We start from the raw sequence: 144,179 nt of genomic DNA on the forward strand, positions 1-144,179 counted from the left end.
CTTTTTTTTAAATAATTTGGTTCAGGAATTCGCAACTCCGTCTGATGTCCAGCAATCTCTACATCTGCCAGGGAGTCCACGACTTATAATTCTTGGTATGTAAACATTAGGAAGGTTCATCTCTGTCTCTCAGCCCGATGCATTCTGCATCTTGATACATTATGAATGATCCACTTAATTTAACAAGAACAAATTTCTAGAAAACAACCATACGATATGATTCGGTTCTTTTCTAAATTGAGACGATGCGATGTGTTATAACACAATTTGACTGGATTCGATGTAATGCAAAGAGTTAATTTTTAACTCTTAACAAATGTAATTATTGAATAGCTCTTATTTGCTCCTTTTTGCACACTTGTGCATGAAAGCTCACTGACCTGCTTCATTAAAAAAAAAAAAAAGAATTCACAATTTACACTATTTACTTAATAAAAAAAATGCCAGTGTTCAATCATGTAATATGTTCTTAAATCTGTGCATTACTAATACACAGCCCAATGCGCTGCCTAGATGTGTTTTTAAATTGAACTGTTTTTTTACAGCGCATTACTTTGTGTGTGTTTAGACAGGGTCTCGGTCACAAACAGAGTGCTGATAGTGTGAGAAATATAAAATAAATTTTAATTGACTACACCTTTTTTTTTTTTTTTTTTTTTAAATGAATAACAGAGATTGTGAGTTGAAACCACGATGTACCGATTAATTTACGTCACAGTGGAACCCACAATAGCTTATCGTATTTAACTATTTTTAGTTTTCATTTTCAGGTTAACCTCTAAGCAACCAGCGGTGGATGTTAAGCATGGAAGGTCAAGTTGTGTGTGAAGGAACACAGCCCAGCTTTGTCTCTGGCCTTGCAGCGCTGTTTGCCGCATTCTACAATTTCAACCTCCAGTATCAGGAAGAAGCAGCGTGCACCCTTGAGTTTGTTCAAAGGTTAGACATTAGCATATTTACCAACCATATATATACTAATGCAGAGTGAATTGTCACTAACCTTGTCATGACCATGTTTGTAAAAAAGTCCAGTATTCTTTCAAAAAAGTTTAATACAGTTGTTTCTGAATGATATATTGCATGTTAAAAATGTTCATCTAGTCATTTATGCGATACACACATTGCAAAGTATACAATAAAATTAAAGGAATAGTTTACCCAAAATGAAAATTTGCTGATAATGTGCTCTCATTCAGGCCATTCAAGATGTATATGACTTTCTTCATCAGAACATAAATGAAGATTTTTAGAAGGAAAATCAAGCTCTTCCAAACGTACTATATCGTGAACGGGTGCCATCACTTTGAGAGTCCAAACCAGATAAAGGCAGCATCAAAGTAATCCACATGAATCCAGTAGTTCAATTAATGTGTTCTGAAGTGAAACGCTATGTGTTTGTAAGAAAATAATTTTTGGTCAAGACATTTTAACTATAAAAAATCACTTCCGGTCAAAATGTGATCTGTGGTGTCTGTATTCCATTATCTTATGAAGAATGCGGTTCACTGACCTGGAAATGAGCATCACGTAAGCACTTACCTGACATAAGTGCTTATGTGCGTGCTTACATGACGTTCATTTCAGGGTCAGTGATACGTTCTTCATATGTTCACTTGCATTGTATATACATTGTAAGAGCTGGGATTTCCTTCTAAAAATCTTGTATTCTGTTATGTATCAAAATGTATCTATATCTTGGATGGCCTGAGGGTGAGTGTATTATCAGCAAATGTTCATTTTTGATTAAAGTCACAGAGGACATATTGCCATAGACAATATTGTTAATAAACCGATGGTGTGATAAGGAGACAGCAAAGACACACTGTAAACTTTAAATCTGGCAACCTGACTTCCAAAAGTTAAACAGCCACAAGAGGGTTGTTTTCCATAATAAATGTGTAAAAGTGTGAGTATTTGAGAAAATTTTCAGCAAACAGCTAAATTCAGCATGTGACTTTATGGTCTATACTTGCAGACACCCCATAAGATTTATCGCATTATTCAATACACTAAATGTTATTGCATTTTTTTCTTAATACCGTAGTTGATTACCTGAGAGTTACCTAAAAGTAGATGACCCATTTGGATGCTTAATATAGTTTGATTAAAAACTAAATTGGATGTTTGTGTTTGGATTCATGTTTTGTAAATATACATAATATTCACTTGTTACTCTCTTTCCTTTTTCTGCCTTCTAGGCGCTTTATCGGCATCAACCCTGAACATGGCTCAAAAACCAAGAAAGGAAAAGTGACTTCCAAGAAGTCTGGCAAGATAGTGCAAAAAAAGAACAATATTGTGAACCCGCATGTTGCCTCTCTTCTGCAAAAACTAATGGACTTTGAATGGGATTTTGTTTAGATCTTGCTTTTTTTTTTTTTTTTTTTCTCCTCTCTCTCGATATTTTAAGTTTCTGGGTAATTTCTAGATGTTTTCTGAAATGGTTTAAACTCAAGAAGACCCATTCTGAAGGTGTTTAAATTTGGGTTTCAACTGGATTTTGTCAAAAATCTAATTGACTACAGTAACAGTTAATGATTTGGACATTTAGTGAGAAGATATTACAGTAGCTCTGTGTTCTTAAAAAGCAACTGTATTGTTCGACATTGTACTGTTGTTAGTATCCATCTTGCTATTACATAGTTTTAGTCTGTTGAACTATTTAAGGTTAAAGATGCCAATTGTCCTGTAATGTTTACACCAGAAAACACTACTGGCTCTAATGTTTCCTTCAACTTGCTGTACCCATACTGGGAGGATGTTTTAAAGCACAAGGCAGGTGAGAGTTATACTTTGTCAGTGTAGGTAGCATTTTTATTTATTTTTTTTCAGTTCCTGGGTCATTTTAAAATATATTTCTGAAAAAAATCTGTTCACATTTGTAAGAACCTTGAAAAGTAAATACGCTTACTGCACTGATAATTGTTTACTGTTAATTGCATTTTAAATGTTTTTATAAAACATTGCAGCTGACATTTCAGCTTTGCTTTAAAAAAAAAAAGTTTTAAAACTCAAGTATATTGTTTCCATGTCATATTGCCAGTAATGTTGTGAAAAATAACAAGTATTGTATTTTTAATTATTTAATGACAAATAATTGTATCTAAATGTACAGTATGAAAAGCAGTAATTGCAGTATTCCCTTGTAAAAATACAATATATTGCTGTATGCAACACAGTTTAATACTGTAAAATTACATGATATTACAGTAGGATACTGTATTTGGTAATAACAGTACTGTAAATGTTGATTACAGTAGTAGTCCTGTAAAAATACAGTAAGTGGCTGACAACCCAGCTGCCAGTATTTATTTATTAATTTTTTGCCATGAAAATTCCCACCACCATGTCATTTCCAGCACATTTAAAATTCTGCATTGTGTTAAACAGGATGAAAATGATATAAATTAAATTCTTAATGTTTTTAAAAATATAATTGCTGACTTCTTTGTCTTGCTAAGGCAAATTTTAAAGCTAAGATTTTATGCATTCTGCTTGAAAATTGCACATATTAAAAATATATAGAGATATACCTTGATTTTATATCTTTCATCTCAAGCATGCTCTTCACTGACACTTTTGTCGACTTGGTTAAGAAGTGCACTAACGTTTGAAAAAAAAAATAATAATAATTACAATTTATCTGGTGCAAAATTGTTTGGTGTGGTGGAAATGAAGCCACAACAGTGGGAGTTGTAATTTTGCAAAACAAAACGACAAAAATTATTTTCACTTGATAAATATTGAAATGGTTTATGTTTATTTCACTCTCATATTTTTAAACATGTAATAAATGGCATATTATAATGGATTTTCATAATTTAATATAGAAATTATGTGTCTGGGCAAAAAATATATACATAAAATGCATTTGAAAAGTACCAAAAATCAATGATGAAGGCCTGGTCAAAAGTTTCCAATTAATTTCTAATGAAACTTTCATAAAATGAAAAGAAAAAGTTCTGTTCTTTTATCTGTTAATAAAAATTATCCCCTGGGACATGAAAGTGCCAGAAACAACATTTGATATTTGATATAAGGAACTGTATATTGCCAGATTTTCTCTAAGAAAATATATTATTGCTAAAAATCTGAATGAAATATATGGTTCATACTCAATTCTACAGTAATGCAATTCCTCCATTGCCAACAACAACTATCTGCTTTGCCTTTGATAAATGCTTTTTAAACTCCTGAAAATATCATGTCAAGTCACCAGTGTTTATATATCATATATATGGCATATGAAATGCACCAAATGTGGTTCATAATGATACAATAATTAATAACGGTAAAGCATTGATTAATGGTAATCAAATATCCAAAGTATAACCATTACCCTCGAGTTTTTCCCTTTATATAATAATTAACTCACACATCTCTATTATCATCAACCACTGAAGTATCACCTTGTGATTATGGAAATGGCAACATGAATAAGATAAACGCTCGATTAGATTTGTCTGGAAATCGTCTAGGTTATGTATGTAACCTCCGCTCCCCAATGGAGGGAACGAGACGCTGTGTCAGAGAAGCGACCCTAGGGGTCTCTCTTGAGCGCCGATATTCACCTCTGATCTATGAAAAAAGGCCAATGAGAAGTTGGTAGCCGGTATTTGCATATCTCGCCCCCGGACATACGGGTATTTCAGCGGCGCAAATACGGGAGTTCATTCAGGATTTTTCTGAGGAGCCGGAAATGGTCCAGCTCAGCGACGTGGCAGGGAAGACACAACGTCTCGTTCCCTCCATCGGGGAATGGAGGTTACATACGTAACCTAGACGTTCCCCTTCTGTCACTCTCTCCACGTTGTGTCAGAGAAGCGACAATAGGGGTCCACTTATAAATGTGCCATGCGCTGAGCCGTGTACGTGAACTGCTGATACATGAGCGAGCAGGTATTCCTACGTGCAAAGGCGACCAACTGTATCAGACTGCACGTACCCTTCCCCAATGCCCCATTAAAGCCATCAGAGTCCTTCTGGTTACCATGGAGGGAGGAACAAGGTGATGGCCGCCAACCTGGGAACGGGCCAGCCTGGCTGGGCCTCTTTTCTCTCTATGTTTCTTGCATAGAGGAACTACGGCCGGGGATCTTACATGCATTGAGGGAAGGGGTCTTAGCCCATCTTTCAGGGGGAGAAGACCCTGTGGAGTCCACACCTACCCGGCAGGGGAGGCAAAAAGTGGCAAATACATCACATGGCCTGTTAGGACCTATGTGGAAAAGTTGGTGCGGTGGTAGATCCAGCATCGTAGAGGGGGGAAGCATACAGCACGGCGACCGAGGCAGCTGGAACTGCCTAAGGGAGACACGGGGGTCCGCTCGTGAGGGGACAGTACCGCGGAATTACACACAGGGGGAGTCCGAGCAGGAGACCTTACCTGCCGAGCACCTATTCCAGTACAGGGTAGTTTTTGGGTTCCTCCGCTGAACTGCGGACCCAAAAGGGCTAGGGAGGAGTCAACCAGCGACCCGAAGATGGGGTCTCCTGGGAACGGAGGCGCACTATATTACCTCAGCTGAGGGAAAGGGCGCTAGGCACAAGCGATTCACCCGGCCAGATCGTCAGCGTGTTACCGAGTTCTACGGGCTCGGACCTGAGAAAACACGGGACGATACTGACTCATCTCGGAGATTGTAAAACCTCGAGAAAGTGTTAGGTGTTGCCCACCCTGCTGCTCTGCAGATGTCTGCTAGGGAGGTGCCCCTGGCCAGTGCCCATGAGGACGCAACACCCCTGATGGAGTGAGCTCGGACCCGCAAGTGGGGGGGGGTCACGGCCTGGGTGTGATAAGCCAATGAAATGGCGTCGACAACCCAGTGGGCAAGCCTCTGTTTGGAGACAGCGTTCCCTTTCCGCTGTCCCCCGAAGCAGACAAAGAGCTGCTCAGAGCGTCTAGTGCTCTGCGTGCGGTCCAGATAGATACGCAAAGCACGTACTGGACACAGCAACGAAAGGGCTGGGTCTGCCTCCTCCCGGGGCAGTGCTTGCAGGTTCACTACCTGAACTCTGAAGGGTGTGGTAGGAACCTTGGGCACATAGCCCAAGCTCACAGTCTAACAGTCTTAGGAGCACGTATGTGTCTGCCGGACCGAACTCCAGGCAAGTGTCGCTAACAGAGAACGCTTGCAGGTCCCCGACCCTATTGATGGAGGCGAGCGCGATCAGCAGGGCAGTCTTGAGAGAGAGGGCCCTGAGTCCAGCTGAATCTAGCGGCTCGAAGGGGGGTCTCTGGAGGCCCGTGAGGACGATCGAGAGATCCCAGGAGGGGAATAGGTTAGGCCGGGAGGGAGTTAGGGCACCTTTGAGGAACCTGACAATTAAGTCGTGCTTGCCAAGAGACTTGCCTTCTATCGTGTCGTGGTGAGCCGCGATGGCGGCGACATACACCTTGAGGGTGGAGGGGGACAGCCTCCTCTCCAGCCTCTCCTGTATAAACACGAGCACTGACCTAACTGCGCACTTCTGTGGGTCTTCAGCTCGGGAAGAACACCAGTTTGCGAACAGACGCCACTTTAGGGTGTAAAGATGCCTGGTCGAGGGGGCTCTGGCTTGGTTGATAGTATCTATGACGGTCGGTGGTAGGCCGGCTAGATCCTCCGCATCCCATCCAGGGGCCAGACGTGGAGGTTCCAGAGGTCTGGGTGCGGGTGCCAGAGCGTGCCCCGTCCCTGAGAAAGAAGGTCCTTCCTCAGGGGAATTCACCAGGGAGGGGCTGTCGTGAGGAGCGTGAGGTCCGAGAACCAAGTCCGGGTGGGCCAGTAGGGGGCCACCAGAATGACTTGCTCCTCGTCCTCGACCTTGCATAGCACCTGTGCAAGAAGGCTCACTGGGGGAAATGCGTACTTGCGCAGCCCCGCGGGCCAGCTGTGTGCCAAAGCATCTGCCCCGAGGGGAGCCTCTGTCCGGGCATACCAGAGCGAGCAGTGGGAGGTTTCTTGGGAGGCAAACAGGTCTACCTGGGCCTTGCCGAACCGGTCCCAGATCAGCTGGACTGACTGGGGGTGGAGCCTCCACTCTCCGCCGGGCAAGCTTTGTCTTGACAGCGCGTCCGCTGTCACATTGAGGTTGCCGGGGATGTGAGTGGCGCGCAGTGACTTGAGTCGCTGCTGACTCCAAAGGAGGAGACGACGGGCGAGCTGTGACATGTGGAGGGAGCGTACTCCGCCTTGGCAGTTTATGTAGGCTACCACCGTGGTGCTGTCTGTCCTGACTAGGACGTGTTTGTCTCCAATCAATGGGAGAAACTTCCTCAGGGCAAAGAAAACAGCCAGCAGCTCTAGGCAGTTGATGTGCCAACGCAGCGGGGCCCGGTTCCAACGGCCTGCGGCTGCGTGCCCGTTGCACACGGTGCCACAACCCAATTTGAAGGCGTCGGTTGTGACCAGAACGCGTCGGGACACCTGCTGCAAGGGTACCCCTGCATGTAAAAAGCAGAGGTCTGTCCAGGGTTTGAAGGTTTGGCGGCAGGCGGTGGTAACTTTCACATTGTGCGTGCCGCGGCGCCATGCTCATCTCGGGACTCGAGTCTGGAGCCAGTGCTGAAGTGGTCTCATATGCATCAACCCCAGCGGCGCGGCCGCCGCGGAGGATGCCATATGCCCCAGGAGCTGTTGGAATCGTTTTAGAGGGACCACGGTACCTGGCTTGAAGGAAGCAAGGCATTTCAGCACCGACTGAGCACGCTCATTTGAGAGACATGCTGTCATTGAGACTGAGTCTAACTCCAAACCGAGATGCTCTGAACCGGGGTGAGCTTGCTCTTTTCCCAGTTGACCTGAAGCCCCAAACTGCTGAGGTGCGCATAGTAACTCTCGCGAGGGGGCCAGTCGTCGAGGTAATTGTGTATGCATATGCCGGCTTCTCGGAGCGGGGCAAGAGCTGCCTCTGCGACTTTCATGAAGACGCGAGGGGACAGAGACCGGCCGAAGGGGAGGACTTTGTACTGATACGCCTGGCCGTCGAACAAACCGTAGAAAGGGTCGAGGGCGAGTCGAGACGTGGAAGTACGCGTCCTTCAGGTCTACCACTGCGAACCAATCTAGATGCCATACGCCAGATAGAATTTGTTTCTGCGTGAGCATTTTGAACGGGAGTTTGGACAGGGTCCGATTGAAAACTTGCAGGTCCAAGATCGGTCGTAAGCCGCCGCCTTTCTTGGGTACAACAAAGTAAGGGCTGTAGAAACCCTTCTTCGTTTCGGTTGGAGGGACAGGCTCTATCGCGTCCTTGATTAGAAGGGGGCGATTTCTTCACGCAGGGACTGGGCATGTTCGCCGTGTACTGCGGAAAAATGAACGCCCACGAAGGGGGGCGGAGGCCTGGCAAACTGAATTGCGTAACCGAGTCGAATGGTCCGGTGCAGCCAGCGTGACGGGCTGGGCAGTGAAAGCCACGCCTCTAAACTCCGTGCTAGGGGCACCAAGGGGAAAAGTATTTTGGACGTACCCGGCGGGGCTTCGCAGCGGTGCGGTACAGTTAATGCGGCGTCAGGAGGCTCCGGTGCTGAGAATAGACTCAAAGCACTTACCTTGCTCCGCGCACCCGGCAGGGGGCGGGTTCATGACTGAGGAGGAGGTCTGATGGACATGCAGTTGACAAATCACACAAGGACAATGATAACACCACTCAGCCACAACAATTTCTGCTCATGGACACAATCTCATCTGAGCCCTGCCCACAAAGTTCACCACAGACAGACTGTGACATATTAGAACTGCTCCAAGATTCAGCACCCAAGGACGACTTTCTGGAAAACATCCAGGGAAACCAGGACAGCATATTACAGCCCCTCTCACCAGACATGTTATCCCTCTCTCCAGCATCTCCACATCTGTGTTTCTCAGAGAAAATGGAAGAACTGGTGTATGCTGGAACCAAACTATCCCACTCTTTTGCTGCAAGCCCCCAGATATCAAGCAAAAACGTCAGGCCCCTCAAGCACCTGCGTGGCCCAGCTCGCCCTCCCCTCCTCCTGTGAGAGCTCTTCGACCTCTGCCACAACGCCAGGGCTCACACCCTCCTCCATCTGCTCGAGGTGAACCAAAAATAACTGATACCAGCTCTCAGTGATATGTGTTGGGTCCCCGCTATGATAACAGTAACTTTCTCAAATGTTTACAAAACAAGCGGGAACCCAGTGTGCCTGTATCTTTCTCTATTGCTGTTTGATTACATCATAGAAAGTCTAAGGCCTTCAAAAGCCATTCAGCAAACCCATCTAATCTGGTGCCTATTACATGCCAAACTAAGATTGCTGTGGGGACAAAAACTGTTAAGTTAGCACTTTTAAACATCCGCTCACTTAAAAATAAATCACTTCTAGTCAATGACTTAATAAGCACATACAACCTGGATTTTATGTTTCTAAATGAAACTTGGCTAGAAGACAGCTGTAGTGCAACAGTCCTTAATGAAACATCCCCTCCTAACTTTACTTATTTGAGTGTCTGCAGAGAAGGTAGCGGTGGGGGTTTAGCTGCTCTGTTTAAAGATGTCTATCAATGTAAGCAAATATCATTTGGGAATTACCCGTCTTTCGAATATCTGGGTAGTGTGTTAAAAGGTGCTCCACGCATTTTACTTATCATTATTTACAGGCCTCCAAAATACTCTCCAGCCTTTGCTGAGGACTTTACAGAACTGTTATCAACAATTACCTCAGAGTTTGACTGTTTTGCCATTGCTGGAGACTTTAACATTCACATAGATAATGCAGAAAACAATATGACAAAAGCAATCATAACTGTTTTAAAAACTTTTGATCTGACTCAGCATGTACATGGACCCACACACAATCATGGACACACTCTAGATTTACTTATCAGTAAGGGTCTAAACATTTCATCGATTGTTATTAAGTATGTAGCACTGTCTGATCATTTCTGTATTTTCTTTGATATATTGATCTCTCCTGCCATTGAAGCTAGATCTGTGTCTGTCAAGAAGAGATGCTTAAATGAGAACACTAGTGTACTATTTATGAAGGCTATATCTTTAACATCAAGTATATCTGCTGACTCTGTTGATTTACTCCTTGATTCTTTTAACTCAAAAGTTAAAAGTGTAATTGATGATATTGCTCCTGTGAAAGTCAGGAAGAAGAGTGGCAGACAAAAAGCACCTTGGAGAAACTCAACAACAGTGCAAAATATGAAAAGACAATGCAGAAAAGCAGAGCGCATGTGGCGGAAGACAAAACTTGTAGTGCATTATAACATCTACAAAGACAGCATCCATGCTTTTAATATGGAACTAGGCAAAGCTAGACAGACTTTCTTCTCGAATATTATAAACAGCAACTTAAACAACACACGCACTCTTTTTGCGACTGTAGAGAGACTGACAAACCCCCCAAGCCAGATTCCCAGTGAAATGCTCTCAGACAGCAAGTGCAGTGAGTTTGCTTCTTTCTTCTCTGAAAAAATCAATAATATCAGAAAGGTGATCAGCACATCCTTGAGTTGTGCTGGGGTCAGGCAAATCAAACCACAACCTGAGAAAGTAGTTACTATGTCTGATTTCAAAGAAATTGATGGCAAAATATTGGAAGAAACCGTACAGCACCTTAAAACATCAACCTGCGCCCTTGATGCACTTCCCACATCTTTTTTCAAAAGTGTGTTCAACTGTTTAAAAGCAGATCTCCTAGAAGTGATAAACTCCTCACTTCTCTCTGGGAGTTTTCCAAACTCCCTGAAAACTGCAGTTGTCAAGCCCCTCTTGAAAAAGAGCAATCTGGATAAGACCATATTAAGCAACTATAGACCAATCTCAAATCTGCCTTTCATAGGCAAGATCATTGAAAAAGTTGTCTTCAATCAGCTGAACAAATTCTTGAACTCAAATGGATACTTTGACAATTTTCAATCTGGATTCCGATTGCATCACAGCACAGAGACAACGCTCATAAAGATAATAAACGATATTCGCTTAAATACTGATACAGGCAAATTATCAGTACTGGTACTACTCGACCTCAGCGCTGCATTTGACACCGTTGATCACAACATACTTCTTGACAGGCTCGAAAACTGGGTGGGGCTTTCTGGGATGGTCCTAAAATGGTTCAGGTCATACTTAGAAGGGAGAGGTTATTATGTGAGTATAGGACACCATAAGTCTGAGTGGACGTCCATGACATGCAGAGTCCCTCAAGGCTCAATTCTTGCGCCACTCCTATTCAACCTGTATATGCTCCCAATGAGCCAAATAATGAGAAAGAACCAAATTGCTTACCACAGCTATGCAGACGACACACAGATCTACTTAACCCTATCACCTAACGATTACAGCCCCATTGACTCCCTGTGCCAATGCATTGATGAATTAAACAGTTGGATGTGCCAAAACTTTCTTCAGTTAAACAAAGACAAAACTGAAGTCATTGTGTTTGGAAACAAAGATGACGTTCTCAAGGTGAATGCATACCTTGATGCTAGGGGTCATACAACTAAAAATCAAGTCAGGAATCTTGGTGTGTCTCTAGAGTCAGACCTTAGTTTCAGTAGTCATGTCAAAGCAATAACTAAATCAGCATACTATCATCTGAAAAATATTGCAAGAATTAGATGCTTTGTTTCCAGTCAAGACCTAGAGAAACTTGTGCATGCTTTCATCACCAGCAGGGTGGATTATTGTAATGGACTCCTCACTGGCCTTCCCAAAAAGACCATAAGACAGTTGCAGCTCATACAGAACGCTGCTGCCAGGATTCTGAGCAGAACCAGAAAATATGAACATATCTCACCAGTCCTCAGGTCTTTACACTGGCTCCCAGTTACATTTAGGATTGATTTTAAAGTATTATTACTGGTATATAAATCACTCAATGGGCTAGAGCCTCAATATATTGCAGATATGCTCACTGAATATAAACCTAACAGATCACTCAGATCATTAGGATCACATCAGCTAGAAATACCATGGGTTCACTCTAAGCAAGGAGAGTCTGCTTTTAGCTATTATGCCAGTCGCAGCTGGAACCAGCTTCCAGAAGAGATCAGATGTGCTCCTACATTAGTCACATTCAAATCCAGACTCAAAACACATCTGTTTAGCTGTGCATTTACTGAATGAGCACTGTGTCACTGTGTGTCCGACTGTTTGTACTGTATTTTATTTTATTTTATTTTATTCTAAACTGTTTCAATTATTCTTATTTTTTGTATTCTTATTTTAATCACTTCTATGTAAAGCACTTTGAATTACCATTGTGTATGAAATGTGCTATATAAATAAACTTGCCTTGCCTTGCCTTGCCTTGCCTTGATGTTGGCGTCCTCTGGACTCGTCTGAACCGGCCGGCCGGGGAACAGTTGTGGGGCTGAAGGTGGGGACACCGCGTCCAGGAAACCGGGACTGTTGAGGCCTGAAAGCAGAGTGCCGTGAGAACGGCATTTGTGGGCCAGGTGACCCAGAGACAAAAAGGAAATAGCTCTATAGAATGTAAAGAATTTAACAAAAAATTCTCCTCCCGGCCCTCCACCGGGGAACAGAACGGTCTTACCAGCTCAGGAGCTAACGTCTCGGTCTCTGGGTCGGTCATCTCAGGAGCGCCTGGGAGCCTTCTGGGTCCTCGAGGGGGTCCGTGAGACGAGGGGCGTCCAACTTCTGCGGGGAGCTCGACGCTGGGGCTGAGAGCTGGGCCCACTCTCTTCGTTAGTTGAGGCGGAGCATCACTTTCTTTCTTTCTTGAAAGCCACAGGAGGACGCCCTCGGTGAGCAGACAGGGCATGGCCCCTGGCGGCATGTTTGCGGCAGGGCAAGATGTGTGAAATAGCCTCCGTCTGTTTCTCCACCACTGAGGACTGCTGGGTGGAGTCGTCAAGTGGTGTCGCCGAATTTGAGAAAGCGTGCTTTGTCTGCCTCCTGTACTGCGACCAGGTCCTGTCCATCGTTGTGTTTCTAGACCACGGGGGGTGGCCATCGCCTGTTTGAGTGCAGTTCCTGCAGCACGTCAAGAACAGGACTACCCAAGTGCAGATTTTGAAGTGCCTTGGCCCGGTGGACTTGCAGGAGGGGGCCATGGCATGCAGGGGGGAGTGGTCTGGGACCGTTCTACCACCGAGGGTAGCGAGAGCAGAGGAGCGAGGAAGCTGGGCTTGCTCAGCTTGTCATGCACTTCCGGGAAGGAACCAAGGGGGGGGGCGCACGGCTGTGAGCGCATGCCCGCGGAACCAATTAAGCCCGGGGAAGCATAGCGGACCTCCGTGCGTCAGGCTCAGACTGGGCAGTGACCCGAAGGTGGCGGCCCAGGCGAGTTATCCGCATCCGACGCCGCTGTTACGCTCTCCGATGCAGCGGTGATGTCATCATCCAATGCCGGGGAGCTCGAGGGACCGGATGGTAGGCTGTTAAGCGGACCGCACTAATCCCGAGCTCGGGGGGAGCAGGCCAGCGTGCCGGGGAGGCGGGAGGTTTCGAGGGGGTTTACCCGGCGAAAGCGTCCCGTTATTCTCCCCAGATCGTCTTTCATCGCCCGCGGCGGCCTGCCTCAATCCCGTAGGAAGGAGGCGAGGCCCGGGGGGCGGCTGAAATGGCTCTCTCTCACTACAAGAGAAAGCAGAGATCGCAATGCTGCCGCGGTTATGTTCTCACACTGAAAACATAACCCATTGGAGAGAATGCTCATTCCGAGCTCGGACGGAAACAAGCAAGCGTGCCGGGGAGGCGGGGGGTTTCGAGGGGGTTCACCCGGCGAAACGGAGCCCGTCATTGTCCCCAGATCGTTTTCATCGCCCGCGGCGCCTGCCTCAATCCCGTAGGAAGGAGGCGAGGCGCGGGGGGCGGCTGAAGTGGCTTTCTCTCACTACAAGAAAAAGCCTACAACCGCAATGCTGTCATGGCTATGTTCTCGTACTGAAAACATAGACCATTCATAAAAACGCTGCCTGCGTGTGATCGCAACCCAGGAATGCAAGGCAGTTTTTATGATCGTCAGAGGTGGGGAGAATCAACGCATCCAGAAACTACACAGGGGCGGAAAATTGTCTTTAAAAAGACGCGTCCTGAAAAGGACGTTCAACCCCACTGTGTTTTGCTCTTTTAGAGCGAAATTACTCTTTTAGAATAACTCTTTCGAGTTGTCTGCGCTGTCGGCGCCAAGGGGCAAGAATGCACAGCCGTGCACGAAGGAGAAAGCCGCTGTTGTGCGCCATAAATTCCAACAGCATGCAGAGCGTCAGAGGATTTAAACAGGAACTTGGTGTGTAACTCGCAGCAGACTGCATGCACGACCATCGGCTCCGAAGAAATTTTCTGAATGAACTCCCGTATTTGCGGCACTGAAATACCCGTATGTCCGGGGGCGGGATATACAAATACCGACTGCCAACTTCTCATTGGCCTTTTTTCATAGCTCAGAGGTGAATATCGGCGCTCAAGAGAGACCCCTAGTGTCGCTTCTCTGACACAACGTGGAGAGAGCGACAGAAGGGGAAAGCATTATTTTGCAAAGACAACAGATGTCGCTGTTGCCTGGTCTTGTCATTCTTGAACACACGCGCACGGATCCATCCCAAAGTATTTGATTTCAATGCGCTTGGAGAAAGGACATGGCTTCCAACAGAATAGTGCAGCTGTTGCGAGAAGCAGCAAACAAGCTGGAATGAACTCTTCCAAGTGTGTAGAAATGCATTCATGTATTATTAGCCAGCACTTATGGAAAGAGAGACCTGCTTCAGTCCCCTGATTATTTACCCCTTTAGTCCAACTGCCAAAACAGTGAAATAAATGTAATGTACCTGATCACGGCTTATACTTTTAGTAAGTTATTTAATTTGTTTTAGCTTTTATTTACATTATTTGTAATGGTAAACTTATGAAAGCCAGGAAAAAAAGAGACCACTGCACAATTATCAGTTTCTCTGGATTTACTATTTATAGGTATGTGTTTGAGTAAAATAATTTTTTTCTATAAAGTACTGAAAACATTTTTCCCAAATTCCAAATAAAAATATTGTCATTTAGAGCATGCATTTGCAGAAAATGACAACAGGTCAAAATAATAAAAAAAGATGCAGGGTTTTCAGACCTCGAATAATGCAAAGAAAACTAGTTCAAATTCATTTTTAAACAACATGATACACATTTTTGAACGCAGGAAGAGTTCAGAAATCAATATTTGGTGGAATAACCCTGATTTTCAATCACAGCTTTCAGTCTTGGCATGCTCTCCACCAGTTTCACATTGTTGTCGGATGACTTTATGCCACTCCTGACGTGAAAATTTAAGCAGCTCAGCTTTGGCTTGTGGCCATCCATCTTCCTCTTGATCACATTCCAGAGGTTTTCAATGGGGTTCAGGTCTAGAGATCCAATCCGTCTTGATTCGGTGGTCCTTCATCCACACCTTGATTGACCTGGCTATGTGGCATGGAGCATTGTCCTGCTGGAAAAAATAATCCTCAGAGTTGTGGAACAATGTCAGAGCAGAATGAAATATATATACAGTGAGGAAAATAAGTATTTGAACACCCTGCTATTTTGCAAGTTCTCCCACTTAGAAATCATGGAGGGGTCTGAAATTGTCATCGTAGGTGCATGTCCACTGTGAGAGACATAATCTAAAAAAAGAAATCCAGAAATCACAATGTTTAATTTTTAAACTATTTATTTGTATGATACAGCTGCAAATAAGTATTTGAACACCTGTCTATCAGCTAGAATTCTGACCCTCAAAGACCTGTTAGTCTGCCTTTAAAATGTCCACCTCCACTCCATTTATTATCCTAAATTAGATGCACCTGTTTGAGGCCGTTAGCTGCATAAAGACACCTGTCCACCCCATAGAATCAGTAAGAATCCAACTACTAACATGGCCAAGACCAAAGAGCTGTCCAAAGACACTAGAGACAAAATTGTACACCTCCACAAGGCTGGAAAGGGCTACGGGAAATTGCCAAGCAGCTTGGTGAAAAAAGGTCCACTGTTGGAGCAATCATTAGAAAATGGAAGAAGCTAAACATGACTGTCAATCTCCCTCGGACTGGGGCTCCATGCAAGATCTCACCTCGTGGGGTCTCAATGATCCTAAGAAAGGTGAGAAATCAGCCCAGAACTACATGGGAGGAGCTGGTCAATGACCTGAAAAGAGCTGGGACCACCGCTTCCAAGGTTACTGTTGGTAATACGTCATGGTTTGAAATCATGCATGGCACGGAAGGTTCCCCTGCTTAAACCAGCACATGTCAAGGCCCGTCTTAAGTTTGCCAATGACCATTTGGATGATCCAGAGGAGTCATGGGAGAAAGTCATGTGGTCAGATGAGACCAAAATAGAACTTTTTGGTCGTAATTCCACTAACCGTGTTTGGAGGTAGAAGAATGATGAGTACCATCCCAAGAACACCATCCCTACTGTGAAGCATGGGGGTGGTAGCATCATGCTTTGGGGGTGTTTTTCTGCTCATGGGACAGGGCTGACTGCACTGTATTAAGGAGAGGATGACCGGGGCCATGTATTGCGAGATTTTGGGGAACAACCTCCTTCCCTCAGTTAGAGCATTGAAGATGGGTCGAGGCTGGGTCTTCCAACATGACAATGACCCAAGCACACAGCCAGGATAACCAAGAAGTGGCTCTGTAAGAAGCATATCAAGGTTCTGGCGTGGCCTAGCCAGTCTCCAGACCTAAACCCAATAGAGAATCTTTGGAGGGAGCTCAAACTCCAGTGTTTCTCAGCGACAGCCCAGAAACCTGACTGATCTAGAGAAGATCTGTGTGGAGGAGTGGGCCAAAATCCCTCCTGCAGTGTGTGCAAACCTGGTGAAAAACTACAGGAAATGTTTGACCTCTGTAATTGCAAACAAAGGCTACTGTACCAAATATTAACATTGATTTTCTCAGGTGTTCAAATACTTATTTGCAGCTGTATCATACAAATAAATTGTTAAAAAATCATACATTGTGATTTCTGGATTTTTTTTTTTTAGATTATGTCTCTCACAGTGGACATGCACCTACGATGACAATTTCAGACCCCTCCATGATTTCTAAGTGGGAGAACTTGCAAAATAGCAGGGTGTTCAAATACTTATTTTCCTCACTGTATATATATATATATATATATATAGTTATTTACTTAGCCTTATGCCATTCCAAAGCCATACCATTTTCTTCCTAACATAGAATACAAGAATGTTGAAGCTCTTTATTCTCCTTATGCTTATATGTTCCATGGAATAAAGAAAGTCAGATTTGCAATTACATGGTGAGAGGGGAAAATTATGACAGAATTTTGACACAGCATTTCCTGTTTCTGGTAAATCTTGTATGACAATAAGGTTTGGTCTGGCTCAAACAATATAAAGTGTTTATACACACTTTGTCATGATGGCATATGGATAAAATGTATTATATAAAAAAGGACATGAATAGCAAAGAAGAATTTACATTTTGTTTAGATTTTTTTAATAAAAGGGAAAAGATCAGACCACTTCTATTCTGAATGTTTTTACAATCTGAAAATATTCAAATATAATCTCAAAATAAAAATAAAAAAAAGAGAGAGAGAGCGATATCACAACATGACCAAAATATTATGCACATTAATCCATGTATGAAAGCTGGATCCCACCACATATAAAATACAATAAAAAAAAAGTTAATTCTAACTTTATATATCACAATTGTGACTTTTTATGATTTGCATTTGCAAAAAAAAAAAAAAAACACTGGGGTGAGATAAAAAGTTTAAATTGCGTAAACTCGAAATTGCCAAAAAAAATAAATAAATCACAATTGCAACATATAAAGTCTAAGTTGTGTGATATAACTCGTAATTGTGAAAAGGTACAATTGTGAGATTTTAAGTCTCGTTGCATTTTATAATTTTATTGTTGATTTTAAGAGCACGGATCCATCCCAAGTATTTGATTTCAATGCGCTTGGAGAAAGGACATTCTGTTGTGGCTTCCAACAGAATAGTGCAGCTGTTGCGAGAAGCAGCAAACAAGCTGGAATGAACTCTTCCAAGTGTGTAGAAATGCATTCATGTATTATTAGATTCATCCAAACCTTTATGGGGCCCCAAGCAGAATTTGATTTGGGGGCCACTCGGTGCCGCCAATATGATTGAATATTGTCAATGTTTGATTATTCGCACACTATAAATCTAACACACCCCTTATCAATTGTATTAGTTGTAGCTGTGTTGCTTACTACATTTGATAATCTAGTCATCAAATAACCACAACAATTCCATTATTAAATACTAGAAAGATTAAATGCGTTCTTACCGGATTTAGTGCATCTTGAATTTAATTTTTTTGGTCTGATCTGGCTGCTTCGAATAGGGCCTTCTCAGTCATTATGACTGTAGAACTCCTGGCAGGTGTAGGTGTAGGTGTTCACAGATGCTCATTTCCTTGTCTCTGTCCACGCAGCGGTCATCAGTGAAAACACCCTCTCCACGAACGCATTGGTGACAGGAATGTTCAAAGCCAAAGATATCAGAGCTGTCATGTTTGGGGCACTGAAATGCTTCAGCAGAGCTGTCCGTGAAACTTCGGTGGCATACCCTGCACTCTCCTTTTTTAGGGTCACCTGTATATATATATATATATATATATATATATATATATTAAATAAAATAAAAAAAACATTTCAACAAAACAAGTAACATTTCATGTATTTATACAATATAGTAGCACTCCCTTGATACTGGCTTTAATTTTCATACATTTTCATAGAAAAACTAATTGCACAACTGCATCTTTTTATTGCAGTAAATAAATCACAGTAATGTAAAAATTACTTTTTAAATGTAAAAAGTAAAAATAATGTCACAAAAATAATGTCACAATGCAAAATCTCTTTATGGTCCTAAATGTATGCTATAATTTAATATATAATAATCTTGATATAAGATCAGGACATGAACCACAGGTTTCATTAGAATCAGTACTAGATCAGTTAAAATCGGTTAATACATCAGTCATTAAATTATATCAGATCAGATATTGGATCAGTTTCTTGACAGGTTATTGAATGGTGTGTTCATACCCGTTCTGCACCTGTGATTCCTCCACCTACGATGACAAAAGTGACGGATTTCACATAGAGCTCACGTTTGGTGAACTTTGCAGCAAACCTTCGACATGCTGACCAATAGGAATCTGCTTGGTATATATTTCCCTATTTCTAAGATTTATACATTTCAATTTCATAACAAAAATCCACCAAATTGAATTGTGTAATTTTTAACAACATTTAATTAATACAACTAAAACAAATATATATATATATATATATTATTATTATTATTATTATTAAAGTTTACTCAATTCAATTTGATGTAATTTTTGCAATGAAACTGAAATACGTAAATCTTAAAATAAGTGTCAACCAATACATATATTAGTATTAGTTAGTTCCGGTCCTCGAATCTGACTGGACGAGAGACGTTCCATGAGTACGGATGGTGTGACACCATCAGCACGCCGATGCTTCACTATGTGTGTGTATCACTCCGCGTTCATGCTGTTCTAAACTAAAGTGTATCTGTTAGGAGTTACTGGCTTTATTTTTGAAATTACATATGTTAGCCAGCAGGTGGTGGCAAAAGATCATTTTTGTGTGTAATATGAGCCAGTTGGTGAAAGTGAATCCGTTAGAGCAGGGGCGGTGTGTTCATTAGGGCGATATGGGCGACGCACTGCCAAACTGGAAAAGGAAGGATTTTTTTTCTAACCAATTCTACCACGGCAACAGTCGTTATCAGTGTTCAAATCTAGACGTCTGATCTGCCAATCAGGTTAAAGTCGTGCTTAAAATGGCCCCGCCCCTTTTGGGGCGATTTCAGTCAGGTTGAAAATCGCCCCAGAAGTCTCTCATAGACTCTCATGTAAAAAATTTTTTTTTCAAATATCAGAGCTTTCAATACAATCTCTATGGGTTTGCACTTACGCGCTTTCGTCATACGTAACGCATGAGCGTAACTAAGAAAAGAGTGGGTAGCAGCGTCAATCAATTCACTGTACTACTGTCAAGATGGCTAGCGTTCAGTGCAACTCGATTTTCTCTTTGAAAGAAGTTCCTTTTGTCGGCGAACGAATCAAGATGAATTGTCAACGAAACAATTAGGACCTCCCAGACCAAAATGAATCATTCAACAGGTTTCTACTAAAGGGGGAAAGTCCTGCACTCGAGGATTTTCCAAAAATGGGTACGAACGAAAAACCTGGCTAGCAGGCTGCGACGTAGCCAATGCAGTCTTCTGCTACCCCTGCCTACTCTTTCACCCTGAAGGCGGCACGGCAGACAGCACCGCTTTGACAGCGACAGGTGTAACAGACATGCACCATCTTTCAGAAAAGATAAAGAAACATGAGACCCACATTGATAGCTGTTTGAGATTGTCTGCTTTGGGGAGAGTGAACATAGCCACACGTTTCTACACAGACACTGCTGGTGCTTGTGCTGAGGTACATCGATAGCAACCATAAAGTGCAGGAACGCTTTTTTTAGTTTCTTCCCATCTCGGAATCAATCTCAACTGACAGTGTGTTTTAGGAGAGACTGAACGGTCTTTTTGCCGACGACGAGAAAGTTAAACTCATCGCGCAAGCTTAGGATGGAGCCAGTGTGATGAGGGGAGAGAAGGCTGGTGTGCAGCAAAATGTGCGTGAGCATTTTAAGAATGCATTTTGCTATGCGCATCTGCTGAATTTGATCATGCAGTAAGCTACTTCTCTTATCAAAAAAGTTAATATTTTCTTTTCCGATCTGAGCGGGATTGCAACTTTTTTTTCCCGGTCATCCAAACGGGACCAGCATTCTTGACCAGACTGTTGCACGAAGACTGCCCAGAGCTTCATCCACACGGTGGAACTTCAACAGCAGAGTCGATAACACTGTCTACGAGAATCGAGACAACCTCATACAATGTTTTGACGGCTTCATTGGGTTCATTTGACCAGCCCACCGTGAGAGAGGCATATGGCTACGTGAGGATGCTACATGATGATTTCATTTTTTTTTCCATGTGGCTTTTTCACAAAATCATGCCCCACGTCGATAATCTGTACCAGAAGCTCCAGAAGAAGGACATCGATGCTGTCTTCATCAAACGTGCCCTCGACAGCTTAAGCGGGGGCATTTCTCTCTATTTCGTGGTAGCTGCGCATGAGTCGATCACTATAGAAACAGGGTCCGGGTATCGTTCGTTCATTTGTTTTTGCTTTCATATATAAAAACGAAAAAACGAGAAAAAAACAGCGATGTCCTCCGCCATTTTTAAACAGTGTGTATCCAATGTGGAAACTCGGTAAGCGCCTCGAGTTCTGTAATCAAACAGTCCTTTGTGTCTCTCAGCAGCAATGAGCCTTAATCCTCAAATTGTTCATTTAAAGCCATTTAAAACAATGTCCTAGCTTAAGTAATGTAGTGGTAATACCAGCGATCACGGAGCGCTGTTCTATGTAAACAATGACTAACGGATTCACTTTACTATGGAGGACAAAACATGCAAAAATAATAAATGTAATAATAAGAAAATAAATAAAGGAATAAATGTCTTGATAAAACAAATATAATTAGATATTCATGAATTTATTTTTCTATGACTTTTATTCCTTTATTTATTATTTTCTCTTTTTATTTTTATTCTTTAAAACATTTTTTATTCTTTCATTTGTTTTTGTTTTTATTTATTCCCACATGTATTTATTTCTACATTTAAATATTCCCACATTTATTAATTTTTTTTATTCTTACATTTCTGTCTCTTGTATGATAATTATGTGGGCGGGTCCAGTTTACCATTGGCTTATTGTAGATTGACGCGTGTGCTCGATTACTCTTGACTTGTTTTGATGTGACCTTAGGTCATAGCCATATCGTGTGTAAACTAAAGCTATTTGTGGGGCTAAAAACAGAAGAGCTTAAGTCAATCCAAGATGTATTGGTTATACTACAATCACAAAATAAATGGGGAGCTGTTTCTTCAACAAAACCACAAAATGAGCAAGTTTCATAAATGATATGATTTAACCTTGTCCTTTTCTTTTTTTCTGTGTATATAACTTCATATTTTGACGTCTTCAAATCCATAATATTGTTTTCTGTTGTTATAATTGTGAATTTTTTTAAAAGATACAACCATGCTTCATTTCCCTGATTGTTTATGTATGTATACATCTGCAATAAAAAAATAAAAAAATCTATAGCTGACTCTTCACATATATCTAGAGAGTTGCGCGACATGCGAATGAAGTCGATAACCACGCATCAAATAACTATGTTTCATTTAGAGTAGTGGCGCTTATTGATGTTTTAGGAGAGCTGTATGCTGGTATGAATGTGGTAGCACATCCTGGATTGTTAAATATGGAGTTTCCTTTGTGTCTTTATCATTCAATCAAACATACTGTGTTTGAGAGTAAAATTAATTATTTTGTAATTAAAAAAAATAAAAGAGTGCAAAAAAGTCTTCTAAATGCTCAAAAATAAAGAAGTTGATAACAAAATTATTTGCAGTGCGTGTAATCTTTTGAAAACTTTTTTTTTTTTTTGTGCACTTCAAAAACGTTTCATCACAAACCCACACATTATGCTCTCTTTTCTGCTGTCTTTTTTGCGGCTGTAAATATTTTGCTTGCGAGTTGAAAAGTTTTGCTTGCGCGTAAAGCTGTACCTCAGTGGGCGGTCTCTAACAAAGATGAAAGGCCTTTTTCTATTGGTCACCCTCGATTGAAGTGACCGGTTGGCCACGCCCATTACAGTTTCCCGCCGCTGCTTCTGCTGCCATCATCGTCGCCAGTCTGTCATTCAGTCTGCGAGAAAAGCGAGCGATATTTTAGAATGGCGAGCAACAGGTCGTTTACTGGGTAAGACAATTTAATATCATAAACAGTGACAAGTGAACTGAATGTTTCTCTCTTCTTATGCTGTCCCATTTAAATACGTTGCGTCGGATAGACCAGCCTGTAGTTAACGTTAGTGTTACCGCTGACCAGATTGTATTAGCCAACATCAAATAGTACCGTTTGCCGTGTGATTGATTTCCAATGTTGCTATCTGAGCAGACATAAGTTACATAATACAGACATAAATAACGTAACGTTAAGAGGCCACTATTTTCGATGTTCGTATAGGTAGTTTCTGGAGTAAATATATAGGCTATATATTCTGTATTTACACGACTTTGGCCAATCAGCGTGCACTAAAGTCACTGGGTAACGTTAACTTAGTTCCTATAACGTTAGTCCTGATTTAGACCCGCCATTAGTTCGAGGAACTAACGTTATAATAAGATTCCTCCGGTGCACCAGTCCCTTAAAGTCATAGGCACGTTAGTAGTTTCACCCAAATAATAGTTTAAAGTCAGTTATTCATCGTTTATTTTGCTGTAGTGTGTGAGGCACAGTCGCCTCACAGCGAGAAGGTCATGGTTTCAAGTCCCGCTTGCCCCGGCCTTTCTGTGTGGAGTTTGCATGTTCTCCCCGTGTCCGCGTGGGTTCTCTCCGGGTACTCCGGTTTCCTCCCACCATCCAAAGACATGCAGGATAGATGAATTGGTGTCTCCAAATTTGCCCTATAGGTGTGAATGTGAGTGTGAGTGGTTGTATGTCTATGTGTGGCCCTGCGATGGACTGGAGAACTGTCCAGGGTGTACCCTGCCTTGCGCCCGATGTCTGCTGGGATAGGCTCCAGCCCCCCGCGACCCTGTACAGGATTAAGCGGTCGACGATGGATGGATGTGTCAGAATTGCGTCACCCTGGAGACGTTGACACAGTTCTTCTGGACTTAGTCTGCCTCAGTTTTTTCTGTTTCTTCATGTAATCCCAGAAAGACTCAATGATGGTGAAATTTTAGATTATACCGGCTGTTGTCAGACTCACTGTGCATATAAATTTCACTGGATTATTACTATTAATGGCTAAATGCATGTTTGGAAATGTACACTGATATTTCCTTCTGACACACTACAGCAACATTTTGTCAAAAACTAAGTAATACAGTTAAATAAACATGCTTCTGAATATTATATATTTGTTACATCAGCTAATTTTGTTTTGAAATGTTGTTTCTCTTTGCAGGACCACACAATGGCAGATTTTGCATAGGTCTGTGGATAGACTTGGTTTAATTGTTAATAGGCATCCCATTGACTTCGATCCACTTTGTTTGCTGTCAGGAGCTACAGTTTCTTCGAGCTGGAGCGTCATATATAGACATACCCCAGGGTGTGGTGGATGCTCTAGAACAGTTAAATATAGTTATCTCCAATTACCTTTCACAGAGTATTGTCCCTCCATTGTTGGACAATGTAGCTGTGGCTGAATGGAGTGGAAGTGCGGGGCGTCCCAGATTAAACATACAAAGAGAAACACTCCAAAATTTGCTCAGCATGCACTTACCTCTAGCCTCTTTGGCTGAAGTGCATGGCATTTCAAGATCAACCTTATACAGGCGAAAGAGTCTGTCTGTCAGGAGCAACTATTCTGATATTTCTGATCATGAGCTTGATCAGAAAGTTAGATCTATAAAGGCAAGAACACCTCATGCTGGATACAGGCTGGTTAAAGGGTCTCTACAAGCAATGGGACATTGAGTTACATGGAGAAGAGTAAAGATGTCTTTGCAACGAGTAGATGGTGCAGGGGTACTTTCAAGGATGGTCCAGCTGTCATGCGTTGCAAGACGAACATACTCTGTTCCTGCTCCTTTGTCTCTTGTCCATATAGACACTAATCACAAGCTGATAAGGTCATTTTTAATACATTTAATGTTTTAAAAATTATGTTTTTAAAAATAAACAAAATGCTGTAAATGCTGGCTTTTTTAAATAGGTACAACATAGTGATTTTTGGGGCTATTGATGGCTTTTCAAGGAAGGTAAACATATTTATTAATTAACCCCTCATCATTTTTCTTGTATATCTTACATATCAATATTATGCTGTTGTGTCTAACTCCTGAACAGATCTTTTACCTGGATGTTGCAGGAAATAACAAAGCCAAAATAGCTTTTGGGTTTTTCATGGATGGAATAGAAAAAAATGGATGGCCATCAAGGTATGCACATTATACAGAATGATTCTCCCACAATGTAACACTGTCCATCAATAAAAGGGTTAAAGAAATACTGACAAGGTCCTGATATTGACGAGGGGTCAGAAAATTCGCATCAGTTGTGTGTGTGCTTGTGATCTTCCACAATATCCTTAAACAACAATATTGCTGGCCATAAACTGAGAAAGTTTGCATCCGATGTGCGATACAAGATGTCCTAGACGTGGCTCGCTGCGCTTCTCATCCACTCTTTGGCTGGCTCGCAAGCCCAAACAAGTCTGTGCGGCAGGCCTGTTGTTTTGTTTCCGGTCCAGCTAGATCCAGTGAGGTGTCGTAGTTTTACTAACGTTACTAATTGTTGCAAAAGAAAATGGAAAAAACTAGTTTGGTAGACCAAAAAGAACGTTAACCTTGCGCTAAAAAAATTTACACTGTTAAAATGGGTTTGTGTTAACGTTAACGCAAACCCATTTTAACAGTGTACATTTTTTTTACACTGTTAAATTATTACATTTCAAAAATGTAATAATTTATTGATAACAAATTTCTTCCCTCAAGCAATGTAGCTCTTCAGCAATGTTTAGCAGAACGATTGTAAAGCAACACAGCCAAAGCTACATTGCTTGAGGGAAGAAATTTGTTATCAACAAATTATTACATTTTTGTAGCTGCATACTTATTAACTTTGCCAGGTATGTGTAATAACTGTACTCTGCTCTTAGTACCCAGTCATAACTGTCCATGAAAACTGTTCGCGCTATAAAGACTGTTTGAGCTGAGTTTGGTGTTTGTAGGTTTAAGGCTCTTGAAACCAACACGTGTAATACTTCTAATAATCAAAAACTGCTCTTTCTAACTTGTTTAGAGTACGAGCAGACCAAGGGGTGGAGAATGTAGACATTGCTCGGTGCATGTTTACTGTGCGAGGAACTTGTCGTGGCAGCTTTATTGCTGGAAAAAGTGTGCATAACCAGAGGTAATTAAATAAGAGAGCATGGTTAATGTATTCTTCTCATACATTTTTTGCATCTCTGATTTTTTTATTTTATGTAAACTTTAGAAATGCAGTTAAATCAGCACCACACACTTCTTTGTCTTAGAGTGGAACGGCTATGGAGAGACGTTTGGACTGCTGTAACATCAAGTTACTACAATGTTCTCCACAGCTTGGAAGAGGAGGGATTACTTGACCTGTCCAATGCTGTTCACCTATTCTGTGTGAGATATGTTTTCATCCCCAGAATACACACAGATTTGCAGCATTTCATAGAGATGTGGAACTGCATCCCTTGCGAACGGAGGGAAATTTGTCACCGAATCAGCTGTGGAATATTGGAATGTTGCAAGCACCCATGTCAGAGCCTGATCTTGCAGAGGTAAGCATGACTTAAGATAGATTTGGAAAAAAAACATACTGTATTATGGTAAGTTGTAAGGTGATTGTTCTTGTAATCAATGCCTGTCTTCTCCCCAAATGTCAGATATTGCAAGCTGAGGAACTATTCTCCCAGAATTCACAGTGTGTTGACTCTGAGCATGGAGTCATTGTCCCAGAGATCCCTTGCCCTTTGTCACCTGAAGATATTGCTACTTTACAGAATGAAGTGAACCCCAACGTTGAGTCCACTTGTTTTGGTTCTGACATCTACTTACAAGCATGTGCATTAGCTGTAGATTTAATGTTATAAATATATATTCTTTAAAGCGTAGACTACAGCAACAAAAAAATATAAATCCGTGTATATGTATGGAAAAAAGGCTGTCTGCTTTGTCGTATATGTAATTGATGAAGTGTTTTACCTTTGAAAACATCAAAAACAAATTCTGTTATGCAATAAGGAACTTATTTTTTATTATAACCTCTTTGTTGCTCCTACAAGCAATAGGCTGATTTTTTTTAATTCATTTTTTAAGAAATGCACACCAAACGATTTATTCTTCTATTCACATATACACATTGATGAATTAACATATACAGAAGTTCAAAAGTGCTACGTAGCACAACTATGAACCTCATTGGTTCTCACATGTCAAGCGAACATTTCTGAGTGGTTGAGTGTTTCCCACAACTGATGTATGAGTTGATGAATGATTTTATGTGAATAAAAGACTTGATTAAATCTGTTCATCACAAAGCAATTGCCTCTTCAGAAAATTTGAACTAAACTGCTCAATTCATATGGATTAGTTGTATCTCTATTAACTTTTTAAAATGGTAGTTGTGTTGCTGTCAATGGAGGGACAGAAAAATTCTGATTTCAATAAAAACATCTTCATTTGTGTTCTGAAGATGAACGAAAGTCTTACAGGTTTGAAACATGAAGTTGGGTAAATTATGACAGAATCTTTATTTTTGGGTGAATTATCTTTAAAGGGACATTACAAAGAGAAAGAATAAAAGTGAACATCTTAGTAAATAATGCTTTGATATTCATGAATCAATGAACTGTGTTTTTTTTTTTTACGGTGAACAATTCCAGGACATTTTCTACACCCTGTCAAATTGTATTTGCAATTGCGTTTTCAATTTGTGGACGCATAAAATGTGACATAATCCAAACGCAATTGCAAATCGCGCATTACCGTTTGCATTTTCGTTTAAGCGAACGCACAGTGACTGCCAGATTTCAAATGGAAAAGCAAAGTCCGTTTGCAACTGTGTTTCCCATATCTTACGAGTTTTGGCCCTGTCATATTTAAATAGCAATTTCAATTACCATGTCTGCTTTTTCACTTTCTCAGCGTGGCGTATGTAGCCAGCCAAAACTCAAATGGAATACTAATTCCCTTAGTATTTCCATTGATGCCTTACACGGAAACCTGTCAATCAGGGTCAAGGGTGGGATTATGCTATGGGGCGTGTTTGTCTTGGGAAGAGACCACTCACAGTCGACGGTCAAGATCAAATAAACCGGCGTCTGTTCAGGGCATCACCTCTTTATTTATTTTGTATTTATTTTAATGTTTATTTGACAGGGACAAATGCATAGAACATTGCTTTATAAAGAATACAAAGTAGATGCCACGCATACATGTTTCTAGCCATGACTAATTTGCAACCCCTGTCCCTGGTTAGGCTTATAAATTTAAAACAAAAATTACAGAGTATTGAGTTTAAGATTTATAATTAATAAAATACATACAACAAATACATCCCATATATGAAATAAGATATGGGCTTAAGTAGATGTGGAAGTCACTATAAAACAAAGTCTAGACACATTTAACAATACAAGAACACAAAAGTGTGCATATGTCTGTGCGTGCTCACATATGCAACATTATGTTTGTATGCATTGTGTTATGTCCTGTACAGTCAGTGTTCACAAAGTTGTTTCAGTTTCAGCCATTGCTTTAAATGTGTATTAAAAACCTTGAAGACTGTCAATGTTTTAATTTCAGATGCATTCCACAAATGTATGCCTCTTACTGAAAATGATGTCTGACCACTGATCTATATATATAACTGGATAGCTCATGACGTCACAACAGCGAAGCTACTGCGTCGCCATCTTGGTATTCCCTAACATTCTGTACTCCTATGTGTCTCAATGGGAAATCGTCTGTTTTGGTGAGTAATTTGTACCCATCCAGTCACATTAAAACACATTTCTTATGTCTGCATACACTGTATCACAATGCAATCTTCCTAAATATGTAATTCATTATTTATTTTGACTTTAATTCCCCCCCCCTGCTTATTCTAAATGTGAGCGTGTTATGTTACTCTTTATTGCAGCAGCATTACGTTCAGCGGCAGCGACGTACGACGTGTTTCAATAGAAACAAGTTTAAGAAACTGAGGTAAGATATCAGTAGACATTTTCAAACATATTTTTTGCAGGCTTTAAAGTTTTTATTCTGAATACATAATTATGTTTTGTAGCTTTTGTTTACGTTGAACGTGCATTGTGGTTATTTTCTTAGGATAAATGAATATTAGCTATGCAGCTAACGTTAACTTAGTGAGTTATACTGTTATTCTTTATGGTTATTTTCCTAAGTCAGCTTTTTTGGTCAAGTTGAATATCTAATTGCAGATCAACACCGGTTACATATGATAAATATAATGTGGGTTTTCATTAATTCTCTGTGTGATTTGTACTTTTTGCAGTGCAGGCCTGAATACGGTCCAGCTCACGGGCATCATTTATAAAGTGATCAATTGGAATAGACGAGGAGCAGGGCAGGACTGGTAATCTGGACTACCGGACATTTTTCCGGTGGACCGACAAACTTTGGGGCCGATCAGGGTGGACTGGCCATCGGGAGAACCGAGCGGGTCGCTGTGTCGGCCGCGATAATCTAAAGCCGCCGCGTTAGCGTAACACTACCCCCACAACTTTTTGACAGTTATGTCAAATCCGGGCCGATTCTCTTTCCAGTCCAGCCCTGAAAAGGTGCACATGGATATTGTTGAAGTTAAACAAGGTAAATTTGCCGTTTGGATTTCAATAAACATCGCACTGAATGCTAGATAAAACTGGAATTGGTTTGCAACAGGAGGAAAAGCTGTATGAGGAGTCAGCCTGGCTTCACTGAAGAGCTGTTTTAATAGAGTAAAAAATATTATACTGTCTGTTTTTATTTGCAATGAAGATACTTTTGCAACATGCAGTATAAGTCTCATAAAATTACTGTGTTTCAGATAGTTATAACATTTAATATTAATAGAAAAGTTGACCCAAATATGTAAATTCTGTCATCATATACTCAACCTCATGTCCTTCCAAATCCATGTGACTCTTTTGCAGAACCCCCAAAAATGTATTTTGTATTCCATATAATGAAAGTAAATGGTGAGCAAAATAGCTTGTTTTGGTCACCAGTGGCTTTCATTATATGGACAAAAACATTTTTTTAAATGTCATCTTTTGTGTTCCACAGAAAAAGTCATACAGGTTTGGAAGGACATGAGGTTGAGTAAATAGCTGTGCGTAAGGTCTTAAGTTGGGGTATAAAGTTCAAGGCTTCAGTAACTACTAGTTAGTTTGCAACTAAGTTGGTGCTTAATTTGGTTGCTCCACCTGTTCTTTAAGTCAATTTTTTATGTACTTGGAAGCTTTTGTTATTGAACAAATAAATATGTATGATTTCCTTGAGTGTGCATATGTCAATAAACCTATTTCTGATTATGATTTAAAATATCAGGGGATTGTTGAAATAATTAAATGCTCACAAGCTGGTATGTACATGTTCCAGAAATGAATGCAAATGGATAATTCCATTAAGTAAAGGTAAATTAATGTGTGTGTGTGTGTGTGTATGTGTATATATATATATATATATATACACACACACACATACTACATATGAACTTGTGTGTGTATACTATGCTACATTTTTTGGTTCTGGATTTATTCTAAGAGGTACTGTCTAGTTACAATATCAACACAAAGCTAGTCGTTTTTATTAACTTTAAAATTTGTTGATGTGCATGCACCCCCCCTAAATTAGTTCACATTTACTATATAATCTAGTCAAAAATGGTTAATAATGTTGGCAAATTATGCAGATGTATAATTTGTCAACATTATGAACAATGAGCATCAACAGATTTAAACTATGAAGGCAGAGAAACATTGCATCCTGTAACAATCTGCAGATGGATAACTTTGCTTTAAAAAGGGGTATTAATACACTTTAGTGTTGTATTTTTACTGTTGATTATTAAAGATTATGATCGTTATGGACACTCTACATGGGGATAAGGACTAATGTGTGCTTAATATGTACATAGTCATAAATTACAACCTGTGGGCACTTTAGCCGCATCCTTAAGTGAGTGTTGTTTCGCGGTTAAACGCTGCACATGCCGCGATGCCCTCTGTCGGTAGGGAATAGTAAGATGGCCGCCAGAGCACTTCCGGTAGCTTCACCTACTGCTGGCAGTTTAGAATTCTATGAGCTATCCAGTTATATATATAGATCAGTGTGTCTGACCAAATGTTGTTCTACGTTTTGTGGCTATAGTTTCCACTTATTGTGCCTCTAGTTCTTATTCCGCTCTTTTGTTTATGTACTAGTTGACAGAATATTTCTGGTGCAACGTTGTTCACACACTTAAAAATTAGTTTTAAAAAAGAAAAATTTACAAAACTGTCAAAACTCAAGATATTATGCTTCCTTAGAATGATGCAGTGATGCCATCTTACAGATTTCTGGTCCATTACTTTTAATGCTTGTTTATATAATGACTCTTGACCGTCGACTGTGAGTGACGTCACTTCCCAAGACAAACACGCCCCATAGCATAATCCCACCCTTGACCCTGATTGACAGGTTTCCGTGTAAGGCATCAATGGAAATACTAAGGGAATTAGTATTCCATTTGAGTTTTGGCTGGCTACATACGCCACGCTGAGAAAGTGAAAAAGCAGACATGGTAATTGAAATTGCTATTTAAATATGACAGGGCAGTCACTGTGAGTTCGCTTAAACGAAAATGCAAACGGTAATGCGCGATTTGCAGTTGCGTTTGGATTATGTCACATTTTATGCGTCCACAAATTGAAAACGCAATTGCAAATACAATTTGCAATTCCTTTTGAATAATGTCCGGAAAATCATTCCATACATATGGACTACAGGAAATGTTATGGTATTAGTGCAAGCACTGACAATTGGGTAACACACAGTGTGGTTTGGCATGTGCTGTAGACAGCAATGGTCAAATTTAAACACTATTTTAAAATGTTTCCTTTCTGATACAAGCAGATGCCTGTGAGCTTGCCCAGTCATCCACTGCATTATATTTGGTACAGACAAGGTTTCTCCTGCTGTCGCATCTTCTGGTTGAGTGTCTTCAGAAGATGTAAAGAGATGTAATTAGAATGATTGTTTATTTATACTCTTTTTACAATGGGAACTACAGTATCATATTTACACCTGGTTATCAAATAACATAGCACATTATAAAATCATTTTAAGTCCATACCTTCAAGTTCAAGTAGGAAATCTTGAAAGAATTCCATGATTTTTGACTCTTTCACTTGTTTAATCGAACCAGTTGGGCTCATCTCTGGGGCCAGGTGGGATAAAATGTAATGGGCGTCAACCTAAATACCAAAAAGAAAAGCATAAAAATGAATTTTAACATTTTAATTTGTGACAATACAAAAAGCAAAATAAATAAATGCTCAATTTAATTTTTACATACTTTGTCATTATATCCTATGACAAATAGAACATGACACTCCTGTGGCTTTTTCTGCATGACTTTGATAAGATCGTATATCTCAAGGCCCTCACGTAGTTGTTGCAGCATTGGGATGCGTTTTGTTGTAATATGTAGAGAAAGAGCTCTGGCAAAACAAAAATAAAGGAAAGATTAAAACATTACAATTTTTCATATGTAAAAACAGGTCATTCAAAGCAAAGCAGATTATACTAAAGCAATAAGCCCCTTGAAGCAGTGTTTTACAGTGGATGTAGAACAGCTAAGGAGCGTTGTTAGCTACGACACAGAGTGGAGTGCCTAAAACCCCCTTAGCTGTTCTAAATTCACTGTAAAGCAATGCTGCAAGGGACTTATTGCATTTATAAAACGGTTACTCCATAAAAATATTCATTCATTAAATAAAGACCAGCAACAAAAAAATATAACACTATAACACATCTATTCCTTCGCCAAGCAATGTAGTTCCAGAGGTTGCCAAGCAACACATGCAGCAACAAAGCATCACAAACGGCAGTTGCGCAGTAATACTAATGTAATGCGCCCAGCGCTCACAGGTGTATGTTCAGTAATTTACAATGGCTTTGAACGCGGCTCCACCAATCAGAATCAAGGACTGGAACTATAAAATAGTTATAAAATGAATTTGTATAATTGAAATAAATTCCTTTGGTTTAAAGAACAACTATAATGTATGAGTCTGTATATATAGAAAGACTCATAGCTTCCATCAAACAAGTCTATAATTGCGAGTGTGATATTGCTCAATTTCATCTGCTTTGAAATGTACCTTATTACAACACAGCAGGCATTGTACTTCTGTTAAGAGTTGATACTTGAACAACCTTTTTCTCAGTGCTGACCTTAATATGCTTTCCTTGTGGTCAGTGTCTACCAGTCCAGTGTAGCCACAGTCCAGGATATCTTTTGTGTAGTTGGACAGGTCAGATGCATCTTCAATCTACAGGTAAAATTTTACCTTTATTAAATAATAACATGCATGGTTCACAGCTTAAGTTGCAGGTTAGAGTACCCAGTGAACAATGTATAGAAAAATAATGTTTTTATGTAACATACACTTATAAAACGCTATTTAGGCTTCTAGAGTAATTTTTGTGTGAAAACCTGTGGACTCGATGTCCGGACAGGCCATAATTCACAATAATTACCACGACGATAATGAATTGAAATACAACAACCACAGACAACAGAATAACGACAAACTCTCTTTTCTGTTACCACCTCTCAGACTACGTAAACCCACACAGAAAACCAGGGCAGCAACGCCTGTGTTTGACTGTCATTATGTCATATGACGCGTTCTCTGGAAAAGGGTGGTTTTTGGGAGCCTAGCTTAGAATAGGTACACTTTTTTCTTAATTTCTGCCCGTGGGTGTTGTAAAACATATGTATTCTTATGTATATCTTTCTAAATTGACATTTTCATACAAGATTCTGTATAAATTAAGATGAAAGATGGGTTTTAATTTACAGCAAAACCAATTTGTCAGTGGCTTTATAACATGATAACACAAAACTAATTTACTTATGGACATTAATTAATAGAGAACTTGTATCTAATGAAAATAAGTCAACCAGACCTACCATTTTGATTAGTGGTGATATCTCTGTGTCATATACACCATCCCTTTTGATGTTACCAGTAACGAGGTATTCGTAACACCATTCTTGCATAAACCGTGGTGGCGGTCCTCCTTGCGCAATGCTCACAGCAAATATTTCACCTGCAACTCTGGAGATATATACCATTTCATATATGGACAACAGTTTACCCTTGTGGTATTCCAAACTTTTTTTTTTATCTGCAATGATTTAGAAGGAATTGTGTGAATATAAAGTAAACCCAAAATCCAATGGCAAGACATACATGAACAGCTCATTATCCAGATCATTGAGGGAGTACTTCGGTGTTTTTCCTTTCTTCGCATCACCTTCAAAGAGACGTTTTTCAATGCCAGCAACCATAGCTAAATCCAGAAAAAAGATTAAATATCATTAGGCTAGAGAGAGGGGGCATTTGAAAAACAGCACAGCTGTGAAATTTCAGATACAGACCATGTATTTTTAGAATAATGAAATCTAGGAATATATAAAAAATCATAATAAATTAACAAGTCAACTAAATGCATGATTAAATCAAACTACACACTGGACAGAAACTCTTTCCTCAGTGCCCCTGTGTCAACTCCTGGCTCTCCCAGGAAGATGATTTTCAAGGGATTGACAGGGCTTCCCGTTTTTTGACGTTTCCACTGCTTCAGACCTCTCTCAACCATGTTGTCTCGTGACACACAGATTTCAAAGGTCTTTGTGGTATTTATCTGTGCTGCTGCATGACGAATCACGTCCTCCTCACTGGAAATAAATTTTATATATATATATATATATATATATATATATATATATATATATATATATATATATATTGAACAGAAGCAATAAACATAGTTATCATGAGATATGATCCAAATCAGAGCAGGGTAATTTTTCTGGCACACCATCTGGACTGTTTTTGGTTTAAAAGTAAAAATGTAATAATTGATACATACTCAGGTTATAAACATTTCACCACTTTTACACATTTTCAAACACTTATGTAAGCAATAATGTAAACATAGATAAAAGAAATATTACACTCAAAAATTATCGCTCAACCTCATGCCATTTGACCAGAGAAAAGGAATTTCATGTTTTTATTAATAATATTTTCTTCAACATTGCCAGAATTAATTTGGTTTTTGTATATGGTTTAATTTTGTGAGTGAATAAATAATTACATTTTGAACTGTTCATCATACAGTGATCATATGGATTCAGAGAACAACATTTATAACTAGGTGTTATTTTAAGCTTTATTGCGAGTTACTAGTACCATTCATTACCTTTCTCCACAATAGCTGGCATGCAATTCTAAGTCAGAAACTGGAAAGGTTCCTGTGCATATTGGGCACTGGGTCTCAAGTGCCTAAAAGTTAAAGACAAAATGTTGGCAGGGCCAATTCTGTAGAAATAATTGATAATTGACAATGTCTATGTTTACATACAAACAAATAATGCATTAAGAAATTGGACTGAATTTGATTTAGTTTGATCCGAATGATTACCGTTTTTACTGTTTGATAAATATAAGCAGCACAGCATAACAGTTCATGTGCTCATCGTTTCCTAATCAGAACCAGAAACAGATAAATATGTCTGCTTATTAAAACAAAGAAAAGAAGCAATGTAGGAGAATGGAATGCACAAACAGCAGGAAACTCCGTACATTCATGCAGTGAGCGCATTTAAAGTAATTAATCATGATTTGAAGCTTGTGGCATATTAACGCACACATCAACCCGATCACTTTATGTATCGTTGTTGTAAACTACGTTCAGATTCATCAATCAGAATGACTTCATTCCAGTTGAAACAAAAGATGTTATGTAAACATAGCCAATGTTAAATGTAGCTTTTGGTTATGTACCTCCTGAGGGTGATGTATAACATTAGATGATGTTGCCTCCTCTATAAACACCAAATCTTCTTCCTGGAAAGAGAAAAGAAAAATATGTCCAAAATTTATTACCATTTCAACAACATACATGACCCACTTTCAATAGAGATTAATGTTCTCACGGGTGAAATGCCCCTGGCTACGCAACATAGTTTTACCTCAATTTCTTGAGAGTTTTCTGACTTTTGCAAGCTGTCACACTGGTCAGCATGCAAAGCCAGTGTCTGAAGTGGCATCAGAGTCTTGCATTTTTTACAAGTTGCCTTTGGCATTCAGGCAAATTCAGGTGCATCTGGTGGCAGTGGAGTCATAAGCTCATCCTGCAACGGCACGACGTACAGCAAGTTCTTCCCACCACTTGAAGCACTTTTGATCACTGATCCTGTATACCCCTCTGCCTCCAATGGTATTACAGATATTCTTCTCCTTCCATTCCCACCTATGTGCAAGTAATACAACAACTGAAAAAGAGAAGAACTCTACGGTATAATTCATTAATGTTTTCTGTACTGAATGGACTAATTTATATTTTTGAATTTTAACACCAAATGATGATAAAAGCAGACCTGCAGCTTTGAAAAGAAGCCACCTGTCTTCCAAATCATTCATCTTTGAGTACGCTTCCCGCAGCAAACCTGATAACTACATTAAAGTTAAAGAAAACCCTTAAAACAAAACACTGACACAATAAATAATGCTATTCAGAATATGCATTTGCTTAGGATCGGGCTCCGCACCTCTGCATGTGTTGTATCTGATGTCAAAGACAGGGTCCTCTTTCCTAGCCCTGCTTGCATGAGCTCCAGCTCTTCAGATATAGACGGGGTTGTATCAGATTTAGAGCCCAGCAAAGACACAGAACAATCAAACGTTTTCTGCGCTTTTGCTGGTATTGTTGACCTTTGACTTCTGGCAAGATGTCTTTTATTTTTGCCAGCATTTCTAAAAAATCCAGGAAAAGATCTGCTTTGGGTCATTCTAAAAAAACGTCAAATTTGGTGTGGCAAGATGTCTTAAAATGTATTTCTTTTTCTAACATTTAAACTTACACCACATTATTAGATTACCCTTTGAACTTATGAATACACAAAAATGACAGCTTAATGATTTTTTATATTTTTTGTGCATTTATTTAAAGACCGCATGTACCATTTTTTTTTTGTCACTGGTGTTACCTTACTTCTTTGGCAATATTAAATGTTTAATGAAATATTACTTCAAATTTTTTTTCAGCACATGTATTCAGAGTTAACAAAAAATTATAATAATGCAACAAATAAGGAGATTATGTTTTTTTTTTTTTTTTGTAATCAGGTTAGTTAAAAGTGTGCTTGAATGAGATTAGTTCGTTTGACCATATATGTAATAGATATTTGCTATTACAATGAACATATTTGAAACACAATACTAAATTAATCAAATTAGATGTTTTTTACGGTGGGCCACTATATGCTTTCTCATCACCATTAAGCCCATCCATCCATCCATCCATCCATCCATCATCAACCGCTTATCCTGTGTACAGGGTTGCGGGGGGCTGGAGCCTATCCCAGCTAACATTGGGCGAAAGACAGGGGACACCCTGGACAGGTCGCCAGTCCATCGCAGGGCCACACATAGACAGGCATACACTCACACCCACACCCACATCTAGGGCAATTTTTTTTTTTTGGAGACACCAATTAACCTAGCCTGCATGTCTTTTGGATGGTGGGAGGAAGCCGGAGTACCCGGAGAGAACCCACGCAGACACGGGGAGAACATGCAAACTCCACACAGAAAGGCCGGGGCAACCAGGGTTTGAACCTTCTTGCTGTGAGGCGACAGTGCTAACCGCTGCACCACCGTGCCGCCCCGCCATTAAGCCCACCGTCAAAAAATGTAATACCTACACAACTTTACAGTAAATTTAAGACAATTTGAGACCTTAATTACCCGAATTTTTATGTAAGACATTTTAAGACTTTTTAAGGATCCGCGGGAACCCTGATGACTGTGGGAACGAGCACTTCTGTGGTGCTTGGAATTCTATATAATTAATAAAAAATTTAATATTGCCACTTGATGGCTCAAGAAGGTGTAATTGTTCAAATAACATATTGTTTTATTTTAAAATGTAAAGAAATTGTAAATCTAAAGTGTTTTTTTAAGTGTAATATTTCTGTAAATACTAGGGACAAAAAAATGGACATTTCTGTAGAATGACCCGTTTATTTTTGAGTAGCAAGAAATAAAATTTTTAGCTGCTGCATCCATCCTATGTCGAACTTCTATCACTATAAAAAAAATAGGAATGTTTGAGTATTATGTGTAACACCTGAACTAGCCCTTTTAAATATGATTGCTGTCTACCTAGTCATTTCATGTTCCACAGTAGGTCTTACTGACGGCTGGATCTGGCTCTGAGTCTGACCCTGTCTTGTATTTTCCTCAGGGATTACTCTGGCCACCAAGGACATTAAATGTTGTGCTGCTTCGGATACAGCATGTTGGTCATACTGGGGGAAAAAAAGGCTTAGGTGCAAAACACTAGTATTATAATACTGTCCAAAACAAACTGTCAGCTGATTAATTTGTAGAAATAAGCTAATAGCTTACCTGTGGTTGTGACCTGCCTGGTTGGCTTTCAATTCTGCCATTAAGACAAAGAAAATAACTCAAATTCAATGTAAAACATACAATAACTATACTTGAAATACGGTGTGAAAATCAAAAATACAATCCATGTGGCTAGATCAATTTACACACAGTATTTTCACCCTTAAAATATGTAAAACATCATTGTAACATTATATTTCCAAATATGCAACTCCACACAGAAAGGCCGGGGCAAGCGGGACTTGAAACCATGACCTTCTCGCTGTGAGGCGACTGTGCCTCACACACTACAGCAAAATAAACGATGAATAACTGACTTTAAACTATTATTTGGGTGAAACTACTAACGTGCCTATGACTTTAAGGGACTGGTGCACCGGAGGAATCTTATTATAACGTTAGTTCCTCGAACTAATGGCGGGTCTAAATCAGGACTAACGTTATAGGAACTAAGTTAACGTTACCCAGTGACTTTAGTGCACGCTGATTGGCCAAAGTCGTGTAAATACAGAATATATAGCCTATATATTTACTCCAGAAACTACCTAAACGAACATCGAAAATAGTGGCCTCTTATGTCTGCTCAGATAGCAACATTGGAAATCAATCACACGGCAAACGGTACTATTTGATGTTAGCTAATACAATCTGGTCAGCGGTAACACTAACGTTAACTACAGGCTGGTATATCCGACGCAACGTATTTAAATGGGACAGCATAAGAAGAGAGAAACATTCAGTTCACTTGTCACTGTTTATGATATTAAATTGTGTTACTTACCCAGTAAACGACCTGTTGCTCGCCATTCTAAAATATCGCTCGCTTTTCTCGCAGACTGAATGACAGACTGGCGACGATGATGGCAGCAGCAGCAGCAGCAGCGGCGGGAAACTGTAATGGGCGTGGCCAACCGGTCACTTCAATCGAGGGTGACCAATAGAAAAAGGCCTTTCATCTGGTCGTTAGAGACCGCCCACTGAGGTACAGCTTTACGCGCGAGCAAAACTTTTCAACTCGCAAGCAAAATATTTACAGCCGCAAAAAAGTCAGCAGAAAAGAGAGCAAAATGTGTGGGTTTGTGATGAAACGTTTTTGAAGTGCACAAAAAAAATAAAAAAATAATTTCAATTGATTACACGCACTGCAAATAATTTTGTTATCAACTTCTTTATTTTTGAGCATTTAGAAGACTTTTTTGCACTCTTTTATTTTTTTTAATTACAAAATAATTAATTTTACTCTCAAACACAGTATGTTTGATTGAATAATAAAGACACAAAGGAAACTCCATAGTTAAACTCTCTGCAAAATGTTTCCTGCATATTCAAAATCTGTGCGAGTCAAAGGGTGCTAAGTACTTCCGATAAGTACTATTGAGCTCTCATCCAATGATGCACTGGAGCTCCGCAAGGACCGCCTCCCGCATTTCCATGTTGCACACAGAAAAGTAAAAATAAATACATTAATAAATAAATATATATGGGAATATATAAATATGGAAATAAATATATGTAAGAAAAATTAATTAACACATAAATAAAAAAAATATGCAAAATAAATGAATAAATAACTAAAAGCTAAAAAGAATAAAAATAAAGTAAAAAATAAATATAGAAAATAATAAAGGAATAAAGGCATACAATAATAAATTCAGGAATAAATTTAATTAAAAACTAATTATATTTGTTTTATCAAGACATTTATTCCTTTTTTTTTTTTATTATTACATTTATTTATTTATTATTTATGCAGGTTTGGGCCTCCATACTTTGTCACCAACTGGCTCTTATAACACACAAAAATGATCTTTTGCTACCACCTGCTGGCTAACTTATGTAATTTCACTCCTAACAGATATATACTGCTCTTACACCTTAGTTTTGAATGGCACGAATACAAGCGGAGTTATACACACACAGTGAAGCGTCTGAGTGCTGATTCTGTCAGATCATAAGTGTTCAAGGAAGTCCAATCAGATTTGAGGCCAGATATATATATATATATATATATATATATATATATATATATATATATATATATATATATATATATATATAGATAGATAGATAGATAGATAGATAGATAGATAGATAGATAGATAGATAGATAGAGATATGACTGTGTGTAGACAAGAATGGATTATAAACTGGGCAAATGGGGCCAGTGCCCCGGGGCCTCTGACTACCTGGGGGTCTCTGCACTTGTCTTCCTTACATGCATGATGAATGTGTGCATGTGTGCAAGGGGCATCAAGTGCTAAATGCCCAGTAAATTTTTTTTTTAAACTTTTAAGAGCGAGATGGATGCTAACGTCTATTTTTGACATTTTGAGCTGACTGTGCTGTAGCTCATGTACAGTAAAAATATGTGCTTTCAGTGTTATCTGTTTAATTTTGAGTTGTCCTAGAAGGGCTGTCACGATGAAGAAATTTTGCTGACAATTAAATAATTAATTGTCCTTCAAATAATTGTGATTCATTTTCTGTATTAGGGCTTGTCACAATTATCCTGATTAATTGTCAAATAGTCATACTTCTTAATATTGCCAGAGAATGTAATGGACTGGGAATGGGCGGTCGACACACCCCCTTAATGCTGTGAAGGGGGTGATTTGCCCTGCCTCCAATCATGCGTCTTTCCTTTTATATATATTTTTAATCAACACTGAAAATAGTTTAGGATGAGATTCCTTGCAATTGCGTGACTGTGAGTCTGTCATAATCAGACAAAAAACTAAAGTCCCCCATCTGTTGTACAAGTTGGTATTGTCTAATTAATGTGGCGCAATCACCCTCTAGATGGCGGTTTCATGTGGTACCAGCGCTGGCTAGGATGGGCAAATCACATTAGGTTATTATTACTGGATGAGGATTTTTTTTTAAAATGCTTTCGTAGATAATGCAGAGGAATTCCATTCACAGGTATGAATCCTTGCAACTATCTGTTTTTATTAAAAATTACTATCTATTGTAAAATTTCTCCAAAGGTATGTAAAACGTTCTCTGATTTAAATCTGTATGCATGGAGGATTCGGTCTTCAGAGCGTCAAGTGCCCCCTGCAGGAATAAAAACGTTGTGTCTCACAATACACAGTCAGTGGCTGACAATATGTAATTTCAGTCTGTAAGTCACCCACACAAAACATTTGTATGAATTTAGAAAACATGAAATGTGTAATCAGTAAAGATGTTATAGTTAGGGTGTGCAATCTTTTTCAGAATTTTATTTTGTTATACTGGTTCAAAGTCTCTTCACATCCAGATAGTAATCAATAATTGAAGTGGTCTAAATGTTAAAAAAATATCTTAATAAAGATATCTTCTGTGGAAGGGACAGGACTATAAAACAATCCTCGATCGAATCCACCAACATGCCTCCTGGCGCTTTGACTCTGCTCTGTGTATGTGTTCATGTGTGATAGAGGAGGTTTGGCTTTGGAGACACCTCTGAAGCAAGGGTGGGCTCTCGCTTTCAAAGCTTGCTTGCTAACTGCTAGCCTCTCTGGATTACACACCCTAGCTTTAAAGGCATCCATATAATTGATCAGTTGTATTTTTTTATCAGAGGAAAGCAGATGAGCATGAGAAGAATTTGAATTTTCTGAAAGGATTAATGTTTTATTTTTTATAACTGATATTAACTTTGTAAAGTTGTAATGAAACATTACATTTTGAGATTTCCTGGTGCTTGTAGGACCATAAACGTTCCTATGTGCAGAATATGTCACACCCTCTCCCACTCCATATCGTTAGCTGCACATACAAAATTCAGTTGTCTGTGACGGGCTGAGCACGCACACAAGGGAGCTGTCCATAAACTTTGGTAAGTCCAAAAAACTTTTTTGTGCTGATTTGTAAAGTTTAGCGATTTTTTTTATCTTTCTGTTGTAATACATTTCTATTTGTATTTAATTTCATGCAGTCATTACATGAAAACTTTATATTCTCTGTTAATTCTCTGTGGGATTTTCTTTCAAATATTGCACAATTGTTTTTGGCTGATTGTATGCATGCAGAATGTCACAAATGTCCATTTACTGTTTAATTTAAGCATATCTGATGTACACTTGCTAATCAAGTTTGGACACATTTGACTTCTTAACGAACTTCACTTTATTCTTTATTATACTACTATATTGTATTATACTATTGTACTATTCTCCATATTTGACAATAATCTAAATAATAAATACTAAGAAATAACTCAACTGGAAGAATAAGAATTTATAGTGTCCAAAAAACTTAAAAGTATCCACCTTTTGCATACATAGCAGGTATGCAAACTCTGGTCATTTTCTTAAGGGTCACGAGGTTATTTGTCATAAGGTTGTCCAAATTGATAAAATCATTTACAAATTTAGTTGAAAACACGTGTCAATTTCATAGAATTTTTTTTCTTCTGTGTCCATGTTGGTTTCACAAATTTTGGAAAAACATTTATAGCATTTTCAAAAAAAAATAAATAAATAAAAAAAATATTCAGGTGGTGTTACCATCATGTTCAAGGTATTAATACTTTCCTTGCATCTTCAATACATAAGACTTCAGTACACAACTTAATCTCATTTTTTTCAAAAGGTTTTCAAACATATTTTTAATTATTATTATTATTTTTAATCATAAATGTTTGAGTGAAGAATATAAATAAGTTTTCCCAAGGTTACACCATAACAAAATGTGCCTTGTCATAAAAATCTAAAAATAACTGATATTTATTTGTTTGTTTGTTTTAGGCACAAATGCATGTCAGTTACACCACCTGACTTTGAATTGATGGACAAAAGTTTTTCAAATATTAATGATATTTTAAAATACAATTGCTTTAAAAGAAATAATAACAATAAAAGATGATTCTGCACTATTCATTCCAACATTTCTTTTTTTCAAGAATTTCAGCTTTTAATGAGATTCTGGACGGTTGCACCACATGACACATGACACATTTCACTTTAAACACCAGAACAAAAATAATTAAGTAAAATTTAGTAATTAAGTATTTGTTTTTATGAAAATTGTATTTATATTGTATTTTTTTGTAATATATAAGATCTGGAAAAACAAATTGCATCATGAATAGGCATAATTTACAGGTGGGATGGGTGGGAAATGTCCCTACCAAATTACAAACTGCAAACATATGTGTCGCCAGCTCATGATATACAGCCACTGACGTTCAGATGCAATTATTGTTTATTAAATTTAAAAAACTAGATTAGGGAGGATTAGACCAACTCCTTGTACTGGCGGCAAAGACTTTACCACAAGACCATTCAGTCATTCTAGCTCAAGATTTACCTTATCCATGTATTTATCCACTGACTAACAAAATACCAGTACGGACAGTGTTAGGCCTAACTCTAAGGTTAAAGTAAATTTATATAGACACCGTTTAACCTGACAAGTGTCTTTAAAGAACGGGACTCATTGCATAAGATGTTTTTTTTTTTTTTTTTTAAATCTAATCTAATCTGATCTAAGCACTGGGTTTGTGGTTCTAGGGTTAGTTAAGAGAGCATTGGTCCTTTAGATTTTCCATGTGCCCAGAAGAAAGGCCTAACCCTAACCTAACCCTAATTCTAACATCCCCTTACAGTTCTGTATTGGTGGGCTTTGCTGATAAATTTTTTATATGTGTTATGTCAGATGCAGGTTGAGAAAAGAAACGAAAAGGAGAAAAAGAAAATGACTGTGGAAGAGAGCGGAGACAGAGGCAATGCCAATGGAGCTGATATGGAGCCAGAGGACCAAAAACAGAGTGCAGACAGCAGACCCGAAGCTAGAGAGAAATGGGCTAACAAGACTGAGTTTTTGCTGTCCATGGCTGGGGAAATTATTGGCCTGGGAAACGTGTGGCGCTTCCCTTATCTGTGCTACAAAAATGGAGGTGGTAAGAGAACAAACGTGTTTGATATATGGCAAGAAGTAGGACTAAAAGAGAACACAGAGGATACAGACAGACAGAGAGAGAGAGAGAAAGAAAGAGAGGAATGAGGCCTGGGGGGTTTGAACCCCTAGGTTTGACCTTTAAGAGGCAGCAAATCAGAGCTGAAGCCCATGCTATATAAAACAATCAATAGAGCACTGTGTTCTTCTGTAATGCTAAGAACTTTTTTTTTTTTCACTTTATGCACTGTTCCCTGAGCACATGATGATACAAATATCCTGCTTTTTTAAAGTCAGCATGAAATACTGTTATTGATTTCTGTTGCATTTCCATGTTAAAGACAATGTGAAATGACATTCGCAGCTATTCATTTCTGAGTGAAAATTATTTTGATTTTATCTATTGGGAAATTATTGGCTAATTAAAAGTAACTGTTGCAGACTAGAATGGAGCATGGTGCAAAAGCATTACTACACCATTACTACATATTTATTACATTTTCATTATTATTATTTTACAACATAACTGTATGTATTACATTTTGATAAAAGATTATAAAGACAAACCTTTTTATTTTTGAAATAACTGATGACTGAATCGTGCTCACTAAGAACTGGAAAGTACATTTTGGGTTCATGTTTATTTTTTGTAATTATTATCGTATATAAGGTATATAAAACAAGATCAAATTAGAGCACATTCAACCCTCAACCGCTTTAAATAAATGATTAAAAGACATTAAGCTGGAGATATGGCCTAGAGATATAACGTCTTTTGAGGAGCTATACCATTCAAATGTTTTGACATATATATATATATATATATATATATATATATATATATATATATATATATATATATATATATATATATATATATATTGTGTTTGCATTTTTAAAATGTATTTACATGCACACGTTTTTTAAATGGATACGCTGGACCAAATAGTGATGCATCCAGGAAGTACCTATTATTTTGAAGAAGCTTATATACTTCCATTTGTTGTATTCTATTACCTTCCACCAACGATAATGCAATAAGACATGTAAGCGTGAGTTACGAGTTCACTTATTTCTGTTATGGTCTCTCCAGGTGTGTTCTTCATCCCATATTTCATATTCCTCTTCTTCTGTGGAATTCCAGTCTTCTTCCTGGAGACAGCATTAGGTCAATACACCAGCGAAGGAGGTGTCACCGCTTGGAGAAAAATCTGCCCCATGTTTGAAGGTTGCATAAGCATTTATAAACAGATTTACAAAAAAAAAAATAAGTGCATGTCTTTTAAATGGATCAAACTGTTGGCATTAAAGTAGCCCATAAAGCAACTTCATGGTTGAAGATGGTTGAAGATTAATGTGTTATTTCTCACACATTCTATTTCTTGTTTGTAGGAGTAGGCGTGGCCTCCCAAATTATAGTGATCTATCTGAATATATATTACATTGTGGTGCTGGCCTGGGCTCTGTTTTATCTTTTCAACTCTTTTTGGAGCACTCTACCCTGGACTTCCTGCAACAACTACTGGAACACAGGTGTGTTTTTATGTATTATGTAACATAATCCAGTGCATTATAAACGGTATTTATTAAGGATTCGTACATTGAATAATGTTCTGAATAAGATTTCAGGCTTGCACAATGCCATCACAGCTTTGAATCTCACCAATATAATGGGGAGTTTGCTGGGGCTAGAGATTTTTAGGGTAAGATGTTTTTTAAGTGATCAGACTTTATTATAATTTTTTTGTTTTTTTTTACCTGGGCCAGTTAGCAACCACATATCATTAAACAAGCAACATCCTAACAGCCACCTACAACAGCTTAGCTATTGCATAGCAACGTTCCAACAACCACTCCAAATATTGGAGACTAGCATTGTGGGTTAGAGTTGTGCAAGGCCAAGCTTCACTCTGATTTTCTTAGAAAATGTACAAACCTAGGTATTTGGTAATTATACACTAATTATTCTCTGAAATATAGGAATTGGAATACTCTTTAAATCAGTAGTCTGAGGTCACATCCACATTACTACATCTTTGATTGAAAATGTTATGTTTACTACTCTCACAATGCTTTCCTACACAAACATTTTCTCCAGTATGGCATGCTTCGGAAAATGAACGTTAGGAAACTTTAAACCTTGAAGTTTTCAAACTTAACCAGATTAGTGTGGACATCGCCTAAATATACATTCCACAGAGTTAACTTTTTTCTCCCATTTTATCAACAGAAAACTGCCAAAATATCACTGTTACATACTCAGGCTTTCACAGACCATACACTGATTGGTCTTTCCTCTACAATGAAACGGACAGATCTGGCGATAACCACAGCATGAGGTAACCACACTTGCAACAGGCAACAGGACAACATCTGAGAGTAGGAAATGAAAAGATTTGGATTGTCTGTTGTTCTCCCGGATGTTTACTGGGTTATGGAAGGTGCTGTTTGGATTGAAGGCTTCAAATGGTTGTAAACATATTTGGAAAAATCCTTTTGTAATTTATTAAGAAAGAATTATTTATTCCTTTTATTTATCAAACAGGAAGACTACAAAAAATGGGCAGGTTTATACATATAGCCTGATAAAGGCTATTCAATTATTAAACAATCCTATTCAAAACTTGATATCAAACAGTTCTTTATATTTTTCGTTTGTTAATATCTTCAAAATAAATAGATTTAAGCTTAGCTTTTAGTGTATAGAACTTATCACAACACAGAAACGGAAGTCAACAGCTGCTTTTGTTTGAAAAGATGCATATTGCATAAAAGCTTTGGTGCACTCATAATCTCCTTTTATCATTCTTTTCCCAGTTCTCACAATGAATCAGGATGGCCACCCTTTAAAGTAATCTCCCCGGAACAAGAGTATTGGTTGTAAGTTGAATAAGTAATTCCCTACCTATCATTTCAAATATAGTATGTATTGATAATCAGTGCTTTCAATTTCTTTAAGAGTCATAAACCCAGAACCACATGTCAAAAATAATTTGAAATTGAAACTGAAAATATTTACATTTTGTGATTGTAATACAGCAGTTCCAAACTTTCATTAATTTGTTTTATTGTTTATAGTCATGGTTTGTAATTTTTCTAACCCTAAGGATTACACTTTCGCATGGAACTTGGTTTGTGCTACAGAAATGATTGTGTAGTTTGTTGAGGAAAGGTATGCGATTAAGTTATTTTCGATAACACTTTAAATTTTATACATTTAAGGGTTTCTAAAGGGATTTATAAATGACTAATAAGCCATTTACAAATGCATTATAAATCACTGATATGCGTTTAAGACAACTTCATGAAATATTTGCCAAATAGTGAGTTTAACTTGTAAATGATTAATAAAAAAAACTTTTTTATACTTATTTTAATAAAATAAATGGTGCAGTTTGTTGAGGTGTGAGATTAAGTTATTTAAGACAACTTCATGCAATTCTTGCCAAATAGTGAGATTAACTTGTAAATGATAAATAAATATAATTATTGATACTTTTTTTTAATAAAAATCATAAAATACCTTTATTTATGATTTAAGGGACAATGCAGCAAAAAAGACTGTTATAGTAAGATTAAATTGAAGTATTATGGCATTTTGCTCCAGTCCTCTTTGTGTTAATATTCATTACTTTATGTTTTGACTCGCTTGTGTTTTCACGTTGATGTAAAAAGAATTGTTTAAACTAGTCCTAGTTACCTAGTCTTCTACAAATACATTTTTAGGTCTTCATGCTGATTTACAGCATATATAATATAATAAAGCCTGATGACTATTAAACTATATTGAACTTTATGTACATGTTTCTAATGTTGGCAGCTCCTTAATGAATCTTTCATATGTGTTCACCTTACATAAAGGTATATATTCATATTTTCATATATTTTCAATTGGTATTTATAACGTGACGAAAAATTGCTCACTATTTGGCAGATATTGCGAGAAAGTAACCCTTTTTATGCATCTTGCTATAACTGCATTTTAATGATTGATAATGCATTTGTTAATGAATTATTAGTACAAACCCTTTACAAAGGGAACATTGATGTAAAGTGTGATTTTCTTTTCTTCCGATTTCTACCTTGCAGATGATAAAATACCATTAACTTATACAGAAGGAAGGACATGACTAGACATATCTAGGGACTAGAATATTATAAATACTTGGGCAGGCTCTTTTGACTTTTTTGGCCAGTAAGTAACATATCATTGCATAGCAATGAGCTTAAAATAACTCAGAACACTTAGGAACTGCATAGCAATACCCTAATAACCATTAGAACACTCTAGCAACCACATAGCAATGCTCTAATAACCATTTAGACCACCTTAGCAACCACCTAGAAATACCAGCCTGATCTTATAAAAATTACGTGACTGTGGCGACATTTTGCAAAACGATATTATGCAGTTCATTACATGTATCGCGGCAGTTCCGAGGTGAAATGTCCACTGTGTGGCGCTAAAGAAATGTTACATTTCAGTTTTTAAGGTCGATGCTTCAAAGAGTTTTAAATATACAAAACCTGCCTTCCTACCCTAAACCTTAAACCTAAACCTTAACAAAATTGTCATGCAAAGAAAATGTGAGATGTAAAACGCAATTGCTGAAGCAACTACACAATTTTGTGGTCCTTATATGACACCTTTTTTAGGATACGTACCTTGGTTCTTTGTATCACAAGTCCAATGCTCTATCAGTTATTGAGCTACTGCACAATTTGATTATGCTTGAACAAGCTTGTAAATGTAGTTAGTCATTTTATTAAAATGCATCTCCTTACATGTTATATGCTATAATAAATGTGCTTTACGCTATATAATAGCATTGTGTGAGGAACAGTGTAAAAGTATTTATGAGCTGATAATATGCTGTTTTACATGTGGTTTGTGTAAAAGGGAGTAAAAGTCGTTGTTGTAGCGCATCTAGTGTTCTTTTCACCAGGAATCTGCTGCAACAAGCCACATGAAAATAATTTTGCAAAAATGTAGGTCTAGTAACATTATTCTGTGAACCCAGGTTAGGAACGCCAAAGCAACTGGATGGAAACATGCTAATACCTCTCAGAACACATTGACAACCACCCAAAGAATGTCTTTTAAATTTCTGCATATAATATTACACTACATTTTAACATTACTTGAAATGAAATGTAATATCTTTATTTAAAATAGGTCTTTATGATATCTATATGAGTTATCAGAATCAAAATCAACTGCATTCTTTCCTTCCCACTTAATTGGAAATTGCTTTGATGGCAGTCATATCTGAAGAACTCAGATAACTTTGTAGCATTCATACACTCCCATGTCTTGGACTTTGAGTGAGATAACCTTTACCCTAACAAAGGGTGGAAAAAAATCAAAAACATCCAACATCTGTGAGAAGAAGTTTCTTAATATTTCATTATGTAGACAAGGGATGTTGGGAAATCTGGGCTGAACCACAAAACCGGTTTGCTCAATGAGAACAACATGTAGTTCATGCTGTTTTCTAAACTAAAACCCACAAAAGTAAATCACGGAAAAAGGAACATCTGTATGCTGTGGAAATATTTGTGTGTTATGGGCTATTTTCGTGCTGTTTTTCTGCTTTTCTGCATTGATCTTAAAAAGTGTTTGATGTGCATTAAACTGAAATGTCAATGAAAAGTCAAGAAAATGTGTTTATAATGTTGTTTATAATCCTCAGTCATCGTATGTTGCGGGTATCGAACAGTGGTGGTCTGGAGAGTGTGAACTATGATCTTGCCGTGTGTCTTCTTTTGGCCTGGGTCATCTGTTATTTCTGCATCTTTAAAGGAATTAAGACCACGGGCAAGGTCAGTGAACGACCGTTAGTCTCATATGGCATCTCAGATGCCATAGTCTCATAGAATTACATTACCTATATTTCTGCAAAATAATTTTTGACACATACCACAGCAGTTTCCTGGTGAAATAAACCCTGCAGGCACTACAACAACAATTACTTTTATTCACATTCACACAAATAAGGACTAATATGTAATTTTATCAGTTCATTAAATCACTTACTTATCTCATGACATTTTAACTGTAGCGCATCACTTGTAAGGTGATAATAACGCTTGCATTATGTAACCAACTACATTTGCAAGCTTGTCAGTTCTGAGAAAAGGTCTAACAGCATTTATTTGCATTGGCATTCAGACATTTTTAAGAGTGACTTACCTGTTTTTTGGGGCCACTGCATGTATAATAAGAATTTACAGTTGTAAGATTACCTAGGGAGATTTTAAGTGAATTGTTTTAATGAAGGTGTCAAGTCTTTTAATTGTGTTTGGTGTAATTATTTTTGCAGGTTGTGTACATCACAGCCACGTTCCCATACTTAATGCTGTTTATCCTGTTCATCAGAGGAGTGAGTCTGCCAGGGGCTGGAACTGGCATTGTTTATTACCTGTATCCTGACATCAGTAAACTTTCCAACCCTGACGTGAGTGAAACAGAGGGAATGTGTGGTGCTGATATATATATATATATATATATATATATATATATATATATATACATGATATACAGTTGTGATAATTTGCAATAACTTATTTTAGGTGATCAAGTGTTCAAGGTTTTAAATGTGTAACAATAGTCCTAGATTTTTTTCTGAGGTTTTTTATTTTTGTAAATGAAGCCACTATGTGAGAGCATTAAGGTTTACTTTCACTGCTGTAGTTTTAACAACAAATAGACAAGTACAAATGTGTATCTGGCATAAGGGGCGATCTGGTTAAATCTAAAACCAAAAAATAACATTCTGTCTTCAAGAAATGTGACGTATTAATAGTTTTTGCCTGCATTTCTTAAGATCTCATTGACCTCGGCAATGAATCTGTGATTCTGTTATGGTTGCAGACAGTGAGGTTTGTGTCTGTTCATAATGTCAGCCTCAGGCCTGGCTGCCATCACTGGGTCTGTATAAAGAAATGGAGGGAAAAGCAGATGCACATGGAGACTTATATCTGTAGCATTTGTTTACTGAAAGAGTAAGAAGAACTTTCTGTGCAAGGGCTTTTGTTTTGTTGAGATGAATTCATTTTCACAGTGGAAGTGACAAAACAAGGAATGTTCTTAGCTTAACGTGTCACAACAGAAAAATTAAGGTAGACCAAAAAAAATGAGGTGAAAAGTAAATGGATTTTGTGAGATCAGACGTATGAGGAGTTTGTGTGTGTGTGTGTGTGTGTGGAGAGAAACCAAGCGTTGTCTTGACTTGTTTTTGAATACAGGGAGCTTTAGAAGAATAATGTTGTTGGAATTGACAGAAAGCAGCTGGAATAGTTACACAAGGAGGCAAAAGAGGTTAGGAACGGATCTTGTATTGGCAGTTATGTAACATCCCAAGGGTGTAAAGAAACAGCTTTCATGGAAGAGAATAGTTGGTATAAAATACTTTTGAGAAGCTGAGTTGTCCAGCAGTATGCTATATACTCCATCAGCATTTTGCTAATAGTTTTTTTAATTATTATGTGTGCAGCTTTTATGACCCTCATATTAATTTAGAAACTACATGGAATATTTATACTTTTGCAAATGTGTCACACCACAGGAATTTTTAAAATTATTGAAGGAAAAAAGTGGTGAATATTTATTAAAATGGGGCTAAAAGTTTAAATATATTATGACGTTGCCTTATACATTCATATAAATTGAACCTAAAGTCTTGATTTTTATTAAAAACGTCCACAGACATTAACAAATTAAACCAAAAATGTTAGTAACACTTTACAATAAGCTTGTATTTGTTAACATAGTAAACATGAATATATAGAATAAAAGAATAATTTTACACCATTTATTAATACATTTTAATTTCAACATACTCTACTACATTTTTTAAATTAAAGGTTGTATTAGTTAATGCATTAGTTTTGCATTATTAACTAACACTATCTAACGATGAACAATTGCATCAGTAACTCTTTACAATAATGTTCCATTCATTAACATTAAGTGTGCATTAACAATGCACTAAGTGTCATGAACTAACAATGAACAATATATTTTGAACAGCATTTTAAAACCTTTTTTATGCTAGTTAATAAAAATACAATTGTTCATTGCTAGTGGATGTTAGTTAATATTGCAGTAACTACTGTTAACATATACAAACTTTATTTTAAAAATGTATTACTACTATATGTTAAAAATGAATATTACCATGATTAATAAATGCTGTAAAATATTGTTCATTTTTATTTCATCTTAGCTAATGTTGTTAACTAATGTTTACAAATGGAAACTTAATGTTAATGTTAGGCCTACTATTGGATCTTTATAAATTGACATTAACCAAGATTAATAAATGCTGTAAAAACATATAGTTATTGTTAGTTTATGATACCTAATGTGTTTACATAATGCTCAATTTGTTTTAGGATGTCTTTCATTCAATATTCTCTTTAATCTCAATTTATACACAGGAAGTGTGCATACATATACAGGAGCATTAAGTACCATATAAACACTAGTATTATGAAACAGAGTTGGGGGATGTCAACCCTTACACCCTGCTAATAGTAACCAGATGTGCAGCTGACTTGAGTCCTATTTGAGGCATTGCTTTAAGTTTGCATTGCTCACACAGGGTGAAAACAATACTGATGGTGTAAAAATGCCTAAACTGGTGAATCTCACAAAGAAATATCTGGGTCATATTTTCACCCCAAAGTTACAGGAGGAAAATGCATTAAGAAAATGGGACCCACTTTCGATTTGGTGTCTTTAACTGCTATGTGTTTAAGCAATGATGCAATTGATACAGTGTACTTAAGATGTAATTAACCTGCATTTAATTACATCTTTAGTTACACTGTTAACCTTACCCCTAAACCTAACGCTACCCCAAATCTTACCATACTTCTAAACCTACCTGTACCTCAACCTCGGTAGCAACAAATGTGAAAGCCGTTCTGATGTAAATTCATGGATTCATGAAAGTTCCCTTTACAAAAAGCTTCACTACGATGTTGCGCTGCTAAGCGCTACGGGGAACAGCTTTTGCTGTGAGCCGAGCTGAATAATGTGTGGAACACGTCAATGAACATTGACCGGAATTTATAGCCTCGGCTGATGTAATCATTAGATGCACCTGAGGCCAGGCTATAAATGGATACGTCACCAGGTGTCGTCAGAAACTCTTTTTTCAGAGCGATTCTGTTTCTGTGTGTTTCACAAACCCTGTCAAAACTTTCTTTCCTCTGTTAGAAGTTAGAATCAGTTAGGCAGTGTACAGTGAACGTGGTTCTCTTCTGTTTAGAAAAGAGAGAATGACTGAAAGCGCAAGCGGTGCGTGTTCCCTCTTCCGCTCTATAGCTGAAGGCGACACACATCAGTTTTTGCTCTGTTTGTTTGGGGGTAAGAGCACGCTGCTCTCGGCGTTGCAGCAGAGCGGGTCGCGAGCACTGCGATTTGCTTTAACAGGCAGAGTGCGTCGTGCTCGCCTCGCTTGCTTCGGAGTCAGCATTCACGAAAAAAAAAAAATGGTTCGTGGGGCTCTTGCATGGATGTGGCTGAGGAGCAAGAGACGGGTTGATCCCTTTCTCTCACTCTCTCCCCAAACCCAGCTGGTCCTTCACACATGATCTCGATTCTTCAGATCATGAGGTGGATCGCGATTCTCTTCCTGCCTCCGAGCTTTCCGTCCGCGATAAAAAAATCTACGGAGGAAATTGCTCGATGTTGTTACTCGTGCGGTTGCCAGATTGGACTGGCCACGCGAAAAAGAGACCCCCAAACGCTCCAAACGCTCCAAATTAGGGGATATATTTTATCTTCCAGTCTAAGAAAGGGAACGCCTCATGGGTCCCTTCCCTTCTTTGATAACCTTCATGAAGAGCTTTTACGCTCATGGAGAACCCCCAAAAAAAAAAAAAAAATTATATATATATATATATATATATATTTCCTTCCCGTGTTCGCATACCCTCGACGTCATTATATTCGACTATCGTGGGTGCTGAGGCACGGCGGTATTCAGTGATGCCACCGGGCTCGGCATCGTCACTTAAGAAGCCCTCTCTCCCCTCAAAGCCTTGTAGGACAACCTCCACTTTAGTGGGAAGGGCTTATCAAGCAGCAGTTCAGGCTGGTGCTGCTCTGCAAACTATGCTGTTTTACAGGCGTACCAGGCTGACCCCCTGGACGACCTGAGTATGGGTTCTGCGCTTGACGAGCAAGCCGCAGCAAGCCGCAAGCCTCGGTCCTGACTGAAGGGAGGCTCAAACACAAAGCGTGGCGAGTCGTGCTCCTCCTCCCAGGGATTGGGGACAGTCTCGCCGCCCTCACCAGCCCCGAAGCAAGACCCAAGAGAAAACCCTGACGGTCTTGCACCTAGATTAGGGGGTAGCTCCCCTCGGGACGGGGCGCGTGTTTCACTTCACCCCTCCCGGTACCCCCTCAAAGCCCCCCGAAAACAAAAACTCATTCTCCTGGTTAAAGGGGCCATGGTATGTGTTCCCCTTCCAGAGAGAGAGTTAGGTTATTACACTAAATACTTCCCGTTACCCATGGAGGGTGAGGGGTGGCGTCTGGCTTAGATCTTAAAGCTTGAACTACCCGTGGGTGTTCAAGTCCAAGATGATGCCTGTCAAGACGGTCGTGTCTCAAGCCCTACAACTCGTTTGGCTGGTCACCATCGATCTTATGACGCACTTCTATACTTCATTTAGAAGTTCTGCCACAACATGGAAAGTTCCTGAGGTTCACTTCCGGGGGCGGAGTCTTCCAGGGTCAGGTTCTTTCACTCAGCCTAGCCCTTTTTACCCGCACATTCACAATGCATGATGTAGCACTGGCTCCTTGCGACTCCGGGGCATCTGCATTCTGAATTATGTAGTCAACTTTCTGATCCTAGCGCAGTTCCAGGAACTGGCAGTTCAGCACAGGGACATCGTCTTAGCTCATCTGTTTCTCTGGGGTTGAGGCTCAACGCCAAGAAAAGTGTCCTCTCTCCCACTCAGAACACTGTCTATCGGGGCATCGTATGGAGTTCAATCTCAATGCGGGCACAACTGTCTCCCGCTAGGATTGAGTCCATTTAGATCACCCTGAGCAAAGTCAGGCTAGGTCAAGGTTGCACTGTTATCAGTATCAATGATTTCCAGGTCTCAGGGCGAATGCGTCCACAGTGATCCCTCTGGACCTTCTGCTCATGAGACCGTTTTTGTTGTGGCCAAAAGCCAGGGGATTCTTCCAAGGGCCAAAACCCCTAGGCTAAATAGGGTTCTAGCGCCTCAGGCTTCGTTCCCTTTCTATGTGGTTCAGACCCGGTTTTCTGCCTTGGGTCCCACTCTAGGTGTGTCTTGTTGTCGCAGGCTGCTAGCGACAGGCGCCTCCCTGATGGGCGGGGTAGCGGCCTTAAGTGGTCAGATCCAGCTTAAGGGGATAGGAGGGTCGATCAGCTCGGTTGTCACAGTCACTGTCTCGGGTTGATGGCTGTATTTCTGGCCCTGAAATACCTCCTCCTGAGGCTGCCATGTCTTGGTGCTTGGTGGACAATGCAGCGGTAGCCTCTTACATAAATCATCAAGGAGACCCACGTTCTTGTCAGCTGTATTTCTGACACGTTGGGTTCTCCTTAGGGCCCAGGGCAAGCTCCTGTCACTCAGGTCAGTCATATCCCTGGATGCCCGTATATGGGAGCAGATTTACGGTCCAGACAGAAAATACCAGCGGGGAGTTAAGAACTCCACCCTAAGGTAATAGTTGCCCAGAGTTAAGCCAGCAAGGGTTTTTGCCTCTTACTGATAGCACCGGCTGGCCGAACAGGGCTTGGTTCTCGGAGCTAATCTCTTCCCTCGACGGCTCGCCTTTGGCGATGCCGAACAGGAAGGATCTTCTGTCTCAGGCACAGGGCAATATTTCATCCCTGCCCCAAATTGTGGAATCTTTCATGTTTGGCCCCTAAGGGTACCAACTGAGGAACACAGGGCTCTCTCCTGAGGTTATCGAGACCTTTTTAAATGCCGGGCTTTTTCCACTTGGAACAAGTTTGGGTGAGATCTTAGGGCAGAAGAGGACCTCTTCGCCTCTATGAATACTTCTCCCCGAGTCACCCAGTCCCCCCCCTCGGGGGTGCTGATCGTGGTGGCGCATACATGGCACAAATGCGCCTGCATGCGTTTCCTTCTAATAAGTTCAATTACAGAACCAGCTAACTGCCAGTTTGCTTCAGTTCTGGATTTTCGGTGGAAAGAACTGTCAGCGGGCACTTGCCTCGCCGCTGCCAGGTTCTATGTGGCTTCCACTTCGGTTTGCCACGCCTTGGTGGGCGGGGTGCCCTCTAAGAGGCATCCTTGCTAGGACCTCTTCATAGGGTAAGACCCCCCTTTTTTAAAACCTCTAGAGTCAGCGTTTGGTAGACTTCTGACTCTCAAGATGGTTTTTCTTATGGCAGTTACGTCTCTGAGGAGACTTGGGTACCTACAGGCTCTGTCTCTCTTGCTGGCCTGTTTTGTGTTGCCCCAGGTAGGACCAAAAGCATTCTTTGCACCCTCACCCTGACTACCTGCCCAAGGTGCCTTTCGTGACCCTTGGCCGGTTATTCTCTAAGCCTTCTGCTCCCTGCCGTTTGTAACGCCGGAGCAGCTAAGACTTCTCAGACTTTGTCCAGTCTGTACCCGTCAGACTTATGTCCACCGCATTTGCTAGTGGCGTAAAATCAGGGCAGCAATTCTTCATTTGGAAGCCGTGACTGGGAGTTTGTGTTGCGATAGGGTTCTCTTCGCACACATTCATCGAACTTTATGGGTTAGATGCTTTGCTACTCTGGGTTCTTATGCCCTTGAGTCGGCATCTCAGCTCATGCCTGAACAAGTTTGTGATGCGGCAGGCTGGTCCTCTCCGCTCACATTCATCAGTTTTTATGACAAGTTTGTGTTGCGATAGGGTTCTCTTCGCACACATTCATCGAACTTTATGGGTTAGATGCTTTGCTACTCCGGGCTCTTATGCCCTTGAGTCGACATCTCAGCTCATGTCTGAACAAGTTTGTGATGTGGCAGGCTGGTCCTCTTCGCTCACATTCATCAGTTTTTATGACAAGTTTGTGTTGCGATAGGGTTCTCTTCGCACACATTCATCAAATTTATGGGTTAGATGCTTTTGCTACTTCGACTCTTATGCCCTTGAGTCGACATCTGAAGCTCATGTCTGAGACCTCTCGCGTTTTTGTGAGTACACTGCACAACCGTAGGGGTCCGGACAGCCCCAAGTGCGGCGGCGTGGGTATTGCGTTCCCCGTAGCGCATAGCAGCACAACATCGTAGTGAAGCTTTTTGTAAAGGTCTCGGGTTACATGTGTAACCCTTGTTACCTGAAAAAAGCAGAACGAGATGTTGCGCTGCTTTGCCGCACTGGGACGTCCCAGGACTGCTCTTCAAAAAGATGTATCTAACGACACCTGGTGACGTATCCATTTATAGCCTGGCCTCAGGTGCATCTAATGATTACATCAGCCGAGGCTATAAATTCCGGTCAATGTTCATTGACGTGTTCCACACATTATTCAGCTCGGCTCACAGCAAAAGCTGTTCCCCGTAGCGCTTAGCAGCGCAACATATCGTTCCGCTTTTTTCAGGGAACAAGGGTTACACATGTAACCAGAAACGTTTTCTAGTTTTAAAACATTTGTAGGTACAAACGAAATTTACACCTGCTCCTAACCACGTGTAAATCGTGTGTTAGACATCTGAAAGTGTTGTGTTCTTTCAGGCAAACTGTCCTGACTACGTTTTGATAGAAGTGAAATTAATTAAATAATGAAATATGAAAAATTTCATATTAATAATGAAAAATGTACTAATAATTAAATGAGTGAAACTAACCTTAAAAAATATAATAAATTAGTAAAAAAGAAAAAAGATAAAAGCTTTGTTTTCTTTTTAAACCATAGCCTTTACTTGTTTAGAAATGTTTATTTACAGATTATAGAACAATTTTTTTCAAAGTATAATTTTTTCCCAACTTTTAAAAACTATAAATAAACACATAGCGGCATGTGCGTACACAATACCAAAAAACAGAACAAGCTCACGCATTGTCGTATATTTGCAAATCTGTAATATCTTACAGCGTTTCAGTCAAAGATCTTCTACAGGCATTCTATTAATTTCTCTGAAGCTTCTTCCAGTTGCAAGTATAGCTTATATCACTTTCCATCATGATTTAACCTAGAAGTTTCACAAATGATGCTGGCAATGCGCTGTGAACTGAACCAGAGAAGGTTAATGGTGGTGGAGAACATTTTTTACACTCATATCAAACCATTTTTATTTACTTCTTGAACTGTTTGATTCAGAAAATAGCTTCATATGACGTGCATTGACAGTAAGTTCTCACTTTCTTTGAGAAGCCATTGTGCTTATTAAATAAATATTTGACGATGTAAATGCACTTCATTCATGAAAACGATTTCATTACTGTTCCACATAGATGTTCAAAGCATTTATATTGTCTTTCTTATATGCTTATTTTATTACTTATTTTCATGGACGTGGATTATGATAATTATGAATGAATGTCTCTTTACCAATGTTTGGAATTCACTTGCATACACATTTTACTAATACATCTGGGGAGAGTGAAGGGTATGTGAATCCGGCAGAAATTGTTCAGGAAGGCCCATTTTACAAGTAAAATTTATGAATGTTTCATGAATGAGGCCTAGTGCTTTTTTTATGAGCACAAGTTTAATTCAGTACAACAGATACTTGTTCGCAGGCAGGCAAACTGCACAGTATTGATGTTGCACTTGTGAATGTGATGTAAAGGAGTACTGAAGAACATGCGACTCGACACGTGAGCCAAAGTGTCATAGTAGCACCACAAAAGGACATGGTAGATTCAGCAATTACGTTTTTCATATACAATTGGCTTTTTATGACCATATCGGTTAGGTTTATGTTGTTAAAACTCAATTGAGCATTAACCTTAAAAACCTCATCTGTTTGGGAATACAGACTCACTTTTAGCGACACACAGTGAACATTTTACCTCGGAACTGCCATGATAGCCTATATGTAATTAACCCACATTTCAACACATGGACGAAATTTTCATGAGATCTGGCGATGCAAAAAATCTTAATGGTCATAAAATATGCTTCATTTTCTCATGGTTTCTTTAGATTTTTAAGTGAAATATTACCCCAACATGTTCTTGACAAGTTTTTAGTGTGATGTACACTAACATCCTATTTATTCTCCATCTCTTTTTTTTTCTGCAGGTGTGGCGTGATGCAGGCACACAGGTCTTTTTCTCTTATGCTGTGTGTCAGGGAGTGCTAACGGCGCTGGGCAGTTATAACAAATACAACAATGACTGCTACAAGTCTGTAACCTCCCATATCAATGTTCTAAACACAGCCCATTTAGTGGGTAATACTCCAAAAATGACAATTGTGTCATCATTTACTCAGCCTCATGTCTTAAATGACTTTATTTCTTCCTTGGAACATAAAAGGGGCTATTATTAACAGAATGTCCAATCTGATCTTTTCAATACAATGAAAGTGTATGGTAACGACCATTGTCAAGCAAGAATTTCAAAGCAATATTTTAAGTGAATAATGATTTACATTTTAGTCAAAGCTATTATAAAGGTTATAAGGTTGTAGTTTACAATGGTTATAGGGAACAACGTCACGGTTACTAAATGATGACACAATAATCATTTTGGGGTAAACTATTATTTTAACTTCCAGACAGGTCATATTAATTTGTAAATTATCATTTATCACTGTGTCTTCATTCTGTAATCCACAGAGACTGTATAGCACTCTGCATTCTCAATAGCTCCACAAGCATCTTTGCTGGATTTGTGGTTTTCTCCATTCTCGGGTTCATGTCCAATCAGCTGGGCTTACCCATGGAGGAGATTGTATCATCAGGTAAATATTATTATGATACTCAATCTCAAAACATAATCTTAACCACACAAGCTCTTTAGAAATGATTAGTTAGTACTGCATAATACGTAGCCTACCACAAACGGATTTGGGACCTTCATGATCACTTTGTCATGTAGAGGTAAAGTCTTTAATGAAACAGTCTACACAAAAGGACTACAGCACCAGCTTGGTCTAGATCAATAAGTAAGCCACTGGGGTGAGGATATTTTGTTCATCAGTGTGTGTGCTGTAGAGGTCTGGAACAAGTCATTGAAGAGTGGTGTGGTGTGAAGTAGAGCCCAGAACTAGTCTCCCGATACATGGACAGAAACCAAGGAATCCTCTTCGAGCACGATTACCAGGCAACAGCGATCTGATGGACAAACACCACTGGAGACAAAGCAACCAACAGAATGGAACTTAACAATAAACAGGAGAACAACGTTAAGGTACAGCAAACATACTGGGAACAAACAATGGAAAAAGTAGGGTGTGCAATCAGAGTAAGACAGGTTGAGTGTGTGAGAAACCCATTACCATAATTGATTCCTCCCCGGGAGTGATCAGTGTTCCCATGGAAATACAGAATACGCTCACCGACTCAACCTGTGAAACACGAGGGAGAGGGATAAACAAACAACAGAATGAACCGGCAAACACCAGAGCCATGACAGTACATGATTAATGACTGCTACCGCTGTCTCCCCCGCTGAGGGGAATTTGGGGAGGGGAATAAAATGAGCTGCCTTTGAGAACCAGTCCACTGCAGTCAAAATGACTGTGTTGCCATGGGAGGGGGGAGACCAGTTACAAATACCATGGCAATGTGTGACAAAGGTTTAGAAGGGATTGACAGCGGTTGGAGGAGCTCGGCTGGAGGAATACAGGAGATCTTACTAGTCACACAATAGGACAAGCGGCGATGAACTGACGAATGTACTTGTAAAGGAATTCATGGAAAGGAGGAGGCGAGAACTGGCTTGACAATATAAATAATAGTTTAATATAAAACTCAACCAAAAAGACAAACACACACAGATGTCGGACAGCTGTCCGTAAATCTCTCTCTCTGTCGCACTGCCGTCTTCGGAAATCACGACCAGCCCTGCCACAGTCCTATACAAGCGATGGCCACCAAAAACACTGTCTAATGAGCTTTTGAGAACGAGCAGCCCCTGGGTGGCAAGCGATGTTGGACGAGTGACCCCACTGAAGAACATGCGTTCAAACTGATAGTTGAACAAACTGCTTATCCGCTGGGCATGTGACAGGCGACGTAGTGTTATGTAGTGCAGTGCGGACTTTAGCCTCCACCTCCCAGGACACCATGTCCACCCCTCGAGAAGCAGGGAGGATGGTGTCCGCTGGGGCGGTGGAGCGCTCGATTTCGAAACATCAAGAAAGGGAATCAGGCTTGATGTCTTTGCAGCCCAGAAGATAGGAGAGAGTGAAGGCAAAACAAGTGAAATATAAGGTCCAGCAAGCCTGCCTAGAGTTAAGACATTTAGCACTACATTTAGGTTCTTTTGATCAGTCCAAACAACGAAAGGTATCCCCGGACCCTCTAAACAGTGATGCCACTCACCCAAGGTCAACCGGACAGCCAGTAATTCCCGGATTATTTTCAGCCAGAGTTAACCGGTGCAAAAATAATGCACAAGGATACCTCTTTCCATCTGAGGGAGAGCGATGAGAGAGAACCGCTCCAACACCGAAATCTGACAAACTGTAACGCAGGGTCAGGGGGCATTAAAATGGTTGCGATGGAAATCCGCTCCTTGAGTTTAGAAAGTTTAGTTTGAGTCTGCTCATAGAGACCAACTAAATTCAGTGTGCGTAGAGGTAAAATCCATCAGAGGTGCAGCGAGTTGGCTATAGTTCCTAATAAATCTTCGATAAAAGTTAGCGAACCCCAGAAACCTCTGAAAAGCCTTGCGAGAATTTGGGGTTGGTCACTCAGCGATGGCTTTAAACTTTGCCGGGTCCATATGCACTCTCTCGGATGAAATTATGAACTCCAGGAACGGAACCCACAGCGCATGAAAAACGCACTTATCCGCCTTGACAAACAGCCAATTCTCTAGCAGTCGCTGAAGAACCTACCTGACATGCCACACATGGTCTTGCATGTTCTAGGAGAAGATCAGCATATCATCGAGATAAACGAAAGCAAAACGATCGACCATGTTTCAAAGCACATAATTCACAAACACCTGGAAGATGGCGGGAGTGTTGACCAATTCGAAAGGCATGGCCAAATATTCAAAGTGCCCCCTATGGGTGTTAAATGCATCTTCCACTCATCCCCATTCCTTATATGGACCAGATGGTAAGCATTCCGTAAGTCCAACTTCATAAAGACGGATGCCCCCTGCAAGAGTTTGAAAGCTGAGGACATCAGCGGCAGAGGGTAACGGTTCTTAACTGTAATGTCATTCAGCCCTCATTAATCTATGCAGGGTCTATGTGTGCTGTCCTAAGTGCGTGCAAAACTCAATCGCGAGGTCCACTACCGTCCGGTTCCCCTGGGAAAGTCCAGACAACTTTCTCCCTGCCTCCTGGCCCTGAGTGGTGTGATGGAAAACCTGGCGGAGCTCAGTTGAAAATGCCTCATAGGACGAGCAGCAGGCATGACAGTTGTCCCACATCACTGTTTCCCATTCTCCAGCCTTCCCAGAAAGGAGTGTGATAACACATGCAAACTTCATGTTGTCAGACGTAAAGGTAGAGGGCTGCCTAGAGTAGAAGAGTGAGCAGTGTGAGAGAAATGCCCTTACAGATTCCCTCACATGATTATGTAGCTGGGGTAAGGATACACACATTAGATCTGCTCGTTGAGGTATGTGAAACCATCGAGGGGGGAGGAGATAAATCCTATGCTGGACTAGGGTCAGGAGGGAGGCAGAATCGCTGAACCAGCGTAGTAAGCTCCACGAGCTGCGAGGCCATCATTTACATGGTGCGGTTTCTGAGACAGGGCAAATAGAGTGAATAGTGGTCTCCACCGCTAGATCCATAGCTGGCTGGTTTATTCTGTCACACTGGGGAATGACAGGACCCAAAGCAGAGGTAAAGTTCATAAGTCTTTGGTCTTGGTCAAGCTCAATAAGAAGCCACTGGGCTGAGGATAGTGTGTTTGTAATTGTGTGCTGTGGAGGTCCGGAAAAATCTTTGAAGAGTGGTTTGGTGCGAAGCAGAGCCCAGAACTAGTCTCCCAACACGTGGGCAGAAACCAAGGAATCAAGGGCAGCAACACGATCTGATGGGCAACCAACAGAACGGAACTTCACACGAAACAGGAGAACAATGATAAGGTACAGCAAAGAATATATCAGCAAATATACTGGGAACACACAAGGGATAAAGTAGGGCATATAATTAGAGGAAGACAGGTGGAGTGTGTGAGAAACCCAATCGAGAATACCGTAATCGACGCCTCCCCGGGAGCGATCAGTGTTCCCATGGAAACGCAGATTAGGCTCACCGACTTAAACATGAGGGAGAGAGAAAAACAAACAACAGAATGAACCGGCAAACGCCGGAGCCATGACACACTTGCTATTTTGCCATTAACCACAAGAGAGCATCTCAGGCCAACATCTGAGGCTAGTGTATGAATGTATCTCTGGACGCAAAATAATGTCTTTAATTTATAAATTTGTAATAAATCATTAACTTTCATTACTGCAATGTGGTATTAGCTTGCTTTTTAATGCAAAAGAATGAACCTATGTGTGAAATATAAGGTGAATATTTAAAAAAAAAAAATTTCATTGCAGGGCCAGGATTAGCATTCATAGCATATCCTAGAGCTCTGTCTCTTTTACCTGGACCACAGTTCTGGTCTTTTCTCTTCTTTCTGATGGTATTCATGCTGGGCCTCGACAGCCAGGTACAGATATTCAATGTCTTGCTGTATATGTGTATATGAATATACATTCCCCTTCTGTCACTCACTCAACGTTGTGTCGAATGAAGTGACACAAGGGGTCTTCCTGAGATGCCAAACGTACCTCTAAACCTGAGAAAAGGCCAATGTCAAGTTGGCAGACAGAATTTGCATGCCCCGGACATCCGGGTATTAAGTGCATTCTTCGGAGACGAATTGGATGGCGACATCGCCGCTGCACCAGAGAGCGTCACTGCGGTGTCTGATGCTGATGACTCATCTGGGCTGCCACCTTCGGGTCTGCTTGGCCAGTCTGATGTCCGCAGATGTCCTCCATACTTTTCCAGGTCCGTCATGAGCGTGAGGTTGGACTGTAAAACTCCGCCTCCCCTCACGGCTACTCAATCAGTTCCTTGGTTCAGGGCGCTGCTCATAGCCCCGCCCCCCTTGTTCCGTTCTTCCCGGGAAGTGCATGACGAGCTGACGCGGTCGTGGAGGGCCCCTTTCACTACCCGGAACTGACCCCTCCGCTCGTCCAGGTTCAGAGGTACGTTTGGCGTCCCAGGAAGACCCCTTGTGTCACTTCATTCGACACAACGTCTCGTTCCTTCCCTCGGGGAACGGAGGTTACAACAGTAACATGACTGTATACATTACCAGTAAAAAGATTGGACAATACTAAGTTTGGAAAGAAATTCATACACTGTCACAATTTATATAAAAAAAAAATACTAACTTCAAGCATTTAAGCTCAAGCCTTTAGATTAAAAGGTATTTAAGATCATAACAAACATAAATTCAGTCAAGGGTATGCATATTGTTTACTGGTAGTGTTTGTACTGTATACATTATTTGGGTAAGCGTCTTTCATCAGGATTCAGTACATGTGAGTTATGTGTATATTTATGTGTGTTTCAGTTTGTGTGTATGGAGAGTTTAGCCACGGCCCTCACAGATCTGTTTCCTGATAAGTTACGCAAGCGTCGAGAGCTTTTGGTTTTGGCTATAGGTGTCATCTGCTTCTTACTTGGTCTGCCATTCATCACAAAGGTAAAGAGAGAAAAAACTAAATGAGATAGAAATAATCAGAACAGCCAGAGACACAGACAGACAGACAGACATACAGACAGATAGATAGATTTTATTGAAGTTGTTGATTATCTGTTTATTGAAATTTGTATTGTGTCTGTATCATATTTCAGGGAGGAATCCATCTGTTCAATGTGATGGACACTTATGGTCCTAGTGGAACAAACCTGCTTTTTATCGCCTGCTTTGAGACTGTTGTTATTGCGTGGGTCTACGGTAAGAGATTCCCAGCACATAACACAAAATAAAAACAAAACATTAGATGACAACCAATAGATGACATTTTACATCCATATAAATGTTTTACATATTGTAATCATTAGTTATTACAATAGGAATAATCATAACACAATGTGTAATTATGGACAGCTCTACAAAATAATTACATATTAAAGACCCCATGAAATAAAAAAGTGGACTTTTGTGACTTTTAGTTAATATCTGTTAGCTCTGAAGCCATCTAAATTATAGTGTAATTTTTAAAAGTTGACAAACTATATGTTTAGCAGTCTTACACATTTAGAGTTGATATACATTTATCATTGAATAATCTATTTTTACTGGGAATATGGATCAACAATATTAAACAGCCTGATCCCATTAAAAATAACATGACCGTGGCAAAAGTTTGGCAAAACAAAATGATGTGCTTCATTACACGCTTTGTTGCACTTTCCCAGTGAATTGTCCAGGGAGGTGGTATCGTAATCAGATGGGGTTTTTAAGGTCTAGCGATATCTAACGATAGCAGTTTTAATAAGTAAAACGTACCTTCCTAACCTAAAACTTTAACCTAAACCTAACCAACAGTGTCCTAAAAACAAATGAGAAGTGAAGAAAACAGACATCCTTAACGCTAGTGTCCTAAAAGCAACTGCGACATGAAAAGCTTATTTTCTGAAGCAACCACATCATTTCATGTCACTTCAATGACACTCTCGGCTCCCATGTCAGATTGCGTTCTTGGGTGGGCTCAAGCACCTGCCTTCCAAAGTCCAACACTCTATCAGTTGAGCTAATCATGTTGGAATAAGTTTGTAAAGGTAGGTAGGTAATACAAGTGTTAAAAATGGTACAGTTTTTCAATTGATGCATTAGAGTGAAGGTGTTTCAATATCATAACATAGCAGTGTGTGAGTAATAGAGCAAAAAATAAGGTTTTACATAGTCAACTGTTTTACTCATGATTTGTTTGAAAGTGAAAAATATGCACAGTTAACTGTAGCGCCTATAGTGTTAATTTCAACAGGAAACTGCAGCAAAATGTAGACCGTGGCATGTATAGTTCATTTTCAAAAATGATGTATATTGTTTATTCTATAGGGTTAATATTCTAGCTGCACAATGGAACTTTGTGTTCTCTAGTGGCATATGAGGTTCAAACCTAAAATTGCATGCAGCTTGCTGGGAATCATTAAACACGAGTTGTGTATCAGTACTGCTTTCTGGCGGATGAATCTCATGGTTTGAGATTACCTGCATTGTCTGTGATCATCCTTCAGATATATGAAGTGCTGTTTTCACGCTGATATTATGTTACTTGTTTAAACAGTTATAACTGAGATATTACCTGCTTTAAATAAGACAAACATTCTTATTTTCATATTTAAATATGATTATTCAGTTGTTTTATCCAGTACACATTAATGTTAGTATTCTACTACACATTTCAATTTAAAAGCTGAAACTCGAGGTATGGCTGATATGAGTTCAATTGAAGACACTTATTTTTTTTATTTCAATCTGCAGCCTAAGTGGACAATGCAAGTGAACTATAATACTAATAGTAGGTGTATGTACTGCAAACAATAAGACTGTAATATGAAAACACAAATCTTGAAACTGCAGCAATGTTATAAAATACTCATGAATATCATGAATATTAGTAAACATGGTACAGTAACTTGAATGGAAAAAATAGTAATTTTAGATTCATTAAGGTATGACAACCAACAAAAGCTTCAACAAACCTACCAGAAGACATATCCAAGCATTATAGCAAGTAATAAACTCTGCCAAAAAGTTAACAGTTAAACTGACTGAACTGCCATAGCTTCCCCAGCCGACACTCACACAACACAGCAAGTCCTTCTTTTCTACGCTTAAAGACATCACATAAACACATAAGCCTATGATTTTGTGCCAAATTCAACCCGAATAAAATCATTATTTCGTCTGATCGTAGTGAATCGATATAAGACAAGTAACAAAAAAAAAAAATGTATGTAGTGCAACTTCAACCCTACTATGGTATTGAAAAAGTGCACCTCCCTCATTCGTCGTCATTTTTTATATTGCTGCCATCTGGTGAACAAAATATAAATAACATGACTTGAAAACCGTATCTTGCCAGTAACAGCCAAAAGATGGCTGTAGCCACATAAGGTGTAGTTTGATGGCTTGTTGTAACCTATTTTTATGTTTTATCACAAGATATGCATTTGGATATATATTTAGACATTATAAAACTATTTTTTTGTCAAAGTTTAACATTTTAAACTGATTTGAAGTGTCAGTTTTCGCAGTTAATGTAATTATGGTTGCAATCAAACCTGACCATGGTGTTACGAAGAGAAGACACAGAATAAGCATTTTTTCTATCAATAATTAATTTCAAATATAAAAATGTAATAACTCAAAATAAATGCATAATAATGTTAAGAAAATGAACATCAAGAAATAGAAATGCTAAATTCAGACAATTCAATTAGAATATAAAACATAAGAATCAGAGTAAACATTTAGCAATTTCAAACTTTTGAGTGCGTGTTTAGCATTATGATTGGTTTTATTGACAAATGCAAAATAAAGCTCTCCTCTGTGTTATTGTCTCACCAGTTAATTTGAGTGTGTGTATGTGTGTGTGTTTGTGTGTGAGCGGGTGAGTATATTTTACACTGAGGATGTTTTAGAGTCCCACCCTGTAATTTCTGTGTTTTTTTTTTTTCCTGCATTGTGGCAGATTTATTGATTGCATATGACAGATCAAAAAATATTATCATATTTTTGGTCTTTCCCATTCATTTTAAATGGTTGGTCAATTTTGACCGCAAATATCAAAGGTGTCTCTGCATATCGCGGTGCTGTTTTGTGGTCTGTTCTGCATACTGCGGCGGATGATTTTTGCTTATCGTGGCCTATTCGGCATGTTTCGAGGCTGACCCACCGGCCCGCTCGGTTCTCCCGCTGACCAGTCCGCTCCTGATTGGCCCCAAAGTGCGTTGGCCCACCGGGAAAACGCCCGGTATGCCAGATTGCTGTCCAGCTCTGTGCCCCTCCCTCTAATACCACCTCACATCAACTATCGATAACAAGTAGTAAATCATGGCTAATGGCTGTGCCTGTGATATAAATTGAACTTTGGCTTTAAAAAAATAATAATAATTTGGATGAGCCCTTAAACATGGCACTTCCAAACATTCTGTTTAAATAGGAAATATGCCAACACAGTAAAGAAAACTGCTAATCAAACCTTGTGGTTGATTATTACATATTTTGGTATACAGCTTCTTGTAGATACCTAGCTTGTGTATAAGTTTTATGACCATCAGCCATTCGCAATTTAAGCTACTAGGGACTGAAATTTAATTGCCTGCTGGAAGCCATTTTCCTGACTTGTTGAATCGATATGTTTAGGTTATGTTAGCACTTGAACCAAAGAAGATGCATGCCAAGTTCCAACTTCCTTGATGAAACAGTTTCAGCAGTTTTTGCTATAGCGCCCCTTATCGGCAGAAGTGGACAAAACTTGATGTGTATCCTCAAAATGTCTTCATGCCAAAGTTTACAAAGTTTCATTATGTTTAGACTTTGCATTTAGAAGATATAGGCCGATAAGTGAATATGGGCCACACCCAAACATTTCATGGGGCCTTTAAATACATTCAGTTTCTAATTTTTACTCTGTACTTAATTATGCAATAACACCTGAACAGTGTAAATAAAACCCCAGTAACTACACATTATGTCAAAATTGTGCTATTATCGAAACCTGGTCTCTTAGACTATGATCTGTCCTGTGACAAATGGGTTTTACTCAATTATGCTCAAATTCAAAGAGAATTGAATGAGACTGTTTTGTAATCCACATCTTGGCAGTCAAAAAAATCATACTTCGAAGCCATTTTTCTCAGTTTAGTTAGTGCAGTTACTGTGTTTTGACCTTGTAGGGTATTCTTTTTTACCTAATTTACACAGTTAATTGCACTGAATGTTTATTTTGTCTAAGAAAATGAATCCTGCAATTAAAAGTTAGTCATACAAAAAGCGGTACTCTGTGAAATATGCCGTGACTATGGAACAAGATTCCAAATTGGGAAACAAGTAAACAATCACCAGAATAACCAACATTGTCATGCAAATGGTTGGTTTGCAGGTGCGGGCCGTTTCTATGACAACATTGAGGATATGATAGGATATGCACCATTCCCTGTGCTGAAGTATTGCTGGCTCTTCATTACACCCTTCATCTGTGCCGTGAGTTATTTTATTGTACCAAAAAAAAAGCATTCTAAAAGGGCAGACAAACTGTTCCAACTTGTCATACTATTGTCTATCTCTCTCTCTTCGGGTAGGCTACTCTGCTGTATAACCTGTTGGGTAGTAAATCTGCACCATCCAGTGATGAATTTGTGCCAGATTGGAGTTATGGAGTTGCACCTCTTCTAACACTCATTCCTATGATCTGCATCCCGATCTTCCTGCTCATCTCCTTAAGAAAGGTGAGAACATCCCATCCATCTATTTGCCAGTCATCTATCAGCCAATCAGCCAATCATCCATCCATCCATTCATCCATCCCTTCATCCATCTATTCAGCAATTCATCTGCCATCCTGCAAATCAATCTGCCAATCATCAAATCAAATCACTTTATTGTCACACTACCATGTACACAAGTGCAACAGTAGGTGAAATTCTTGTGTGCAGTTCCGAGCAACATAGCAGTCATGACAGTGACGACACATATACCAATTACAATAAACAACATACTTACACAAAACAATTTACAAATTAAATGTACACATACTTACACAACACAATAATTATATACAATGTACAGTAAACAATACACACAATATACAATACAATAAGGAGTATATGAAATATATATATATATATATATATATATATATATATGACGTAGTATATTGAGGAGAATATGTTGACAGTCCAGTGTGAGATATAAGATGAATAAAGTGCAGTGCTAATTATTGATCGTGATAGATCAAGTGTTCAACAGTCTGACTGCTTGGGGAAAGAAGCTGTCATGTAGTCGGCTGGTGCGGGTCCTGATGCTGCGATCCCGCCTGCCTGATGGTAGCAGTGAGAGCAGCCCATGACTAGGGTGGCTTTGATGATCCTCCGAGCTTTTTTCACACACCGCCTAGTGTATATGTCCTGGAGGGAGGGAAGCTCACCTCCGATGATGTTTCTGGCAGTTCGCACCACCCTTTGCAGGGCTTTGCGGTTGTGGGCGGCGCTATTGCCGTACCAGGCAGTGATGCAGCCAGTCAGGATGCTCTCTACAGTACTGGTGTAGAACCGTGTGAGGATGTGGTGGTTCATTCCAAACTTCCTCAGCCGTCTCAGGAAGAAGAGGCGCTGGTGAGCCTTCTTCACAACGGCCTCAGTGTGGACGGACCATGTGAGTTCTTTAGTGATGTGGACACCGAGGAACTTGAAACTGCTGACTCTCTCTACCGGTGCTCCATTGATGGTGATGGGGCTGTGTTCTCTGTCTTTCTTCCTGAAATCCACCACAAGCTCCTTGGTTTTACTGACGTTGAGGGAGAGGTTGTGCTCCTGACACCAGCGTGTCAGAGTGTGCACCTCCTCTCTGTAGGCTCTTTCATCATTGTCAGTGATCAGACCTACCACCGTCGTATCGTCAGCAAACTTAATGATGGCATTGGAGCTATGTGTTGCCACACAGTCATGCGTGTATAGGGAATACAGTAGGGGCTGAGAACACAGCCCTGCGGGCTCCAGTGTTGAGGGTCAGTGATGAGGAGATGTTGCTGCCCATTCTAACCACCTGACGTCTGCCTGACAGGAAATCCAGGATCCAGCTGCACAGTGAGCCGTTTAAGCCCAGAGCCCGGAGTTTCATATCAAGCTTGGAGGGCACTATGGTGTTGAATGCTGAGCTGTAGTCTACAAACAGCATTCTCACATATGTGTTCCTTTTTTCCAGATGGGAGAGAGCAGTGTGTAGTGCAGATGCAATGGCATCATCAGTGGAGCGGTTGTTGCGGTAGGCAAACTGCAATGGGTCCAAAGAGGGGGGCAGAACAGAGCAGATGTAATCTCTGATTAACCTTTCAAAGCATTTGCTGATGATGGGGGTCAGAGCAACAGGACGTCATTTAAGCAAGTGATTGTGGCTTGCTTCGGTACAGGCACAATGGTTGATGTTTTGAAGCATGTGGGGACTACAGACAGGGAGAGGGACAGATTGAAAATTTCCGTAAAAACACCAGCCAGTTGATTCGCGCACGCTCTGATGACGAGGCCCGGAATGCCGTCTGGGCCCGCGGCTTTACGGATGTTCACCCGTCGGAAGGATCGGGTTACATCCACAACAGAGACGAAGAGTGAATCAACCTCTGTAGCGTTGATCATTCATTCAACCTCTGTAGCAATCATTCATTCATCCATCCAGCCAGTCAGCCAACTATCCAGCCAGTCAGCTAGCCAATCATCCATCGATCCATCCATCTGCCATCCATTTACATTTATTCATTTAGCAGACACTTTTATACAAAGCGACTTACAAAATGGGGAAGGAAGCAATGTAAGCAATTCATATTAAAGAGACAGTAACATAAAAAGTGCTACAGTCATCCATCCATCCATTCACCAATCATCCATCCATCCATTCATTCTGCAATCCATATGTCAATCTACCAATCCATCTGCCAATTGTCCATTCATCCATCCAGCTGCCAATCATATATCCAGCCAGCCAGCCAATCATCCATCCAATACACCCAATACCAGGCAATACCCCCATATCATTAAAAGTTGGGGAAAATATTGCCCCTTGATAAAAAATACAAAATATGACACTTATTACACAATTAATGTGTATTGGTAATAATGTGTAACTTTCTGTCTCCTCAGGGCAATGGCATCATCACCCCCTCTAGTGACTTGAAGCAGATCCGGCCAAACAATCCACGTCTCACACTGTTTAATCGTGTCATCATTAAACCACAGAGATCTCAACATCAAGAAGATGGAGAGGAAAAAATAATCAATCACCACACCAGTGGAGTTTGAGGATGTACAGTGATAACATCACATGCCTTTTTATCAGGTTTTATATTATACTTTTAAGGTTTTTTTTTAATTTAATGGCTAAATGTCACTCAGGGTGTCAAATAAACACAATTAGTTGCTTAGTTGGTTCTGTTGGTTAGAGTAATTTGTCTGTGTTAAGCCAGTACAGTGCACAGATGTTGTTGTTTGTCAGATTTCATGATATGACCCCAAATGTGATCCCTGGAAAAGCCTGCAGCAGACTGTACAACATCTAAAGTCTTTAATGTCAGATCATCCACTATAACTCATTTTAAACAGACTAAGCCTTAAAAAGCACACTAATTGTTAAAGGTATAGTTTACCTCAAAATTAAGGTTGTTCCAAACAAAAGTAAGAAAATTAAATTTTTCACAAATGCACCTTCAGCAAGACTGTTAGAGAAGGGTACATTTATACAGTAATGCCACGCTCCCTTCAGAGTTACCACATTAAGAGCTCTGTCTTTCGAGTGACAGGGCATAGCGATGATCACGTTCTATTGGAATTCACCCTAATTCTGTCATAATTTATTCACCCTCATGGAATTCAAAATGCATATTACTTTTTCTTATGCAGAATACAAAAGGAAAAAAATTATATAGACTAAATTTTAAGCTTAAAAGTATATTTAAATTAAAATCTAGACGTCCATCACACGTTCATGAGTGCATGAGAGAATCTCATTCACATACAGAGTGCATTCGGCTTTAGTCATAATAGATTTGTGATAATTTTTCTATGAGTTCAAAGAAATTAATCAAGATTTGTCAGTTGAAAGAGCAGATGAGGCAACTAACAACCATTAAATAAGTACTGGGAAAAGCTAGGCTACACATTCTGAGAAGATTATTCAGCTGAATTTTCAAGAATATATACTTATTATAATATATATATATATATATATATATATATATATATATATATATATATATATATATATATATATATATATATAGCCATATTTCAAGATTCACAAATTTATTAACATTTGATAGAGTATAAAACTTTATTTAGTAGCTTCTCAGTTTCAGTCTGTTCATAGATTTAACAGTTCATTTTAGTTCATATAAATGTTTTGAGCTGTTACATTATCTCATTTCATTTTTGTGTTGACATTTCTGCAAGTTTTCAAAAATATGAATTCTGTATTGGTGTATTTGTGTATAAACAATTTTAGCACTCTTATGCATGTCACATACATATCTCTTTTTTCTTTATCTATATATACTTCTTGTCCATATCACTTTTGATATCCCACTTCTACACAAGATGGTGTAATATAGGCATCTGTGCATAATGTAGTTTTTTATGTGATATATTTTACCATCCTATGTAATCCTAAAGCATTCAAACATGTAGTTTTTGTATGTCCTTTGAAGGTAAATTATGTTTTAGTGTTTTGTCATGGAAGACTTTTTAACTGGACAAATAATTTGTTTAATGTACTTATGTTTTCTTTTCTTTTCACAAATATATTTTTCAAATATTGCATACATTGTTGTATTATTATTTACTCTTTGCTATTTTGTCCATTAGTATACAGTATGTCAATTGTCAGTTGGCAATTTTCCAACAATCTCTTTTAGTTTGCTTTGAAAAATGTGAAAGATTGCAAAATGATATGTACTGTGTGTGTGTATATATACTGTATATATATATATATATACACACACACACACACACACACACACACACACACACACACACACACACACACACACACACACACACACACACACACACACACACACACACACACACACACACACACATATCAGCCACAACATTAAAACCACCTGCCTAATATTGTGTTGGTCTCCGTTGTGCCGCCAAAACATTGCCAAACCGTATCTGGTTATCTGAATTACAGTAGGCTTTGTCAGTTTGAACCAGTCTGGCCATTCTCTGCATTTAAATCCACAGAACTGCCTGTTTTGTTTTTGGCACCATTTGGAGTAAATGCACCTGCATGGTCCGCGCCCCATCCGGCGGCCGAGATCGTACCCCTGCGTCCAAGCAACAGGCAGCTCCACTTCAACCCGAGCCCAGCTCTCAACCCCAGCGTTGAGCACCTCGCAGGCGGCACACACCCCCCATCTCCAGGACTTCCTCTAGGACCCAAACGGCTCTTAAGCACTCCTGAGACGGAAGACCCAGGGAGTCAGATGTTCGCTCCGGAGCTGGTACCAAGACCAATCCGTCCGCCGGTGGAGGGCCAGCAGGAAAATCCCTGTTTTCCCACATTGTTAATAAAAGAGCAATTTCCTCACTTCCTGGGTCATCTATCCGTTGCAGCCATTCTCACGTCCCGCCGGCACCAAAAACTACAGTCCTACTTCCAGTTACTCTGCCTCCGGACCCGCGAATGCCCATCTCCGGCGGGCCAGTGCTAACGAGTCCGGAGGACCTCCTCAGTCTCTAACCCGCCCCCTGCTGGGTGCACGGAGGGAGGTGCTTTGAGTCTTTTCTCAGCACCCAAGGCTCGGGACGTTTTTTGACTCCCTTCGTGTTATTACCTGCTCCCCCCGCTGCAAAGTCCCACCTGGTATGTAAAAATCGATTGTCCCCTTAGTTCCCTCGCACGGAGCTTGGACGCATGGCTTTCACTGTCCAACCCGTCGCGCTGGTTGACCTGGACCATCTGACTTGGCTACGCGATTCAATTCGCCAGGCTCCTGCCTCGTTTCAGCGATATTCGCTCCACTTCGATGCATTGGAAAAATGCCAGCACCTTACAGGCATAGACTACAACTCAGCTACTCAAGGACGTGATAGAGCCTGTCCCTCCAGCCGAGATGAAGAAGGGTCTCTACAGCCCTTACATCATCATACCCAAAAAAGGTGGTGGGTTGCGGCCAATTTTGGACTTGCAAGTTCTCAACCGGGCTTTACACAAACTCCCATTCAAAATGCTCATGCAGAAACAGATATTAACCTGCGTTCAGCATCAGATTGGTTCGCAGTGGTAGACCTGAAGGATGCGTACTACCACGTCTCCATTCTGCCTCAACATCAACCCTTCCTACGTTTCGTGTTCAACGGCCAGGCATTTCCTTACCTTTGGCCTGTCCCTATCCTCTCGCGTCTTCACCAAGGTCGCACCTTGCCCCGCTACGGGAAGTGGGTATCTGCATACTCAATTACCTCGATGACTGGCTCAATCTAGTTCATTCTCGAGAGTTACTATGCGCTCAAAGGGACTAGGTGCTCAGGCTCCTCAGCCGTCTAGGGCTTCAGGTAAACTGGAAAAGAGCATGCTCTCCCCGGTTCAGAGCATCTCTTTTCTCGGCATGGAGTTAGACTCAGTCTCAATGAAAGCACACCTCACGAACGAGCGCACGCAGTCGGTGCCAAGGTGCCTCGCTCTCTTCGAACCCAGCACAGCGGTTTCTCTAAAACAATTCCAGAGGCTCCTGGGGCATATGTCATCCTCCGCTGTGGTTGTGCCGCTGGAGTTGAAGCATATGAGACTGCTTCCGCACTGGCTTCAGACTCAAGTCCCGAGATGGGCATGGCGCCATGGCATATACCGTGTGTTTATAACCCCCGGCTGCCACCAGACTTTCAACCCCTGAACAGTCCTCTGTTTTCTGCGTACAGGAGTCCCCCCTTCAGCAGGTGTCCTGACGTGCTCTGGTCACCACAGACACCTCCAAACGGTGTTGGGGCACCGTGTGCAATGGGTAAGCACACGGTGCAAGCATGTCTTGATACGCTCAGACAGAACCACCACAATAGCGCTGTACTCTTGTCACATGTCGCAACTCGCCCGCCATCTCTTCCTTTGGAGTCAGGTCGCTGCGCGCCACTCATATCCCAGGTAACCTCAACATGGCAGGTTGGTACTCTGCTCTGGTACTCTCTAGTGGAGGCCCCCCTCGGGATAGACGTACTGGCACACAGCTGGCCCCCGGGGCTGCGCAAGTACGCATTTCCCCCAGTGAGCCTACTTGCACGGGTGCTGTGCAAGGTCAGGGAGGATGAGGAATAAGTCACTCTAGTGGCCCCCTATAGGCCCATGTGGACTTGCAGGAAGGACCTTCTTTCTCTGGGACGGGGCACCCTCTGGGCATCTGTGCCCAGACCTCAGGAACCTCCATGTCTGGCCCTTGGACGGGCTGCAGAAGATCCAAGTGGCCTACCACCTGCTATCATAGACACAATCAACCAAGCCAGAGCTCCCTCTACCAGGCAGCTTTACGCCCCGAAGTGGCCCTTGTTCGCAAATTGGTGTTCTTCCCGATCTGAAGACCAGCAGAGATGCGCAGTCAGGTCAGTGCTCTCGTTTCTGCAGGAGAGGCTGGAGGGGAGGCTATCCCCCTCCACCTTGAAGGTTTATGTAGCCGCTATATCGGCTCACCATGACGCAGTGGGCGGTAAGTCCTTAGGAAAGCATGACCTGATCATCAGTTTCCTTAGAGGCGCCCGGAGGCTGAACCCGCCCAGGCCACACCTGTTCCCCTCATGGGATCTATCTGTAGTCCTCTCAGGCCTCCAGAGACCCCCCCATTCGAGCCATCTCCTTGAAGATGGCACTCCTAATGGCGCTCGCTTCCATCAAGAGGTTTGGGGACCTGCAAGTGTTCTCTGTCAGCGACACCTGCCTGGAGTTTGGTTTGGCAGATGCCCATGTCGTCCTAAGACCTCGGGGTCCAAGGTTCCTACGACTCCCTTCAGGGACCAGATAGTGAGCCAGCAAGCGCTGCCCCGGGAGGAGGCAGACCCAGCCTTTTCGTTGCTGTGTCCAATACATGCTTTGTGTACCTATGTGGACCGCAAGCAGAGCTTTAGATGTTCTGAGCAGCTCTTTGTTTGTTTTGGTGGACAGCGGAAAGGGAACGCGGTCTCCAAACAGAGGCTAGCCCACTGGGTCGTCGACGCCATCGACTTGGCCTCTCAGAAACAGGTCATGCCCGCCCCCTTGCGGGTTCGAGCACACTCGACGAGAAGGGTGCATCCTCATGGGCACTGGCCAAAGGCACCTCCCTAGCGGCGGGCTGGGCAACACCCAATACCTTTACGAGATTCTACAACCTAAGGGTTGAGTCGGTTTCGTCCTGTATTCTCTCAGGTCTGTGCATGTAGAACTCGGGAATACAGAACGACTGAGCGGGTGTTCTGCTTGCACATAGCGCCCTTCCCCTCCACTGAGGCACTCTTTCTCCCAGGAGAGTCCACTAAACTTGTGCTCCCTGAATGTCTTTCCTCCCTAGTCCTCTGGTCTGATAATTCATTGGAGGAATTCCTGACCAGAACATGAATTAAGATTTTTAGAAGAATATCTCAGTTCTGTTAGTCCTCATTATTGCAAGTGAATAGTGACCAGAACTTTGAAGCTCCAAAAAGCACATAGAGGCAGCATCAAATTAATTCATATAACTTTGTTATTCATAAAGTCTTTTTTTTTACTATTATTTCTCCTCCCTGCCCAGTAGGTGGTGATATGCACATATAATTTAATCACCAAAAACTTGATTAGATTTATTAGTAATAAAGGATTTAAATATTGATCTGTTTCTCACACCCACACTTATCATATCTCTTCTGAAGACATAGATTGAACCAGTGTCATTTTAATTCCTTTAATGCTGCCTTTATGTGCTTTCTGAACTTCAAAGTTTTGGTACCCATTCACTTGCATTCTAGTATAAACTAACAGAGCTTAGATAGTCTTCTAAATATATTTGTGTTCAGCAGAAGAAGAAAAAAAAAAAAAACACAGTTTTGGAAAAATTATTCCTATAAGGAGATGTTAGAGAGAATGCTAACCTTAATTATCATTTACTTTCACTGCATGTTTTGTATCCCCTCCAAATTTTGAAAGGAAATGGGGACTGAGACTGTCAGTCTCTAACATTCTGTCTAACATCTTTTGGGTTCCACAGAATACAGAAAGTTTCACCGGGTTGGAAGTACACGAGGGCGTGGAAATGATGATATAATATTAATTGAAGGCTGAACTATCACTTTAAGGATGCTTATCAGATTTGGACAAATCTTTCAATTAGAAGAGAAGTTTGGAAACCTTTTTCTAGTAATTGTTATGGTGTAAAACGTGAACAATGTCACACATTCCCAAGTTATAAATATTGTTTAATTATACACTGAAGCGAGATAATGCTTTATTCATGCCTTATGTCATTATTTCACAGCTTTTTACATCCTGTGTGAGTTTAGTTCAATGATGATCTAGCATCGTCAGTGTCGAAATAATTTAGATAATTAGTTCTGTACACTAAGGTTAAATTGCACCTTTTCTTTGTGTTTTGAAGCTTATTCTCTGTAAGACAAAGACACCTGCATCTGTCAAACACTGTGCACGTGCCAAGAAATGCTCACAATCGCAATAGGCAGGGCAAAACATTTGCACTTAAGGTGCGTACACACTGCCAGCGACTTTGTTGCTGCAGGTCGCCAGTGGCTGGCGGTGAAGTCGCTAGTGGGTGTTCCCACTACTGGTTGCCTAGTAACGTTTATAAATGACATTCACGGATGTCATTCCATTGCTGTTGACAGCGAATCTCTTTTCTTGCCACTAAAAACAAACATTTTGGAGGGAAAAGACTAAATATAAATGGAATCAGTACATAAAATGCTTTATATCAAAGATGAATGAGAAACAAGGCGTGCTGTGAGCTCTCCCGTCGTCTCTCCTATTGGCTGTTGCCTCCGTTAGTCGCTCTTCATTTGAATGAAGTTGAACTTGTCTCAACTTTGTCGCGTCGCTGGACACGCCCACATCTAGCGCCAACGGTCGCAACAGCTCGTGTTGCCGGAAGTCGCTGTGCTCGAATTGAAAATGAATGGTATGGAGTCGCTGTGGCGCGCAATGTCGCTGGCAGTGTGTACGCACCTTTAAAGGTGAATAAAGTTGAGACAAGTTCAACTTTATTCAAATGAAGAGCGACTAACGGAAGCGACAGCCAATAGGAGAGACGACGGGAGAGCTCACGTGATCCTTCTCTCTCTCTCTCAGCTCCTGCAGTAACGGAAAGATGGATGAAAGACTAATTCTTGCTGTTAGAAATTTTCCAGTGCTCTATGATATGTCTCTTCCCACGTACAAATAAATTTTTAAGAAAAATACTGCGTGGAAAGGTGTATCTGAGATCGCGGGGATTTTATGGACCCAGACAGACCGGCATTTGCATTTTCGCCACAGATAAACAGCCGCTATGGCAAACAGCACGCCTTGTTTCTCATTCATCTTTGAAATAAAGCATTTTATGTACTGATTCCATTTATATTTAGTCTTTTCCCTCCAAAATGTTTGTTTTTAGTGGTAAGAAAAGAGATTCGCTGTCAACAGCAATGGAATGACATCCGTGAATGTCATTTATAAACGTTACTAGGCAACCAGTAGTGGGAACACCCACTAGCGACTTCACCGCCAACCACTGGTGACCTGCAGCGACAAAGTCGCTGGCAGTGTGTACGCACCTTAACATGGATGTTTACAGTGATTTATTCAGTAGGCACTGATATGTTGCAGCGCTGCTATAAAAATGCAAACTTAGAAATTGAGGTCAGAAGAGCCCACAGTTACAGATTCACACTGAAAATTAATGAGTATCATCATGACACAGACAAGCCCACATTGTCACAATCTCTAAAACATACCTCACCGCATTTTAAGTTGGAGCTGCAATTTTTATTTTGCAATATATCCTTGTCTTGGTGTAAAATGAAGGCATTGTGTGGAGTGAAGACATTTTTATTTTGCACGCTTGCTGCTGTAGTGTTGAACGCGATCTCAAGTGACTGACAGCATGCAGCTGTGAAGTTCTGCTGTCTTAAAAAAGAAAATTACGTATTTATTAACACTTATTAAATTAAAACCAGTAATGCTACCTATTGTAACGAAGTAAAAGTAAAAACATTTTCATCAGAAATTTACTTGAGTATGAGGGAAAAGTACCCACCGTTAAAACATACTCATAAAAGTAAATGTTTTCCAAAACTTTACTCAAATAAATGTAATGGATCAAATGTAGCACATTATTACCCACATCTGACTACCATCAATGGTGAATTATCATTATGTTATATGCGTATACACATACATAATATACATGTTATTACTCACTCAAGGTGGCACTGATGTTTCAGTGATTGACTTGATTTACAGTACATTTGACACTGCTATCTGAGGAAGAAACAACACTAAAGTAAACTTATAGCAAGTACAACACATGAAACGTATGATATGGCTATTGTTATTTTGGGTGTACTACTGAAATAATGTAGGTTGTGCATCTATTTAGACTCAACAAGTGTCTAAGAAAATACACATAAGTTACACATACTGTACATTACACATGTGTATATTATGTGTAGCTCAATATGTGTTTGTCAGCCAGTTGCATCTCGTGGCGTAGTGGGCTAAAGCACAGAACTGGTAAGCAGAAGGTTGCCGGTTCGATTCCCCAAACCACCACCATTGTGTCCTTGAGCAAGGCACTTAACTCCAGGTTGCTCCGGGGGGATTGTCCCTGTAGTAAATATACTGTAAGTCGCTTTAGATAAAATGGATAATTTTTTTTATTTAAACTATCTGGGCATTATGAAAATCCTTTTTTTTTTATTATTATTTTGGAATATTATGTTATATTTGGACATTAAGGCAGCATAGGACAATACAAAAAGACAACGACAGGAAGGCAAAAAAAGTCTGATTTTACAGCAGTTGAAGTACATCAGTTCCTCCAGTTTTATACATATATTTCTAGGCCAGTGGGCACTGGCAATATGGTGGCCATGCAAACAATAAAAGGGTCAAACTTTACACTGTTATCCTCGGTATTTGATAGATGTTTAAGAAACAGTTTCCAGGTGGCCTCGAAACTAGCAATGTTACCAGAGAGGTTGTGTCTGAGTCTCTCTATTAACAAAGTGGTAGAGAGTTCAGACAGCCAAGATATAAAAAGTGGCTTTGATGTCTTTTTCCATAGACAAATGATGATTTGTTTCGCTCCAGAACACAAAGTTTCGGGCATGACCAAAAGAGATGTTCCAGGGAGCCCTCGGCAGATTCAGATTTGTTACAGGTAGTATTTTTTAAGCTTAGTCCTAGAATAATGAAGCCTATGTACTACTTATATTGAATTAGTTGGTGCCTTGAGTTAATTGAACATGATTTATGACCTTAATAGACTCTATCCAGTCCTCATTGGTTATTTGAATACCTAAATCCTTTTCCCAGTTATCTTTCAGATATAAGGTAGATATGTCGAGCTGACTGGTAAAGACATCTATAAAACAGAAAATCAAAATATGGGGCATTGGGAGAAGCAGAAAGTAATTTATATATTTAATTTTTGTCCGTGAGTAGTTCAAAGTGCGAGAGAGACGTGCAAACATAATTTCATAGCTGTAGATATCTAAAACAAATTTATGGTGGAAGGTCAAATTTCTTTCTCAGGTGAGAAAATGTGGCAAGTTTACCATCCACATACAAGTCTCTCATGGTGACCGTTCCTTTACTAGACTAGACTAAAAATGTGGAGTCTGTGAGTGATGGCTTAAAGTTGTGATTATGAGAGATAGGGGCAGACAGTGTGGTAGTCGGCAACTTAAACGCTTAATGGACCTGACTCCATATTTTAAGAGAGTTACTAAGTATAAAGTTTGTGTTGGCCACTGTTGTGGGTGGCACAGGTGCCACAAAAAGCAGAGAGGAGAGAGTGGTTTGCAACACTCTGTTTGATGGTGAGCCAAAATGGAATGCCACCTGCAGGGCCCCGTCGGGTGGGATTTTTTCCAATATGATAAGGCTCTGCAGTTCGCAGCCCAGTACTGATGCTGGAAGCAACCTTGGTTTACATACATGTAGTTTAGAAATATGGTGCATTTTCAAGCCCCACAAAATGGGTCCTCCAACTTTCTACTTATATATGTCCTTTGCATTTATTTGGTATGGTGACACCAAGATATTTCAAACTATCCGCTGCAATTTTAAAAGTAAAGTTTTGTATGAAGCCTGGATCCGAAAATACATTTTTGATAGATATAAGAGCCGGGTCTCTAAAACCTGAATATTTAAAAGTGTTTGGGAAAATTACCATGAATTTAGGGTTAAAGACATCAAACAGTAAATTTTTTATCCTTATATTAATTTGTCCTCTCTCCTGTTTGTAGGGTGTTTTCACATTCAGTGCCATTGAAATTACTTCTTTGACATTGGGGAAGTATGTGTACCCGGCCTGGGGTCAGGGCATTGGCTGGTTAATATTCCTCTCCTCCATAATCCTTATACCTGGATATATCATCTTTATGTTCTTCACCAACAAAGGCAGCATAAGGGAGGTAAGACCTCTGATGGTTTTAGTGTTTCAAATCTCCCCAACAATTTTCTCTTATATCATGGTGGCATTCCTTTATTCCTTCCTATGGGATTTCCTCACAAACTTTCTTCCTCCCGAAACTCCTTTTAAGTTTACTACCTAATTTTCTGAAGCACTTACCTTTAAACTTCCTTACAAACAAATGTTTGAACCTATGTTATTTCCAAACTTCCCTCATTCCTGTCTTTCTATGCCTTTTTCTTCTTTCCAAATTTCCCTCCTTCTAGCCTTTTTTCTTACCATCCATCCTTCCTTCCTTCTGTCTTACTAAACATCCTACTGTCCATCATTCTGAACTTCCTTTAAAACTTCTTCCCAAATTTACGAATACATTTCTGAACTTCCTACTGAATTTCCTTCTAAAATTCCTACAGTCCTTCTTTATGAACTTCCTCTTAAACATTTTCCTGAACTTCCAAATAGACTTCTAAACATTCTTACTGCCTTTCAAACTTCTTTATTTCCTGCATATCAAATTCCTACTTTCCAACCTTTTTCTTATCCTTCTTTCTAAACTTCCTGTTGTCCTTCCTTCTGAACTTCCTTTTAAACTTCTTCACAAACTTGCAAATAAACATCTGAACTTCCTACCTTCTTACCAAACATTTCATATTGCGTTCTTTACAAACTTCCTACCTTCGTTCCTTCATTCAAACCTTTTTTTCTTACCATACTTCCTACCTTCTAAACTCACTACTGTCCTTCCTTACAAACTTCCTTTTAAACTGTTTCCTGAACTTCCAAATAGACTTCTGATCTTCCTACCTTCTTCTCAAACTTTCTTATTTCCAAACTTCCCACCTTCTGAATGTCTTTCAAACCTTTTTTCTTACCGCCCTTCCTTCTAAACTTCCTATTGTCCTTCCTTCCTTCCAGATGAATGAGATTTTTCAATAATGTGGTTCAATAATGTATTCCAATTTCTCCCACACTCATCATATCTATTAGTTATGGTAATGTGCTATAATTGTTTTGTTGTTTGTCCTCCGCAGCGCTGGCACAAAAAAACTAAACCCTCTGACCTCGAAACCCCAGATGCCAATGATCTTAAACAGCACTCTCAGACAGGAAGTATGGGTGAAGCTTCTGTCTGACATAAGTTCGTTTTTCCTGTACAGTGGGCATTAAAGACACTGACCAATAACACAAAATTACTATTCCTCCATTCCTTCGAGTACAAAACTGAATAAACTGAACCATGTACATGTTTATCTGTCTGTTTTCCTAACATTTCCTTCCCTTCTGAAGTTGCCTTGAGCATCATATAATATGTGATGTCTCCAGTTCCTGTGTCATCGACTGTTGGTGTAAATCTAGATGTGATCCAGGCAATTGGTAGGCCTTCATTGATGCCTACAAACAAGCCCATGTATAAATGCTACATTCCTGCATTATTATTAAATTCCTCAGACTTCTGAACATATGGGAATATATGTCTTTAGTGGGTTAGGCCCATCAATGTCAACATATATTTTACAGTGGCTTGTATTGAGGGACAATTTTCAACTGAAATTACAACAGCAACCCATTATTACTACTCTATGGACACAGGAAATTGTGATATTTTTGAAAGAACAGGACACAGGAAAACTTTATGTTTGCTGTATGAACATTGTAAGCATGTATGATCAGTGATATAAATACATAATTGTGACACATAGTTGTTTTAAAAAATCTATTACTTGACAGCTAAATAAGCTTATAAATTCAAATGATTCAATATAACTCAAATTTAATTGAAAGCGGAAGGCTTTGGTTTTGTTTTTCTCCAATATGTTCTCAAAAGGTTTTTGGACACTTAAGCCAAACTTTGAAATGGAATTTATTGTAAGGTTAGTGGACCATTACATGAATGGAGCATGTATACTATATAGTTAATTTAAAGAACTACACCTGTGGTTAATCTGTGAGGACACGTGTGAAAACCTGTGTTAAAAGTCATTACTAAAATGATTATTTTAGCTGCTGAGAAAATCTCTAGCATTTTTTTTTTTTTTTTTTCAAAAAATAGAGAAATAAAGAAATTGACAAAACCCTTCATTCTTTTTGATTTGCTTCATAAACAGCAACAGTCTCCATTTACATTATGCTGAAGTGCAATTATATATAAGAAGTAGTACTAAGGAATAAGTGATTAATTATGTAATACTTTGTGGATCTGCTTGTAAATACACTTTGTTAGTACTCTATTGCATTTACATACACTCACCTAAAGGATTATTAGGAACACCTGTTCAATTTCTCATTAATGCAATTATCTAATCAACCAATCACATGGCAGTTGCTTCAATGCATTTAGGGGTGTGGTCCTGGTCAAGACAATCTCCTGAACTCCAAACTGAATGTCAGAATGGGAAAGAAAGGTGATTTAAGCAATTTTGAGCGTGGCATGGTTGTTGGTGCCAGACGGGCCGGTCTGAGTATTTCACAATCTGCTCAGTTACTGGGATTTTCACGCACAACCATTTCTAGGGTTTACAAAGAATGGTGTGAAAAGGGAAAAACATCCAGTATGCGGCAGTCCTGTGGGCGAAAATGCCTTGTTGATGCTACAGGTCAGAGGAGAATGGGCCGACTGATTCAAGCTGATAGAAGAGCAACTTTGCCTGAAATAACCACTCGTTACAACCGAGGTATGCAGCAAAGCATTTGTGAAGCCACAACATGCACAACCTTGAGGCGGATGGGCTACAACAGCAGAAGACCCCACCGGGTACCACTCATCTCCACTACAAATAGGAAAAAGAGGCTACAATTTGCAAGAGCTCACCAAAATTGGACAGTTGAAGACTGGAAAAATGTTGCCTGGTCTGATGAGTCTCGATTTCTGTTGAGACATTCAGATGGTAGAGTCAGAATTTGGCGTAAACAGAATGAGAACATGGATCCATCATGCCTTGTTACCACTGTGCAGGCTGGTGGTGGTGGTGTAATGGTGTGGGGGATGTTTTCTTGGCACACTTTAGGCCCCTTAGTGCCAATTGGGCATCGTTTAAATGCCACCGCCTACCTGAGCATTGTTTCTGACCATGTCCATCCCTTTATGGCCACCATGTACCCATCCTCTGATGGCTACTTCCAGCAGGATAATCCACCATGTCACAAAGCTTGAATCATTTCCAATTGGTTTCTTGAACATGACAATGAGTTTACTGTACTAAAATGGCCCCCACAGTCACCAGATCTCAACCCAATAGAGCATCTTTGGGATGTGGTGGAACGGGAGCTTCGTGCCCTGGATGTGCATCCCACAAATCTCCATCAACTGCAAGATGCTATCCTATCAATATGGGCCAACATTTCTAAAGAATGCTTTCAGCACCTTGCTGAATCAATGCCACGTAGAATTAAGGCAGTTCTGAAGGCGAAAGGGGGTCAAACACAGTATTAGTATGGTGTTCCTAATAATCCTTTAGGTGAGTGTATAATGTGTAACATACACATATAGACTTTAGTCAGAGTAGCTGCCATGTTTAATGAAATGAGTAAAGAAAATAAAGGGATAGATGATCAATCAAACATTTGGCGATCTTTCAATCATTCAGCCAATGAAACATAAACAGTTTCCAATAGAAAAAAAAGTCTGTAAAACATGGGTTGTTGAAATTAAACACAATCTATCTCCTTAAAGAATCAAACCTATTGTACAGGCTGCACATCACTCTCAGCCTTATTTTCATTTACATAAAATTAAATGTGATGTCTGTTCTGAACAAGGTCAGTGTAAAGTGCTACCAGAGCTAAAAAGATTATAAATTATCAAATTCAATAAAGGCAAAAACTGAACTGATTTAAGAGTGACACTGTTGTAACAATAATCACCTGGGCAGTAGTTCACATTGTCTGTTTTATTCACCCACTACAAAACAAAATAACTAAAAATAAATATATGATCAGCTCTGTTAGACACACTGTTACTTCAACTGAATAAAATGCAAGAAATGTTTGGACTATATTTCACCCAAAAATCACAAGAAAAATAAAGATTTTACAGTTAAGCAGATTTAAACTCTTCATGCTATACCAAATTACTATAACGTGAAAAAAATATAGGTGTACTCAAATTTACTTAATTGTCATGAAAATAATTTATTCACCCAAAATATAAGTCTTTATTCTTTATTTTATTTTTGGGTGAAATATGACCTGGACAGTTTTGTTAAAATATTATATATATATATAAATAATCAAGCAGACAATAATGGACACTAACAATCCAGCAGGGGGCAGCCGCAGTGTAAATGCAATGGCAAACAGCACAGTGATTCTGAACTACTACTGCCCATCAGCATCCATTGTACAAAAGTTACTGAAAAGTTAAACTTTCACAGTTTATATTATGTAGATCCCAAAGTATAAGGGAATGATTAAAAAAAAGTACATTCAGAAGCATGTACCACTGTGGAATAAGCGGAGCCGGAGCTCTTTAAAGGAAACATCCCGGTGTTACATCTTAAATGCAGTCAACTTTAATGCGTTATAGCTTTATTAAAGTTCAAATAATACAGAAGCAGATCATGTTAATAACTATAAACTCAGAAACTGGCATTTCTCTGTGTGGTCGGTGCCTCTTCTATAAGTTGCGTGAATGTCCCGATCTAAGGGGGACAGATTGAAACTGCACCCGGCTGAGAGAGACTCTGCCTCGGGGAACTCATCCCTCACGCGTGCACACTTAATGCAGCTAGATTAGAACACGACTGCTCGCGACTTATTTAATAATAATATCTATATATATGTCACTATGCATTTCTTATCATGAAGAAAATTGGCAATATGCAGCTTTATTAATAAGAAAGCACTTTGCAGATTAGTTTGGAATTTTTTTTTTATTCATTCTATTGTATGCTTGTTTATTTAGGTTTTGTTTTTTAGTACTTGGTAAAAACTTAAATTGAAAGTTGCAAAAGTTGAAGCAAATCATATATAAGTGTTCAAAAATACTTTAAGCATACATTGTTCAGTTTTGTTATAATTAAAAAATAATATATTTAAATTAAAGTGTTGCTCAGTGGCATATTTTTGTTCTTAGTTCTGCTGCTAATGTTTTGTTAACTTTGTTAATAGTAACCTGTTTTTGTGTTTTGCTTTGGTACCGAAAATGGTATCGAGTACCGTGAAATTTCAATGGTATTGGTACCGACTACTGAAATTTTGGTACGTGACAACACTAAAACACACATTGATAATTTGCTTTCAAAGATATTTCTAAATAGATGAGCATCTAATGTTGCCTAAAAGTCTTCCTGGAAAGTTCCAACATACTAGATTGGAAATGCTTAGTTCCTTAAAAAATCTGCAAAAAAATCACTTATCTTTATAAACAAAACAAAAACTACACTTCATAAACAAAACAAAACAATACACAAAATCAAAAAGTAATTTGTAGAATCAACTTTCACATTTCTTGCTTATTTTACCAATTTGTTTTAGCCAAATTCTACAATTGACCCAGCGCTAACCTGAAAAGGTCAGGGGGGCAATTCCACTTTATATATAAAGTACTCATTGACAGTACATCGAACCATTTGTATGTATTATCATAAACCCCAGCAGACAGTCCACACAGATTTTTTTCGATCAGAAAATGAACTTGCATTACGGACGTGACAAAAATGGACACATGTTTTTGGGAGATCACACACTTTGAAAAAAAATCTTGTTAATTGAAATGCGCAATCCAGATATAATAACAACCACATATGGCCAATTTTATGAGCAATGCCATAAGTAAACTGCAAAGTTTTGGTATTTTTGTGCAAGTATGCAATAAGCATGAACTCGTGCACGAAAGACACTTATCAGATTCTTCTCTGGCACCGTCTGCATCCTTTTATATATTCCATTCCCTTAAGCATCAGCAGGGTTGGGGAGTAACGAAATGCATGTAACGGGATTCTTGTATTCCACTACAGTTACAATCAAAAAGTATTTTGATTACTGAAGAGATTTCATTGCATTGTACTGTCATTTGTTTCATTTAATATTTAGTCCTTTCAGATGGAAAACCCCAGACCCGCCCCTGGACATACGGGTATAAAGGGAAAAGGGAGTACGTCTGACAGTCAGGTTTTTGCACTGAGGAGCGAGAATAAGGTACGGCAGTTTACAGTTGTAGGTCTAGTGTTGTGGCAAGGGGGACACAACGTCTCGTTCCCTCCATCAGGGAATGGAGGTTACAACAGTAACCATGACATTCCCCTTCTGTCACTCACTCGGCGTTGTGTCGAATGTAGTTACACAAGGTGTCCCATTTAAAAATGCCATACACTAGACCGTGTTACGTGAACTGCTGACAAAGGTGCAAGCAAGCAACTGTATTGGCCACACGTAACCCTCCTAGCAGGCCAAAAGGCTAAAGAGGAAGAACATCCAGGAAGCAAGAGCTTAGTGGATAACCTGGGAGAGGGAGCACACTGGATTACTTTGATTAAGGGCGATAAGTGCAAGCGGAAACACCCGGTCGGCTGTTCCGTATTACCAAGTTCTACCGGCTTGGACCTGACAAAACACAGGACGAGACCAACTCAACCCTGAATTGTAGAATCTCGCAAAGGTATTGGGTGTTTCCCAGAGGTGCTGTTGTTGAGTGTGCTCGAACCCGCAAGGGGGCGGGCATGGCCTGGAAGGCCAAGGAAATGGTGTCGATGACCCAGTGAGCTAACCTCAGTTTGGAAATGGCGTTCCTTTTCTGCTGACATGGGCACGTAGCCCGGTCACGGTCTTAGGATGACGTAAGTATCTGCCGGACCGAACTCCAGGCAAGTGTCCCTGACAGAGAATGCTTGCATGTCCCCAACCATCTTGAAGAAAGCAAGAGCTATCAGGAGGGTCGTCTTCAAGGAGAGGGCCTTGAGCTCAGTTGAGTCAAGCGGCTCAAAGGGGGGTCTCTGAAGGCCCGATAGGAACACTGAGAGATCCCAGGAGGGGAACAGACTTGGCCGGGGAGGATTCAGCCTCCGGGCACCTCTAAGAAACCTGATAATCAAGTCGTGCTTACCCAAGGACTTGCCGTCCACTGCGTTGTGTTGGGCTGCGATAGCGGCTACATACACCTTCAAGGTGGAGGGGGATAGCCTCCACTCCAACCTCTCTTGCAAGAATGAAAGCACTGACTGAACTTCGCATCTCTGTGGGTCTTCAGACCAGGAAGAACAACAATTTGGGAATAAGCACCACTTTAGGGTGTAAAGCTGCCTGGTAGAGGGAGCTCTGGCTTGGTTGATCGTGTCTACGCCCGCAGGTGGTAGGTCACTCAGATCTTCTGCCTCCCGTCCAGGGGCCAGGCGTGGAGGTTCCAGAGGTCTGGGCATGAGATCCGAGAACCAAGTCCGAGTGGGCCAGTAAAGAGCCATTAATGTGACTATTTCCTCGTCCTCCCTGACCTTGCACAAGAAGTGCAAGAAGGCTCGGCTGGAGGGACAGACTCTATCGCGTCCATTGAGTAGCAGAGTTTTAATCTCTGTACGTAAGGTACTGGCATTTTCACGCATCAAAGTGAATACCGCTGTTCCCCTTCCAGAGAGAGAGTCAGGTTACTGAGGGCATTCAAGTTCAAGATGCTAACCGTCAAGACGGTCGTGTCTCAAATCCAAAATCGCGATTGGTTGGTCACGATCGATCTCATGGATGCGCACTTGCGCCTGGCGCGACGTTTGGACAGCGAAAGCCACGCGTCCAAACTCCGAGGGTGCGAGGGGCACTAAGGGGACGATCGTTTCTGACATACCGGGTGGGGCTTCGCAGCGAGGGGGAGCAGGTAATAAAAGGCACATACCTCCCTCCAAACCCAGCAGGGGGTGGGTTAGAGACTGAGGAGGAGGTCCTGTGAAGACGTCCTCGGAACTTATCAGCGCTGGCCCGCCGGGGATGGGCAGTCGCGGTACACCCTCGGCAGGCAGACGGGGCATGGACCGTGCCATGCTCGCAGCCCAGATGAGTCATCAGCACCAGACGCCGTGGTGACGCTCTCCGATGAAGCGGCGAAATCATCATCCAGCTCGCGGGATGTGGCTGAAGTGGCTTTCCCTCGGAAGGTTTTTTATAGACAAAACAACCAGTTTGTCTTCTACCAGTGCTGAAGAAGTAATCCAAAGTATTTAGAATACGTTACTGACCTTTGAGAAATCTAATGGAATATGTTACAATTTACATTTTACAGCATGTATTCTGTAATTTGTAGTGGAATGCATTTAAAAAAAAACTGAAATAAACAAACAGCACATTCATAAGAAGTTGGACTGTATGCAATGAATTAGAAAAATAGAAATATGTACTTACGGTACATTATGCAAATGGGACATTTTCATATACACGCATGAAAAACCCAAAGGAACCCCCGTATAGTGATGTCATCTAGCATTGAATATTTTTCTTTTGACGTTGTTTGCAAGAGCAATTCAGTAGCTGCAACAACAACAAATATGGAGGATGCTAGGATTAGAGCTACACTTTTGATCTGGCTGTTTTACACAAACTCTTCAGGTTACAGTCTCATCTCATCTACTCTCTCACTGTGACTTCTGGGACAAAACTCACATCCCACAGTCCCTCTTTTAAGGTGGACGTGCCTACAACAGGAGCAGGAGCTAAAAAAAGGCCCTCTAAATGGCTAAGGGGAACTAAAGTTCCACATGAAAGTACCAGTTCTGGATAAAAGTACTCAAACCGGCAATGGTTTCCGTAGTGGGAAAGGGTCTTATTACAAGACAATAAAACATTTGAGGCTTTACTGAAAAGATTCAGAGCTTCAACTTCAGGCTACATCAGGATTAGTGTTAGCATCATAGCCTTTGGTTGTGTAAAGGACTTTAATTCAAGGTTTTTCTGTTAGGTTAGATAAAAATGTAGTCGTTAGCCAGAGCACATTCCCTCAAGCATAATAACTCTTCAAAACCAGGGTCATGCAGTATTCATCAGCCTCCCTTTTTTCCATCACCTCTGCACTAACTTCCTCAGGGACCATATTCAGGTCTGCAGAAATAGAATGATATATTGCGAACTCTCATCTTTTCACTAAATAGTTTATGTAAAAGAAACTAGCAGCGATTCTTTCAACAGTTTTGAAGCAAGTTACGCAACTCTGCCTGTCTTGAACTCAAGCACAGTGTTGGCTGCAATCTTATTACATAATGCAATTTGTTACTGTAATCTAATTTTTTTTGTTTAAAAGTAGTGTAACACATCACATTTCATATTACAGTTACTAACTTTGAATTAAGGTGATAAGGACAGGAACAAATGCAATCTGTTGCATAGATGGTGTTTTGTTTTTTAAAATAATATTGCTTTAACAATATAGTCAAACCATATATTATCATAAGTAGGGGAAGGGACAGGGACGGAAGGATAAAAGAAAAGTGCACTGATAAATACAGCTCTGGAAAGAATTAGGAGACCACTGCAAAATGATCAGTTTCTCTGTATTTACTATTTATAGGTATGTGTTTGAGTAAAATTAACATTTTTGTTTTATTCTATGAAGTACTGACAACATTTCTACCAAATATCAAATAAGAATATTGTAATTTAGAGCATTTATTTGCAGAAAATGACAACTGGTCAAAATAAAAAAAAGAGGAAGTGTTTTCAGATCTCAAATAATGCAAAGAAAACAAGTTCATATTCATTTTTAAACAACATAATATTAATGTTTTAACTAAGTTCACAAATCAGTATTTGGTGGAATAACCCTCATTTTCAATCACAGCTTTCATGTGTCTTTGCATGCTCTTTACCAGTCTTCCAAATTGCTGTTGGGATATATATATATTTATATATATAGGGCACGAGGTGACAGGGACAAACCGAGGGGGAGGACCTCGTACTGGCATGGAAGTACACGTCCTTCTGGTCTTCCGCCGTGAACCAACCTTGATGCTGGACGCTCGCTAAGATGCGTTTTTGCATCAGCATCTTGGACGGGAGTCTGTGCAAAGCCTGATTCAGACTCGAAGGTCCAAGATTGGCCGCATCCCGCCGGCTTTTATTTAAAATGTTTGGTATGATGAAGTAGGGCCTGTAAAACCACTTCTTCATCAAGGCTGGAGGGTCAGGCTCTATCGCGTCCTTCTGTAGGAGGGAGGCGATCTCTGCACACAGAGCAACGGCATTCTCGCCTCTCACTGGAGTGAAGCGGACACCGCTGGTCCTTGGCGGGCGCCTAGCAAACTTAATCGCGTAGCCAAGTCGGACAGTCCTGATCTTCCATCACAGGGGGTTGGGGAGCACGAGCCATGCCCCCAAGCTCCACGCGAGGGGGAACAACTGTGTCAGACATACTGACACAATTGTTGCGGGTGGGGCCTCGCAACGGGGCGGAGCCTTAGGCGCCACCTGTGGCTGTGCTGAGTGTAGAGACATCAAAGCATTTACCTAGCTACTTGTGAGCGCTCCCAGAACAGCCTGGGATGGGGGAGGAAGATTTTCATCCTCATAGCCCATGGAGACCATCACATCAGGGCGCCATGCCTGCCAGAGAGAGAACGGTGCCCAGTGGTCGTGATAATGACTGTGAGGCCGTGGCATGCATATATATATATATATATATATATATATATACATTAGGGCTGTCGAGTTAACACGTTAATAACGCACGATTAATTATACAAAAAATAACACGTTAAATTAATTAACGCATTTAATAGCAGTACCACCTGTATACTCCAGAGGGCAGTAAGTGAAATGTCAGCTGTGTGAGCAACACACAGTTTATACAGTGAAGAAACAACACAGATATGCGTTACTAAGAGTTCAAATGCGAACTAAGGGATCTCAATATGTGTTTAAAGATTGAGTATTAAACTATATTTAACTTGACACAGTGACCTAAACGTTTTATTTTTATAACGCAACACAAGCATGTCTGACGCAGGTCGTATTATAGGGTGACCACCTGTCCCCGCATTTTGCTTTGTCCCGCGTCCTGCAAGTCATAAGCAGTGTCCCGCATTTTAATTTTGTATGTATAATTTTTTATCTTTATTATTATTTCGGCATCATTTTATTTAATCGTCCTTTAATTACAAAATCACTATAAAAAATAAGTTAATAAGAAAACACTGAACATGCGCAGCGCAGCCTTTTTTTCTTGCCAGAGCGGGAAAACACTGGAAAAAAACTGCAACAGAAAAATGGGTCTATCCGGAGCTCCCGAGAAGAAAAAGTGTCTTTGTTTGTTTAATAAAGAATTGGAGACAATATATACATGGCTAAAACCAGTTACAGGTGACCCTAAAAAAGGAGAGTGCACCGAAGTTTCACGGACAGCTCTGCTGAAGCAGTTCACTGCCCCAAGCATGACAGCTCTGATATCTTTGGCTTTGAGCATTCCTGTCACCAACGCCTTCGTGGAGAGGGTGTTTTCACTGATGACCGCTGCGTGGACAGAGACAAGGAACTGAGCATCTGTGGACCACATCAAAAGTGAACTCCTGGTGAAAGTGAACACCTACACCTGCCAGGAGTTCTACAGTCATAATGAATGAGAAGGCCCTACTCGAAGCAGCCAGATCAGACAAAAACATTAAATTCAAGATGCACTAAATCTGGTAAGATCGCATTTAATCGTTCTAGTCTTTAATAATGGAATTGATGTGATTATATGGAAATGTGCTTCTTAACGATTAGATTATTATTTTTACTTCATTATATTTACACTGAGTAGGTCTGTGCTGTTAATATGAGTTTGTATCGTAGACCTTATGCCAAACTGAGTGACGTTCACCGCGCCGTCATTAACATTTAACATCATTGCAAAATACATCTAATATAAAATCAATATTTATTCACCTAGTACAATAATAGTACGTTATCTCTCCCACTTGTCCCGCAAAATCAGGTCTGCTGACCTGCAACAGAACAATAGCTAGGTGGTAACCCTATGTATACCCCTGGCTTGTTTCTAAAAAAAAATACAAAAAATGCCTGACGCAGGTGTACATCGACAGTTCTTAAACAAACCCTCATAATAAATCTCCAACTGATTGACAAATTCACTTATGAAATGGATTGCTGTGAACTTTATGCCAATTGACTTATGATCAATAATATGGTAATAAACAATGCATTGTATTCTAAAGCTACTTTTATATTGTTTTATCAATGATGAACTCTTCTGCTACAAGAATGTAATGCATTTTAATTATCTGAATATTTTTTTATTTTATATATAAATATATATATGTATATATAATTTTTTAATATTTAAAGTTAACTATGTATAATTATTTCATCATTATGTATTGAATTATTGTTATATGAGGGGCTTTCTCAGCAAATATTTGTATATGCGATTAATTGAGATTAATTAATCGGGACACCATGTAATTAATTTGATTAAAAATTTTAATCGATTGACAGCCCTTATATATATATATATATATATATATATATATATATATATATATATATATATATATATATATACACAAGAAGGTCTTCTCAGCTGTTGAAGCACCCAGGGGTGTTACTCTGAAAAGGTGTAGATCCAACACCTTTTCAGAGAGAGAGAGAGATGAATGGAACAGCAGGAGGAATTCAGCTCTGTGAGTATGTCCGCTCGGCTCCGAAGAAGAAATCTGAGCAGCACTCCTTTTATACCCGTATGTCCGGGGGAGTGGCATGCAAATTCCACACGCCAATTCTCATTGGCCTTTTCTCAAAGATCAGAGATGTCTGGACTCCCAAGAGTGAACCCCTAGTGTTAACTCAACACAACGTCGAGTGAGTGACAGATAGGGAATATTACTGATTTTCTGTCACAGCTTTCATGCATTTTGGCATGCTCTCTACCAGACATTCACATTGCTGTTGGGTGACATTATTATAGAACTGGATTGCTGATGACATCATAACATTGAAACCACAGTAATTGCCACATATATATATAGTTTACATATAAATCCATATTTGTACAGTATGCCCAAACATTCCAGTGTGCCTATTGACTTAACAGGAAGACATCTAATTTCAAAAAGTAAGCGTAAGTCATGGGAAAAGGATGTATTGGCACCCTATAACAGGCAGACAAGCAGCTTTTCCTACTTGCATTAAAACTTGTAGACAGTTTTGCCACACCACTTGGTGAACGTTTTGCTGTACTGATAAGCTGCACACTAGGTCAGGTGGATCCATGTATATTAAATCAAATCAAATGTATTTGTCACACAACCATATACACAAGTGCAATAATAAGATTAATAAAAGTGCAGTGCTGATGTATATTGATTGTGAGAGATCAAGAGTTCAAAAGGCTGATTGCTTGTAGGAAGAAGCTGTCATGGAGTCAACTTGTGCTGGTCCTGATGCTACGATACCGCCTGCCTGATGGTAGTAGTGAGAGCAGCACATGGTGCAGTTGGCTTGAGTCTCTGATGATCCTCCAAGCTTTTTTCACACACCGCCTGGTATATATGTCCTGGAGGGGAGGAAGCTGACCGATGATGTGTCTGGCAGTTCGCACCACCCTTTACAGGGCTTTGCGGTTGAGGGTGGTACTGTTGCCGTACCAGGCAGTGATGCAGTCAGTCAGGATCCTCTCTACTGTGCTGGTGTAGAACTGTGTGAGGATGTGGTGGTTCATTCCAAACTTCCTCAGCCATCTCATGAAGAAGATGCACTGGTGAGCCTTCTTCACAACGGCCTCAGTGTGGACAGACCATGTGAGTTCCTCTGTGATGTGGACACTGAGGAACTCAAAGCTGCTGACTCTCTCCACCGGTGCTCCATTGATGTGATGGGGTTGTATTCTCTGTCTTTTCTCCTGAAGTCCACCACAAGCTCCTTGGTCTTACTGACGTTGAGGGAGAGGTTGTGCTCCTGACACCAGAGTGTGCACCTTCTCTCTGTAGGCTGATTCATTATTGTCAGTGATCAGACCACCGTCATATCATCAGCAAACTTAATTATGGCATTGGAGCTGTGTGTTGCCACACAGTCATGTGTGTACAGGGAATAAAGGAGTGAACAGACCTCCAGTGTTGAGGGTCAGTGGTGAGGAGATGTTGCTGCCCATTGTGTTACCCCCACTTCAAGTTTAAACGATGAATGGACTGCATTCATAAAAGCAAGAGTCTATCACTTCTCTATTCATTCTCAATATTTTTACTTTACATCTTTATTTTAGTGACAATGTAACTGTATTCTAAATACCAATTATTTAAATTGTAACTGTAGTGAAATACAGTTACTTATATTTTGTATTTTAAATACGTAATCCCGTTACATGGATTTGCTTACTCAACCCTGGCTATAGTCACTCTTTAAAGGCAAAAAAAGTGACCAAAGCAGTCTCACACTTCAAACTAGTGCAGTGCTACAAGTGTTTAAACTGTTTAAGAGTTTCAAATAGGCGATCACAGATTTGCATACTGATTGCAGAGTAAGAGATATTTGGGGGGCTAAAAATCGGTTCTATCAATACCAATGACTTTGAAGCATTGCCAGGCTTGACACCTTTGTATGAACTACTTTCATGGTGCTTTTTGTTCTTTTTGAAGATGCTCATTGATGAGAGTCCTCGTTGCTCATCTTCTGGAGGATTGAGTATGAAGAGGAAAATAGATTTGCATGATGTTCATGACAAATTAACTCTGGTTGGGTAAAAGTAATGAAGCGACACCAAAAACAACCAGTATCTGTCATCTGAATTCATCACTGTGTACAGAAATAACCACACAGTGAGAAGAGAAAGAGAAGATTGGATTGGGAGCCCAAAACAGCAGCAATATAATTATGAAACAAACACGCAAACATATAAGCAAACAGATAAAGTAGGACACACAATTATCTATGAGACGTCAATGGTGTTACGATTAATATAGACTACTAAAATTAAAGTCAACGTCAAATCAGCTTCGACCCTATTTACTTCGTTAAATTCTTGGTCTTATTGTGCCTCTAAAATTACTTTCGTTTTTGGCAAACTTCCCTCAGTAAAGGCACAAGGACTATTTTATCAGTCCATGTGTAAACAGAGTTGTGTTCACAAGGTTCTGCATTATACAAAAAGTGGTTTTGAGGATGAAACTGGATTTGCCAAATTTGACCAGGTTAGTGACATCAAATCTTTAAATATATGTTTTAGTCAAAGGTCTGGCTACACGATATATTTGAAAAAGAACCATTACAATTAGGATATGCAAAACTGTTCTTAAGGGTGAATTTGACCTTCAGCCTCAACTTCCCTTTCAAAAAGCTTCCTTAAAATTGGGTGCTGATGGTGTTTCAGGAGGGGTGTCCCCTTTACATATCCATTCTGGTACGTAATGCCCACTTTTCAAGATCCAATCCATTCACAACAAATAAAATCCAGTCCTACCCTGTTTTTTCTCCTGTTTCACTCAACAATTTATCACATTAAAGAAGCAAAATGGGTTGTGAATGCCGTTTCATGTTGACTTTAAAGATTATGCAGATGTCAATCTTTTTCAGAAATGGATGGATTGTGGTCAGTCCACATTTAACAGAGCTTATTCATTGCTTATTTATATTCTGATATATGGCATATGCTAGCTACATACAAGCAAAACAAGGATAAACAAAACCACAGGTTTTCCTTTCAACTGATAAAATCAGACCAAAATCAGACAAGCATACTATGTGTCCAAAGATTGTTGTTGGGATCAAACGGCCTCTTTACAAGGGCCTTAAAAGTTTCAAGCTGCTACATAAAGTTCAAGTGCAAGCATTTAAAGGTCTCAGTCTTCTTTCAGTTATTCTCTGAAATTCCTGAGGGTGAGAACAATAGCCGTTGCAAACAGTGTTTGCGAAAAGCTGGCTTTAATTGGGTCTTTTTTCGACATTGATTTGTGATACATTGCCAGGCACTAAAACTGTGTCCTAACCATGTGCAAAGTTTCCAGCGACAATTTGTCTTTCCACACTGAACACAAAACTGCTGTATGATATTACACAATCACAGCCATTCTGAATTTCCAATTGAAGTTTAATGTGGAGCCGGATTTAGGATCAATGAGATTTCATGTTGTTTTTGGCTTCCCAATATGACAAGAGATTTCCGATCTGAGATTGACAAAATCATCTTTACACTCATCGTCACTCATGTTAGCTGATGGATTGGACAAACACTCGAATTACACGAACAAGATAGCTTTTTATCACAAGACGCCTTATCATTGCATCTAGTTAGGACGTAGTGTAAAGGTCCTTTCACATGACTTGCATCAGTAGTTCAATGCACCTTCATAAAAAGCATCATATACCGCTTTGAGCGCCACATAAAAAGTGTTGTATATTGCATCACAAAAGGGCAATTTTACAAGGGGGCTAGGTAGCAAGAAAGTGTGAATTAAAAAGTGAAAATAGTGAAGATAAATGGAAACATATTTAGAACAGAGTCTTGGTATTTGCTTTGGTATATAACAGAAAGAATAAAGCCATAATATCGTAATTTTTGCCCGATACGATATTCGATAATTATTTGTTTTTATTTATGGATGATTACTAATGTGATACTGATGTGGCCAGTAATATAAACTGATACTCACTGATCACATCAGGTTCAATTTGGCATAAATAATTAAAATTTTAGTGTGATAAATTATATAAAAAATTATGCAAAAAACAAAAACACAATTAATCATGCCTCCTGATGCTTACTAAAATTCCGTAATAAAGCACATATTTTCCTGCCATCAGAGCAATTCGAGCTTGAAGTATGTAATTTCATTATTTTATGAGCCATGTCAGTAGGTTCAGTGAGTGCTCCTCAACAAACCTCACAAGCAGTGCAGTCATAGAATGAGAGCCAGTCACACAGGACACGTTTCTCACAGCTAAACGAAGCACAACAGAATACATGTATCTTGAGATGTGAATTTCAAAGTTTTAACAACATTTATCTTGACACAGTGTCATACTAACATGCCGTTTATGACACTGAAGACCAGTGAAATGCTGCAAAAGCATCCATCTGATGCATATGTCCATAGATCAACAAAAAAGCGTGGGGATATAGCAAACAATATATATAGACTTATAAAGTCACTTTTTGTACTGTCTAATCATAGTTTTATTTGTCTGGCACAATAATACAATATATTTCAGAAAATCTGATTTTCTGAAATATATTGTATTATTGTGGCAGACAAATAAAACTTTGATTAGACAGTACAAAAAGTGACTTTATAAGTCTATATATATTGGACAGGGTGGAAAAACTATGTTACTGTTAAGACATTGGTACTCCGCTAGGGAGTACCAGAGCGGGCAATGGGAGACCTTGGGAAGCGAACAGGTCTATCTGTGCTTTGCCGAACTGCTCCCAAATCAGCTAGACCACCTGGGGGTGGAGCCTCCACTCTCCGCTGAGCGTACCTTGTTGTGCCGTATTAAGGTTGCCCGGGATGTGAGTGGCGCGCAACAACTTGAGTCATTGCTGGCTCCAAAGGAGGAGATGGCAGGTGAGTAGTGACATGTCAAATCGCCATCCCCAAATCGACTCCATCGCCAGCAGGGTCATCCTCAATCCCGTGGGAAGAAGTAGCGATGTGGGGGGGCGGCTGGAGTGGCGTTCTTCTTTAAGAAGGAATGGTGAGGAACCATGGTGAGGTTCTCGCAGTGAGAACACGAACCATCCACAAATGCTGCCTCGGTGTGATCGCTGCCCAGACACACGAGGCAGCGTCTGTGACCATCAGGAGCGGAGAGAAATCAACCGCATCCAGGAACTACACAGGGGCGGAAGGGCATCTTAATAAAGACGCGTCCTGAAAAGGACATTCAATGCTGCTGTGTATTGCTCTTTTAGATAAGTTAAACTCTTTTACGAAAATATTCTCTTTTAGATGCGCTGTTGAAGCACCCAGGGGCAAAGCTGCACTGCCGTGCAGAGAATGAGAAAGCCGCTGATGTGCGCCATAGATCCAACAGCATACGCTCTACATAGATGAGTAGAACAGTAAGTGACTGCAGCTCACTGATCACACAACCGCTCAGCTCCGAAGAAAAAATCTGAATGGACAGATGCATGATTCCCTCCTTTTATACCAGTATGTCTGGTGGAGGGACATGCAAATTCTGACTACCAATTTCTCATTGGCCTTTTTTCAAGTTCAGAGATATGCAAGGCTCTCAAGAAAAACCCCTAGTGTCGCATCATTCGACACAACGTCAAAGTGAGCGACAGATGGGGAACACTTTTCTACCATCAATATTGGTCTAATCAGATAGATATTGATAATATTGATTTTGTGCATCCGTAGTCATAGGGATGCACTGTGCCTCAACTCAATGTATCTACATTCTCATCTTGTTTATACCTCTTCCATTTTTTATTTTTGTGTCATACATAATCATTGTTTATGAAATGATTTGTCTGGTAATTATTGAGTGTACTTCATATAGGTCAGCAAATGGAGTCCAACTTTAAGTGGTTTGAACTGTGCAACACAACGCTGGGGTAAAACTGTAGCTGTAGCATTGAGGAACATTGACGCAAGTCATCTGAAAGGGCCTTGATACTTATTCACAATTTACACATACATATTAGTTAAACACGTGATGTACAATATGAATGTCATAATGATATTTTCAAAGAAATGTGATAAGAAAGAAATTCACATTTCACAGGAATACAACATTGTTAGATACATTTAGAAGTAGGTAAAAGTTTGTGGCTAGTGACAAATCTTAAAAGCATTTTGTTCTTTGTATACCTTTAGGGAATCTAAATGATCGTTGCTAAACGCACAAATGTTTGCTCTAGCCCTAAGCGTTCAAGAGTGCAAAAGTCCACTGTTGGAGGTGTGATCATTTTGGCACGTATAGCATTTTTCAATCAAAAGCATACACACATCATTCATAAATAGACATGTCAGTAGGATAATAAAAGCCAAAATGGTGATTTTACAGATAGGACCAGCTCCCAGACAGAATTAAAACAAATGTTGCTGACTGTGTAATTTTTGTGAAATCATTTTGTCTATAACAAAATACACCAGAGAATTCCTTTCAAGAATAAGTCCTGAACAATGTAACCTAAGAGTGTTCTGAAAGACATACACATTATAGAAATTTGTTAAAACTACATAACATTTCAATATACACAGCAATTAAGTACATTTTTATATACCGTAATTTCCGGACTATTGAGCGCACCTGAATATAAGTCCACCCACTGAATTTTTAAAAATATATTATTTTGAACATAAATAAGCCGCACCTGTCTATAAGCCGCAGGTGCCTACCGGTACATTGAAACAAATTAACTTTACACAGGCTTTAACGAAACACGGCTTGTAACAAAAATAAATAGGCTTTAACGAAACACGGTGTGGCAGCGGGGGCGTGGTCAAGCGCCCATCCAGGAGAGAAAAGCGGTAAGGGCGCTTACATCAGGTGCTGAAAACTGTCACACTGGTGCCAGTGTGACAGTTTTCCCAAGAAGGACACGTGAAGCAGGGCACTTGATGTTCCAGGTAACTGTACGTTCACACCAGAAGCGGCGAGAGCGTCAAAATTCGCTCTGGCTGCCCTGCCTTCGACGCTCAAGGTCGCTCGTGGACGCTCTGACGTAGTTGAAATAGGCGGCAACGTTTGTTCAGAATGCTTTGTTTTGTGATTTAAAGGGGCCGCAATTTAAACATCCAGATATGTCGACCATTTACTTTTTGCCGACCTATCACAAGTAGCGTATATCCTCATGAACTCTTTAAAATGTGAATATAAGAAATCGATCGATGGCAGAAAGTAATTAAAATTATAGTTGTTTGTTATCAAAATAAAATACATTTGTAATAATAACTGTGGTCTTGGTCATATATTACAGGGAAACCCGTCACGGCAATAATTCGTTTCTCCATTTTATCTTCGGAACGAATGTTTGGTGGGAACCAAAGTTTACACGGTTATGTTCTCGACTTCGCTAGAGCGGAGCACTTCTATATTCCAATAGGTTGCCGCCGAACCGCGTCACAGCTCATTACCATAATGTTGACTGCACTTGAACTTCCATTTGACACCCACGCCGCCCAAGACTCGCCACGCCGCTTCTCGCCGCCGAGAGACGCTGGCTGTCTTTGAAAATGAATGACTTCCGGTCGATTTCACGCTCTCGCCGCCTCTGGTGTGAACGTACGGTAAGGCTTTTAATGGCCACAGCAATGTTTACAATACATTTTAGAAAGTTTCTCAATTCTTGGACTTCTATGCGCCAACACTAGACTGACGTGTGTCTGTCTGTCACACACACTCTCTCTGCTGCCTTTTTATGCCGCTACCCACGCTTACTGAAATTAGACACAGGTGTTAGACATTAGCTCAGGTGTAAGCGCCCTTACCGCTTTTCTCTCCCGGACGGGCGCTTGACCATGCCCCCACTGCCACACACGGCTTGTAACAAAAAATAAAAAATGAGCAGTAAACAGTAGCCTAGCAAGAAAGTCATTGGTCACTATCTTCCTCCTCTTGTGCACATGAAAGCACTGAAGTCATATCCTTCGGTGTCGGAGTTGAATAGCCTCAGCTTTAGTTGTCTTTTTGCACTGAGTCAATTCATCACGCTGCTGTTTCCAACGTCTCCCGTGCAGCAGCTCTATTTCCTTTTCCAACAGCCAGATCAATCGCCTTCAACTTGAAAGCTGCATCATATGCATTTCTCCGTGTCTTGATGGTGACAAAATGACTACCGTAATCAGAATGATGGGAAGTTTGAGCGCTCGATTTAATCTAAACAGTAAACAAAAAAGTTGTTTGACCTTAACCCGTTCTGCAATTTCATTGGTCTAATGAAAGCTTCATGCCGCCAAAAAACTGAGCACGCCACAGAATTTTTTTTTTTAAATAAAATTTGAAAGTGGGAAAAATCCATATATTAGCCGCGTCGTTGTTTAAGCCATGAGGTTCAAAGCATGGGAAAAAAGTTGCGGCTTATAGTCCGAAATTACGGTATATATATATATATATATATATATATATATATATATATATATATATATATATATATACAGGTGAAAATCGAAAAATTAGAATTTAATTTTGATGATTATGGCTTACAGCTTATGAAAACCCCAAATTCAGAATCTTAAAATATGTCAAAATTATATCAAATAAAGGCTTGAAATATCTTACTTTGCTTGTATTCGGTCTATATAATATATTAGTTTCACCTTTTAAGTTGAATTACTGAAATTAATGAACTTTTGCACGATATTCAAATTTTTCGAAGTTTCACCTGTATATATATATATATATATATATATATATATATATATATATATATATATATATATAAGCATTTTTTCATTAAACTTCTTTCATGTAAATATACCCACATAAATACCATCAAAAGTTTGCCTGGACTGTTTATTAGTTCTTCATACTATGTTGTTTTTAACTCTATATTAGGCTACGAGAGCCACTTGGGGACCTCTGTAGCCCAAGGCCTGGATCTGGGGGTATATACTGATGAGGGTGGTTATATGGTGGTGGTGCTGGAGGTAGGGGGGGCTGTGCACTTTCATTTCCACCCTGGTAGCCTCCCCCATCAGGTGAACGGACTGGCGTGGAGACAACAGATTGGATGAGCTGGTGATGTGTGGGACTCTGGCTGAGGAATGCCCCCATGCAACGATGGGCACCTTTGTCCAAGACGATGACTTTGACGATTTGCTGGCACTGGATTAGCGTGTCGGGTCGTATGTCGACCAGGGTCACGGGCTGGTAGGCGTGAGAGGGTGTGGGGCTGGCGCATTGCAACAGTGGCTGTGGGAAGAGGTCCCTCTGGTGGTTGAGTAGGGGAGCGCACTCAGGGCTCGACGGCACCGTATTGATCTGGTACGTCTGAAGCCTGTTGTGAATTGACACCTAGTTTAGAAAACAGTCAGAGATAGCATCATATGTTATAAGATTGTCCTGCTTCTACCGCCATCAGCCCTCTGGTGAACACATTTCACAATAGACATGCGCAAGATGTTGTGTGTGGACGTGGGTACAAGGGGTTCCTTCCGTGTCATTCGAAACAAAGGGTGGGAAGCTGGAAATGGGGATAGGAGTGTGTGAGGACTGTGTGTGTTTGGGTTCTAAGGTGTGTTGTGGTTAAGAGGACACTGAGGGCCCTTGTGTCTCCCTTGGAAACCACCATTGCATAATGGGAAGAAGTAATTTAATGTAGAACCATTCAAGGAGGAAAAGGGAAAAATAGGGGTGGGACAGGTTTAACAGGAAATTAAACAATTGGAAAGGGGGGTAATTGCACATCTACAGATGAAACACATCCAAATGCATGCCATGGGCATGCATGCCATCACAAGTACTATTGCTCCAACATTGGGTTGAGGCTTTGGAAAGAGGTGTGCTATTACTTTTCTACGTAATCAGATTTCAGATTTTTCTTGTCAGGTACCTTTGGGACACAAACAATATCTTGTGACAGGAGAGCAGCTGCCTACTTATGGGGGTGTGTCCAATTACAGTGCCCCCTAATGTTGGCACTCCCTTATGTGGGCCTCCAACTGTGGTAGGGTTATGGGGGTTTCATGGTCCTCCTTGAAAGTTTTGCCATTGTTTTGGCACTCCCCTTTGTGTGCAGCCCCTTCGGATTGCATATGCTGCATACTACACTTTGCGCCACTGTCTTGGGTGTGGATTTTTTTAAATTGGGCCCGTAGGAAACTACCTAGAAACCACCCAGAACACCATATCAATTGCAAAGCAATGCCCACAACAATCTAGCATCTTGAAAGAAAGATTTGAATAGGCAAGCACCAGTTTATCTTCCGACAATGTACAAATCTAGCTCACAAGTAGAGTTTCCTGGACTTGCACTGCACACTGTTACAAGCAACTTTATCTGACTCTCCTTTAGCAGATTCATGGCCTCTACAATAACACTTCTCCAAACTTTTCTGCGTGAAACTTTCATTCCCTCTGGAACTGATGACTTTTGCTGAGCAATTAAACTTCAGAACACAGTTCAAAAAGTGAGTTCATCTAACTTGGTATCAGGATAGATGTTGGCTCTCAAGGGTTGGCTTGAGGGCTAAATCAAGGTCATCAAACTCTTGTGAATAAATCTCCCTGACTGCTGGAGATAAAGCATAAAATAACTGACAGCGCAACACTGATGAGCGAATGCGGCAAATTCAGTTGAGAGAGGAAAGACAATGGTTGGTGACGACTGCAAATTCTAGCAAATAAGTGGGTTCTCCATGCAGGTTAGCCAAAGTTACCAATGCTCATGGGACAATAAGGAGTAAATTTGGCAGTGGAATTGGAAAATAGTGTCAGAAATTAAGAGGTAAAAATGTCCATGTAATGAATTTTAACCCTCTTGAGAAGGCTCTAGTGCAAAGAGCTAGAAAACATAGATAACTTGGCAAACCACCATAAATCTACAAAATGCATTCTATATACTGTACATGTGCAAACTAAGCAACCTGCCAACACAACTGAGCTTTAGCTGGCATTTTTCAATTCTCTTTTTAAATGTTTCTGTCTATCTTAGCACACTTTTCAGTGTTCACCATTTTCAGGGCATGTCCATATCAACCTTATATCCCACGTCCAGCTAACATGTACCAATCACTGCCATGTATAACAGTGTGAACACATTTGAAAGTGTATTAAGGAAGTTCTTATCATATCTACATTGACAGCTGGCACAGCTAATCTACTGGTTAAGCATCTTTTGTGTCTCTCTCTTTCCTCTAGGAAAAGGATGGTGTTTCGTCTGCAATGTGTTCTGCAGGGGTAGAAAGAGTACTGAAAAACCATACTCAAGTAGAAGTACTGTTACTTACCAAAAATGAAGTGTGAGTAGAGTAAAAGTAGCTGTCCTAAAAACTACTCAAGTAAAAGTACTTTTACTCTTACTTGAGTAGTTTTTAAGACAGCTACTTTTACTCTACTAGTAGCTCATTTAAAAGTACTCTTGAGTAGTGAGTATTGAGTATCGAGTTGGAAAACGTATGCCTTATTACAGTGGTTCTCAACCGGTGGGGCGCGAGTAGGCTACGATGGAAGGGAAAAAAAACTGGAAAAAAAACTTTTTTGGGCACATTTTTTTTTATCACTAAACTACTGTCATAAAAAGTTATAGTTTTATATACATAACTCCTGAATAAAAATTAAAATGTGTTTGGACTGATTTAAAAAAAAGTTTTGAACAAATTTGATTGGTTTGTCGATAGTGAGCGCAAATGCAGGTGATAAGCAAAGCGGTTTCATTAAGTGAGTCATTGAGTCGTTCATTCAAACGATTCGTTCAAACGGCCGATTCATCAAGAATGAGACAGATGTTTGTGACTGGGTCATTGAATCTTTGACTCAACCGATTCGTTCACAACACTGAATCATTCAAAACACGATTGAGTATTGCTGTGAGATGCGCTATGGCTATGCTGTGATCTTTGTTTGGATTCATCGGATCTATTTTGCTGCTAAAATAGACCAAAACAGTCATTATTTCGTCTAAAATGTAAGTGACTTAATATTATTAACTTGTTTGTTGAACTGTCATATGAAATCAGTGTCACATTTTCAATCGTGAGGTGATGGTATATTAAGTGATGGTCAATTGTCAGCTCTCTTGGTCGTCAGGTCGTGTGATGTATGTTGCTGAACTGTATTCAAATGTTATAAATATAAAAACACCACATTTTGAAATTTAACTGCAGTATGTCAATTTAGTTTATTTGTGTGTGCTGCGCTCATAGACTTTAGAAAACGGTGCTCATTTGTTTGATTTCTCCTCGAGAAGCTGCGCAAGCCTCAAAAGTTTAAGGTCCTTGCACCCTGACTGACTCCGAAACTCAGGCGTGGAGTTTGCTGGGGGGGCAGGGGGAGCATTGCCCCCCCCTGGTGTCTGAAACGGGTAATCGCATTTTTTCAACAAAAAAAAATATTGCAGCTGCTACAATGATTTATTTTTTTTTGCCCCCCGGCTCGAATGTCAAACTCCGCCTATGCCAAAACTGTCGTATTCGTTTTTTCATATTCGTCATTTGGTGGCTCTCGATTGTCAAAACCCCTCAAAATATTTGCTACGGATGCGAAAAATGCAGCAAATCGAACCATCGATTTATTTTTTATGACGGACGGAAGTTTCAGAGGCTGCAAATGTATAAAACGTGAGGTCGTATTTAGTTGTATATACAGTGGGTACGGAAAGTATTCAGACCCCCTTAAATTTTTCACTCTTTGTTATATTGCAGCCATTTGCTAAAATCATTTAAGTTCATTTTTTTCCTCATTATTGTACACACAGCACCCCATATTGACAGAAAAACACAGAATTGTTGACATTTTTGCACATTTATTAAAAAAGAAAAACTGAAATATCACATGTGACACTCATGTGAGCTGTGACACTCATATATTTAACTCTGGTGCTGTCCATTTCTTCTGATCATCCTTGAGATGGTTCATTTCATCTTCACTGTGAAACAACAGTGAATTTATATAGAAAATGGAAAAGGCGACCAGCTTCCCTTCTCAATAGTTTTCCCACAACGTTGACTACCTCTCGCGTTTCTTGCGATCACCGGACCCGAGAACCAACGCAGAGACGTGTCTTTTCGTTGACGAGCATGAGACCAAGGACCGAATCCAGATTGTTTCTCCTGACCGCTCAATGCAACAGGAATCCAACAGACAACCCTGCTGAAATCACACAGGATTTCACAAGTAAGGCTTGATATCTGGGCAGATTTAGTTTAGAAACTGTGACTTTTCTTATAAACCTAAATCATATATATTTGATTGCTGAATGTTTAATGTTTTGTTTTCGTTTGTATGTTAACTACGATCGCTGAACGTTTAATGTTTTGTTTACAACTGTACGTTTAACTACGATCACTGATTGCTGTTTGGAGTTATGAGATCGTAATTTTTGGGGAAATGTTAATTTATTGAGTGATCTGAATCAACGATTCAATCGCGCTGTTACCAGCGTGTCTCTGTTAAATTGCATGAACCCCTGTTTGTTCGCTCTCTCTCTCCCTCTCTCTCACACACACACATTGAAATTCACGGAGTGAGCAGCACCGCGGTTTATGTGTGAATCAGGCCGATGTTTTTCAAATTCTCCCGCCTGTTTCGTTCAGTTCCTTTGTGTGTCTGCTCATTACCACCCGTACCTGGTATTAGCTCTGTTGTGCTGGATCTGATCCAGCCATCTTGCTTTCCCTACACCTTCACATAATCGTTGGCTCCGCCCTTTCCGGCCTAGCCCTCCATTTTGACTAGTTCCTCACAAGGAGTTTAGTCCGCCATTTTGTGTCTTGGTTACCGATTCGAGACACACACATACACTAGCATATAGCTCCACCATTTAGTTAGGATTTCCACCTTATGTTTTTAGTATTGGCAGTGTTCATTACTGTTTGATTATAATAAATCTTGTTATATTATAATAAGTATTCCTGGTTTGTTTGTTTGAATATTGTGTTTAAGCCAGCCTCTGCCACGTCAAGAACTCCTGTATTACTTCAATAAACATTAATTATTAATTTATATCTGATAGTAAAACTGATCTAACCAACCTGTGAGCCTACATAAATTGGTGTGATTTTATTATTAAGAGTAATTTCCTCTAAAAGAGCAAAACACAGCGGCGTTGAATGTCCTTTTCAGGACGAGTCTTTTTCAAGACGCCTTTCTGCCCCTGTGTTGTTCCTGGATGCTCTCCGCTTCAGACGGCCACAGGTGTTGTCTCGTGTGTTTGGGCAGCGATCACACCGAGGCTGTGTTTGTGGATGGTGGCGATTTGGGGATGGCAGCGGGTGCAGCTCTGCCGGGTACGCCCCCTCGGGCCCCCCGGCACGCTCGTTTTGACTCCCGTCCGTGCTCGAGGTAACAGCGGCTCGCCTCACAGCCAGTCTGCCTATCCTCTCGAGACCGAAATGGATAAGCTCGCCGCTGCATCGGAGAGCGCGGTATCTGACGCTGGCGCCTACAGCGCCGCTTCAGCCCTGCATGCCATGGCTCTCCTGCAAGTCCACCAGGCCAAGGCACTCAGAAACATGCACGGGGTGGCCCTGATCCCGACATGCTGCAGGAACTGCGCTCAGTGACCGACCTCGCCCTGAGAGCGACAAAGGTCACAGCGCAGGCGCTCGGGCAGGCGATGGCCACACTCGTGGTCCAGGAACGTCAACTGTGGCTGAACCTGGTCGAGATGCGTGAAGCTGACAAGACTCGCTTCCTCAACGCCCGTCTCCCAGTTTGGCCTCTTCGGCGACACCGTCGAGGACTTCGCCCAACAGTTCTCCACGGTGAAGAAGCAGACGGAGGCCATCTCTCACATCATGACCCGCCGCAAACCTGCCGCCCCGGGCCATGCCCCGTCTGCTCGCCAAGGGCGTCCCCCTGCGGCTAAGAAACACACTGCTCCGCCTCAACCCGGGCCCAGCTCTCAGGCACTCCTGAGACAGACCCAGAGTCCAAGACGTTAGCTCCGGAGGTGGTAAGACTGCTCCGTCCCCCAGTGGAGGGCCGGGAGGAGAATCTTGTGTTTTTTAATTTGCTGCGGTACCCAAATTCTCAATAAAAGTGCTATTTCATTTGTCTCTGGGTCACCTGGCCCGCACATGCCGTTCTCACGGCACTTTGCTTCCAGATCTCAACAGTCCCGGCTTCCTGAACGCGGTAACCCTGCCCTCAGCCCCATGACTGTTCCCCGGCCGGCCGGTTCAAACGAGTCCAGAGGACGCCAACATCAACATCAACATCCTCCTCAGTCACGAACCAGCCCCCTGCCGGGTGCGTGGAGCAAGGTAAGTGCTTCAAGTCCGTTCTCAGCACCAGAGCCTCGGGACGCATCACTGCCTCCCGACGCCATATTACCTGTTCCGCCCGCTGCGAAGCCCCACCGGGTACGTCCAAAATACTCATCCCCTTGGTGCCCCTAGCACGGAGTTTAGAGGCGTGGCTTTCACTGCCCAACCCATCACGCTGGCTGCACCGGACCATTCGACTCGGTTATGCAATTCAGTTTGCCAGGCCTCCGCCCCCCTTCGCGGGCGTCCATTTTTCCGCAGTATACGGCGAACATGCCAAGTCCCTGCGCGAGGAAATCGCCTCTCTTTTACTCAAAGATGCGATAGAGCCTGTCCCTCCAACTGAAATGAAGAAGGGTTTCTACAGCCCTTCATTGTACCCAAGAAAGGCGGCGGCTTACGAACGATCTTGGACCTGCGAGTTTTCAACCGGGCTCTGTCCAAACTCCCGTTCAAAATGCTCACCCAGAAACAAATTCTATCTGGCGTCCGGCATCTACACTCACCTAAAGGATTATGAGGAACACCATACTAATACTGTGTTTGACCCCCTTTCGCCTTCAGAACTGCCTTAATTCCACGTGGCATTGATTCAACAAGGTGCTGAAAGCATTCTTTAGAAATGTTGGCCCATATTGATAGGATAGCATCTTGCAGTTGATGGAAATTTGTGGAATGCACATCCAGGGCACGAAGCTCCCGTTCCACCACATCCCAAAGATGCTCTATTGGGTTGAGATCTGGTGACTGTGGGGGCCATTTTAGTACAGTGAACTCATTGTCATGTTCAAGAAACCAATTTGAAATGATTCAAGCTTTGTGACATGGTGCATTATCCTGCTGGAAGTAGCCATCAGAGGATGGGTATATGGTGGCCATAAAGGGATGGACATGGTCAGAAACAATGCTCAGGTAGGCCGTGGCATTTAAACGATGCCTAATTGGCACTAAGGGGCCTAAAGTGTGCCAAGAAAACATCCCCCACACCATTACACCACCACCACCAGCCTGCACAGTGGTAACAAGGCATGATGGATCCATGTTCTCATTCTGTTTACGCCAGATTCTGACTCTACCATCTGAATGTCTCAACAGAAATTGAGACTCATCAGACCAGGCAACATTTTTCCAGTCTTCAACTGTCCAATTTTGGTGAGCTCTTGCAAATTGTAGCCTATTTTTCCTATTTGTAGTGGAGATGAGTGGTACCCGGTGGGGTCTTCTGCTGTTGTAGCCCATCCGCCTCAAGGTTGTGCGTGTTGTGGCTTCACAAATGCTTTACTGTGGCTTCACAAATACCTCGGTTGTAACGAGTTGTTATTTCAGGCAAAGTTGCTCTTCTATCAGCTTGAATCAGTCGGCCCATTCTCCTCTGACCTCTAGCATCAACAAGGCATTTTCGCCCACAGGACTGCCGCATACTGGATGTTTTTCCCTTTTCACACCATTCTTTGTAAACCCTAGAAATGGTTGTGCGTGAAAATCCCAGTAACTGAGCAGATTGTGAAATACTCAGACCGGCCCGTCTGGCACCAACAACCATGCCACGCTCAAAATTGCTTAAATCAACTTTCTTTCCCATTCTGACATTCAGTTTGGAGTTCAGGAGATTGTCTTGACCAGGACCACACCCCTAAATGCATTGAAGCAACTGCCATGTGATTGGTTGATTAGATAATTGCATTAATGAGAAATTTAACAGGTGTTCCTAATAATCCTTTAGGTGAATGTAGATTGATTCGCAGCGGTAGACCTGAAGGACGCGTACTTTCACGTCTCGATCCTGCCACGACACAGACCCTTTCTACGGTTCGCGTTCGACGGCCAGGCGTATCAGTACAAAGTCCTCCCCTTCGGCCTGTCTCTGTCCCCTCGCGTCTTCACGAAAGTCGCAGAGGCAGCCCTTGCCCCGCTCCGAGAAGCCGGCATACGCATACTCAATTACCTCAATGTTTGGCTCATCTTGGCCCCCTCGTGAGATTTACTATGCACGCACAGAGACCAGGTGCTCAGGCACCTCAGCCGTCTGGGGCTTCAGGTGAACTGGGAAAATAGAAAGCTTGCCCCGGTTCAGAGCATCTCTTTTCTCGGCATGGAGTTAGACTCAGTCTCAATGTTAGCACGTCTCACCAACGAGCGTGCGAAGTCAGTGCTAGAATGCCTCGCCACCTTCAGGCCAGGCACAACGGTCCCTTTAAAACTTTTCCAGAGGTTTCTGGGACATATAGCATCCTCCGCGGCAGTTACAGATGTTGCAGTGATTAATATGTTTCAGTATGCAACAATTCTTTTAACCCTGTGTGTAGCTTCTCATTTCTTAAACAACAATGTCGGAAGACGCATCCCGCAGTCATGGAAAAGACTGTTTCAGTAAAAACGAATTATTATTATTATTATTAAGGAGATTGCTGAAATCACAGGAATTGGGTTGAGAACTGTCTAAATGCTAAAACGCTTGGTGAAGTCACATTGTAAAAAAAATAAAAATGACATTATAACACACGGATGTTTAATAGTGAAAGTAAGAGGACTAAACAGCTTGTTAGTGAGGCTAATTGGAAAAAAACAACTTAAATTTGCTAGGGAGCATAAAGATTGGACAGTGGAGCAATGGAAAAAGGTCATGTGGTCTGATGACTCCAGATATACCTTATTCCAAAGTGATGGGCGCGTCAGAGTAAGAAGGGAAGTGCATGTCTAGGCACAGCAACATTATGCGGCAATAAAATGAAGTCAGCTGACTACCTGAATGTACTGAATGACCAGGTTATCCTAATGGCATGGGTATATACCAGAAAGATTAATAAGGCATAAATTATGAAAGAGTTGTTCAGCATGAGCTTGAGGAATCATTTTCACACATGAATTGGCCACCACAGAGTCCTGACCTTAACCCCATTGAAAGTCTTTGGGACTCTCCAATACAAGATCTCAGTAAAAAATGTATGCAACTCTGGATGAAAATAAATGTTGTGACTCAGCATAAGGTTTCAAAACAATGCCACAACGAATATTTATAAATATTTATAATTTTGTAACAGTTTGTATTTGAATGTTTATTGCATTGGCCCATTTACATTTATTGTAAGAACATTCAAGTCAAGTCAAGTCAATTTTATTTGTATAGCACCTTTCACAACACACATCGTTTCAAAGCAGCCTTACAGAAGATCAGCATTAACAGACGATAAAACTGTAATGTCTATAAAGTCAATGAATCATCATTGTGTAATTAGATAAAATACGATTCTTAATCGTGTTTAAAAATAATTAAATAGTAGATGTATTTATAACTCCAGTGAGCAAGCTGTAGGCGACTGTGGCAAGGAACACAAAACTCCATAAGATGTAGATTAATGGAGAAAAATAACCTTGGGAGAAACCAGACTCACTGTGGGGGCCAGTTCCCCTCTGGCTAACATCATGAATATAATGTAAATATTACTTATGTATAGTTAAAGTCATGGTTTAAAATTATTAAACTAAGTAAGTGTTAAGGGTCAGTGTTTAAACATCGATTGTGTTTGAACTGTAAGATAAATGACCAATGTCTTTGAAGTCCATCATTAATAATGTCACCCTGCTTTTGGCTAAACTTGCATTGAATCCGGAATATTTCTCCTCAGGTACAAAACTTTTTCTGTATCTGTGCTTCTCTTTCTAAATTAATATTTAGATGGAACCACACATGATTTGTACACTTGATTCAAATTCTCCCTTTCAAAACACTACAACAAATAAACCACAATGCACTTCCTCTGTGCAGTATCTTTAAAAAACAGCTCTATTGGACTTGTCCAAAAATATAAACACCATTTCTATAAAATTTTAGAGCTTCTGATTTTTATACTTTCCTTGAAATAACAGACACAAATTGGTAAAAATCTGTAATTCTGTTTCACGAAACAAGTTGGTAAAATTCTCCTCCACACTGCACTGTTAATTTAACAGGAGGAGGCAGCAGATGAGTTTGACATCTAGGGGACTGCTGTTGACTTAACTTTGGCAGCGATACCTTTAAGAATGACTTTAGGGGAAAGGATGGTCATTTGGCTGAAGACACTGCATTTTGACTGCAGCAGGAAGATGAGGCTATTGTGGCCTGTTAACTTTCACCGACTTCATGTTGTATGAGCTGTCATCTATAGACTTGTTTGACGGATGTTTCTAGGGGTCTGTAGGGACTTACCTGGGTGAACACTTAGCTCTTACCTCTACTGCATTGTGTCCACTCTGTGGTGTGTTCATTTCCTGTTTGCCTAACCAAAGAAAAGAGTCCAAATCAGATTGAAGATCAAAGATTTATACTATATATATACAGTGCAAGACAATAATTTGGGTACATAAGTTTGAAACTAAGTTCACTTCATAATCATAAGCAAAATGTATATATTTTTTCATTTAATTTGGGGTAAAATATGACCCAGACATTAGGGCTAGGTGGTATGGTGATATATATCGTGGCGACTGTATATTGTGTCAACCGGTAGAAATTTACTGTCTGTTTACTGTCTATATCACAGTATGTTCAAAAATATCTGTGTGTGCAACGCTCCACCTGGCTGCACGTGAGAGTGATAGAGAGACGAACAAACATGGAGAAAGATGAACATACAGAACACAGACGATTCTGAAATAAGTAAAACCCAGGATAATTTTTGCATTAAAAGGTGCTATTTTCTCACATTCTTGGATAAAACCGTGCTTTCTGATGCACGTGCACACAGTGCGTGGGGAGAGAGAGAAAACCTTAGATTCTTATGACTTTACATTCAGAGATAAAAAATAAGGAAGAACTTGTTAATAAAATGCTGCATTCTTTGTGGAAAACTTCCAGACAACTTGGAACTCGATCAACCTCGACCTTCACTTCATGGCAGTGACTGACGAGCATAACATGGAGCTGGGTTTTGTGAAACATAAAACAATCTTAAGTATTTTCACTGCATAAAATATATGAATATACAGTAATATAATATACAAGTGGATGTTCCCTATCTGTCACACACTCGACGTTGTGTCAATGAGTTGACACAAGGGGTCACCCTTGGGAGCCCAGACATCTCTGATCTTTTGAGAAAAGGCCAATGGGAATTGGCTTATGGGATTTTCATGCCAATCCCCCGGACATACGGGTATAAAAGGAGTGATGCAACAAACCACATTCAGATTTCTTCTTCGGAGCAGAGCAGACGCATTCACTGAGCTGAATTCTTCCTGCCGTTCCATTCATCTCTCCTCTGCCGAAAACTGTGTATTTTAAGTCCGGAGCAACACCCCTAGGTACGTCAACAGAGCCCTTTCTTATATGTATATATATATATATATATGTATCAATAAAAGTTTATATTTAAATATCTAAAAGAGTGGCACAAACGAAAACATCTTTTTCAAGATGCCCTTTTGTTTGTGTGTAATTCCTGGTTGCAGTCAATTTCTCTTCCCTTCTGACGGCCACGATTGCTGCCTTACATGCCTGGGTAATACCCACCCAGTCAGCATTTGTGGATGGTTCGTGACCTCATTGCGAGGACATGACCATGGCTAAGTTGCGGTCGTGGCTCGCCTTCGTAAGAGGGCAAGCCACCCCAGCGGCTCTCCGACTCGATCCTTCTACCTACGGGTATGAGACGGGTTCGGTTAGCACTGGGAGCAAAGTGGTGACATCAATGGGAACCTCTCTGCCGGGTATTGCGATCTCGTTCGGGGATCGTGACGAAGATGACAGGTAGAGCTGCTTGCCTCCCGAGAGACCTCCCACTGCTGGTATGCCTGAACAGAGGCTCCCCTCTGGGCAGACGCACTGGCACACAGCTGGCTCACGGGTCTGCGCAAGTAGGCATTTCCCCCAGTGAGCCTTCTTGCATAGGTGCTGTGCAAGGTCAGGGAGGATGAGGAGCAAGTCACCCTAGTGGCTCCCTACTGGCCCACCCGGGCTTGGTTCTCGGACCGCGTTGCCTTGTTCCGTTGTTTAGGGTAACCAGAAGGATTCCGACGACTTTTATGGGGCATTGGGGAAGGATATGTGCAGTCTGACACAGCTGGTCACCTTTGCACGTAAAATACCTACCCGTTCCGGTGTCAGCAGTACACATACATGGCTCAGCGCATGGCATGATTTAAATTGGACCCCTAGTGTCACTTCTTCGACACAACGTCGAAGTGAGCGACAGACAGGGAATGTCTAGGTTACGTATGTAACCTCCGTTCCCCGATGGAGGAAACAAGACATTGTGTCCTCCCCGCCACGTCGCTGAGCCGAGGACCATTTCCGGCTCCTCAGAAAAATCCTGAATGAACTAGACGTATTTCCCCGCCTTTATGTCCGGGGGCGGGGTATGCAAATACTGTCTGCCAACTTCTCATTGGCCTTTTTTCATAGATCAGAGGTATATTCGGCGCTCAAGAGAGACCCCAAGTGTTGCTTCTTCAACACAACATCTCGTTCCCATCAATAACACCTTTTTTCATAGATCAGAGGTATATTCGGCGCTCAAGAGAGACCCCAAGTGTTGCATCTTCAACACAACATCTCGTTCCCATCAGTAACAGAGGTTACATACGTAACCTAGACTTTTTACAGCCCCTACTTCATTGTACCCAAAAAAGGCACCAGATTGCAGCCAATCTTGGACCTACGAGTTCTGAACCGGCCATTGCACAGACTCCCGTTCAAGATGCTCAAGCAGAGACGCATTTTAGCGAGCGTCTGGCATCAGGATTGGTTTGTGGCGGTAGACCTGAAGGATGCGTACTTCCATGTCTCGATTCTTACTCGACACAGACCCTTTCTCCAGTTTGCCTTCGAGGGTCAGGCATACCAGTACAAAGTCTTCCTCCTTAGCCCACCGGCCGACGAGTCTTCAGAGAGGCTAATTTTTCCAACAATTGTTTACAGACAGATTGTTTCACATTTAATTGACTATATCACAATTCCAGTGGGTCAGAGGTTTACATACAATAAACTGACTGTGCCTTTAAAGGAATAGTTCAACCAAAAAAATGAAAATTTACTACTCACCTTCAGGCCATCCAAGAGTTTTTTTCTTCATCAAAACAGAATTTAAGACTTTTAGGATTTCAATTCAGGCCTCCTCCTCTAAACAATGCAAGTGAATTTACTCCATTTTTTGAATCAGCCATGAAGTTAAATCTCGGCCGCAAATGGGTCTTCCAAATCATACCTCAAAAGTTTTGGCAAAATGGCTATAGGACGTCAAAGTCAAGGTATTGGAGAGGCCATCACAAAGCCCCGAGCTCAGTCTGATAGAAAATTTGTTGGCAGAACTGAAAAAGTGTGTAGGGGACTCCTGGCCGCAGAAAACAGAGGGCTGTCCAAGGGTTGACAGTCTGACGGCACGAAGGGGTAATTAACACACGGTATGTGCCGCGGTGCCATGCCCATCTCGGGACTCGAGTCTGAAGCCAGAGCTGACGCGGTCTCATATGCATCAACCTGAGCGGTGCGACCGCGGCCGAGGATGCCATATGCCCCAGGAGCCTCTGGAACTGTTTGAGAGGAACCGCTGTGCCTGGCTTGAAGCGAGCGAGGCACCTGAGCACTGACTGCGCTTGTCATTGAGACTGAGTCTAACTACACGCCAAAAAAAAGAGATGCTCTGAACCGGAGAGAGCTTGCTCTTTTCCCAGTTGACCTGAAGCCCCAAATGGTTGAGGTGCGTGAGCACCTGGTCCCTGTGGGCGCATAGAAACTCTCGAGAGTGTGCTAGGAAGAGCCAGTCATTGAGTAATTGAGTGTGCGGATGCCCACTTCCCGTAGCAGTCTAAGCTCTGTGCGAGGGGCACTAACGGGATGGGCGTTTATGATGTACCGGGTGGGGCTTTAGGGGAGGAGTAGGTAATAATGTGTCAGGAGGCAAAAATACGTCCCGAGGCTTGGGTGCTGAAAAAAGACTCAAAGCACTTACCTCGCTCCGCGCAACCGGCAGGGGGCGGGTTATAGACATAGGAGGAGGTCCTGTAGGGACATCTTCGAAACTCATCAGCGATGGCCAGTTTCACCGGCAAAAACTGCTGGGCGAAGTCGTTGACTGTGTCGACGAAGAGGCCGAGCTGGGAGACGGGGGCGTTGAGAAAGCGTGCCTTGTCAACGTCACGCATCTTGACCAAGTTCAGCCACATATGCCGTTCCTGGACCATGAGGCTGGCCATCACCCGCCAGTTTGCTTACGCTGTGACCTTCATAGCTCGGAGAGCGAGATCAGTGGCAGAGCTCAGTTCCTGCAGCATGTCGGGATCGAGATTACCCAGGTGCAGATCTTTAAGTGCCTTGGATTGGTGTACTTGCAGGAGAGCCATGGCATGCAAGGCGGCCTGTCCAGTGGCGCTGTAGGCTTTCGCAGTCAGTGACGACATTGTCCTACAGGCCTTGGAGGGGAGTACTGGGTGGTCCCGCCAGGTGGCGGCGTTCTCGAGACACAGGTGTATCACAACCGCCCTGTCCACATGAGGGATCTACATGTATCCGTGGACCGCCCAGGGTAGTAAGAGCGGACGAGCGAAGAGGTCGGTTCCGGGCAGTAAAAGGTGCCCTTGACGAACTCGTCATGCACTTCAGGAAAGAAAGGTACTGGGGGGAGAGTGGCTGGTAGCAGCACCTGGAGCCGAGATACCAATCGTCAAGCCGCAAGAGTTGGGTGGAAGACGGAAGGTTCTAGTCCAGCCCAATGCTCACAGCGGCCAGGTAAAGCATGTCGGCCATCTGCGCGTCAGACTGGACGGGCTGGCCAAAGGGCGGCCGCACAGTCGAATCTTCAGCGTCAGACGCCTGAGCACTCTCTGATGCAGCGGCGATGTCATCCTCCAGACCTGGCTCTAGGGAGGAGGCAAACCGGCCGTGAGGCGAGCCGCCGTCGGAAGCAAACGAGCATGCCGGGGAGCGGGTGGTTCGTGGGGCTGTGCCTGGCGAAGTACACTGCCATCCCCAAATCGTCTCCATTGCCAGCCGGGTCGTCCTCAATCCCGTGGGAAGGAGCGACGCGGGGGGCGGCTGGAGTGGCGTTCATCTTTAAGATCAAAAGCCGCGACCGCAACGTTGCCATGGTCATGTTCTTGCAATAAGAACATGAACCATCCACAAAGGCCACCTCAGTGTGATCATGACCCAGGCACACGAGGCAGCATATATGACTGTCGGATCTGGAGAGATATCCACCACATCCAGGAAATAGACAGTGGCAGAAGGGCATCTTTAAAAAGATGCGTCCTGAAAAGGACGTTCAACGCTCGCTTGTGTATGTTGCTCTTTTACCAGAAATAAACTCTTTTAGAGAAAATATACTCTTTCAGAGAAATCACTCTCTTTTCTGAGAGAAGCGCTGTCGAAGCGCCCAGGGGCAGAGGCTGCACAGCATGCAGAGAGGAGAAAGCCGCTGGAATGCACCATCAGATACAACAGAAGCTCTCTTGCAGAGGTGGGTGGAGCAGTCATGAACACAGCTCACTGATCACACAACCACTCGGCTCTGAAGAAAAAATCTGACTGACAGATGCACGCCACTCCCTTTATACCCGTATGTTCGGTGGAAGGACATGCAAATTCTGAATACTGAATTGTGTCAACATATTAATCATGTACAGTCTATTTTATAAACAGCTACTGTCATCATCCACCAAATTTATCTAACAGCTATTGATAAAGCTGGCTAGCTAGCTAACACCGAAATCTTGTAAATGCAGTCAATGTATCATGCAAAGAAAAGCGATTACATCAAACTAAAGTCTTGCATAGTCAGACCTATATTCACACTTTGTTTTAGCCCTGTTCCAGCACTGGAGAGTCAAATATAATATACAGTCTAGTAAAACAATCATAACTGTGTAATTTTAATTATGCTACCTCATCTGTCAGCATGATGTCAGTGAATCACTTTCAGTCTCTTTGTATGTTATGGTCGTCCCTATGGAGTGTGCACAAGCAACAGGTAGATGGCTGCAGTTCACTTAACGGCCACAGGTGTCATTAATAACAAGGGTTTCTGAATCTTACATAATGCAATTTTAAATTCACTTGGATTGAAAACACTGCTCCCTAAAACACATAAAATATAATTTTTAATATTATATATTTTTTTAACCTTACAAGACATATACACTATACCAGATACAAATCATGACTCTAAAAGTTACAAGTTCTATTGGACTAACGTCTTGAGATATTGGGCATGAATTAACTAAGTACATTTTTTTTTTTGCATGACTTTGATGTGTGGTTTGTCACCTTACTAAAGACTGCCAGATCACCAAAAAAATTAAATTTAGACAAAATTACAATGCCTTTTCCATACCTGACAGTACAAACCACAGATGCAGAATGCATGTAAACACCCTGTCTTCATCTCCAAAACACACTGCCATGCAGACTGCTCCCTACCTGAGCAGCTAGTCTCTTCCAAGGCAGCTTCCTAACTAAAAAAAAGAGACTGATTTGAAATGCTCAATAGAAAGCAGCTCCGCGTGCCATTAATAATGCTCCTCAAGTGAAGTGCACATAAAAACGCACATTTTACAAGAATATTACAATAAATACACTCTTTAGACACAGACCCCCACAATATTTAGATAAATGGTGGAAAAAAATTGTCTTTCAATTGTTGATTCCTTGGTTAATAATTTAATAAATTTGGTTCCCCCAATCCGGAATATATGCTTAACATCTTTAATTAGACTGAAATAGATTTACAGCTCCTTTTTGCATGCAATATGACATATCTTAGAAGGCAACATAATTCAGCTGCCTACTGTTTGGTACAGCCTTCGTGTCTGGAGTGCTTGTGATGCCTAAAAATGCTATCCAGGTAGGCATCAAACTAAGGTTTGGAACAGAGCTACTGTTTCCTGAATTTGTGACTTGGATAAACTTGTTCACCCTAGATTTCTTTTTTAATATATTATTTCCCCCCCCTCTATTTATATATATATGTGTTGTACAGACTATGAAAGACAGAACTTGTTGCTTTTTGTATGTAGGCTATATTTTAGATAATTATGGTAATACTTTCATAGCAGTTAACAAATTAAATGCATATAAGACTACTGCTAAAATGTGATCAAATGTTTATGACAAGGTTACAAAACTACTAACAGTCAAATTACTTCAAGCAAATGTTTTCAAATTCTCCATTGTCAGGTACTAAATTGATTTGAGTTTAAATGGTAAATGAAATAAAATCTTTATATAATAATAATAATAATAATAATAATAATAATATATAATATATATATATATATATATATATATATATATATATATATATATATATATATATATATATATATATATATATATATATGTGTGTGTGTGTGTGTGTGTGTGTGTGTGTGTACATATACACTGGTGTTGTATGAACAATTGTTCAGATACTCAGATGACATTTCACCCCATGCTTCATGTAGCACTTGCCATAGATGTGGCTGTCTTGTCGGGCACTTCTCATGCACCTTACAGTCTAGCTGATCCCACAAAAGCTCAATGGGGTTAAGATCCATAACACTCTTTTACAATTATGTGTTGTCCAATTTCTGTGTTTCTGTGCCCATTCTAACCTTTTATATATTTTTTTCTGTTTTAAAATGGCATTTTCTTTGCTATTCTTCCCATAAGGCCTGCAACCATGAGTTTTCTCTAGACTGTTGCACAGGAAACTGGTGTTGAGCGGGTAGAATTCAATGAAGCTGTCAGCTGAGGAAATGTGAGGCATCTATTTCTCAAACTAGAGACTCTGATGTACTTATCCTATTGTTTAGTTGTACGTCTGGCCTTCCACATCTCTTTCTCTCCTTGTTAGAGCAAGTTGTTTTTTGGCAATTTCAAGCATTGTATAGCCTTCATCCCTTAAAACAATGATTGACTGATAACCAAATTAGCAATTGGTGTTAGAGTGATGGCTGCTGGAAATGGGGCCGGTCTAGATATGATCAAAAATGACTTTTTTCAAATAGTGATGGTGCTGTTTTTTACATCAGTAATGTCCTGACTATACTTTGTGGTCAGTTGAATGCCAGTTTGGTAAATGAAAGTACCAATTTCCATCCAAAACAGCACAATCTGTACATTATTCCAAACCTTTGGCCGCCAGTGTACATATAAATAAACTCAGCAAAAAAGTAAGTCATCTCACTTTTAATTGCTTTTATTTTCAGCAAATTTAACATGTGTAAATATTTGTATAAACATAAAAACATTCAACACCTAAGACATAAACTAAATAAGTTTGGGAATAACAGAAATGGTATAATGTGTCCCTGAACAAAGGGGTGGTCAAAATTAACAGTCAGTATCTGATGTGGCCACCAGCTGCATTAAATACTGCAGTGCATCATCTCCTCATGGACTGCATCAGATTTGCCAGTTCTTGCTGTGGGATGTTACCCCACTCTTCCTCCAAGGCACTTGGGGGGGGAATGGCCCTTGCCCTCACCCTCTGATCCAACAAGTCCCATACGTGCTCAATGGGATTGAGAGATCCTGCCTCTTTGCTGGCCATGTCAGAACAATGACCTATCTGTCTTGCAGGAAATCACGCACAGAATGAACAGTGTGCTGGTGGCATTGTCATGCTGGAGGGTCATGTCAGGTTGATCCTGCAGGAAGGGTACCACCACATGAGGGAGGAGGATGTCTTCCCTGTAAAGCACAGCTTTGATATTGCCTGCAATGACTACAAGCTCAGTCCGATGATGCTGTGACACGCCACCCCAGACCATGAGTACAGGCCTTGGTGTAACTCTCATTCCTTCTACGATAAACGCAAGTCTGACCATCACCCCTGGTGAGAAAAAACTGTGACTCGTCAGTGTAGAACACTTTTTGCCAGTCCTGTCTGGTCCAGCGAAGATGGGTTTTTGCCCATAAGCGACATTATTGCCAGTGATGTCTGGTAAGGACCTGCCTTACAACAGGCCTACAAGTCCTCAGACCAGAATCTCTCATCCTACTGCAGACAGTCTGAGTTTTGATGGAGGGATTGTGAGTGCGTTGGTGTAACTCGGGCAGTTGTTGTTGCCATCCTGTACCTGTCCCGCAGATGTGATATTCGGATGTACCGATCCTTTGCAGGTGTTTTTACATGTTGTCTGCCACTGCGAGGATGATCAGCTGTCCTTTCTGTCTCCCTGTAGCGCTGTCTTAGGCGTCTCACAGTATGGACATTGCAATTTATTGCCCTGGCCACATCTGCATTCCTCATGCCTCCATGCAGCATGCCTAAGGCACGTTCATGCAGATGAGGAGGGACACGCCATCTTTATTTTGGTGTTCTTCAGAGTCGGTAGAAAGGTGTCTTTAGTATCCTAAGTTTTTATAACTGTGACCTTATTTGCCTACCATCTGTAAGCTGTTAGTATCTTAATGACCGTTCCACAGGTGCATGTTCATTAATTGTTTATGGTTCATTGAACAAGCATGGAGAACATTGTTTAAATAATTTACAATAAAGATCTGTAAAGTAATTTGGATTTTTACAAAATTATCTTTAAAATACAATGTCGTGAAAAAGGGACATTGTATAATCTATACGGTTATATACTGAGTTTATATTCTATACAGATGCAGAATGTGGAAAACAACAGCTAAATATGTGTGGTTGTGTGCTGTAAAGTACCTGAAGGAGAACCTTGACTGCCCCTCAACTCAAGCTGTGTCCCACTGTTCTTGATGGAGTGGATTTTGGCTCCCTGCTGCTTCTCCAACTCCCCTACAAACACACATACACAGCAAGAGAAAAAAAAACAGAGAGATATGATGCCACAAATTCTCAAACATACACGCTTCAAACAGACAGACAGACAAATGCATACAAGTGCACTCTCTAAAAGGCTCAAGAACACACATAGCGACACACAAAATGCCACCAAATTCCATGTTCACATCCTCAAGGCATCCGCCTCCTCACAAAAGAGCTCCAAATCACCACCCTTACACCCAGGGCTTGATGATAATTGCCTGTAATTCCTAATCATGCCACAAAAGAGGTTTTTCCTCTTGTGAGAAAATTGTAAGAAGGCTCCGGGTGAACATTAGGACTCTTTAAAGGGAAAAAGACTAGAAAGGACTATGTTTGATAAAACTTGTTACTGCACAAAGAATTTCTAACAACCAATCATCCAGTTACTAAACCCAAGTATGGTACCTAATTAAACACTTTTATTGCTGTAGTAAATCATAGGATAAAAATGTCATCTTGTCTTTTATCAAAGACCTGAGAACGGACTAGGCATGTAGACATTATTGTAAAGCAATAAACGGCAGTGTGGAGGAGAACTTCATAAATTAAATCTGCACATTCATTTGCATTTATTAAAACTTTTTTGTAAACAGATTACAAACAAAAAAAATTATCTTTGTATTCATGTTGGTTTCATACATTTCGACACATTTTAGACATTTTTCTACAAAAGCTTTGATTTAATGACTCTAAAGATGTCAACTGTTGTAACCATAAAGTATTAATGTAATTAAAAGTAATTAAGTGAGTGTATTAATTTTCTAAGTCATTCTTTTTAAAAAAGCATTATTCAAAAATATTATTGAATCATGAATATCATGAGGATTTCTTTATTTTCTTCATTAAGGTTAATATTTCATATTTGAATTGAACTAACCTTGCCATGTAATAAAAAGGTCAAATGATCTGATATTTTAAAGAGATTCACGATGCAGTCATGAGGGTCTACAGGGGTCCCCTCTGTTATGCCATTTCCTGTTTAATGGTTTTCTTGTCACATGACAACTAAATGGCTTCCTGTATGTTGGTAACACTAACCTGACTTTGATTTAGTGGACAAAAGTTTTCTTTAATTATACTGTTTATACTGTATGAGGTTCACAACAGAACTATTTCCCAGTAGTGGCATATATTTGCAGAATTTGCACAACAAAACTGTTTTCCAGTAATGGAAGATATTTGCCAAATTTTCACAAAAGAACCATTTGCCAGTAGTGGCAGATATTTCCTGAAGGTTCACAAAAGAACGGTTTGCCAATAGTGGAAAGATTTGCCAAGAAACTGTTTGCCAACTGTCCACTGTAGCCAAAATGTGCTTTAAGTTCTCCGCTACGGATGGACAGCTGCACACTTTTGGGAGACATTTGCAGAAAACTGTTTTGTTTGCTGCAAATTTGGAAGATATAAACGGGTTGCTATTATTAATTTGCTACAATATAAGACTACAAATATAAAAATAATTCACGCTTGAATTTCAAGGGTGAACAAGAGAGTTTATTTGTTAAAGAGAAAAAAGACGTGTAGCTGTGTAGATGACAGCTCTCAGCCGCCTGGAGGAAAAGATGAGAGAGAGAGAGAAGGATACTGCTGTATTCTTGAAAGAGCGTAAATGTGCTTATCTCTCAGTTCCCAGTAAAACTGCTGACACAGATATACACACAGCACAATGCTTCCCAATGTCCCTTACTCTCTCTATAACAGGGTGTAATGAACACCATCCAGCCTCAGTAGAACACATGCTTTAATGTCCACTGGCACTCAGCCCTCTCTCTTTCTGTCTTCCTTTTTTTTCCCCTCTCTCTCCCTCATGAAATCCTTAAAATGTGTTTCAAGAGCTGTTTATTCCTCCTTCTCTGGTCTTTCTTTTTTATTACTTTGGAGGATATTTGAATGCCTGACTGCATTGTAAGAAGGCTACATTCAATTTATTATGTAACAACAAAACATCACTGTTTGAGTCCTAAAGGACAGATGTACAGGGAGAGCAAACATAAGCACATTGTCCATTGCTATGGCAATGCTGATTTGCTCTGCTCATTAGTTGATCAGCAGCACCTATATTCTATCTTCCCTTCCTCTATATATTCTCTCCTTTGTCTTTTCTTCCCCGTCAGATTTTTGTGTTCTTGTCTCGTCGTGTTTCATTCTAGTCTCATCATGTTGTTCTGATTCTTGTCCAGTTCCCCTGTCGGTTTGTTCTTAGTTTGTTTTACTTTGTTTCTCACTTGTTAGAGTTTTGTTTTCTGTTTTGTTCAGTTTTTAGTCTGTTTGTTTTTTGTTCTACTTTGCCTTGCTTTTGTTTTGTTCTCCCTTGTGAGTTTTGTATTTTGTTTGTTTTGTATTGTGTAAATAGAACGTCTCAGGTTACTTAACTGTAACCCCTGTTCCCTGATAAAAGCGGAACGAGATGCTGCGCTGATTTAGCACTTTGGGAACAACTTTAGGTGTGACCAGCTGTGAATATGTGTGCAACACGTCAATGAAATTGACTAGAATTTATAGCCTCTGCTGGTGACATCATTGGATGCACCTGTAGCAGGGCTATAAATAGATGCGTCACAGGTGCATTGTCAGGTATTTTGTCTGAAGAGCAGTCCTGGGGCATCCCAGTGCGGCAATGAAGCGCAGCATCTTGTTCCGCTTTTATCAGGGAACAGGGGTTACAGTTAAGTAACCCGAGACGTTCCCTGTCAAAAAGCTACACTTTGATGCTGCGCTGATTTAGTCCTTGGGGAACGAGAATACCCGAGAATACGCCACCGCACTGTGGATGTCCGGACCCCTTACGGTTGTGTAGTTGTGTTCACAAGAGCGCGAGAGGTCTCAGACAAGAGCTTGTGATGTAGACTCAAGGACATAAGAGCCAGGAGTGGCATGAACATCCAAACTATAGAATCTTATGAATGTATGCGGAGAGGACCAGCCCACCGCATTACAAACATGTTTGACGAGGGACACCTCTAGCCAAGGCTTTAGAGGAGGTGACCCCTCTGGTAGAGTGAGCCCTCATCCCTACTGGCGAAGTATGACCATGTGCCTTGTAGGCCAGGGCAATAGCATCTCTCAATCAAGGCAACATTGTCTGCTTGGTGGCGGCCGCCCCTTGTTGCAGCCCCCATGGCAAACGGATAGTTGCCCTGACTTACGCCACTGGCTATTGGTTGGATAGACTTCACTGGAAACAGTCCGTGAAGTCTTTCCTGCTCCGGCGTTGTAAACGGCGGGGAGCAGAGGGCTTCGAGAGAAGGAACCTTAGGCAGGTAGTCAGGATGAGGGTGCAATATTGCTTTTAGCCTTTGGGCAAAATCTAAGCAGGCTGGCAAGACAGAACCTGAAGATCCCCAATTCTTTTTAGAGAAGTAATTGCCCTAAGAAAAACCATCTTGAAAGTTTCTCAGGCGCTGACTCTAGAGGTTCAAAGGCGTTCTCAACCAGACCCTCAAGGACTATTGCTAAGTCCCATGAAGGGATCCTGGTCCTAGCAGGAGGTCTCAATCGCATGGCTCCACGGCCGAAGCGAGCGAGCAGAGGATGTCTCCCCAATGGCATCCAGAAAGTCAAGGTGGTTTCTTCAAGTCAAGGTTTCTTGCAGAAAGTCAGAACTGAAGCTATCTGGCAGTTAACTGGCATTATGTGCACTGCACCATCCTTCAAAAACAGCATATTGGCATAACTTCTAGTAGAGGGAGCCTTAGCACTCCGAATGGTCTTGATGACTTCAGGTAAAAGACCAGTGTAGTTGGTACACTTCAGGGGCCAAACATGAAGGTTCCACAGTTCGGGCCGGGGATGAGGTATCGTACCCAGCGCCTGAGACAGAAGGTCCCTCCTGTCTGGAATCGCACGAGGCGAGCCTTCGAGAAGAGACATTATCTCCAAGAACCATACCCTGTTCAGCCAACGTGGCGCTATCAGTAAGAGGCAGGACCCTTGCTGGCGAACACTGACCAGGACTCCCGGGAGCAGAGAAACCAGAGTAAACACATACAGGCGCATTCTGGGCCATGTATGTGCCATCGCGTCCAGACCCTGGGGGGCTGGGTGACTGAGAGAGAAGTAGAGGGGACATTGTCTGTTGGGAGGCGTCTATCGTTAGCAACCTGCGACGGCAAGATGCACCTAGAGTGGGACCAATGTGAGGAACCGGGGTCTGAACCACATAGAAAGTGTACGTAGCATGTGGCGCGTAATCCTAGGGATAGGCCCTTGGTTGAAATCTCCTGGCTTTGAGCCACAACTGAAAAGGTCTCATGTGCAAAAAGGCCCAAAGGGAACACCGAGGACGCAGTTGCCATGAGACCTAGTAGTCGTTGATACTGACGAACAGTGCAGCATTGGCCTAGCCTGATTTTGCTCTGGGTGTTCTGAATGGACTCGATTCGAGCGAGAGGAAATTGTGCCTGCATTGTGATCGAATTCCATATGATCCCCAGATAGGTAGTTTGCTGAGTGGGAGAGAGGGTGCTTTTCTTGGTGTTGAGCCTCAACCCCAGAGAAACCAGATGAGCTAAAACAATATCCCTGTGCTGTAATGCCAGTTCTTGTGACTGTGTTAGTATCAGCCAGTCGGCTATGTAATTCAGAATGCAGATGGCAAAGTCGCAAAGGAGCCATGCATTCCGTGAATGTGCGGGGTGATAAGGCTAGACCGAATGGAAGAACCAGATTTTGGAAAGCTTCGCCCCCGAAAGTGAACCTCAGGAACTTCCTGTGTTGTGGCAGGCTTTCTATATGAAAGTATGCATCCATGAGATTGATCGTGACCAACCAATCGCGATGTTGGATTTAAGACACGACCATCTTGACGTTTAGCATCTTGAACTTGAACTGAGCGATTCAAGCCTCGAAGGTCTAAAATCAGACGAATCGAACAAATTGAATTCTGTAGCCTTTTTCTACTGTTCTTAAGACCCACATAGAAACACCTGGCAGTAGTTTCCACGCTGCCAGGTTCTCTGAGATGGGTATCGATTCACTTCCTGTTGAGGGGATGTCGAGTGTCCTGTGTCCTAGACTACGGCAGGAAGCAACGGAACACCAAACATTTCACTGGAAACCGCTAACTCCCGAAACACCAGAGGCCGCGGGAATGGAGCAGTTTCGTGGGGGTATCGGGAAGGTAGAGGTGGATGTTTCACACAACCTGTCCCAAGGAGGGCTACCCCCACAAGGCTGGGTGCAAAACATCAAGGTTTTTTCTTTTTAGAAATAACTGCCCTGAGGTCTTTCTTTGGGGGTTGCTGAGGGCGACAAACCGTCCCCAGTCTTTACGAGGGGGAGCACGATTCGCCACGCTTAGTTTTTTAGCCTACCGTCTAGAAGGACCGGGGTGGGGCTGGGTGGCCGACGGCCCCTACCCTTGTGTGCGGCGAGGAAGGAATTGCCCGAAGGCTTCCTCATGGCTTTTTGCCTCCTGGAACCTGGTGATAACTACGTTCATAGCGTCACCAAATAAGCCAGAACGTGAAACTGGGGCATCGAGAAGGAAAAATTTGTCCTTATCTCTGATGCCCAACAGATTGAGCCATAAGTGTCTCTCTGTACTGACTAAAGCAGACATAGACCAGCCAATGGCACGAGCCGTCTGTTTGGTCGCACAGTGAGACATATCCATGGCTCGCCGAAGCTCAGAGAAAGCCTCTTCGTCGACCGTAGTGCCCGCACTCAGGTCCTTCAACAGATCAGCCTGGTATGCCTGTAACACTGCCATAGTGTGCAGGGCAGCACCAGCCTGACTTTCTACTTTCCTCTGTTAGGAGTTAGAATTGTTAGGCAGTGCGCAGAAACCTTTCTCTTTTCTTTAGGAAAAAAAAGAAGAAAAAGAATGACTGATAAACAATGTGCCCATGTTTAAGCTCTATGGCTGAAACGGACACGCACCAGTTTTTTTTGTGTGTTTGGGGGAAGAGCATGCTGCTCTTGCGTTGGAGTGGGGCAGTTCCGAGCATTGCGATCTGTTTACAGTCACAATGCTTCGCACTCGTCTCGCTTACTTCCAAGAGCCAGCGCCCACTCTTTCATCGTGGGGCTCAGATCTGGCTGAGGAGCGAGAGACGGGTCCGTCCCTATCGCTCCAACCTCCACGCTTGTGGGGAAGGCTTATCAGGCAGCAGCCTGATAAGCCTGATAAGCCTTCCCCACAAGCGTGGAGGTTGTCCTGCACAGCTTTGTTGGGAGAGTGGATCTCTTTAGTAATGATGCTGAGCCAGGTGAGAGATAACCCACAAGTGTCCCTTCTACCGGCGGCATCACTGAATACCCCGGTACCCACGATAGTCGAATATGTCGACGTCGAGGGCACGGGAAGTATAAGGTTTCCTCCATGAACGAGAGAGCTCATCATGGAGGTCATCAAAGAAAGGAAGGGACTGAAATAGCATTCCCTTCCATTTTTTATTTATTTTTTGGCCACCAGACAGAAATCTGTCTTCTAGTTTGGAGCATCTGTGGGTCTCTTGTTCGCGTGGCCAGTCTAACTGTAGTCTGGCCACAGCCTCAGTAACCACCTCGAGTAATTCCTCAGCTGCTTTATAATTGTGCATGGAATCTTCAGAGGTTCAGAGTCCCCCTCGTGAACCGAAGATGCGCCGATGCACGCTTCAGGCTTACGAGAAGGATCAGCTGGATCTGTGGAGAGAGCGAGCGATAGAGATGGACCCATCTGACGATGCACCTGTAATGCATCTATTAATAGCCCTGCTACAGGTGCATCCAAGGATATCACCAGCAGAGGCTATAAAATCTAGTCATTTTCAATGACGTGATGCACACATTCACAGCTGGTCACACCTAAAGTTGTTCCCAAAGTGCTAAATCAGCGCAGCATCAAATTGTAGCTTTTTGTTAGGGAACACACTAGATGTACACATTATATATAACACTGTGTAAATAAAATACAGATTTGTGACCGTAAAATGGAAATGAGGGAGCAATACAGAAATATACCGTATTGGTACTTAATTATTACATAAAATGCTGCAGTTGCAAGTACTGTTGGGTTGATTGATTTAGTGGTAATTGCTAGGGCACTATTACTATTAATTATACTTGGGACTAGGGTTTTGAACTACCCTCCAATCATAAGAATTAAACTTTGGCACACAACTCATCCCACTGTTTGTGTTTCAGACAGGAATGATATCTGAAATCATGAGCCTTTTTGAGTAGTGCTAAAGTAAATGGACTCTGGTGGATAATATTAGAGGCAAAAAATATATAAGCAACCACCTATCAGCCACTCATAACACATAAACAATATAGCATTGCCCTTGCAGCCACCAATAAAACATTAGCAATCTAGCAATGCAGTGGCATGTTACCACTTATGACACTCGAACATTGTGGTAGTGAGTTTTACACAGAAATTCACGTTTTCTTCAGAAAATTTAAAAAGCTAGTTTTATTTATTAGAAGTGTCACCCAGCATCTGGTTTACTGCAGATGTCAACAACATATTCTGTCTTTTACACTTGCATATAATGAACACAAATGTGATGCAAATAATATTTCTGCAAAGCTAGTCCAACACATTGCAAGCATTTGGCCTTGACGTACAATATATACTTAATATACAGTGTGTTCTTGTGTTAATGTGGTGGTTAAGAAATCTCAATACTGATAGTTACCTTCAAATGACTGTACAATTAAAAAACGGATTTGTTTTTATTCAGGTAGATTGCTATAAATGTAACCAGTTTAACTAACTTGCTCAGCAAGATACTTTTCAAACTGTTGCTCTGTCATGAAAGTAGTTTCACAAGACAACACCAGTCATAGGGACCCTATAGCATTATAGCTAAGAATGCAAAGGCCTACATCCATTGTGAATTGCATTTTGATACATTTTGTAATGCAACAACATTTGAAATAGAGCTTGCAACCCTAAATGTAGCACATTCAGTGTAGCATGTTTACAGGTTACTTTTAAAAGTATTCCAATACAGATTACAGAATACATGCTGTAAAGTGTATTTTATAATGTATACCGTTATATTACTTAAGGTCAGTAATGTAATCTAAAGACTTTGGATTACATCTTCAGCTCTGGTAGATTTTTTTACTTGTTTTGACTATAAACAAGAAAATTAAGAAAATACTCTTCACTGTAAAAATGCATTCTCTGACAAAAAGCTGAAATAATCTATACAGTTTGCCACTCAAGTAAATGTATCTTGTTTTTAGGATTTTTAGATATTTTTACAGGAAATCAATATATAAATTCTCATTAAGAATAAAATTTTTGCAGTACATCTTTCCCCTAATACTAAAGGTCTTACTAGAGAAAAAAAGTTATGCTCTAACATGAATTTTCTTTATAGAATTTATTATATAATACACCCATACTGGCTAACATATTGTTACGTTTCTGTTCGTCTGCCCTGTGTTCTCTGTCACACTATCACGTTTATGTCACGTTTCCTTGTCTGTTCCGTGTTTTCCGTTTCACCCGTCACCATTCACGCTCCATGTCGTGTTTTCCTTGTTGTTCGCCCCGCGTTTCACTGTCTTTGTCCAAACTACATTTCCCACAATTCCCGGCCTCCGTCACTGCCTACACTCATCAGTGTTTTCACCTGTGTCTTGTTCAGTCTCCACTTTGTCTGTGTATTTAAACCCCAGTTCTTTGTTCAGTCCCTGTCGATCGTTGTTTGTGTGTTTATGACGTTTCATGTCGGTGCCTGTTTCTACTCATGTTATTCGTGTTCCCTCATGGTTACCCTGTTCCCTGTCGGTACCGTCCGAGGTTACCCTGCTGTTCGCGGATGTTCATTTCTTTAATGTTGTCAGCCTGGTCCGTGTTCCCTACCCGAGTTCTTAGTTATGTTTGAGTTTTGTTTCATCGTGTTTAATCTGTTTCGTGCTGTTTAGTTTCCCGTTTTCCCATCGTGGATTTTCCTTTGTGTTTACCTTTTGTTTCTTCTGTGTCAACCTTAATAAAACCGCATTTGGATCCGCACCTCTCGTCTGTCTTGTCCTGTTTCCACACCAGTTAGAACACATATGCATGTAAATGCTCGAAATAGTATAAAGCTTAGCATAAAGCTAAATGCTCACATGACAATTTACAAAAGATTGAATATTTTTACTGCTCTTAACTTCAAAACCCCCACAAAGTGTACACAACAACATTGTTTTCTAATCATATGTGGATTATGTTCATTGAATGAGGCAGAAAATATATTATTTGTATCTTTCTTTACAATGTTAAAGGCTATGTCGGTTAGCATTTCATTTAAATATACCCTAATTGCTTAAAAAAAACATTGCCATGACATGTAATTACATATTTATTGCCTTTATGTTTCATCTGTCAAAGCATTTCTAACAGATTTTCTAACTTTATTCCCAGTTGACTCCGGAAAGGGAGGCCATGGAGAAATACATCAATGAATCTCTGACAGCCAGACTTATTCGTCCCTCCTTGTCACCATTAGGTGCAGGTTTATTCTTTGTGGAAGATGGCTTAATCATTTTGTCTTTGTGTACCTGGATGGCATACTGATCTTCTACCAGTCTCTCCAGGTGCACATCCAGCAAGTCCATCAGGTCCTCCAAGGGCTGATGGAGAACCAACTCTGTCAAGTCAGAGAAGGGTCCGTTTCATCCCCGGTCAGTTCCATTCTTGGGGTTTGTTACCAATGAGGGAATTCGTGTGGAACCTGGCAAGGGAATGGCTGTGTTCAGTTGGCCAACACTGGATTACTGCAAGGCCTGGGATTTTACAACTTTTACAGATGCTTTTTTAAAAACTAAAGACATGTTTTGCACCTCTGACCAATATTACCTCCACCAAAGGCCTGTTTTGTTGGGCATCACAAGCTCAACTGGCATTTGATAAGCTCAAATCATTGCTCTTAACTGCTCCCAACCCAGGAGGTAGATGCGTTGGAGGTAAGAGTTGGAGTAGTCCTCTCACAACAGTCCCCTCATGACGGTGACACACACACACCCTCATTGTCATTCACAGGCAGAACGGAATTATGGCATCAGCATAAGGCCGTTGTTGGATGCCAGGTTGAGGGGAAGGGGTTCCAGTACATGGTAGACTGAAAGATTTATGGAGCAGAGGAAAAATGTTCAGTCATGGCCTTGAAAATTCTGGATGCTTCCCTCATTGACAGTTTCCACCTGTCAAGAGTGCTTGTCGAGATTCCGGGTTAGTATGTCATGAGATTGCTCTATTTGTTTTTGTATCTCTATGTTCGCTCATGTGTCTGTGTGTTTGCAGGTTTCATGTGCTGGCTGAAAATTGAGGTTTCCCTGCATGGTCTGATTGTACAGCAGTGGCCAAAGTATTGGCAGTGACATACATTTTGTGTTTTGCAAAGTTTGCTGCTTCAGTATTTGTAGATTATTTTTTCACACGTTTCTATGGTATACTGGAAAACAATGATAAGCATTTCATGAGTTTTAAAGGCTTTCATTGCCAAAAACATTCAATATATGAAAAAAGTCAATATTACAGTGTTGATCCTTGTTCTTTATAACCTCTGCAACTCATTCTGGCATGCCAGATTATCAGCTTCTGGGCCTAATCCTGACTAATGGCCATTCTTTCCTTATTTGTGCTCAGAGTTGATCACAATTTGTGGGCTTCTGCTTGTCCACTTGCCATTTGAGGATTGGCCACTGGCTCTCTCCGAGATTAAGGACCGGGGAGTTACCTGGCCACGGATCCAAAATTTCAGTGAAATGATCTCCGAGCCACTTCATTATCACTCTTGCCTTGTGACATGGTGCTCCATCATGCTGGAAAATGCACGGATCATCACCAAATTGCTCCTGGATCGTTGGGAGAAGTTGCTCTTGTAGGACGTTTTGATACCATTCTTTATTCATGGCAGTGTTTTTGGGGAGATTTGTGAGAGAGCCCACTCCCTTGGATGAAAAGCAACCCCACACATGAATGTTTCAGGATGCTTCACTGTTGGCATGACACAGGACTCATGGTAGTGTTCAACTTTTCGTCTCCGGACTATCAATTTTCCAGATGTCCCAAACAGTCGGAAGGGGGCTTCATCTGAGAAAATAACTTTGCAGCAGTCGCCCAAGGGAAACGCGGGTCAGCCAACAGGGGGACAGTTCTGTGGGAAATACATCACGGGGAGTTTGCCTGAGAAGGGATCTAAGCCCGTGGAGCCCGACCCCAGTATAGAGCACGTGTGACTCGTAGTGGGTCTGGCCGCGAATTGCTCTTCTTAATTCGCCATCCAGAAGGCTAGGGAGGAGAACATCCAGGGAGCGATGCTTAGTGGCTAACCTGGGATAGAAGGCGCACTGGATCAACTTGGTGAAGGGCGTCGGTTGTGCCACATTACCGAGTTCTACCGGCTCGGACCTAACAAAACACGGGACGAGACCAACTCTGGCAAAGGTATTGGGTGTTGCCCAGCCCGCTGCTCTGCAGATGTCTGCTAAGGAGGTGCCATGGGCCAGTGCCCACGAGGATGCCACACTTCTCGTAGAGTGTGCTCGAACCCACAAGGGGGCAGGCACGGTCTGGGTGTGATAAGCTATGGCAATAGCATAAAAAAACACAGTGAGCTAACCTCTGTTTGGAGATGGCGTTCCCTTTACAGCGTCTGCCGAAGCAGACAAAGAACTGCTCAGAACATCTAGAGCTCTGTGTGCGGTCCAAATAGATATGCAAAGCACGTACTGGACACAGCAATGAGAAGGCTGGGTCTGCCTCCTCCCGGGGCAGCTTGTTTGCAGGTTCATGACCTTGTCCCTGAAGGGAGTCGTAGGAACCTTGGGCACGTAGCCCAGTCGCGGCCTCGTGAGAATGTGCCGGACCGAACACCAGGCAGTTGTTGGTGACAGAGAATGCATGCAGGTCCCCAATCCTCTTGATGGAGGATAATGCGATCAGGGAGGGCCATCTTCAGGGAGATGGCCTTGAGCTCAACTGAATCAAGCGGCCCAAAGGGGGTCTCTGAAGGCCCGAGAGGACCACAGAAACACAGAGAGATCCCAGGAGGGGGAACCTGATAATCAAGTCGTGCTTACCTAGGGACTTGCCATCTACTGTGTCGTGTTGGGCTGCGATAGCAGCTACATAAACATTCAAGGTGGAGGGGGACAGCCTCCCCTCCAACCTCTCCTGCAGGAATGAAAGCACAGACCGAACTGTGCACCTCTGTGGGTCTTCGGCTTGAGAAGTACACCAATTTCTCAACAAGCACCACTTGAGGGCGTAAAGTTGCCCGGTGGAAGGAGCTCTGGGTTTGTTGATCGTGTCTATGACTGCAGGTGGTACATCCACTAGATCTTCCGCATCCCGTCCAGGGGCCAGACGTGGAGGTTCCAGAGGTCTGGGCGCAGGTGCCAGAGTTCCCTGTCCCTGAGGAAGAAGGTCCTTCCTCAGGGGAATTTTCCAGGGAGGTGCTGTCGCGAGGAGTGTGAGATCCGAGAACCAGGCCCGGGTGGGCCAGTAAGGGGCCACCAGGATGACCTGTTCCTCGTCCTCGTTGATCTTGCACAGCACCAGTGCAAGAAATCTCACTGGGGGAAATGCGTACTTGCGCAGCCCCCGGGGCCAGCTGTGTGCTAGCGCATCTGTCCCGAGAGGAGCTCCTGTCAGAGAGTACCAGAGCGGGCAGTGGAATTGTCTTGGGAGGCAAACAGATCTATCTGTGCCTTGCCGAATTGGTCCTAAATCAGCTGGACCACCTGAGGGTGGAGCCTCCACTCTCCGATGGGCGAAACCTGCCACGACAGCGCATCTGCCGTCGTGCTGCGGTTGCCAGGGATGTGAGTGGCACGCAGCGACCTGAGTCGCGGCTGACTCCAAAGGAGGAGATGGCGGCCTAGTTGTGACATATGATGAGAGCGCACGCGTCCTTGGCGATTTATGTATGCTACCATCGCAGTGCTGAGAACGGGCAAGAGATACAGCCAACAACTCTAGGCAGTTGATGTGCCAATGCTGCCGGGGTCCTGTCCAGAGGATGGTTCGGGTGGTTCGTGGGGACTTACACGCCGAAACCGAGACCGTCGTCATTCCCAAATCGCCTTCATCGCCAGCCGGGTCATCCTCAATCCCGTGGGAAGAAGGAACGATGCGGAGGGTGGCTGAAGTGGCTTTCTCCCTTGAGGAACGAAAGCCGCGACCGCAATGTTGCCATGGCTATGTTCTCGCACTGAGTACATGAACCATTCATAAAATGCTGCCTGCGTGTGATCGCAGCCCAGGCACGCGAGGCAGCTTTTATGACTGTCAGAAGTGGAGAGAAATCAACTGCATCCAGGAACTACACAGAGGCAGAAAAACATCTTTAAAAAGACGCGTCTTGAAAAGGACGTTCAACGCCTGCTGTGTATTGCTCTTTTATGAGTGGGAACTCAAACTCTTTTAGAGGAAATAAACTCTTTTTAGGAGGAGAAACACTCTTTCAGGCAATGAAAGCGCTGTTGAAGCGCCCAGGGGCGTGGACTGCACAGCGTGCAGAGAGAGAAAACGCCAGCTGGAAACGCGCCGTAGATCCAACACCAGTGCTTCTTGCCAACAGAGGTGAGTGAAACAGTGGTGAACTCAGCTTTGCTGTTGCACAACCGTTCGGCTCCGAAGAAAAATTTTGACTGGCACTCACTTCCCTTTATACCCATATGTCCGGGGCAGGGCATGCTAATTCTGTCTGCCAACCTGACATTTGCCTTTTCTCAGGTTCAGAGGTACGTTTGGCATCCCAGGAAGACCCCTTGTGTCACTTCATTCGACAGAAGGGGAACAACATATATTCACATATTCGTGAAGTGCAATACAAGTTCATAATACCCATACACAGATTCCACCAGCACAATAAATCCAAACATATCAAATAGAGACAACAATTCCAAACATATTAAATAAACACAAAAAATACAAATCATATACAAATTCATAACTCCTAAGTCCATTCAAAATACTTTTAGAAATGCCTGTTGAGCTTGTGTATTGTTCAAAGCTTGAACCACCAAATCATTTTAGGAATGCCCGTTGAGCTGGTTTATTGTTCATAGCTTGAATTGTATTCAGTTCAAAATAATGAAAACCCACCCCTACATACAAACAAATTAAAAATAATTCATACACGGCTTCAGCGGAGAGCAGGACATCAACAAGAGTAAATCGAACTGAACCATGTGAAACACCACTGTGTCTCCTGACACTGGACATTTTTCTTTCCGCTACAGAAATTAGGTCACATCCGCTAGCTTGTTATTTATAGGGAAAACCTCTTTTATCTCGTTACAAGTCTTTATCAAGGAAACAGTAATGAGGGCCCATGGATCAACCCTTATGGGTATCAGACATACAAACTTTCAGTTCCCAGCCCAGAACTTTAAACAATACAGTTTGTAACACACTTTATGAGTGTTATTAACTCTCATGCATAATATTTTGACACTAATGCAGCACTCACATTCAATACGTATCTGCTCCATCTCTGACACCTCAGCAATGGACTCTTTCAGGTCCTCTACAAACTTCAGCAGCTCCTCTGCATTCTGAGCACAGAAATTCAACACCTGCTTCTTATCAGAGCCTGAACACGGAGATAAGATGGTGATTGCATGAGGATAGTCTGAAATAGAAAATAACAGAGAAACAATGTAATGCAGTAAGTAGCAATGCTAAAAATAATGTAAGTTCAAGGGATAATTTACGCAAAATGTCTAATTCTGTCATCTTTTACTCGCCCTTATGTCTTTACAAACCCATAGACTTAGAAGTTAGGCAGAATGACAAGGATTGATAGTCACCATTCACATTTATTTTTCCAAACAATTAAATAAAATTCTGATACAGACTGAACATTCTCCTTTACGTCTCCTTTGTTTTCTCCAGATGACAGAAAGGCATACAGGTTTGGAACAACATGAGGGTGAGTAAATGATTACAGATTTTATAATTTGTTTTATTTGTAATTTTTTTGGTGAACTAGCACTTTAAGTGTTTGATATGGTATATCTTGTTGGCAAATTTGAGAGTCTCTTTACAGCAATATATTATAAAATTGTTGTATTGTTATGTACATGTTATGTATTGTAATGCATTGATAATGCCTCACAACTTACAACTAATATTAATACTAATCAGTTCTATGTTCTTGTAACTAATTATGACAACAGTTTTAATAGATTATAATACTCATGAGTTGATGATTATTAATTTGAAGTCAATATAAAATGGCATTCAAAACCCATATGACTTCCATTAAAATATGAATTATGAGAAAAAGTAGCAGGGAGGACTGGATTTTATTGACTGGGAAAGTCAATTGTGATTGTGAAAACCCCTTTTCCACATTCTATGCCAGAAAAGATCTAGCAGCCTGAGCTGTAGACTAAAACCATGCCTAAATATATATGTGATGTCAGCCGAAATGAAAACATGTTTCAGAGGTGGAAATATTTATTACATTTTGATGCAAGTTAAGAAAGACTAAGCCTAGCTTATTTTCCTTTGGAATAATGAGGTTTGTGCAAATAAATCGCACACAATATGAGTATTATTAAAGTAAATAGTGTCAAATTTATCTTAAAAGAGTAAAATACATTAAAGAGATGAATCATCACCAAATTTCATGAGGTACACTGGCAAACAAAAGTTTGGAATTATGTACAGATTTTGCTCTTATGGAAAGAAACTGGTACTTCTATTCACCAGAGTGGCATTCAACTGATCACAATGTATAGTCAGGACATTAATACTGTAAAAAATTACTATTACAATTTGATTTTTTTTTTTCTTCAGAACTTCAAAGAATTCTTCTTCCCATAAGGCCTGCACCCCTGAGTCTTCTCTTTAATGTTGTACATGAAACTAGTGTTGAGCAGATAGAATTCAATAACGCTGTCAGCTGAGGACATTTGAGGTGTCTATTTCTCAAACTAGAGACTGTTGTACTTATCCTATTGTTTAGTTGTACATCTGGCCTTCCATATCTCTTTCTCTCGTTAGAGCAAGTTTCCCTGTCTTTGAAGACTGTAGTGTACACCTTTATATGAAATCTTCAGTTTTTTGGCAATTTCAAGCATTGTATATTTTTCATTCCTCAAAACAATGATTGGCTGACGAGTTTCTAGAAAAAGCGAGTTTCTTTTTTTTTCATTTTTGACAAACACAAATACAATGTTAAGCTTAATTTAATGAACCAAATAGCTCTCAGCAGTTTTTGATAGAATGACATGTGAATTTCTAGTATCAAATTAGCTATCTAGCATTACACAAGGATAAGGTATGTGAGTGATTGCTGTTGGAAATGGGTGCTTTCTAGATTTGATCAAAAATGACTTTTTTCAAATAGTGATGGTTCTGTTTTTTCACACCAGTAATGTCCTGACTATACTTTGTGATAAGTTGAATGCCACTTGAACTAAATTGTGGTGAATTAAAGTACCAATTTCCTTCCAAAATAGCAAAATCTGTACATTATTCCAAACTTTTGGCAGCCAGTGTATATCATTGTAATGGTATAAGGACAAGCAGGGTAAGCAGGAGGCAGGAACCGGCTGAACATTAAACATAAAGTTTAATAAGAAATTCAACATAAAACCAACACAGGTACACATGCAACACACGGCCGTGTGTGTCTGTCTCTCTTGAACTGGCACCTCAGGCTCCCCTTTGTCTCATTCTCCTGCTGATCAGCTGATTCAGCGCCGACCACACCCTCCTCATCACACTCCTTCCCTGCCCGATTCAGGCTGGGGTGCCACCGGTCTGACCAACTCTCCTCCCAACTCTGGAGGGGAGAAGCTGCCCTTCCGTCTGTTCTTTCAGCCGGTGGTCCACCCCGCCTCCTGTGAACCTGGGGGAGAGACGAGGGGAGAGGGAAAGGGCGAGCAGAGACACAGAGAGAGAGAGGAGAGAGAAGAACTTGCTCGCTGGCTCCCGGACGCGCTATCACCCGATCCTCAACCGCTCTTACGCCCTCTCGCTCCACCCCTGGCGGACGGCAGCGAGTCTTCCGTTCCCTGGTGGATGGAAAAGCTCCTCCCCTTCTTTGGCACACAGCAGCGGTTACTCCGGCTCTCGGCAGCCAGCAGCAACCCATCTGTCCCCAGGCAGATGGCTGTGCCTGATGGCGGATGGTAGCGGCGAGGACTTCATGACAGCGCATTCCTCCTCCCTCCCGGGCTTTGGCAGCACTGTAACGGTATAAGGATGAGCAAGGAGGAGGCAGGAACCAGCTGAACAGTAAACATAAAGTATAAATATAGCTGCAAGCAGCGATGGCGGGCCCAAGCCGGTGGCACCGCCACCCCCGTGCCTTTAGGGTTGCTGTGCACGATGGGCAATAACGTAACCTCGCTTTGACTGTCGATAAGATGTGTGCTATAGAGCTTGCCTCAGTGTGGGCTCTGCAGAAGTGCGCATTGAGGGCACATATCGACCACAAAGTATGCGTGAGCACCCTTCCGATACCTAAAATGAAAAATTAGACACCCTACGGTCTCATGGAGTTAATGGACACATGAAATAAGTACACAAGACTGAAAATTCATATGAAGTGTGCCATTTGGGACAGGGCCTATGACAGTGAACCACAATAGTCACATCTATGAGATAATTCAAATGAAGAATAATTTATTATGTCATAGGATGTCATAGGTCAATATCTTTTGCAGCACTTAAATGTGTTAATCCAGAAGGCCAGTATTTATCTGGAGGTCTTTGTACAGGTTTATCAATGTAATTATAATTTACGCTTATGTGTTCCTATGATATGCAATGGAAGTAAATTTTTATGTTTAACATGGGTGTATTCACAATACATAGCATACGATATAATATCTTAAGATTATTTATCATTATGTTAAGTACATCACACAAATGTGACTGTATTCACTTGTAATGTCTCCAATAAGTACAGTATATATTGGCCTGTATGGCCATGATATATTGCCTTAGCTAGACTTTAGCTAACCTATTACATTAGCTAGTAGCTCATGAGTCATGAATGTTAGCAAGACACAAGTTAACTATATTTGCTTTTGTATATATATATTAATTTATTTATAAAAATAAATAAAAAACACCCCAGAAAAAAGGGCACTTTCTCTCGAGGAAGAAAAAGGGCAGGTGCTCAAGCCCCCTTTGATGTCTATGTGTGCACGTGCCTGAGGGTGAGTAAATGATGAGAGAAATATCTTTTTGGGGTAAACTCATTTTATTTGAAAGACTATCTAGGCACATAATAACACTGCATTGCTGTGACTGTTTATAACTATTTCAAAATGTACAAGCTCACACTTTAAATGGTCAGTGCTTTGATTTTTAAATCATTAAAATAGCAACAGATCAGAGAAAAAATGGAGATTGAGTGATTATTTTTACATTTTACATGCCATTCAAAAACGTGGCATTTTACAACGTAAGAGAGAAATAAAAAAAACTTTAAATAATACCATTTGTACTTTTCAATGACTTGGGATGTCTATGTTCAGGGCGATTTGGAGCTTCAAAGTTCCAACAGAGAAATTCCCTCCCCCTCCCCTCCCCACACACACACACACACACAGACAGAATGGCAGGGCCACTCTGTCTGTCAGAGAGAGAAAAATTCCAAGAAATCCACATTCAAACCACAATATCTGACTTTCTGTTTTGTCGGAGCTAATGACTGTAAATTAGAAAGTTGTTCGGCTTGACGAGAACAATATACATGCCGAGTTTTGTAACTGTAGATAGAACTAACTAAGTTATAACACACTTTATGTGTCCTTTTTTAGTCCTAAATCAATTTCCTCGCCACGGCCAAACCGTTCGAGATATCAATAATCCGTCCGGAATGTAGCATCCTCAATGTCTTGACTTCATGCTGACCGAGTTTGGTGGTGATTGGATTAATTCTCTAGGAGGAATATATATAATTCCAGAGCATGTGTTTCCAAACAACCCATAATAGCCGACTTCCTGTTGGGCTGGCGTAAAACTTAGAGCACGAAAGTTGTTCGGCCCGATGAGATCTACAAGTGTACCGAGTTTCATATTATTACATGCAAGCATGTTTGATATATGGACAAGTGTTCGAATCCCATTCCAGGGGGCGCTGTCGAGCCCCCCTGCCACGCCCGGGCACCATCTTCAGCCCGGCCCTGATGGCCGCAGGTTCTGACCCGTGTGCAAAGTTTCAAGAGTTTTCAAGCACGTTAAAGGCCCCAAAACCTTGAAAAACAAAAATAAAAGCATTCTCACTCAACAGCCAAATCATCCCCCTCCCCCCAGACACAGAGAGACGTAGGGTCAGTGGGAGAGGCAGAGAAAATTCTCCAAAACATCCACATTCAAACCAAAATATCTGACTTTCTGTTGGTCTGAGCTAATGACTGTAAATTAGAAAGTTGTCCAGCTCGATGAGAACAATATAATTACTGAGTTTTGTGACTGTGGGTCAAAGTGTAAAACCAACCCCCTCACTTTTGTCAAAAGGTGGCGCTACTGAGCCCCTGCACCACGCCCGTTTCTGAAACTTTGCACATGTCTACTGGCTAATAAATGTGATGTGTCTGTCGAGTTTCATGCAATTTCAAGAATGCTAAGAGTCTCAAAAGCATCAAAAAAGAATATTCGAGTTTGAAGCATTGCCGCGGCAACAGTATCCAAGATATCAATAATCCTTTCACATGGCTACATCTGCCGTGTGTTTACATTACACACCAAAAGTTTTAAGTAAATCGGGTAAAAATAAGAGGGTGATTTCAAAGCATTTTGAAAGTGACACACTTCCTTCTGCCAGTTGGTGGTGCTATAACTTTGACTCACAATAGTCACATCCATGCGATCGGCCTGTTACAGTGAACACACTGCTGAAGTTTCATCGAGATCAATTAATGTATGCAGAAGTTATAACACACTTCCTGTTTCTCTTTTCGCGCCATCATTTCGTTTCCTCGCCACGGCCAAACCGTTCGAGATATCAAAAATACGCCAGCAATTTTTCATCCTCAATGTCTTGACTTCATGCTGACCAAGTTT

The 144,179-nt window shown here is 40.9% G+C and overlaps 3 protein-coding genes across 10 annotated transcripts in view; 2 read left to right on the forward strand and 1 right to left on the reverse strand.

Moving 5' to 3' along the window:
• The first annotated feature begins 22,643 nt into the window (after positions 1 to 22,643).
• LOC127637440 (uncharacterized) lies at positions 22,644 to 28,707 on the forward strand. 4 transcript variants are annotated; one of them, XM_052118509.1, is made up of 7 exons: positions 22,644 to 23,811; positions 24,048 to 24,717; positions 24,801 to 24,846; positions 24,935 to 25,026; positions 25,889 to 25,999; positions 26,124 to 26,399; positions 26,505 to 28,707. In XM_052118509.1, the coding sequence occupies exons 2-7, from the start codon at positions 24,584 to 24,586 to the stop codon at positions 26,629 to 26,631; spliced, it is 786 nt and encodes a 261-aa protein (XP_051974469.1). In that variant the 5' UTR covers positions 22,644 to 23,811; positions 24,048 to 24,583; the 3' UTR covers positions 26,632 to 28,707. The 4 variants fall into 4 exon arrangements, 2 of the variants coding, with proteins under 2 accessions (XP_051974469.1, XP_051974470.1); XM_052118510.1 differs by having other exon boundaries at positions 22,644 to 22,834; XR_007969732.1 differs by having other exon boundaries at positions 22,644 to 24,717; positions 24,957 to 25,026.
• Positions 28,708 to 41,818: 13,111 nt separating this feature from the next.
• LOC127637438 (sodium- and chloride-dependent GABA transporter 2-like) lies at positions 41,819 to 73,308 on the forward strand. The gene is made up of 16 exons (XM_052118508.1): positions 41,819 to 42,138; positions 43,959 to 44,202; positions 45,292 to 45,426; positions 45,591 to 45,731; positions 46,429 to 46,537; positions 47,016 to 47,078; positions 49,892 to 50,021; positions 50,522 to 50,656; positions 59,444 to 59,547; positions 59,982 to 60,106; positions 63,886 to 63,998; positions 64,914 to 65,045; positions 65,198 to 65,300; positions 69,460 to 69,560; positions 69,659 to 69,805; positions 72,209 to 73,308. Exons 2-16 carry the CDS (start codon positions 43,959 to 43,961, stop codon positions 72,365 to 72,367), a joined length of 1,941 nt encoding a protein of 646 aa, XP_051974468.1. The 5' UTR covers positions 41,819 to 42,138; the 3' UTR covers positions 72,368 to 73,308.
• Positions 73,309 to 104,027: 30,719 nt separating this feature from the next.
• The window catches only part of LOC127637437 (IQ motif and SEC7 domain-containing protein 3-like), a 339,913-nt gene continuing 299,761 nt past the window's right edge, over positions 104,028 to 144,179 (reverse strand). For 3 of the 5 annotated variants that reach the window (XM_052118503.1, XM_052118506.1, XM_052118505.1), the window contains 4 exons: positions 138,619 to 138,780; positions 124,091 to 124,183; positions 114,681 to 114,727; positions 108,174 to 108,351 (listed from right to left, as the gene is read on the reverse strand). In XM_052118503.1, the coding sequence (XP_051974463.1) occupies positions 108,208 to 108,351; positions 114,681 to 114,727; positions 124,091 to 124,183; positions 138,619 to 138,780 (446 nt within the window). In that variant the 3' untranslated portion in view covers positions 108,174 to 108,207. Of the gene's footprint in view, positions 104,557 to 108,173; positions 108,352 to 114,680; positions 114,728 to 124,090; positions 124,184 to 138,618; positions 138,781 to 144,179 lie in introns of those variants that run through there. The other 2 variants (XM_052118507.1, XM_052118504.1) reach the window with 2 other exon arrangements.

This window comes from Xyrauchen texanus, chromosome 45 (assembly GCF_025860055.1).
Source record: "Xyrauchen texanus isolate HMW12.3.18 chromosome 45, RBS_HiC_50CHRs, whole genome shotgun sequence".
In the NCBI taxonomy this organism is placed as follows: Eukaryota; Metazoa; Chordata; class Actinopteri; order Cypriniformes; family Catostomidae; genus Xyrauchen; species Xyrauchen texanus.

What these genes read in the sequence shown, in the direction of transcription:
- LOC127637440 (XM_052118509.1), top strand. Translation starts at nt 24,584, where the DNA reads ATGTCTTTGCAACGAGTAGATGGTGCAGGGGTACTTTCAAGGATGGTC. An exon ending in ACTAATCACAAGCTGATAAG is followed by an intron (nt 24,718 to 24,800) that starts GTCATTTTTAAT and finishes TTTTTTAAATAG; the next exon opens with GTACAACATAGTGATTTTTG. An exon ending in TTGATGGCTTTTCAAGGAAG is followed by an intron (nt 24,847 to 24,934) that starts GTAAACATATTT and finishes ACTCCTGAACAG; the next exon opens with ATCTTTTACCTGGATGTTGC.
- LOC127637438 (XM_052118508.1), top strand. Translation starts at nt 43,959, where the DNA reads ATGCAGGTTGAGAAAAGAAACGAAAAGGAGAAAAAGAAAATGACTGTG. An exon ending in GTAAACTTTCCAACCCTGAC is followed by an intron (nt 50,657 to 59,443) that starts GTGAGTGAAACA and finishes TTTTTTCTGCAG; the next exon opens with GTGTGGCGTGATGCAGGCAC. An exon ending in TACAACAATGACTGCTACAA is followed by an intron (nt 59,548 to 59,981) that starts GTCTGTAACCTC and finishes TGTAATCCACAG; the next exon opens with AGACTGTATAGCACTCTGCA.